Below are 120183 nucleotides of genomic sequence, written 5' to 3'. Positions count from 1 at the left end.
TAAATATTAATTATCAAAGTATACATGAGAATTTATTGTAAGACTAAGGTCATTAAGCTCTTTTAAGTTTTCAAATGATTATTTATAATGGCAGATGATTTTATCATTTAATTATGAGTTGGCTAATGTCATATTTAATTGATGCAATTAATCAAATCTAGACACTTATTATATATATTTATATAAATTTTATTCATTGTATTGAGTGAGGTCTGTAGAGAGAGATGTAACCATGCTATAGCTATTCAAAATCTACAATCCTAATAAGTTGCTAAAATTCTTATTTTCATTTGTTTATATTTATTCTTCAATTTTCAAATATTTTATCTTCCTCTAAAATTTTTCTTCAATTTCATTGTGAATTTCTTATTGTTTTTCATCAACATATTGATTTTAATTTTACAAAATTAAACTAAAGTATTCTAAATTGCTTAAAAAAACTGGAATTTTTTATAAATTACTCTAATTTAAGTTCGAAAGAATAAGGTCAAGCTATAATTTTTAGAGTTAATTTTATTATATAATAGAGTTTACTAATTATTATGTTACTTAAGTATCAAGTTAAGTTTATATTAATTTTATTTTCAAAGTTTATAAATGCTTAAGCTGGTGCTAAATAATATTGAAAAATTATTAAGGAACTTATATTTCAGACAAATTAATCTTGAGTGAGCTTAGATTTTGAAAATTTGTAATAGTTTTATTAATTTATTCTGATTATTCTGGAGTAATTTAAACATTACAAAAATTTAATTTAAGTTGTTTTATTTGTTATTCATTCATTTATTTCAAAAATTCTAGAATATAGTTATTATTAGACTCATTAGTAGTATTAATTATACCTAGCTTTTAGATTTAGATATTTTGATATAAAACTTTAGCTAATTCAATTATTAGCTCTTATTTTATATCTAAAATAGAAGAGTCAAAACAAATTTTAATTGATGAGTTTAGCTACTTGTTTTTAAGTTACTAACTTAGATTAAAAAGTATTTCTGAACTCAAGTCCAAGATTTGAATATTTAAAATTGTATTTTACATATTTTGGCTTTCATTTAATGATTTAGTTTGAAAATCTTTTTATTGATTCATGTTTTTAAAAGGATTTTGATTTTTTAAATTTTCCATTTTTTTTCGCTTTACTTTTTTCACTTATTTTTAATTAGCCAAGCTAAATGGAAATATAATTTGTGGTCAAAATAGTAAAATATAATACTAATAACAATCAATAAATAAGGGATTTCTAAATAAAATATCTCATCTACTTAGATACTCGAATATTTTTATATCATAAAAAACATTATAAATTTGAATTATAGAGTTAATACAGATAGATAAGATAATTCAGTAAATAATATTTATTCAAAATTTAAAAGTAGAATAAGAATTAATATTTATCTATTTAAATAAATAATTATCTAAATTTTTAAATCAAAGTATTTATTTATTTATAAAAACAAAATAGAAATTTAAAAATTTTAATTCAGAAAAATTAATTGAATATTAACTTATATGTTCAAGTTAATTTAATATGTAAAAATAAACAATGCATGAAAACTGATTGCCTAATATTCAATATTTGGGGTAGCTATATTTATGTAAAACAAACATCAAATTTTAAATAAATACACTTTTTATTATTTAGAAATCTTATAAATAACAAATAAAAATAATAATTTAGTACACATGAAAATATTAATAATTAATTTTAGCTTAAATTTTTTTAATTTTAAAACCTATTTTAAAAAATGATCAATATTTTGAAAACTTGAATAGGAAAACAAAACATAAATTATTTATACTTTTTCGGAGCTGAATTAAAATTAAAAAAAAATTATCTATGTTATTTTAGTTAAATATCAAAACAAAAACATAAAATAAATTTCATCAAATAACTTTTAATTTTATATTTTGATGAATTAACCCATACATAAAGATTTTCACTCTATTGATTTGATTCAAAATTAATTTATAATTCATTAAACTTCTAGTTTTACTAATCTGATTGCCTTTTTAAAAATTAAATTTTTCTAAATATATAACTAATTTCTTCTTTTTTAAGCCATGTACATACTTAGCAGCCTCATTTGAGCTATAGAATCAACAGAATTACTTTTTTAAATTTCTATTTTTTCTGTTTTGTCTTATTGAGAATTTAAGGATTTATTTTACAGAATTATATCAGTTTTTAATTTTAAGTTCTTTTAAGAGCTGTTAAGATTATGAAAACCTAAACAGACATAGTTTAAGTTAGAGCATTTTCTTACATTGCTTCCAAAGATTTAATAATTGAATTACATAGAATTATCAAATATAAAGTAAATTTATTTTAAATATTTTAAGCTTGGTAAAACTCCAAATAGTTCTTAATATAAAGCATCTGTTAATTATATTGTTTTTAATTGCAGTCTTAGTTTACTAATATAGGGACTGTATTTTATTAAATTTGAGAATAAATATTAGTCATCAAAGTATTTATTAGAATTTATTGTAAGACTAAGGTCATTAAGCTCTTTTAAGTTTTCAAATGATTATTTATAATGGCAGATGATTTTATCATTTAATTATGAGTTGTTTAATGTCATATTTAATTAATTTAATTAATCAAATCTAGACACTTATTATATATATTTATATAAATTCTATTCATTGTATTAAGTGAGGTCTATAGAGAGAGATGTAACCATACTATAGCTATTCAAAATCTACAATCCTAATAAGTAGCTAAAATTCATATTTTCATTCACTTATATTTATTCTTCAATTTTCAAATATTTTATCTTCCTCTTAAATTTTTCTTCAGTTTCATTGTGAATTTCTTAATTTTTTTCTTCAGCATTTTGATTTTAATTTTACAAAATTAAACTAAAGCATTCTAAATTGGCTTAAAAAAATAGGAATTTTTTATAAATTACTCTAATTTACGCTCGAAAGAATAAGGTCAAGTTATAATTTTTAGAGTTAATTTTATTAAATTATGGAGTTTACTAATTATTATGTTGCTTAAGTATCAAGTTAAGTTTATCTTAATTTTATTTTCAAAGTTTATAAATGCTTAAGCTGGTGCTAAATAATATTGAAGAATGGTTAAGGAACTTATATTTTCGTCAAATTAATCTTGAGCAAGCTTAGATTTTGAAAATTTGTAATAGTTTTATTAATTTATTCTGATTATTTTGGAGAAATTTAAACATTACAAAAATTTAATTTAAGTTGTTTTATTTGTTATTCATTCATTTATTTTAAAAATTCTAAAATATAGTTATTATTACACTCATTAGTAGTATTAATTATACCTAGATTTTAGATTTAGATATTTTGATATAAAACTTTAGCTAATTCAATTATTAGCTCTTATTTTATATCTAAAATAGAAGATTCAAAACAAATTTTAATTGTTGAATTTAGCTACTTATTTTTAAGTTACTAACTTAGATTAAAAAGTATTTCTGAACTCAAGTCCAAGATTTGAATATTTAAAATTGTATTTTACATATTTTGGCTTTCATTTATTGATTTAGTTTGAAAATCTTTTTATTGATCCATGTTTTTAAAAGGATTTTGATTTATAAAATTTTCCATTTTTTTTCGCTTTACTTTTTTCACTTATTTTTAATTAGCCAAGCTAAATGGAAATATAATTTGTGGTCAATATAGTAAAATCTAATACTAATAACAATCAATAAATAATGAAATTCAAAATAAACATCATCTATTTAGATACATAAAATATTTTTTTATCTTAAAAAAATTATGAATTATAGGGTTGAAAAATAAAACTTTTTATCATAAACTTTCAGAAAATTTAAATTATAAATGGATTTTTAAGGGTTGTTTGTTAGTGATCTCGAATATACCCCTCCCCTCCCGTCCACTCTGCATATACAATAAATTTTTTATAAATTGGAATAAAGCTTTACTAGAAAATATAAGTATTAATTTTGAAATAAAGACTTTCTTTTAATTTAATACAAAAAATAAGTAGGTTTTGCAAATTGAAAATTAATATATTCTTTTATTAAAAATATAATGAAAATAAATAAGAATTTGATCGTGGTGTGTTGATTGATTAATTAATTAATTAGTTCATTTTGGAATTTATTCTTTCTCTAAATTGTCAAGTATATTGATGCTATAGTCAATATTTTTAATATTATCATTAGCACTTTTATTTAAAGAGTTGTTAGCCTCATTTTATTATATCTTTATGATAGATTATCTTTAATTTACAGAATTTCTCTGACTAGCTCTCTCTTATACAGATTGTCTTTTATTTTTAAAATTGAAAATATCTTGTTTTAGTTAATCTTTTTCTTCTTAAGTAATATTTCTCAATATTCTTTCATCTTCATGAGGGAACATTCTAATTATTTATTAAGTTATCCATTTTAATAAAGGAAATTCTAAAAGAAATCAAATTTTATAAGTAGAAAATAACATTTTTTGATCAAATTAAAATACATTTTTTTGCCAAAATCATTCCAAGGACCTATATTTTTACGAAGAAGTGCTCCATTTTGAGTGTCTGACTCTCCACCTAAAAATTCTGGTAAATTCTCCTTGTCAATCTTAAAATATAGAAAAATAATTTTGAATGTGAAATAAATTTATTTTATTTAAAAATATATTGATTATCTTCAATCAGAATTAATCACAATAAATCTAAAATAGCTCAAAAAATTTCACTTTTTAATTTTTAAAAAATTTTATTACATTTTCAAGTAACTTTTGCTTGTAATCTTTTCCAAGAATGCAAATCTTACTTTTAATAGTTTCATTTAGCATAACAGATATAACCTTCCAGAAAACTTATGCCAACAAAGGACTATTAACAACATATAACCTAAGAAAAAATTAAATTTGAATAGAATATTTATTATCTAATAAATTACTTTCCCATGATTTCAGGGTAATTAGATTCAGAAAAACTAGTCACTAGTTAGACAAAGTTTTTGGCTTCCATAGGTTTAAGTTTCATATCTTTTGCATCAAGAATAGTCAAGGTTTAACCTACATATTTATTTGCAGCTATAGAGGCACAGGGAAGCATTTTATTAATAAGCTATTCATAATTTTAGTAGTAATGTTTTTTCATTCTTTCTTATGTTGTAAGGTTGTAGAGATCGTTAAATGTTACGTTTTTAAATATTTCTATATAAATTGGCCTTCCCTATTTTAATCCAAGTGCAATTTTAATTTAAATTCGATTAAATAAATAAATAATCAATAGAAATCTTTACTTCTTTATCTGTTTTGTGATAACCATGAGGATAAATCTCTTAGACTTCATCTGACTCCCAAAAAACGAAATCCTAAAATAAAAAAAAGAACGAATAAAATTCAACTCCACTAAATGAATCAATTTACTTTCAAAATTGTGTCTACTTTGTTTTCTTTACGCCAATGTAGGTGATCTTTAAACATCTTTATTGATTTTTACATATCAAAATGTCTTGCTTTCATAAATCTATAAAGATATTAATTATTAAAAAATTAGGAATCCAGGTTGTTTTCATGCCTTAATCTATTCATTTCTTAAATATTCTTCTAATATGCTTCATTTTTTATGATGCTGCTTTGATTGAAGTAAAACCTTTTTTAAAATGAATTAGCTATTTATAAAACTCTACCAAATTGCTTAAAAATAATTATCTATTATTCGCAGAATATTCTTACAAAAATCTATCTAATTCTTTGTTAAAAACTGTTTCTTGGTCACTCTCGCTTTGTAAAGTTGTTGCAGAGGTCAATAACTCCATTCTATGCAACATGCTTTAAGGAGTAGGAGCTGTTTTTACATCATTTTATTAAGATCTGCTATCGACGCAACCCATAATTTATTAAACGCTTGAATTTAGAATTACGCTTACTTACTTTATCAAAATTATTGCTATAAAATTTTCAGATTTTTTTAAAAAGATATAATACTATTGCACAGCCAATTAATTGTTTTTTTTATTATTTTTTTTTTTTTAGTTAATTCGATTTTACGCCTAATAGATAGATGACAACACTTTAAAGACTCTAAAAACTAAAAATAAAGCTCACTTTTGTAATTTTAAAATATAAAGTATTTGATATTTCTCATGAAATTGCTTCTCATTATCATTGCATCTAACGTATAACTATACCTTCTAAGTATTTATTAAATTTAAAATATGCAATCATTTAATTATATTGCCTATCAAATATTAATAAATCCATTAAATTCTAAGACACTTAAATAAAATAAGTAAAGCTTAACATACCGTTTCTAAACACACACACTAATCTGATAACTTAAAATAAGAATTTTAAATAAAAATAAAATTAAAAAAAAAAATTATTTTGTTAAATCATTTATTAGGCAAAATTCATTTATTTATAATTTAATTTAATTCAATTATTGATTTTTTTTAATTTTAATTATTTGCTTTTTTAGCTATTAATATTTTATTTGAAAAATCATCAAATGTATTGATTTATTTTTAACTATTTTTAACATTTTTAACTTTTTTTATTTAAATTTTTACAAAAATCTGAAATTTTAGTTAACATTAAAACATTTTGAAAATTACAAATAATAAATTTTGATGTAAGTTTATCTAAACTTAAAATATCGTTGTAAATAAGAGTGTTAACAATTAGTGAATGCTTTAAACATTTAATAATTAAAATTTAGAATTTAATAATATTTTCTATTTAAAAATAATTATTTTGATGATTTATTTGTATAACTTGCTAAATTAAAACAACCAAATTAATAAATTTAGAAAAAAATAAATTAGATAAAGTCGTAAGTAAGTAAGTAAATAAGTAAGTAAATAAGGAAGGTATTTATTGGATTAAATTAAAAATAAATGACAAATAAATATACATTAGTTAAAGGAATTGCTGACTAGAATTAAAATTAATAATTGTTATTTGTATTGTTTGTTTTTATCAGTTTGAAGATTTGTTAGAATATTTATAAATAAGTAAATTTGAAAGTTAATAGATGGATTGATGGATATTAATTGATTGAGTGTAGTTAGATTAATTTAATTTAATATTAAGTTTCTTTATTGCATGATTTATTTGTTCAAGATTTGTATAATATATTTATAGACCCATTTATAGATCCTAAATAAGCGGTTATTAAATTATCTTCATCTTTGTAAGTCGTCATGCAACTGAATTACTAGTCTTCAACAATATCAAAATCACCTTCGTTAAAATCATTAAAGTAGTGACCTACTTTCTTTTCAGTAAGTAAATCGAATATAGCAATATGTCCTTTATTAGTAACTATTTTTTTTAAGTTTTAAATAAATATTATTATAAAAATTAATTTTTTTAGAAAACTAAGAAGTAAATTTTTAAATTTATTTACCAACTACAAGGTTTCTACCATCTATGTCAAAATCAGTGATTTATCCGTTTTGTAATTCTACATCAAACTAGCATAATTCAGTTCCTACAAATAAATAAATAATTAATTAATAAGTTGTTATCACAAAAAAGTTAATTACCATTTAATTCGTAGTGTTTTATAACATTATCACCAGATGCTACTAAATGATTTTTAGAGAATACTATTTTTGTGATTTTTTATTCTGGAATTTAGAAGCTGAACTTTACTTATTTTGTTTTTACATCAATAATATTGACATGACCTTTTAAATAAAATAATACAAATTTAGATCTGTTTAAAAAAGCTAAGCAAAATTTAATTTCAAATCTTAAAATCAATTTTTAAAATATTTAAAGAAATAAATTAAATTTTTAAAATATTTATTTTAATAATTAATCAATAATTAATTAATTACTATTTTTTCACAAAATATTTGTAAAAATGAATAATTCAATTAGTTTATTTAAAGAATTTAATTCATTTAATAATTAAAATAATTTGATTTTGATAAATAAATATATTTGCTTAATAAATTACCATCAACATCTCCAACACCTAGAAGAGTCTCTTCTTTATTTCCCGATATATGGGTAATTTGAGAATCGTGGTCCCAGAAAATATCTTCTGAGTCTTCATCAAGCTAGCCATCTTCGCAAGCAAATTATTTCACTGTGCAATCCCAGGATGCTGTAAAAAGTGTGTTTAAGGAGGAAAAATAACATAGACTACTGATTGACTCGTTGTGAATTGATAAGACTTTCACTTTAGAGCCATAGTTTAAGTTAAATATATAAAGCTTGTTATCCCAACAACCAATTGCAAATATTTCATCTTCTTTTATGGGAACAAAGCTGCTAAGATTAAGATCGCATATTTTAAAGCTTTTAATTACAGATTTATTTGACAAATCGCAAACTTTCAAAAAGCCATCTTCTCCAATGCTGATTATTTAATTCTATTTCTTTTTTAATTTTCTGATTTGTGTGACATTTTTTTTGTGAGCCTTGCTAATCAAATCTACTTGTAACATGCTTTTATTACCATCGTAAACCTCCCACAAATACTTATTAGAGTTATTAGTTTAGATATAACTTTCTGCCATTTTATTGTTGCTACCTTAGATACTATCACGAGCCTTTTGAGTGCTAAAAATGCTATTTCCTGGCAAGCTATTTCTATCTTTATATTCTTCAAAGCTAGAAGAAGCTAAAAGTTATCCATTAAGATCTAAAGAGCCTTTGCCATTACTCCAATCGAAATTCAAGCTTTGGCTAAGTCCATTCAAAGGAGACTAAACTGGTAATCTTCTGGGAGTATGAGGAATCTTAAATAGTTATTTAGGGCATTATCCAAATTCGTTGATCTAACAACGCAAAGCTTGTCTCTCAATAGGATCTTAAATTGCATCCAAGTCCACCATTCCTTCGTATGTCAAATGATGGAAAACTATTTTATATAAATATTTGCATTTTAATTTTATCAATAATTTATTTTAATGTATTTTTATATAAAAAATGATTGATTGATTACCATTATCTGCATCAATAGAGTGCTAGCCTCTTTGTTTATATCCGAAAATTAAATCAATCCAATGATGAAGGTTTTAGGAAACTATTTCACTTTCTAAGGCTTCTCTATTTACTCTCAAAAATTCCTTTGCATCACCTTTTGCCCATTTGGGAAGTTTTACTGCGTCTACCTTTTTTCCATTTTGTCTGATTCCAAAATTTAAATCTTTGTAGTTCATGAGGAAAGAGTCATCGTTTTAAAAGTACTCAGGAATTAACTCCTTAACACTTGTGGGGTTATCTAAAACATTCTGTTATTAATTTAAAAATAAGTTTTATTAAAATTGAACTCCACCAACAAAATTAAAATTATCAGAATTGATTTATTCTGTAAATGAATTATAATTAGATTAAAAATATATTTAATTAATTAATTTAACAAATAAATAAATAAATTGATTACTCGCCAATCACCTTTAATACTTTTGAATAATCTGTCTGGTTTATCAAATTTCCCGCTTTGTAATTTGAGCATATATTCTGGTTTCTTTCTAACCAAATAACCAATAACATATCCTGGAGTTGAATAATGTGTTCCATACAAAAATTTAGGTGAAGGCATGTCTTGATATCTAAATTGCAATAAATTAAAATAAATAATTAATTAATTCAAAAAATAGCTAAGCAAATAAACACAAAATATATAAAAATTAATTAATTAATAAAATTAATGTACCTGTCTTTGAAATCCTTGAGTCTCTTTGGATTGAGAGCTCCGATAGGCTTTTTGAGATCTCTGTAATTAGCAGGATCATTAATATCTATTTCAGTACTATTATAATTAGATATAACCCAAGGAAAGACAGGATACTACGAAAGATCTGCAAATGATCTATTACCTTTTTATTAAGTAAATTGATGATTTAAAATATTTTTTTTAATTAATTTTATTTTATTTGTTTGGGCTTGATTTTGACTGTATAGAATTTATTTTCATATGTCGAATTATTATTTGGAAATTAAATGAAATTATTTAATGGAATTATCTTTAATTTTGTCTATTCTTTTTGATGAAAAATAGATTCGCTAAAAAAAAAGATCTACCTGCATGATTTAAATGCATAAGATATTCGTAGTTTGATATTTGATAGTTTTACCACATGAAAGTAACTTTTTCAAGTGAGAGATCTGAAATGCATTCTTAGGAAACCTATCTGAGGAGAGCATTATAGAGTAGATCTCTATTATTTTGGTCTTCAAATGCAAAGTAGTAAGATTTATTCTTGTTTGATACCATCATTTCTAAGCCGATGTTCTTTAATTCGAATCTTCTCTTATAGAGTCTAAAGATGTATTCAATCGGAATGATTTTGACGGGTTTAGTAGATATGTTGTGTATAGGCTAAAAGTATATGTTTTTGTTAGTTGCATAAAGGATGCCATAAATTGAATTCAAAGGAAGAATCTGTCTGCATAAAAGCTAGTTGTTTAAGAGAGGTTTTTCGCTCACACTCTCAGTCTAACTCATATTGAATTTTTTCTTGCCATTCTTTTCCATGAGAATCTAAATAAATATTTTTACAAAAAGTTCCTTAATAAACAAATGAAGTACAAATATTCTAGAAGATAAATAGCTCTTTATGATGCCTAGCTAAAAAATTAAACAGAATTATTGATGCTTTTATTATATTATTACCTGCTGAATTTCTTCTTCCTAATTGCCAGAATAAGGAGAACTCTTTTATATATCGTAGAGTTGTGAAATCCATTGTTGAACTCTCTATACATTATCATAAATAGGTATGATGCTAACATGAAAGTAAGGGGCTATTTCAAAGTCATGATGAATATAAGGTGATGGAGGACCGCTGGTATCTATTTCTACTACTTTATTAACTATAATTTCTACAGAATTATCGTCTTTATTAGAACCTAAGGTTTTTACTTCTTATTAGCCTCTTTTGTTATCTTCTAATTCTATTTTTATTTTTTTTTAACGTTTAACATCTGCTTATAAAGGTAAATTATTTTATTCATTTTAGTTTCATTAAGTGATTAGATTTTTTTTTTCTATATCACTTCTTCCTAATCGAATTTATTGCAATAAATTACTTAATTAAGGTGGCTTCATCATCGCTCTATAGCCGAATTTCATTAAAGGTATTTCTGGGTTATCAGATTCAAATATTATGGAGCGCGAGCATATGTGAAACTTGCCTCTTTCTTTGCTTTTTATTTGTTTAAATAATTAAATAAGCCATAATGCTTTTTAGTATTTTTTAATAGGTAATGAGCACAAATGAAATTTGTATAATAAAGATTTTGTAAATATATTTGCAGTCTATCTTAAAATGCCTCTTACTGCTCTTCTTCTGTATGGATACTTTTATATATGCAGTAGCCACTGAAATCTTCTGTGTAAAGCTCACTTTCGTCTAAATAAAATAAATTGAATCTTTGTTTGCTTGTCTTAAGTCCTATCATTTTTATATTCCTTTAACAATTATGTAAATTACAAAAATCTAAATTTTTTTTGATTATATCTTTTGATTTTTTGAGCAATCAAACAAATAAATAAGCAAACTAAAGCAAATTAAAATAATTAATTATATGAATCTAATAGTTTAAACAGCTGATAAGAAAAAGCAAAAATATTAGAAGAAATTTTAATAAAGTCTATTTGACTTGAAATGCATTGAAAAAATTATAATAAGTACAAAGAAATTTAGAATATAATTTCTTTAAAAGCAAGCAAGCAAGCATCAAAACAAACTCCTAAAAGAATAATAAATATTAATTAATATATTTTTATTTAAATACTACCAAACACGATAAATTCTGATTCTTATAGATTCTGTCTTTCAAAGTAATATTTTTGAAAGTAAAATCTCTAATGCAACTAGTTAGCTATCTAGCTAGATAATTAAAAATTAATTATTTATTCTCAATTCAAATGTTTGTTTATATTTATTTCATTGCAAATTTGAACTTCATTTTTCCTTTATGCTCTTTAATTTAATATCATTTGGTCAACTAAATTATCAAATATTATGATGAAGTTAAATTATTTATTTTTTCTTGTAATAGTAAAATAATTTAATTTTTTTTTTTTTCTTTTTAAATTTTAATCTTTTAAAAATTTAAAAGGTAATTAAATAAATTTTAATTCAATTAAGGTTAATTGAATATTTTAAATAAAATTCATAGATTTCAGAATCAAAAAAGTAATAAATTATCATTTTTAAATTTGATTTATCTTTTATTTAATACTTTATTATCTCAATTTAATACTTATTTAGCAAAAAAATTTAATAAATACTTTTATTTTTATTTATTTTTTTATAAAAATTATTTATTAATTTTTTAAAATCTGAAAATTTTTATGATTTATCTATTTAGCTTTTTAAGTTAGATTCCAAACTCTCTCTCTCTCTCTATGTGATTTGCTCTGGAATTTAGAGCCAATTGTAGTAAATTTTTATTATTACTTGCAAAATAATTAATAACTTTCTTTTCTCATGAGTCTTTACGTTTTACTGCTGAAAATGTCTGTTTTTAAATTTAATTCTTAATTTGAGTAAAACTCCTTTAATATATTAATAATTGATCCTATTTTACAGAATTTTTATTGCACATTTGATATAAAGCACTGCTTTATTTGATATTTGAAAAAAACCATTTTTAGGATCATACATATACTTATTTACTTATGAAACTAGTATGGCTAGTTACTTTTTATAAAGCTCATGACTATCGACCTTCTAATGATAACTAAAAATATTGAGCTATTGTTTGAGATTCTTAGAACTAGATTCATAGACAAAAAAGTTTGAAATTTGTAGAAACAATCCATCATGCTTTTTTATCCACTTCACAGTTGAAAAAACTTAATTATATTGTCTTTTCACATAAATAAATTAAAAATTGTGAATTCAACTAAAAATGTAAAATAAACTAAATCTCTAATTAATTATTTTATCCCAAATAATCTTTTCTAGCTTATTTTCATCACTAACTTTGATAACCTTTTGACAACATTTAATTTAAATCCTATATTTATTAATCAATTTGTTAATTTTTTAATATAAAGTGTCAAAGGATTTGTAATTACTTCTGAGTTAATTACTCATTAATTTCTGCTTTTTTAAAGATTTTTTTATATAATTTGTAAGTTAATTGATGGTAAAGTTGTTTATCCATTTAAGTCTACAAGCCTATCGATTTTTTTGAAAGTAGTATTAAATAATCAGAATATACATACATATGGTATTTATATTTTAACCTATTAATTAATATTTTTTTTTATTATTTTTAATTTAAATTTTTTAAATAAATGTAAAGCAAAGCTAAATTTAATCATAAAAAACAAAAAACTGAATGAATAAATATTTTTAATAGAGAACAAGCTTCTAATTCTCATAAAAAACTCCCAATAAATTAAAATATAAATAGATAAATAAATATTTATAATCTTAAATTTAATTAAAAAAAATATATTTTTATGGATTTATACATTTTCAAACTTTTTAGAAATAATGGAATCCATAACGTTAAAGAGTGTACCGATAGATCGATCTTAATAGTATTAATTATTTGTTGAGATATTAAAAGGATTTTGATTTTAAATAAGTTAGTTGAGAAATATAAATGAGTTTAACTATGAGATTTTACTGATTGTTATTCCATTATTTATTAATTAAAAAAATATGAATAATTTGTTAAATTAATTCCTTACTTGAAAGAATTAAAATAGTATTTGGAACTTATCTATGAAAGATATATAAAAATAATCAATGTACTGTCTGTCTAAAAATGAAAATTAAAAAAATTTAAGTGATAGTAGTAAAAAGTACTTTTTTTCTTAAAAACTAAATTTAATTCTTAAAAGAGATATTAAAATTTATACAATTTACATACAAATTAAACAGATTCCTATGTATTTATTAAAAAACTAATAAAAAAATAGATAAATTTCGCTTTTAAAAATCTTATATGAAACACTAAGAAAACGACAATTCATTTACTTCTTCAAACACATTATAGAAAGTTTTTTATTTTAAAATAAAATTTATAAAAGTTTGAATGAAATCTAACTTATATAGATAAATAAACTTATAAAAATAATGTATTTATTTTTTCTCAAATTTAAGAAAGAAACAAACAAAAGTAATTTCTAAAAATAGATATTTGTTTTAAATTTCAAATAGATATTTAATGTAATTTTTATTCAGTATTATCTATTACTATTTTTAGATTAATAACTATAAACTAAAATTAAAACTGTCGTAAATACATCTTTTTATTATCATTCTTCTTATTTTTCATATTCATTAATTTATTTCTAATTTAATATGATGAAATATTTAAATGTCATTATGAATAAATTATTTATTTATTCTCTACTTATTTATTTTAGTTCATTGCAATTTAAAAGTAAAGTGATAACAATAATTACTTTTGTTTTTTTACCGAACTTGCTTATTTTGATATTATTTTATTTAGAATTAAAATATTTGGAATTATTTTTCTACTTTTACTAAGAAGTTATTTTTAGTCTTTTTGTTTATTCTAATTCAATTTGATATTTAAATATCTTAGATTAGCTAATTTATTTTCAAAATAATCACTTCACGAATATTGATATTGTTTTACAACTAATTACTCATCAAATTTATTTAATAATACAAAATATATTTTTTGGGTTCGAATGTAAATCTTTGTTATTTATTTTTTCATTTTAAATAATTGTTTACTTTGTTTAAAGAATATTTAAATGTGATCTAAAATTTAATTTGTTAATTATTTTCTAAACATTTAACAAATAATCATCAGAAAAAATCCAAATAAATGTTAACTAGATTTTTAGAATGCTTATTTACAAAAATATCAATAAATAAAAAATGACTAATTTAAATATCCTAAAAAAACGGATTAATTTTTATATTATTCAAAATTTGCTTTTAAATTGTAGTAAATTATCAAAAAATATAATTTATATTTTTCAAATTCAATTTTAAAAATTTTAAGTTAGCATCTGATATTTTGGAATAGATGACGACATACACATACTTATTTGGATACTAAATATTTTTACTACTGAAGTTCTAAATAAATTTGCTAAGTTAGCATATTTTTTAGATATCTAAGTTTTTGTAGGAAAAATTTTATTGTACTGAATAGGAAATTGAGTTCGTTGTTAAAAATTTGTATAAATTTTTGATAAAAGTAAGTATTTTCGTTTGGTATCATTCGAGTAGTTAAAAGAATCACAAATTAATTCTTTCATGTGATTTATTTCTTTCTTTAATGAAAATTGCAATTTGAATATTTAACAATCATTCAAGTAGAAAAATTTTGATTAATTTATTTATTTTTTGTTCGATTGATTGATTGATTCATTAATTGATTGCGTCTGTAATACTAAGATTATAAATTATAATATATTACAACGATATATATATATAATTTAGATAGGCCACTAAGAAAGAAATTAGATTAAAAGTAGTTCTGTGAGTAATAATTAATTAGCAGATTAAAAGTAGGATAATATAAGTAAGTTTCTTCTAATTTAAACAATATGGATTACTTAGAAACAGAAAAGGACAGACTAGAGACTTACTAGTCTTAAAACGATTAAGCTAATTTAAGAAAGCAGGATTAGTTGAATAGAAAATATAAGTTAAGGATTAAGTGTGATTCGTAGGAGAATTCGTTTAATGAGATGAATATTGTACAAAGTCCAAATTAGGCCTAATCTCACAACAATATGTCTGAATAAAATAAATCTAATTGCATAAAGAAGATTTAAGATTCTGTGATATTTTAAGACAAAAAGGAGAGCGAAAACGCTAACAACTCCATGAAAATACAAGGAAATAATGAAAATAAATTAGATGTTTACTAGAGCTCTTACTTTGACCCTTAAAAGGAAGTGTATATTAGTACTAATCAAAGAAAATACAATCATCCTAATTAGAATGGAGCTAGTCATTAAGTGCCATTTAAACGCAAACTAACCAGGAAATCAGAAATATTTTAAAGCTAAGTCCTAAATCCATAGGATATTAGCACCAAAGACTCAGAGCAGGTAATCAAGAGTCAGAAAAATTTTCCTAAGAAGAAGCAGGGACCTAATTAATTCTCTTTGTATTTTAAAACATTAAAAGCAGTAAGACAATTCAAGCTGTTTCTCATCCCAAAAAGCATTAATATAAGGAGCTCAAAAATAATAAATGACGCTTCTCATTACGTGGAAACAAATAAAGCTTAAACAGCTTTTAATCCTTTCGAAATTATGGAAAAAATTTCAAAATCAAATTATAACCTTAAAAACTTTTTTAGAGAACTAAAGAGCGTATTTAGTGACACAAAAGTTAAGATTTGTAAATTCTTAGACGAAAATATCACTGTTTTAGATCCTAACGGATATTTTAAAATGATTTTTGATATTATGATGATATTTGCTATTATCGTTTGCATATTCTTCAATACAGTTGAGATTTTCTTTGCTATAGATTTTTATGATTTGTATGAATACGGATATCCTATTCTAGACTATTTTTTATTAATATTATTTATTTTAGACATCATACTTAACCTCAATACTGGTGTTTTTAACGAAGGTCAGATATCAAAAGATAGAGTTGAAATATTTAACAGCTATTATGATGGTAGATTATTGCATGATACTTTATCTCTCCTTTGTTTCATCCGTCAAAGAAACCACCAAATCGTTACATCATTTTTCGATTTATTTGTTTTCTTCAAGGTAATTTATTTATTTATTAATTTTACATTTAAAATACCCTATTATAGAAAATAAACTCCAAAAAATATTAAAAATTAATTGATCATCTTTGAATTATTTAAAATATAATTTTTTTTGAAATAGATTGGGCAAGTTTCTTTAAAACTGCAATAGTACTAACAAACAGCAGGTTCCAATATTAAATACGCGAAATTGTATTATTCAATATAACTGCTGAGACTAGTTTTATTTGTTATATTTGTAGCACATTGTGTTGCAGTTATATTCTATGGACAAGTTATTTTTGCAGAATGGATAAGCTTTGATGATGCCCATAATTGGGTGGAAGCATCTACAGTAGTAACTCGATCTGATTCTTGGCTGAAAATGTAATATAATATATTAGCATTATTTAAAACTTAATATATTAATTATTTATTATCAGATACATATTTTCTTTGTACTTCTCAGTAACTACAATGACCACAGTTGGTTTTGGTGATATCACTCCTAAAAATGGGTAAGTTTTTTATTAAAAAGAAATGCTTGGCATGTTATAATTAAACAAACATCATTTAAAAAAGTCATGAAGCAGTCATTGTGATTATTTCTATGATTATTGCATGTGGTGTTTTCGCCTATACTTTCAATCTTATTGGTTCTATAGTCAGTGAAATGAATAGGAGATAGGAAGAATTCAAGATTAGAATGAAAAAGGTTTACACTTATCTTTCTAATAGAAATGTCGACCAAGATCTGAAGTATTAAGTTCTCAAATTTTTAGAATTCAAGTAATTAATTAATTAATTAATTAATTTTCTTTCTCATTAAAATTCATAATAATATCAAATTTTTTGTCAAAATTATATGTTAAGATTGATTCAGTTCTAAAAATAACTGATAATCCTAGTCAAATAAAACATAAAAATTCGATTGTTTTGTTAATCTTATTTTTTTATTTGTAATTTGAATAGGTATAATAATGAGAACACTCTCAGTTAGGAAGAAGAAGAAGGAATTTTAGACGGATTGTCAGATAACCTCATTTACTAGATTAATTATTAGTCCAAATTCAAAATTCTTAATAATGGATTTGAGTTATTCAAATCATTTTCTAAAGAAATCAAAGATGAGCTTTGTATGAAATTAAAAATTATTAGAGGCAACAAAGAAGAAATTATTTTCGAACAAGATACTATTTAGGATGATCCTTAGATGTATTTTATCCATCAAGGAAGTATAGAAATCTTTTTCAAAAATAAACAAACTAAAAACAACAAAGAGTCTATCCTTAATGTTTTGAAGGAAGGCTAATTCTTTGGAGAATTAAGTTTTTTCACTGATAAGCCTCGCTCGGCTGGAGCGAGAGTCAAGAGTTCTTGCATCTTGTTTAGTCTTTCTAAATCTGATTTTTTAAGTGTATTGCAAAATGATATATTTGAACTTGAGAAATACCATCTTCTCAACTCAAAGCTGTAATTTAGTGAATCGAATTAGCAAATTTCTTAATAGTGTTATTATTGCAGCAAAGAGACTCACAGTAATTATTATTTAAACAAAAAATATATCCAATTTATATAAAAAATTGTTATTTAAATACAATTTAGTTATAAAAAGATGTCCTCATCTACACTATAATCCTGACAATCACTTAATTATCTTAAAAAACAACTTTTCTGTTACTTCAGTTGAAAGAAAAAATTGGGTCAGAAACAGAGAAAAATCTAGGGCATTCGAAATCATGTTGGAAGTAACAGATTTAGTCTCATATATGAAAAAGAAGAATAAATCAGAGTGCTAGTTATACTCTGATTAGGGATCTTCAGATGAGTACATAACTTTTGAAGATCAAGATTCGTCCTCTCAAGATTAACTCATGTATTCTAATCACCACAGAGAAATAATTTAGAGTAAATTAAATTTTATATTAAAAAGGAATTCAAAATTTAAATATTTTTTTTGTAAAATATGAATAGAATTAAGAAAGATGTATAATAACTAAGAAATTACTGTTTCAGACTAAAATTCTAATAGCAATTCATAAAGTGAAAGTGAATAAAAGCCCTCAAAAAGAGATTCTTAAGATAAATTGAGCAAGACTAATTCTAACAAAATAATAGATAATAATGACGGAAAGATATCAAATGTTGAATAGAAATCAGAAAATCAGATAAAAGATGAATTGCTTTCTCCTCCTATTTACTTGAACAAACATTTCTTAAACGTAGAAAAGTAGCATTCGAAATAGTAAAGGCACTCTCTTTAGTTGAGTTAAAATCAAAATTCTCAACATAATAGATTGAAAAAATACCAAACTTCAAACTTAACATAGATTTATCATAATATTTATCCAAAAATTAATATTTAAGATGATGAAGATAATTTATAAGTTGAATCAGATAGCTCTAGCTAGCAAAATGATTCTAAATAAGATAAAAAAAATTAGAAATAAATTGAAAATTAATCATAAAGCTCTAATTAAATAAGCCTTCGTAATGGATAATAAAGCTATTCACCTAGTCTGAGAATAGAAAAAGCAGAGTAAAATCAAAATAAACCCTACAGAGAAAGCTTTTTCTAAAATTTCAAAGAAAATGAAAATAAATCTATATTTAATTGTAAAGATTCAGCTAATTTAATTTAATTACAGCCAAATCAGTTTGGATAGTAATAATTTAATGCAGGATTTTAATCAAACTTAGAAATACAACAATAATTATAGAATTCTGATATTGGATCATAGCAGACCAACAATTTAGAAAAATAGTTATTAAGTAATTAAGGAATCAATAGCTTAGAATAACAATAAATTTAAAATGCAAATCAGCTCAATATTTAAGAATAAAATTAAACAAATAATGTGCAAATTATAAATTTATAACATTAATAAATAAATAATTTAGAAAAATCATAGCAATCTAATTTATTATAAGAATAGCAACTCAACAAAGAAGATAATCAACAATAAAACGTATCTCATTAGCAACTCAGATCTGATAATGAACAATTTAATTTATTACAGCAGCATTAAAATAATGAAAATATATATAATAATTTGTAATAAAATCCTTTTGAGGATTAAAACATTCTTTATTAATAAGAATAAAAGCAATAAAATAATTCAGTGAATGGAAAAATATAAATTTAAAAGCAAACTTAGAAAGAGAATGAAGTATTTTAAGATTCAGAGATAGAAGAGCTAATAGAAGAAAATGATGTTAATATTGAATTAAAGCAACCTGATTCAATGGAGGAATTTTAGAGTAAGAATATTGGAAATCTTTAAGAGCGTTCCAAGACTGCTTGGATAGCTGAAAATTAAATTAAAAATAATTCTTAAATGCCTAAGAAAGATCTAAAATCATTTTAAAGAAGAAGTATTTAGAATCATATCGAAAGCCACAGAAAGTCTAAAATGCTTAGTCTTCAATAATCTTTAGAAGTTTATGTCTAATAATCTTTATTAGGAGGAGCTCATAAGAGAAATATGAGTTCTTAAAATTAAAGTTTACACTAGAGGGAGTTGAGTTAAAATAAAAGCAGTCTAATATAATTGACTAATAATAAAAAGAGAACTTTGAGATTCAGTAACGTAGAAACTTTTATATCTGTACCAGATGAAGTTCCATTCAGCACTCCTATAGATAATGTCAAAAATCCATTCAACCAGAAATAAGCTTAAATACATTATATAGGCTAACCTTCACCTTCGACTGTATGCTACATGCCTTCAAGCTTTTCTAGTTCTTAGCCTCTCAAATAGAAAATAGAAGCTAACTTATAGATTAATGATTAGATCATAGAAAATGAATAATAATAAGAATAATCAAAATATTAAGCTCTAAATAAGTTAAAATCAAAAGAGACTAACAAAATACAACACGAACCACCTTAGATTGAAGAAGAGCCTGTTTAATAAGAATTGCATAAAGAAGTAAAGAAATTAGCAAGAAAAGATAAGAGAACCAAAACTCACAATGAACAAAATGGAATGATGCACAAATTCCAAGCTAGAGAATAATAAAATGAGCATTCTGATGATAACAGAAAGAAAGCTGAGTCTTCGAAAAGAGATAAGTTTAAAAAGCGCACTGCTTTGATTCCGCTTTAAAACGGAAGATTGAACCCTCTAAGAACTCTTGGTCTATTTAGAGAATAAAAAAATAAAGCCCATAATATTATACCTTAGAGTCCTTATAGTATTGCTACTTCTTAAAGTCCTAATAGGTTGAATCCATCAAAACCTGAGCTTAATTCCATAAAAGATAAAAGTTTACAGGAAAGGGAAAATCTTTAAGGCAGTTAGATGAGATTGAGCACTTTTAAATTCAATTAAACTACAGATTAAAATTCAATTCAAAACTACCAGTAGCAGAAAGAAGGAGAAGACTAAATAAATAGAGATTCTATAAAGAAGCAAATTCAAATGCAAAGACAGTAAACTGTTCAATTGCAGCCAGATTTAATGGATGAAGTGAAAATTGTTTAAAATGATACTCTTATTTTTGATAAAATGAAAGAATATAAAAATTATTTCCCCTCCTTCAATTTTAAAACAATTTTAACAACTTACAATAAACTCAAAAACATTTAAAACAATAAGCTTCCTTCATATTTCAATGTCTATTCTTTCTACAATAGATTCGATTACAAAAAGATCTACAAACAAAAACCCGTAAACAACTCTGTTTTGAAAAGATCAGTAGCTAATGCTTAGTGAATACCAACAAACCTAAATTAAACTCTAAGAATTTATTATATTTATAAGTATTTATTTATTAAATTACATTGTTGCCTGATAAAATTATTATTAATTTTCCAATTAATTAATTTGCTTATTCAATAATTTATTCATTTTAAACCATTTGTGATATTTTTTCTAGTTTTTACTTAAATAATTCAAATAATGAAAAATATTTAAAAAATTCGTCAGCTGCAGGATTCGAACCTGCGCGGGTAAACCCAATGGATTTCAAGTCCACCTCCTTAACCACTCGGACAAACTGACTTTATACTTATGTACAAGTAAAACCTCTACTTTGATTTAGATTTTAACTCATGGAAAGATATGAAATTTGTTAAAAAATTTAGTTATCTCATTTCAATTTTTATTAATAATTTATTTTTATGTTGAAATCAAAATTTAGCAAAAGCAGTATTTAGAAAAATAAGAAAAGGAAAATTATTTTGTTTTAATTTGACTTTTTTGAGTGATTTTAAGTAAAATAATGTGAATAAATAATTAAAAACATTAAAATTATCGAATCATCTTTGTACATCAAAATAATTTATTTATTTATTTATTAATTTATAGAGACTTTTTATCATTAAATTTGAAAAATTAAAAATTATTTTTAATAAGTGAGTAAAAAATTCGTCAGCTGCAGGATTCGAACCTGCGCGGGTAAACCCAATGGATTTCAAGTCCACCTCCTTAACCACTCGGACAAACTGACTTCATGTTATTGTTAAAAATTTATATTAAAATAATTAAAATGAAATAAAGATATATATCTTTCTATCTATCTATCTATCTATCTATCTATCTATCTTTTGATCTCAAAAAATGAATGGCCAATTTTTTGCAAATCTTTCTCAATTACTTATTTAAATAAAATTCAACTTAAATTAAAAAAATTCGTCAGCTGCAGGATTCGAACCTGCGCGGGTAAACCCAATGGATTTCAAGTCCACCTCCTTAACCACTCGGACAAACTGACTTTATGATATTTAAAGATAATATTTTGTTAATTATTTAAATTGAAAAATTAATTTCTAAGCATAATTACCTTTAATATTAATTTATTTATAACTAAAATGCCTTCAAAAATAATTAATTCTAAAATTTTTGTTGATTTTAGCTTGAGACCTTCAATATATTTTTTTATTTATTTATTCATAATTTATTAATAAATTACTTAACATATTAATTTAGGCAAGAAACAAAAAAGCAGAAACGATATACATTAATATATACAGATCTTTTTAAGTAATTTAAAAATGAGCAGTTAATGTCTTGGAACACATTATTATGTTTAAGAAAGTAATACATGCGTGCTAAAAAAAGCATGGTTTAAACCATTTTTTCCTTGTATAACTGTAATTGCATGTGTTTTATTGATCGGTTATGCAGCATTTATAGTGACAGAATATTTGATGAAGAAAAAATTTGAAAAAGAAGAAAAAGAAAGATTAAAAAAAGATAGAATATAAAATGAAGTATTAAAAGATAAATACAAAAATATTTTAAATGCAAGAAATTCTTAATAGTCAGCCAATCAATAGTAAAATAGTTAACAGCGCTCGGTATCTTTGCAGTCATAAAATTAATTACAAAGAAACATGTAGAATGAGTAATAATAATAATAATTTAAAGATGATTCTCAACATATTTATTAAGTAATTCAAAATTTTTGATATGATTGATAAATTTAATAATATTAATAAAATAAATGATATGATTGGAGAAGTATTTTTATTATATATTTTCATAAGTTCTAAACAATAATCAAATAAAATTGTAATTTATTCTATCATAAAACCTATTTCTTTTTAATTAATCAATCAATCAATCTCTTTTTGTTATTTTAATTGCTATTTCTACATTTTAAAATAAATATTATTCAATTCATAATTTTTTAAGATTTTTTTATTTTTAAAAAGCTAATTAATAATATGCAATTTTTAAATTCATAAATATTTTGTTGAAATTGAAATAGTTTTTATAGAAAGAATCAAACCCATTTATTTACTTTCTTTCTTTCTTACTTTCTTATTTGTTGATTAATTGTTTGTTTATTTTATTAATTTATAAATAGATTTTTGATAAAGTATTTAAATTTAGCAAACCTACTCTATTTATTTAATCAATCAATCAATCAATCAATCTAAGTTGATTTGACAAAAAAAAAAAATTTAGATTCATATCCAAATTGATTAAACATTCTAAATTATTTATAATTAAAATTTTTACTTATACAGCTTATCAAATATATTAAAGCAAATGAGTGCTGTTAAGAAATAACCAAAGCAAATATCATTAGAAACGTTTCTTAATCTTGAAGATTAGGTTACATCGGAGGATTTATACAATATAGATTATTTCTTTTAGCATGCAAACTCCAAGTTGATAAAAGTTAATTCATAACAACATTTTTTTACAGTTGTTGTATCTTTTCGGTCGCTTTTTATTTTATGAATTAATTCTAAAATGTAGAAATGACTGAAAGAAAGATAGATAGCAAGCAAGTTAAATTTTAGATGAATTTGCAAAACTTTAAATTTAGAAAAAAAGCGGTTCAAGCACATATTAAAATATATAAAAATTATGAATAGGAAAGGTTTCAAGAAAAGGAATTTATAGATTGGAAAGAATTAAAGCAATCAATAATTTTCAACGAAGAGGCAAATCATAATAATATATTTGATGTCAATTCTAGAAAATTATCAAGCGAAAGCTTTTTCGACGATGAAGTTGATGAATTTGAATTAAAAATACATTGCAAAAAGAACCATTTAATTCTTCTATTGGATGTTTCTCCTTCAATGTTTAAATACGACTACATAACCAATTCTCTCAATATTTAGAACCTAGAAATTATTTGCAAATCTCTATTGGATGTAATATTCCTATTCATTTAGCATGCATACTTATTTAGTTTATAATTGAATGGAAGCAATAAATTCGATAATTTCTTATTACATTAATATGAATATAAAATATAGCATATACTAGAAGCAGCGCATAAGAGTAGTGAATAAGATCATAGAAAGCAGTCATTAGATGATTAAAATGGAAACCAATAGCAATAGCAAGAAAGCGAAGGATAAAATCAAAATAAATACTCCAGTTATTACAAATAGCGTACAAGAATAACAGTATATCTTTTCGGTATGACTAATAAGGAATTGGAGGTAAAATTAAATATTCAATCAAATATTTTAAATAGATAAAAATAGAGAATTTAATAAAAATATCTTCATTAATAAAATAAAATAAATTAATTAATTAATAAAAAGCTAGTTGTAAACTACGTTTTGTTGTCTAAGCATAATATAAATGATATATACAAGCAGATTCTGAAATCTATTTTAGACAACTGCAATAAAATGTCTAACAGGACATCAAATTCAAAATCCAGCAGATAAACAAGTCCTAAGTATTCTCCTGTTAATACATATACCAAATAAAATGGAAATTCAGTTACTAGACTATCAGGTGGAAGTGATTGTTTGTAATCCTATACATTGAGTAAACAGATAAATTATATAATTAATTACATTAAAGCTTGAAACAAATATATTTTAATTTAATTAAAGATGAAAAGAAATATAGCATAGACATGGTTGAAGCAATAAGTAGAATACAGTAAAGTCTTATCATTCATGGAGAAAGAATGTCTTTTAGTAAGTTAGTCGTTATTACAGATGGTATATGCTTCAATGTTGATGACGAAAAGTTTTACTAGCAAATCAGTCGTTCAGTTAAGCCAATTGGATTTTCTTGTCATATTCTCCTTACTGGTAAAAGTTAGCTCAACAGAGAAAATTAATTTGGTTACATTGTAGATGAAGACATGTAAGCTTTATTTTATTATAATTCAGTCTTTAAAAATTAACAAATAAGAAAATAAAATAATGTTTATTAATTAAATTGTTTTAATATTTTAATTAAAAAGGCTCAGATTTATGGCTCAGAAAATGAATGGAGAGTTTCATTTCTTAACAGTTCATGATTAAGTCACAAATAATAATAAAACTAAAAATTAATATGCATATTTTGCTTGTTGCAAGAGTCCTTAAAGTGACTTTTCAAAGAAAATATAACAAATGCTGATGACATGGACCTTAAGATACAACATTAAAGAATTTAAGTTTTCATTTAGCAGTCCTAAATCAAGAAATTCCTCAGCCAAACAATCAATACTCTCTTCTTGCTAATCAATTAAAGAAGAAAGCAGCTTTAGAGGAATATTTGAAGATAGAGATGAAGATTAGTGTACTATTATGTACATAGAAGAGTCAAAAGATGAATATAATTTGAAGTTCAGGAAAATTATTAAAATGGTTCATAAATATGATTTAAAACCTCATGTCTCCTAGCAAGTTGATTATGAAAGACTTTACTAAATTTGTAAGATAAGACACTTAGAAGGGTGGAAAATGATTCGTGTCCAAAAGAAAGACAATTTTATAAGTAAGTATTTTTTATTTGTTTAATTTTATTCAATAATTTAATAAAAATTATTTTCAGGACAATTTTAATTTTGAGTAATAGATTCAAATAATTTTAATAGATAGTAAATATTTCTTTGCTTTAAAAGAATAATAATTTTTTTCAATTGCAACTTCTTATTTTTAGTGAGATATTTGTTTATTTTTCAAAAAATATCATTTATTTTTTGAAAATATAATTCAAATCTTTTATAAAAAATATTTATAGGTGCTTATTTCATTTTTACAAACAATATTATTATTTTTAGCACTTACTATTTAAGCAAATATTTTTAATCAACTTTTTACATTTTTTAGTGAAAATTTTAAGCTAATTAAATTATTTCCTTAATTATATTTTGGTTTTTAATAATGTTTATGATTTAAAACATAAAATCAATTTTAAAAAGTTATCAAAATCTAATTTTTAATTTATTTATTTATTTGTTTTAGTGGGCTATGAGTATAGAGTAAATTTGTAAGCAAAACTTTACTACCTAGTTAAGTGTGTCAACTCGAAGATTAAAATATAAATTTTTTAGGATGTTCCTGCTATATCTTATCGTAACAAAAGAGAACAAGGATATAAAACACCAGAATATATTATTAATATATCTAAGAAGCTTGAATAGTATGACTAATTTGCTTTTAATGCTTTTAATCTGATGTAGTACAACTTTGAAAGCAGCAACAAAAAGTAGACTAAAATTCTTTGCAATAGCAAAGTTCATAAAGAAATAAATTCCAGAGAAGATAAAAAAGTTCCATTTAAAGATTAAGAGGAACTATGGGAAAAATATTACAAAGTAAAAATAAGATTTTATTAAAATAATTTATTAATTTATTAATATTTTATTTAGGTCAAAACACTAACTTTCTTGTAAATACCGAAAGACAAGGTGTGCAAAGATAACATTATGAACATTAGAAACAAATTTGCTTAGGAAGTTTATGAAAGAGTTAGCTATGTAGCTGACAAAAATATAACCAAAAATAAATTTTACTTGAAAATTAATAAGGACTTTGTGCATCTTCTTGAAGAAAATAAAGATAAGGTAGCTACTATGGTTCATCAGCAATCAGCACAATAAACACAAGGAGATAAAGCGGCTTTAAGCCTTTCTTAAAAGGTGTTTAGTGTCGATGAAAATTTGATGGATTATGGAAAATTACTCACCTTAGAATCTCAGGATTCTGATGGTGTTAAAAATGGTCTTATTGGCTTGCAACACCGCACTTCATAAGGCTATTCTTAGACCAACTAATAAATCTAAACAAACACTTCAAATTAATTTAATCCAATTAAAAGCTTGGCTTTTATTAAAGTCTCCATCAAAAATTTTTACATCACTGAAATTAAATTAGCATTCTAGAATTACCCCAAAGCACAATAAAAGCAACTAGTTAAGGAAATCAAAAAGACCATCCATAATTATAATTTCGAGTCATTTGATATCTCTGTTATTTCAAACTCCATCAATCAGCTTTTGTATATGGGATGTAAAAATTGTTTTTTCTATTTTTAAATTAATTTATTTTTATTTATTTTCAAATTTGTTTTTGTTATTTGTTGAAGATCAGAATGAAAATAAATAAAATAATTAAATTCTTAATTGAGTTTGATTAATATCAAATCATTAAAAGATTTTACTATAACATATTTTAATTTAATCCAAAATAGTGTTATTATTTGCTCTAGTTAAACAAAATAACTTTTAATAAAATAAAATTAATTTTATTTTAAAAATACTAATTAATAATTAAATAATTTAGAAAGCATAATTTATCCTTTTCAAGAGGCAAGTAACTTAACTAAATCTTGGTAGTGGACTTAAGAATGCATTCATGATCTAAAAAATTTTTATAGCATATTAGCTAGTCTTAGAAATAATGGTCAATTTAAATCAATTTAGTAGAATAGATCTTAATACAAAGAAACTATTTTTTTGACTGAAGTCCAGTTTTCAAGGACTGAAAATAAATCAAAGATAAAGAGGCTGTTAATAGCACACATCATTACATTTAAAAAGAACTATATTGAAGTAAATTTAATAATATTCATCTAATAAAAGTAACATGCATTCTATTTAGGTTAAAATAGTATGTGAGAATGCTCTTGATCTTGTCTAAATCCCAGGAAAAAGCTACTAAACTGCTTAAAAAGTGCTTTAGCAATACATTAATCATATATATTAGCAAGAAGAAAAAATACTTAAAAGACTCTACACTGTCCATACAGTTCATAGACATGCCATCGCTAAGAGAAAGGATTCCAATAATCAAGATGTATTTGTAGGAATAGTCTTAGATTCACTAAAAAGTCACATGCTTACTCATCTGAATATGGGAATATCTCTCCTCAGAGACGACACTGAAAGTATCAAAGACATAAGTAGTTATAAAAAGCATTTAGAAAATGTAAGTTTCATTCAAATATTTTTTAATTTAAAATTAATTATTTTTATAATATTAAAATATTTTTTAATTTGGATTTATTCATCTAATTTAGCATATTCAAATTTTTTAATTTTTATTTTAATCAGCTAATTTTAATAAATTAATTATGTATTAAATTAATATATTTATTTGATAGATAATTTTGTTGATTAAAGATAACAAAAATTATGCTTTTTTTGTACTTAAAAGTGAAATATCATCAATCATCACCTATATATCAACAATTCTTTCAATTTATATGAATGAACTCATCTAATATATAAATTAATAGAGCGAAAATATAAAGAATATAACTAAAAATTATCTCTTAAACATAGAATTTAAATATCTATTGGTTATTGATGTTATTTCTAATATTAATTTTTTTGATGAATAATTTAAAAAAAATTTTTAAATAGCTTTTAATTAAATCTGGTTGTATTTAAAACATGATTTTATTTTTATATAGATTATCAAAGAAGAATACCAAAAATTTGATGTTAATAAGGAGAATTTTATTGATTACAGCGCTCTCTTTTAGAACAGCTACTTGAAGAAAACATTTAGCTTTTCTTAAATTGAAGGAGCTACACAATAAGACTAGGAAAAATTAAAGCAATACAATTAGCTATTTTACCAAAGATGCTTAGAATATATTTAATAAAATAATGACCATTCAATTATGAACTCTAAGAAGAACTACTTAATTGATATCAAAGAAAATCAGAAAGGATACATCAATTCCAAGTTTTTAGATTATAAAATTATTCTAATTACCCTTCTTTGCAGTGATGATGAATCAAGCTAATCCAATTAACAAAATAACTAAAGTGATTATAACACCACTAAGACTTCAAGCAAAATTGGTTTATCAAATTAAGCAAATACCAGCAATTCATCTAGTAGTAATAGCACTTTTAATACTTATCCAAATTAAGGTTAAAATTCTTTCAACTATTCTCCTAAATTAAAACCTAATCAAAAAGATGCTACTTAGGCTGAAATCAACAATTTAAATAAAAGAGACTTAACTAAAGAAAGCAGTAACAAAAAAATAGAAACAGCTGCATAACCACAATAGAATTAGTAACAACCTCATGTATCCAGCTTCTCTATAGATTCTAATAAAAAGCAAACTTCTTCAAGATTTCAATTCAAAATAGATTTCTATTTAATGGATATTAAATCTTGTGAGAATAATACAAATCCTACCTCCAGAGATTTCGAAAAATACAACAAAGGAGTCGATTAATATATTGAGCAGCTCATGAAGTAGATCAGCCACTTTTACTCACAGACATGTTTTGAAGCAATTGCTGCTAAATAAGTTAGGTTGAACTCTTTAAGCATCGAGGAGGCTATACATAACTCTGGTATTCAATCATAAATTTAATAAATTCCCTTAAAAGATTTCATGACAGTATATTCTTGGTTTCACAGGGATTTTGCTACTCAAAAGAAGAAAAATAACAATCAAAATTAGGTTAGCATGAATTTAGGTTTGAACATAAATAACAACAACTCAATCATTAATTAGATGAATAACAGGAATAATTCACAATATCACTAGATGCATCACCATCATCACCAATAATAATAATAATAACAGTAAAACAATAATCTTTCAGCTATTAGCAATTAATAAAAAAGTTAAATTCCTCAAAGCAATTCTAATTCGATGATAAACGAAGATATGAATTATTTAGTAAATCAAAAATTCTTAGACGATGAAATTTTAATTATTGATTAAAAGAATTTAAATGGATAATAAAACGCTTCTTAAATAAAAAAGCAAGAAAATGAAATCAATCCATTTGAGCAATTTGACAACTTGGTTCTCACAAAAGCTCAAAAAATATTTGACATAGTTGTTAATAGCTTCTTTTCTAATATACCAGACACATCATACTACTTTACTGACCAAAAGAAGGCAGAGGAGCTTAGAAGAAATGATCCTTAAGATTATGAATTGGCTACAGAGTTTCTTCCTAACTTGAATCAAACCATCCCTAAAATATTTATGAAGATTAAGTACAACTTAGGTGGTTAATCAAGGTGTTTCTCCAGTTTTAAAGAAACATTCATGCAAATGATAACAGAGCAGCAAAAAGACAAGGAAAACAACTACATCTAATTTGAATTCTATTAAATTCAAAGTGACCTTTTCAAAGACAAATAACAGTAAATGTCTGCCTTAGGAAGTGACACATAACCTTAATCAAACACTGCCACAAAAAAGACTCACAACTTCTTTTTTGATTTTAAGCTCGCTTGTTCCAGTATCATCAAAGTTACAGTAAAAAACATAATCATATCAACAAATAGATTAATTTCAGCTTTCAAGAAACATTTTTAAAAAATTTTCCATTTATTGCTAGATAAAAATATAAAAATTAAGTAATATTTTTATCCAGAAAATAAATTAGGCTTTTAATTAAATTTAAAAAAATTAAAATAAAAAAGTTAAATAATGATTTTATCTAGAAAATCAATTAGGCTTTTAATTTAATTAAAAGATGGAACTAAAAAAATTAAATGATATTTTTATCTAGAAAATAAATTAATTAGGCTTTTAAATAAATTAAAAGATGAAACTAAAAAAGTTAACATTAGGTTTAAAATTTAAATAAAATATGAAACTACAAATTTTTAATGATATTTTTATCTAGAAAATCAATTAGGTTTTATATTTATTTAAAAAGATGAAACTTCAAGATTTAAATATTAATTTTATTTAGAAAATCAATTAATTAGGGTTTTAGTTTAATTAAAAGATGAAACTACAAATTTTTAATGATATTTTTATCTAGAAAATCAATTAGGTTTTATATTTATTTAAAAAGATGAAATTTCAAGATTTAAAATTTAATTTTATCTAGAAAATCAATTAAATAGGTTTTTAATTAAATTAAAAGATGAAACTACAAAATTTTAATGATATTTTTATATAGAAAATCAATTAGGTTTTTATTTAATTAACAAATATATTTTAAAAGAACTTAGAATATTTCATGATGAATACTCCTTTGTACAAAGATGATGTGGAAAAAATTATTAAACTCATTTAAGAAAGCAAATAAAATTATCAAAGAGTGTATGAAATAGAGAGAAAGAAGCTTATTAATTTAGATGACCATAAACTTCTTGATCATCCCAAGAACTAAGAAATTTTAATTAATGAAATCAGTGAGGCTTCTAACTAAGGATGTCTGCATTTAAAGAAGGTGTCAAACTCACTTATTTTTTATCAAATCTTTTAGAGTCCTCAAGACGAAGAATGCTAACTTCTAGAATATGACACAAGAGAATTACTCAAAAGTAATTAAATTTCTTTTTTGAGATCTTTTAATTTATATTGAATCAATAATAAAAAAGGATTGAACCAATACACAAACTTTATTGTTCCCTTTTGGTTTTTCTTAATTTTTAAGCCTGATAAAGTTGAGGTGCACTTCAACCCAATTAGCTTTTTGTCTTCAAGTTAGTCGCACTTTGTAAGGATTTAGCACGAAATAAACCAATTTATTTAGAGGGCTTACTAGAGAGCTAATACAGTCATATTAATCCTTGAAATGAAGAGAACTTAGTTCTGTCCTTAGAATCTGGAAATAAAAGGAGCAGCAATGCAGAAGCATGAAAACAAGCAAACAGGTGCACAAAACAAGATAAAAAACTAATAATTCTATCAACAATTTAATTAAAAGTTCAATCTATCTAAAGCAAGAGCAGAAAATAAAGAAAGTGCTTAAGACAAAATGGATAACAACAGTAAATATAAGGTTGATCTCCTAGACACTCTATTCTTCCCCATATAAGAAAAAGAGGAATTTACTACTTTTATTAATAATATGGTTTTTAACAACTTCAGAGTTCATAACACAAGTAACACCTACCTCTACTTTGAAAAAGAGGAAATTTATATTATTTGCTTCTAAGATATTACTCAACATTAGTTACAGTAATTATAGCACTCATAAGAACAGAATCACAATCTTCACACCATTTAATAATCATCTCAACAGTAAGGACAAAACTTATTTGTTACCTCAATTACTTCAATAAACCCACTGAGCAGCCAGTAAAATGATAGTTTTATCAGTTAAAATTAAAATGGGTCATAAGCAGCAGATGGCAGTTTCATCTAATAAGCTTTAGCTCCATTTCAGTAAAAAGGAAGTTTAGTCTCTAATTAATTTTAAAGCTTTAGCATGGTCTCTTAGACAACCGCCATTAAAGGCCCTCTTTCTAAATACTATAGTAACTAACTAACTAATTAGTTTTACTTCTTATTCAAAAAATAAGTGGAAAATTTTCTTATTTTTGAGTTTGTTTTTCGCTATAATTTATTTTTATAAAAAAATAAAATAAAAATTTAATAAATAAATAAATAGCAACTGACTAGTATAACAAAGGAAAGAAATTCATAAATATTGAAATATATGGAATGAACAGCAAGTATTTTAAAGACGCATAAGAAGCAATTTGTATTTAAGTAATACAAGCCTAAACTTTAGAAACAATAAAAAAAGTAAGCGGTAAGCTGTCAGAAATTATTAAAATACCTAAATCTGACTATGATTAAATACTTGAGAGTTCTTACAGAAAGGTAATTAATTCAATTTATTTTCATATTTAATTCTATTAATTAATTAAATAAATAAATAAATTTTTATAATAATAGAAATTTAGATACAAATTCCCTTCTTTTATTGTTGACCACGCCTCATTTATGTACTACTTTAAGTAAAACATTTAGAAAATCATGAATAAATTTACTGTGCTTTAGAATTCTAATAATCGTCCTTCAGGTATATATTAAAAAATAATATTTTTTTTATTAAAATTATTGAGTAAGAATTATTTTTATTTAACGTAATCTATAATTGTATTCATTTTTTAAGGAAACCACATTTATTTTAATTAAATAAACATATAGCTTTAGATCATACTAAAGAGAGCTTAGAAAGCCAAATTGATGTTTAAAATGTAAACCCTAACACGCCTAAAAAAGAGAATTAGCAATTTGATTAATTTTTGACTGACAATTACGGTGAAATGAAAGTTGTAAAAGTTTAGTATGAAAAGAATGATTTTAGATTCTTATTTAATGGTCAGTCCTCAAGGAAAATATTTGGTATTTGTATGTTCTTAATGAATGTAGTTTTACAGAGAAAAAAACAAACTAGAGAAATGGAGGAAGTTAATCATTTCTACCCAATAGTTCCTCTCAAGTAGCTCTAAGATAATCAAAAACTTGGCATCAATGCTATCGAAACAATTTCATTGGGTTGTGGTTACAGCTAAAACGATTGGGACGACTAAAGTTCTTTTGTATATAACTTTTTAGCTAATAACTAACAAATAGACTCGTTCAAGCCACCTGACATTTATAATTACATAGATAACAAATATATTAAAGAGACTAATTCTGACTTCAAAGTAAATTTAATCTTAAATGCCCAATTAATTTACTTCAATTTTTAGTTTGATTTAAAGAATCTTAATCTTTATATAAAATTTTTAGATCGAATTAGCATCAGAAATCATAACACAAGAAGAGTACTTCTTAGACTTAGAAATTAGAAATAAGGTAAAAAAATTTTATTTAAATCCTTTGCAATCAAATTATTTTTTATAAACTTTATTCAATAATAAAAATTCAACAAAATTCTTAAATGTCTATCTAAATATTTTATTAATTTTATCATAAAATATATTTTTAAAATTAAATCAATTAATTTTCTTTTAAATTTATATGATGAAAAAAATGTAATTTAAGCATTTTAAAAAATTACTATATATTGATTCAGGCTAATAAGTTAAATTAATTTGAATAATTAAAATCCTTGTTTAATTAACAAATTATGGATATATTCAATTTATTTTTTAATTTTTATTGTTTTAAAGTGAAATATATTTTAATAAAGATCTTTTGATATAATTTTGAATCATTAAAATATCTAAAAATATATTGAAATATTAAATAGGGTACTGTTGAGTAGGAAAAACTTATAAATTATTTAACAGTAACTTTGAATCAGATATGCCTTGATTACTTATTTGAGACAATTTTACAGAGAAGCATAGTTACAAATTTGGATGAAAAAAATTAAAATAAAAGAGTCTAGTAGGATTACTTCTATAAGTCATGCTTGAATGCTGAGAAATTGTTTACTAAGCTAAATCATAAAAGCTTCTTTATGTAATACTAGAAATACTAACATAAGTTCTACCATAATATTTGGCCTAGTTATTTGAAATATTGCAGCGCTTTACTAGAAAAGGAGATTTTAGAGAAATGCAAGATTAATGAACAAAATATTAACTTTCCTTCCATATACGTAATTGATGATGGATTAGGTTATGCTTAAATATTTGAACATTATAACGATATGGAAATTTATTTCTTAGGAAATTACAAAAATTCTATTCAAATTATAAAAAAACCTCCTTAAATCTCTTATATCATCTGTGGAAACCTCTTGAAATAAGGAGTAAAATTAAACTCAAATTTTTCAAACATTTTATTAAAATTTTAAAATAAATAAATAAAGATCAGAGATGGAAAATTTGATAAAAACATGATGAACATCTTTGAGAAGCTGAAAGAAGACAAAGCTGTACAACTTTCACCAGTTGAAAAATAGGACTTTGACATTTTTACTCAAAGAAACTTTTATGCAAGAATTTCAATTCAATAAAAAAGCTTAGAATTAAAGTTTTACAATTTGAACAGAAGTATTATAAAACAAATGAATGATTATATGGAAACTCTATTTAACTGGTCCAACTGCAGATATCACATCTAAAAGCATGTATTTTTACAGAAATTAGGTGTTTATACTTACTTCAGTTAATACACTGTACCTAAGCAAAAAACTTAAAACCAGTCCTTCATAGACGAAATTCACAAGGTAAATAAACAATTTAATAAACTAAATATATTTTAATTTCCATTTTTTCTGTTTTTGATAAACATCTCAAGATAGATACAAAAAAGTGAACAAAGTAAGTTTGTAAAATAAAAATATTAGTCAAATTCTTCAAAAAGAATCCAGTCAGAGTTTTTTATTTGCAATTAATTAATTTTAAATTAAGATAATTTGTAAAATAAAAATATTGCTCAAATTCTTCAAAAATAATTCAGTCAAAAACAAAAAATGACTTTTTTACTTTCAATTAATTAATTAATTTAGTTATTAATTGAAAGTAAATTCATATAATAATTTTAAATTAATCGTAAGCTAAATTTTTAAATTAAGCTAAAATAAATTAAGTTTAAATTAATCATAAAATTAAGTTTTAAATTAAACTAAAATAAAACTTTAAATTTAACAAAAAAAAAACAAAATTTTAAATTAAATATAAAACAAAGTGCTAAATTAAACATAAAATAAAACTTTAAATTAAACATAAAACAAAATTTTAAATTAAAAATAAAATAATTAGATATTAACTTAAGAAGAGAAGGCGGATTTTGGTGATCTTGGAGATGCTACTAATTATAAGAACTTTTTAAGGGTTAGAGAACAAGATTTAAATGAAAAGAGAGCTAAAGAAGGAAATACTTAGAAACTTACAGAGTATATTAGCACTCTAACATATAATGTTTTTCCTTAAAAGGGTAGAGAGAGCATGATTGATATGTTTTAGAAGCACTACAACAACTTTTTAACTGTATCTTTCAGAATTATAAAGCCTAAGTTTACTAAGAGTCACTACAACAAAAAACAAAATGATGATGGAAATATCGATTCCTTAATTATACACGGAGGACCATTCCTAAATTTTGTTCAAGACTATTACATAAATGACTACAATAAACAATTCTTTAAATTTATGAGAACTAATTGCTAATCTGGTAACTAAAAGCTAATTGATTTCTAGCTAATTAAGAAAGTAAAAAAAATAATTAATGCTAAATTAATATTTTTAATGATATTTCTTTATTTATTTATTTAGTTTTTGAATGGAGCTGATTTAGTGAGAAATGACATCTGTCCAATAATAGTTATCATAGCCGATAATAACTAATTCAATCACTGGAAGAGAAAAGAAGTTGACGAAAGTGATGTTGTTGGAGATCATTTAGAATTTTTGGAAAAAGAAGAAAATAAGAAACTTATTAATGCTTACTAATTATTCTAAGATATTTACATAGAATAAATTTAAAAATTAGTGGAAAAAGCTACATACACTGTTAAACAAAAACTAGATGTCTTGCTTTCAGTAAAATTTCATATTTTAATCTAATCAACCAATTTAAAGCTAAATTTAACTTATTGAAAATCATTTTTAAATAAATAAATAAATAATAATTTTTATTATTAAAATTATTTTTGAAGTAACTTTTAAAATAAATAAATTAATTTCTATTTGAATTGAGAAAGAAATTAATTAAAAATAAACTTGTAATTTTATTTAAAAATAGGACTATCAAAGCGATCCTAGTTAGTCGTTTGTGACTTTAAAAAAGAATTTCAGCTAACTTGAGAATGATAGGTTTTAAATTTAAAAGTATAAATAGGTATCGCTTGGATAATTTATGAGAGTGTCTTAGATAGAAGACCAATCATCAGTAAAAAAATATTTTTACATTTTATATGAAAGCTGAATAAATTTTTTAAAAAAAGGTTTAGCTGATTAATCAATCTAAAGAGAGTAACATGTTGAATTAAAAATAACTCACTAAGATGCAATCCTTTAATGACAATAAAAGTAATATAACGATCCTTATGAAAGCAGAGTCGAAAACACTTTTCTTGGTTGAGTTACAATTTAAGATATCAGAAATTACATAGAAAGTGTATTACTAATCCTAGGATAAGACAGACTAATTCGAGCTTATTCACAACCAGGAAATCAACCTTTTCCAAAGTGAATTTAACATAACCAAAGAAACATTTGATGCCCATTTAAATCTAATTAACTAAATCCTTCACAGTGATTAAAAAGACGAATACCCAGAAATTGACATAGTGCAAACTCTTAATTCTCTATATATTCATTACTCTGATCTAATTGATCTTTCAAAAAGTCAACATATTATTGAATCTAAAGTCATCAAAGCTAGTTTAGGATTTTTCAATTCTCAATTCAACTAAAAGGAATTAATTGAATTCCTAGATTTTAACATAAAAAGCAAAAAAATTAGCTAATTTTACAATTTAGGAAGTAATATTTGCATGCAAATTGATTCGTCGATTTTCAGTGGGCTTGTCACTTAAAAGAACAATTTCTATATATTTTTAAATTTCTTACCTGACGACAAAAGCTTTTTAAATAGCCAGAAGATGATTTAGCTTCAAATAGAAAATTCAGTACATATTTTTTTGACTATTTTTATAAATTTATTAATAAGTTTTTGTTAAAATAGCAAAATACAAATGAAATTTTGTACATTTCTTATCATGTGATTGTATTTGATGCAAAATTAACTGACACAGCTTCCAGAGAACCCATCATAAATAATATTCATGCAGAGATAGAAAAACAATTTAGACAGATTTTGCCCAAACAGAAGAAATCGTTTATAAGCTAAGATTACTACAATAAAATCCTAGCTGGAGATGATAAAATTTATAATGAATAAATCGATTTACTTCAAAATAATTGCTAAGTCATTCTCTTGCAAGTAAAATTTTTAGAAAAAATTTATATTTTATTTAACAAATTAATTAATTTATAGCAAAAAAATCCTGATTTCCTTAAAGATATTAAAGATTTATAATGCTTCGACCATTTTTTCCTTGAATAATTAAAATGGATGTTCAAAATGACTAAATTCACACATAGGGATAGATATAATTCTTACTCTATTTTAATCCCTATTCAAGAAGATTCTGTTAATTTCTAGGGAGCACTTTTAATTAGCATAAATGAGAAAAACCAAATAGATCCTGAGAAAATAAAGTGTATCAGTATAAACGAAGTAGACGAGTAGAATTTTATTTCAATTATGTATACATACTTAAATGAAATAATACTTAACTGGGTTTACTACCTCAACGAATAGCCTTACTAGATAGAAATTTGAGATGGATATTTTGAATATCTTTTAAATATCTTTTATTTAACTAAATTAAAATATTTTTAAGCAAAAGCTATACAAATTTATATTGTTCTTTATTTATTCACAAATTTTATTAAATTGGTAATTAATAATTTAAGTATCAAGTATTTCTGTTCTCTAAATAAATTAAGTATTAAAATTTTTACCATAAAAAAATTACTTTTTTTAGATTTTCTTCATAAACATTGTTAAAAATGTTCAATCGAAAGAAATTAAATAAAAAGATTCTAATAAATTATTAATAGGAAATGATAAAAATTAAAAATATGCTAGAGTTTTTTTAGAACAAAAACTACTAAAAAGCCTATTTGTAACAATTGTATAAAAAAAATGAAATATGTATTTGAAAAATAAAATATTTTTGAAGTTTTACTCTAAATTTTCTTCTTCCAACCTTAAAATTTTATTGGAAAATTTAACCTTAACATCAAATTTTATCATATTTAAAAAAATATTTTTGAATAAAATAAATGGATAAATACCTCAGGACAGACAATACATATAATATGAATCCCAATATTTATTAATTTATTTATATCTTTAGATTTATTTATTTATATATTCTTCTAAATTATTCATTTATATATATATAGATATAGATATATTTATCTATGATTTTCGTTTTTAATGCCTCAAATGATAAGACTAAATGCAATTAAGATTAAAGCTGATACCTTTAATACAACTGAGTTGCTTATCTTGTTGAGACAAGCGTTTGTTGAATTAATATAGTCATTAAGCATTTAATCTGTGGAAGTACATGCCATTGAACAAGTTTTGTAGTCAGATATAGATGTTTTAGAACCACATGCCATAGAACATTACATGTAGCTCATAATATCAGCAGAGCATTAGGACATGTTCATAGAAGAAGCACAAGGATTTGAAATGTTTTGCATGCAATTTTTGAGCATCATACTATCCTAAGAGCCCAAAAATGATGGGGGATTCATCATAGTTTACATAGCAGACATGAAAGTATTCATAGTGCACATGTTCATAGAAGTAATGTACATAGAAAGAGAAGAGTCAGTTGAGGTACATTACATAGTACAAGTCATGTAATCATTTAATGCAGTTTTAGAAGAACACATATTATAACAAGCTAAGTATGACATCATATCCGACATACACATAGCTTAGTTAGATGCACTTTAGCAAGGATTTGAAATTTTTTAATTGCATTAACTTAGCATACTTGACATAGAAGAGTTTAAAAACATAGGATATTAAGGCATTGTGAACATGTTAATGCACATATTGCTTGATTGAATGTACATCTAAAGACTTGAATTGCTTGAAGTACATGCCATAGTACAAGTCATATAATCATTGATGTTTATTTTTGAGGAACATTTATTGTAGCAAGCATTATAACTCATCATATCTGTCATACACATGGCGGAGTTAGATGAGCTTGTGCAAGGGTTAGCTATTTTTTGTTGGCACATCATCAACATCGATCCTTATTAGGAAGTAAAGAAAGAGGGCCAGAACATTGAATTCATAGCGAGGTTGTTAGAGCAAGTATTAGCTGCATTTACATAGGAAGTAAGAGAAGAGTCATTGTTATAGGTACATGCCATTGTGCACATCATATAATCAGCAAAATTCATTTTCGATGAACACATATTGTAGCAAGACATGTAATTCATCATGTCAGTCATACAAGCAGCTGAGTTAGAAGCTGTTGGACAAGGATTAGCATTAGCTGAGTTACAAGTCATAAACATAGAAGATTATGAACTGGATAAGAAGCTGGGATAAAACATATTTTTCATTCCAAGTTGGCTGATACAGGTATTCATTGAAGTCACATAAGTCATGAGAGAGGAATTGTTATTATAAGTGCAAGCCATGGTACAACTCATATAATCAGCGAAATTCATTTTTGATGAACACATATTGTAGCAAGTCATATAATTCATCATATCTGTCATACATGCAGCTGAGTTAGATGCTGTTGGGCAAGGATTAGTAATAGCTGAATTGCATGTCATTAACATAGATGATTATGAGCTAGACAAGAAGCTAGGATATGTCATATCTGCATTAGCTATGTTCAAAGATAAGACAAGGGCAAGTAAAGCAACAATATTTAGTTTCATTCGTTAGTATTTTCAGAGAATCTTTTAGTTATTTTTTATTTATTTATTTGTTTATTTTTTTATTGAAAGTAGGTAACTAGAGCCAATATATAAAGTCATTAAACAGACTCTATGAGTGAACACTACTGTAAAGAGTTGTCATCTTATGAAATAAAAATTGTTTATATTTATCTATCATAAAAGCAATTATCAGTCTGGTGTAAGCCTTAATTAATTATCTTATGATTCCAGAAATTTTCTAATAATTTGAAGTTCTGTGCAAATTTTTTTAATAATAATATAACAATAAATTTCTTATAAATTCTTTCAATTTTGTTTGATAGCGTTCGAATTTAATTAGATTTCACAGAATAAAGTAATGTAAAAAAGAAGTTTCTTAAAGTTTTAAATCTTTCTTAATTAAGAAAGCGTGCTTTAAGCTAAAGTTTTACAAAAATAGACAAAGAGATTTAAAGGAGTGTTATTTATATCTTAAAAAATATTTTTTAATATAAATTAAAACATTTAAAGTAGTATTATAATTGGTAATAATGTGAGTTTAAATAATATTAAATTAACAAAAATAAAAGTAAAAATTTTAAAATGTTATCAAATATTTATTAATCTCAATAAATAATATCAATTTTAAACATTTTTTAAATTTTATAGAAAAAATTATTGAAAAATGAAAAAATAATTATTGATATTAAATAATAAAAAGTTTTAAATATATTTAGTAAAATTTTAATAAAAAAAATAAAAAATAGTAGTTATAAATATGGATAGTTATTATGTATGTATAGAAGAATATGAATGAATGGTACGGCACGTTCAAACATTGAAATTTATTATTTTAAATAAAAAGTGTCCTTTAAAATAATATTGGCAAATTAAAAATATTAAGAAAAAATTAACTAAATAAATAAATAGTTGTCTAACTTTAAATTGGGTGAATTATGATGAAATTTATTTAATAAAATAAAATTGTCAATTGTTAATTAAAATACAAGCTTTTTACTAATATATTTAATTTTTCTAGAAATTTTCTAATTAAATGAACATCTGTGTATGATATCTAATAAATAAAATTTATCTTTTCAATTTACTGATTTAGTAAAAATTAAATGGCGTTGGATTAAATTTTACTTTATAGAGACAAAATAATGTTATTATTTTTTTTATATATTCAAAGTATTTCTTTAATTATTAAATTAAAATAATTATAAAATAATTAAAATAATATGCAAATAAAAGTTTTATCTAGTCATTATATACATAATATATATAAATAAATAAATAAATAGGTTTTATCTACTTATTAAATTTATTTTATATATTTATTACTTGAAAGCAAAAATGATAAATTAAAAATATTAATAAAATAATTAACTAACTTAAAATTTTGCGAATTTTGATCAAATTAATAAGTTTAAATAAAATTGTTGATCTTTTATAAAGATTCTAGGTTTTTTACAAAGGTATTTAATTTTTCTAGAAATTATATAAATAAATGATCATCTTAGTAATAAATTGATTGATTGATTAAATAAAAATGTTTCATTAAAATTTAATTATTTATTAAATAAGATATATATTACTCCAAATTAAAATTTAATAAACCTTTTTTTATTTAAAATTATAATTTTTCTAATCTTTAAAATAATTGTTTAGTTATTAAATGAAAAAGTTACTTAAAATTTCAAAAAAGATTCACTTTTTAAAAAAGTTTAACATTATCTTTAATTTTATTTTAGTACCTTGAGGGTTTTTAATAATATTATTATATTTTTGGTATTTTTTTGGATGTGCATACATACATACATACATACATACATACATACTTTCTTTGTTATTTTTTAAATGGAATTAATCCTAAATATAAATTTGTAAACGCTATTTTAATCTATCTATTTAATTCAATTGAATTCAATTATGCCTACAATGTACTATGGGTATGAAATATAAATGTTGAAACTCAAACTTTAGGTATTTGATTTTTATAATAATAATATAGTAATGAGATATTAGCATTTATTTTTATGAACTAAAGTGTTCTTTAATAGTTTTTAATTAATTGTGAGTACTCATTAATTTAGTGAATGAGCCATTGTTTAATAATGTGTCTATTTATTATATTGATTAAAAAATTTATTAAAACTTTAAAATAATTAAAATTCCTTACTGCTCTCTTTTAAAATATTTATGGTAGATAATTTGTTGGTAAATAAATAATATAAAATAATTTTAATAATACTTTAAGCAATTTAAAATTAAGACATAATGTAATTTAGTATAGAAGGATAAATTTAACATTAAAGTTAATTTTTCTTAATACAATAAATTTGTTGTATGCACTAGAGAATAGAAAAATTTGATAATTAAATTAATTATTTACCTGATCTGAAAAAGAATAAAATTAAATAATTTGAAAATTGAATTACTAACTTTTCTTTTGGTTAATTAAATTATATTTTTAAGTAAACTTTATTTTGTTTATTTTAGTTATAAAAATAATGCACTTTTATAAACAGGGTTCTAAAAAATATAATTTTTACACAGCTTTTTACTGAAAAAATCATTAAAAAAATTAATCGGCTCTGATTGATTGATTAAAAAAATGATTTTGAACCCTCTATTTATAAATTATGTAATTGAAGTTTTTAATCAATTTAAAAAAAACTCTAAAAAAGTACGAAAAAAAAATTTACATTTTAATTTAAAGAAATTTATCTTATAAAAATTTAGTAACTTTAATTTTGTTTGGTATATTTAATCATTTACAATCTATTAAAGGTTACTCGTAAGTTTTGTGTTTAAAACAATAGGCGAATTAGCTGCTAAATAATTAGTTTTAAATAAAATAAAATTAAAAGTAGTAAAAATAAAAGAAAAATGGCCTAAAAATAATTCTTATTAATATTGTTAATTGCTTTGATTTGCACATCAAATGTCTTTGCCTAATGTAGAGGTTTCGTTAAGGATGATTATGAAAACAAGAATTCTTTAAGCTTTATTGAAAGATTCATTGCTAACTTATGTGAATATACCAACATTTCAGATTCTAATGGAGATGCAGACTAAAATAATATCAATACTTAAATTGATTAAGAATGTGAAGAAAACTCAAATACTGGATAATGAATTATTCATATTGCTGATTTACAAATATTAATTAATAGATTTAAGAAAAATAAACAATTTGTTTTGTTTTCTATTTAAATATTTGTCAACTTTTTCTTTAATTTTTTAAATAAACTTTTTTCGTTAGAATAAAATTAAAAATTTAAAAAATGATAGCAATTTTTATATTAAATTTGAAAACATTTTTTATTAAATAAGCTGAATAATTAATTAATTAATTAAATTGTAAAAAATTGATATAAAATTGCTTCATTTATTTTTATTGATTTACTAAATTAAAAGAAAGATGGAAAATAATTAATTAAATAGAATAAATGAATGAATGCTTAGTGGTTATATAAATTTAAAATCAAATGAAATATATCAAAAATATCTTTTTTTAGTTTGAATAATTTATTTATGTTGTAAATAAAAATTAATTAATTTATTAATAAAAACACAGTATTTTAACATTAATCTTTTTTCAACTCAATTTATTTAAAAAGTTGTTTATTGCAAATCTCTTCAAATCACAAATAAAATAGGTGAAGATAATAAAAAAGTTAGATGAAGGGAAGATAACCATTTTATTTAAAAGAAATTCATTTCAAATTATTGGTAGTCATTATAGCAGTTATTTTAAGAGAATCTCAGCAACATGAGTATTAGCTAAATTTATATGAGAATGAAATAATTGCTAATGAGTGGTATCAAACTATCATTGGAAGCATAAAATATGCCAAAATAAGCTTCCAGAATGATATTATCATTTAAAATTTTAGGAATTAAATTATGAAATACGATTTTTAGGGGAATCAGAAATGGAGCACAAAAGTTAGTAAGGGAGAGCTCATTAAAGTTTAAAAAGATTGGGCAATAGTTTTTAAATAATCTTCCAAAAGTTTAGTCTATGTCGATTTAGAAATAGGAAAGCCTTTGTACGAAGTTAGTTATGGCACATTCAAGGATGAGCACCTACCAAGGATGAAGAGTTCATAGAAATTTTTTATAATGCATGACTAACAAAACATCTTTTGGATTTAATCCAACCCAAAAGAGAACGAACAAAATAATTAATCTCATTCATAATAATAATTTTTTGCAGAATAAAAAACTAAAGAACCGCTTAGCACAGGAAGTTACTCAACTGGCAGCAACTATGAAATTTTAAACATTTAAATAGATAACAAGGAAAACATTCACGTTCTCCTCTAATACAAGAAGAGTCAAATATGTCTTGGAATTGTTGAAATCAACTAACAAGATGAAACAAACATTAAGCTTAGGAGATGTAGATAAATGAGTTACAATTAAAAAATCATTTCATATGGCTCAGTTAATGGTTTTTTGATTTAGAATATTAAAGATGCTGACACTAAAGCTTTAAGAATAGTTTATTTTGACAGTTCTACAGCAGATTTTGAAGAAAATAATTTTTCTATTTTCTCTTCTGAAGAAGATATTTATAGTGCTAGAGAAACTATTCATTAAATTCACACGTTTGACTAGAATGAAATAGTTATTTTTAGATACGCAAATTATTTTGAAATTTGTAGATTGACTGCTTTGGACTTAATTTGCCCAGATATTTTTATAAAAAAGAGAATGTATTCCATAATTCCAACATATAATTATCAAAGCGTATTGTTTCTCTCTTCATATATTGTAAATTAATAGGAAGACGTAAATTCTACTAACTCTTTCAGCGAGAACGAGCTCAAAAAAGAGCTTAATGCTTAACTCTTTGATTTGGAATAATATTAAGTTTTTAACTTTAATAGATTAGTTTTAGAAGAAAGCATCCAATCTGTCTTCACTAAAGTTAACATGAAAAATCCATCTTCCCCTTCAGTGAATTTAGTCATATAAACTAATAGATAGCAAGTAGTATTCAGCCAACTATTCTAAAAGCAGCATTTTATTTATTCTATTTAAGAAGGCAGTCTGTAGAATGATTTGTCTCCACTTTTTTATCGTTTTTATAAAACTGTTAAGAATCCATATCCATAAACAAAATTACCTGAATAGGCAAATGATTATTTAAACCCTTTAAACATCTTAATTGGGGAATCTTGTACAAAGACGGCAAATGCAATTATTAATAACATTAAACATAGATGGGAGAGAGATATAATTAATATAAAAAGCTACTTATTTAAGCTAAAAAATGAATTTTAAAATTAACAAAATCAAATTGAAGATTCAACTGAAAATGATAGAATGTACGGATTCGAATAAATGATTTTAATTCCTACAAGGAATTTCCTTCTCTTTGCCTACAACTCAGGTTCAGGAAAGCTGATCTATAAATAGAATATTAATGGGTAAAGCGACTCAAATGAAGTTATTGGCTTGGTGAGATTATCCTTGGATAGAAAGCAAAATTAAGGATTTTATGTAGAAGAATGCTAAGATTAATTTATAATTATCATAAATAATTCCGATTACATAACCTTGCAGTTTATAGAACCTCTAACGGGAGAATTGCTGCGAACTGAAAACATAGACATGCCTGAAAAGTAAAAATACAGCTCTTTTATGAAGGCAAAACTCTCTTCAGATTCTAAAAAGGAGCACTTACTGTTCTTCACTAATAAAAATAGTTTAGTTTTTTATCCTAGTCTCGATTTGGTTGAAGACAATGAAGTAAACAACAGATTGAAAAATAGTCAAATTTTTGTAGTGAAGCAAGAATTCTCTGAAATTAATTTTTACCAATTAAGCGATTTGTCATCTGGTTTGCAACAAAAATCCTCAATGCCAATAAAAGCAAATCAAAAATTAATAAAAATAACACAGAATCTTTCAAAACTTGATTTAACTTAATATCATGAAAGGATGATAGCCATAGAAACAGAAACGAAAGATGCATACAGATGGCTAGATTTTGAAAAGAGGATGTTTGCACTTTTAATACTAAATGAACACGAAAAGAAATTAACAATTAGCGTAGTAGATACTGTAACAAATAAAATTCTTATCTAAAGATACATGGCTAATGTAAAGGTGAATTATCCAATAGACATGTTTCTTCATGAAAACAAATTATTTGTATCCTTCTATAGCGATTATTATGATAAGTAAATCTTGTATGAAATGAAACTTTATTTTAGACACTTCTTAACAATATTCAGTCTTCCTAATCCAGAATTACCAGTAGACTCTATTGCTTGCGATGCAAAAACGCTATTTTCAGAGTAAACAATAGGCAAAATGCACTCAGTAGTTTTAGATAATTTGATTTTCACTAATTACAACAATGATATCTTATACATTAATATATAAAAATTAAATGAAACTGAAACAACCTTATACAATTCAGGATTTACTCAGATCAATACAGTTCCCCTTTCATCTATCTAACATATTTACATCTAAAAGACCTCTTTAACTAGTAGATACCTTTTAATCGCTAATGGTGCTCAAATATATAGTGTTAATTTCACTCCATAAGGCAGATTTGATACTCTCCCTTTAGATTTCAATTACAATGCAGTAATAAACTCTATAGCAATAGGCTTTACCTTAGTTCTAATCTCTAAATGCTTTAATTTCATTATTTAATCAAAGAAAAAGCAAAAAGACTTTTGAAAAAATTGTATTAAGTAAATTTAATATGTAAGTAAGTAAGTAAGTAAATAAATAAATTAGCCATCTCATAACTTTATTTAAACAGAAACAATATCAATAAAATAATTTAAACAAATAAAATAATCAATTAATTTTGAGATAAATTAAGATGATAAAATAAAATAAACTTAAATTAAGATTAAATGTTAGAAAGTAAACAAACTGCAAATAATTATTAATTTATCTTCAACCCACTGTTTTAATAATATGAATTAATTATTTTGAAAACAATTAAATTTTACATATTAACAATAATTAATATTTTGATTTTGATTAAAATATAAATTTTATATTTATTTATTTCTTTCTTTCTTTCTTATTTTTTAATTAGATAAAGATATTTTGTAATAATATTTATTATAATATGAAAAAGGATAGTTATTCGATAATATAATTAATTTTGTCAATTTTTATTCATTCATGTAATTAAGTAAGTGAGTGAGTGTGGTTAAACTAAAGACCATCTATTTGATAATTTAAAATTAAGTTGTTTGGGTTCAATTGTTTTTTAGGATTTGTTATAGATTTTTTTTAGAAACCAAAGAATAAAAATGATAAATAGAATGATCGATTGATAAATAGATAATAATCACTTCTTTTAATTGACAAAAACTGCCCTGAAATACAATGAATTGAATTAAATTGTACAAAATCTTCAATGAGAAATCACTATTTTAAAATATATTTCTGAAGTTTTTTTGAAATCGACTTATAAAATAAGTAAAGAAATTTAACAAATTAAATAACAAACAAAAAATTTATTTTTCCAAGTAAAAATGATCGGTAATAGATTCTTAACGATTTTATTCGTAGTCATTTTATTTCATTAGGCAAATGCTTAGTGTGGAACTAACGCATCTAAAGTAGGCAGCACCTGTTATTGTAATCCAGGTTATTATGGCCCAAATGATAGTAATTGCTAATAATGTCAGAGCAACACTTATTCACTACAAGGTGTAAGCAACACAGGTCCAAGTGTTACTTAATTTTCAGCTTGTAGCTATTGTTAAATTGGCTACTATGTAACAACTCCAGGTACTGCCACTGCTTTACCAGGTTGTCTTTAATGTCCAGCTGGTTCAACAACTCTAAATCCCCTAAGTTAACCAGGTTCAATATCTAGTTGTATATGTTTTGATCCAAATGGAACAGCATTGTCTTCCTTGAGTTAAGCATGTTAGTGCAATATAGGATTTTATGGATCCCCTTAGACAACATAAGCTGGTCCTAGTGGATGTACTCCTTGCCCAGCTAATTTTACATCACCAATAGGAACAGCTGATTAAACTGGGTGTACAAAATAATTAGATTCGTCTATTTTAAAAGCATTCTAATAGTTAATAATGATTTTGATTCTTTTTTGAAAATAGGTCTCATATAGATTTGTAAGTTTAATAAGCTTAATATGCTCATCAAGAAGGAAGTAGTTGTCTAATTTATTTTATCATGGTATTTTTTTACTTATCAATATACCTACATAATTATTGTTTAAATAATATTTGCTTTTGTGATAATAAGTGAATAAAAACATTAAAAGTAGAAGTTAAAATTTAAATAAAATAAATCATATCTTTTATTAAGATCAATTATTCTTTAACTGAGAAGTTAAATTTTAAATAATATATTAACAATTATATTGAGCAATAAATATTAATTCTTCCTTCTAACTTTATAAAATCTTTTTAAAAAAAATTTAATTTTCTTTTTTATTTGTTAGTTTATGTTTGTTTGTTTGTTTGTTTATTTATTTCTAACTTAGTTTAAAACAAACATATCAAATTGATTAAAAATACTAAAATAAATAACTTATTCATATGATATTTATTTAGCTTAATAAATCTAAGAATCAAACTATTCTTAAAATTAAAATGAATAAAACATTATTTTATTTTATTTCTTTATTTATTTATTTTTCTGAAATAAGTATGTTTAATTTGATGCTTAATTATCTCTTTTCATTATTTTTTTTTGATAATCATAATATATTTTAATTCTTCAATAATAAATCCAACCAAAATCAGAGATATAGATTTTTAACAAAAAAATTATTTTGATGATATAATAATACTTTATTTGTAAGTTTAAAAGATTAATTAACTAAAATTTAGGTATATAAATTTTTGAATAATCTTATGGTAAATAGTTAAATTATTTATTTGATTTTTTAATTTTTGAAAATAAAGTATTTTTAAAGAAGCTTAGTTAGTAATAAAATAGAAATCTATCTAATTTATTGATGTTTTAACTATTTTTTATATATTTTATTAATTTTAATAGTAATCCTGGTAATATTTTAGTTTTTTTATACTTCGTTTACTAAATTTACAATAATAGATAGAATTTCAAAGCTGATTTTTTTCAATTTATGTTTGAAAAAATGTTTTAAAATGCAATTTATTTAAATTGATTTGAAAATAAATAAAGAGAAGAATTAGAATAAAAAATTACAATAATAATATAAAATATATTTAAAGGATATAAGTTTATCTCCTTCTTAGGATATCAAATAAATACTGGTTTTTAGGTGCTTGTAAAATAAATAGATTGGTAAAACTATTTATTTACTTATTAGCATTTAGTAAATTGACAAGCAGGCAAGCAGATAAAACATTTGTTGTTTGATTTAAAAATAAAATGAATTAAAATAAAATGCAAGGTATATATATATATATAAAGAAAATTTGTTTGTTAATGGTGAGGATTTAAATAGTTTTTATATTGAATTAGTTGCAATGTGACATATAGTATATGGTAGAATACATTCGCTTATATCAATTATATCATTAAATTATTTTAGTAGTAATTGTTTTTCATCCATTGATTATAATTATATATAGAATTCTAATGGCTAACTATTTAAATAAATCAAATTCCTTTCCTAATTTTCATTAATCAAATTCAGTTGGTAGCGGCCTTGACCTTGGGTGCAGCTTAAGTACCAGATCTGAAACCATTTTTAGCTCTTCTGGCGATGGTCTTCATGTATCTCATTCTACCAGTACCTTGACCCTTTCTATCTCTAACCTTTTGACCCCAACCGTCGTCTAAAATAAAAAAAAATTCATTAACATACTTGATAAAAGGTGCAAATAACAATTTAAAAGGAATTAGGCATTTATTAATTACATCTTCTCATCTTGGCATCGGGATAACCGCAAGCAGCACATCTAAGTTTTTGCTTGTGATAAGTGGCCTTACCACATCTTCTGCACAAAGTGTGAGTCTTTTGGTGTCTCTTACCGAAAGCGGGAGTACCTCTAGTCTATAAAAATGAGAATATTTAAATAAATATTCAATGACTTTGTAAATAAAGCTAAATTTGATTTAGAAACAATGAATATTTGATAATTACCATTTTTACTTGATTATTTTTATCTCTTCTTTTTTGTTTTGAATATAATTTCTTTATATCTTTTTTTGATAATTTCACAAAGACTTTGTTTTTCTTTTTCAAAGCAAAGTCAAGTCTGTCTTTAGTTAGTTTCTCTTCTTCTTTTGCTTTATCGCCTATCTTAAACTTAATTTTAGTTTCTTCATTTATTTGCCTATAAATATTTGCAAATATTATCTTAATTCTATCATAAAATCACTTATTCTCCAAACTGATATCCTAGCATGTCCAATATAGCATTAACATTGTTAAAAAATTAATTTGATTAAATATTTTATTGTTGCATATTAATTAAATTCCCTTCAATCGATAAATAATAGATAGATGCTTTTTATTTCTCAATATGTTTTAATATTACTTAATTTTTTTATTTACAAAATACTTTCTACCTAAATAAATAAATAAATGTTAAAAAATTAACCCAATTTTTATTAACAATTAAATTCTTTAAATTTCTACTTCTACTTTTTTCTATTCATTTGTTAATTCATTTTCGTAATCTAAATCAATTAAAATTTAACTGTTATTTCATTACAAAATTAATCAATGAAGATTTATGATATTCTAAAATTATTTTTCTATTTTTCAATGAAAAATATTTATTTTTATTATTTTCTAAATTTTATTCTTCCCTCTAAAAAATTGATTCAAACAGTTAAAGAAAGATTTATTGGCTAATAATGATAAATCACATCATCAGAGTCAATAAATAATAAAAAAATAAGATAAATTAATTTTATTTTTTATTCAGAAATCCAAAAATTTCTATTTCTGAAAAATAAACTGAAATTTTTTACAAATTTAAATAAAAAATTTGATTTGTGAAATTATCAAAATCTTTAAAATTTATTTGAATTGATTTGATTGAAAATAAAACTTTGGATTTTTCAAAATATATCTTGTTTGGTCAGTCAGTGAATCTTGCTTTTTATTACTTAACTTAATTGAGAGTGAAAAGAAAATTTAAATAAAAGTAGAAATATAAAATTTTGTGAAATTCTATTGTAGCTGTTTTAAATGAAACTTTTGTTAGCATAGAGAAAAAATGAACAATTGTGATTATGATAGAGTTGCAATTAAAACATGTATGATCAGATTTTGATAAATATTATAATAGATGAGGATAAAACTGGAGTTTATAATCAAATTTAAAGGTCAAAAGCAAATTCATTCATTATGATTGCAAAAGAGATTAAATGATAGCTAGTTTTTTATTATAAAATTGATATTATTTTAGCAGGAATTGAGAATTTGTTCATATATTAATAAAGGAATAGTAAAAGACAAATTGAATAAATACATACATACGTATACATACGATCACAAAAATTATAATAAAGAAAAAGAAGGTAAATATTTAATTATCTTATGCAGTAGAGTCTTTGATTAGTTTTTTAGTTTTGATTATAAACATAAATTAAAAAAAGAAATTTAGTTGATTATTAAATTAATACTAAGTAAAATACTCTTTTTTTTTCTGCACCGCTGCTATGTAAGAAGATATTCATCTTTAAGATTCATCTTTTTCTTTTGAAAGCAGTTTTAGCGAATCCTCCACATGGACTCACAAGAAGGAGAATTTTCTCCCTAAATAGTACAAAGTTGCCTAAGAAGTTGAGGAAAAAATTTTAGAGCTTCACAGTAATTTACAAACAGAATTACATCCAAAATATATTAATTTATTTATTTATTAATTTGTTTGTTTGTTTCATTAATTATTTTTGGAATTGTAGACTTAGAAGTTGGAAGAGACGTTGAAATCAAAAACATAAAGATTAATTTAAATGGAGTAGATGATGATTGGATTCACACTTATATATCTATTGACAAGGGAAAAGACCGCTTTAAAAACAAAGAGCCTTTAGTTTTAATTCATGGATATGGCGGTGGAAGTATTTTATTCTAAAAAATGTTTAAAAAGTTGAGCAAGTAGTTTAAAGTTTATTGCATTGATATCATTGGATTGAATCTTTCATCACGTCCGAATGTGGATCACTTAAAAACTGCGCAGGAAATAATTGACTTTTTTGTACTGAGTATTTAATAGTGGGTTATCTAAGTAGGACTATAATATAAACCTTTCTATTTAGCTGGCCACTCTTTTGGTGGTTATATATCAAGTTTTTTTGCAAAGTAAAACTAAGATTAAGTTAAAAAACTCATTTTAATGAGTCCAGCTGGAGTGAGTAAAATCAGTTAGTAGGAAAATCAAGATTATTTAAATAACAGATATCCAAATATGAATTTTAAAGAAAAACTGGTCAATTGGTTTAGAAAAACAGTATGGAAATATCAAATTACGTATGAATGGCTATATAAAAATTGTTTTCTACCCAAACAATATATAATGAAGCATATGATTACTACTCGTTTAAAAACAAAATCATAGAAAGAATTGAAGCTCTGGTAATAGTTTTATGACCAAGTTCTTAAACTTCCCGAAAGCACAAGCAGGTTTGTTTACTCTTTATTTTTCTATCCAAGAGTCATTGCTCATTATCCAGTAGAAGAAATATTCGAAACTGACATGAACATTCCTGTGCACTTTATGTATGGATAACACGACTGGATGAATTAAGAAGGAGCCTAAAGACTTATGAAAAAAAATAGTGACTTATTTAAAATAGATTTAATATCATCTTCAGGTCATCACATGAACGTTGATAACCCAGAAGAGCTCTCTGAGAAAATTATAAAAATACTACAAAAAAATGAAGACTCAAAAATATAATCTATTGATTGATTGAATTATCGATCTAATTACACTTACTAATATATAAAACTGATTCTATAATACTTATTAATAACTACTATCATAACACAATATATAATAAAATTAAAGCTACTAATTAAACACTTAAATATAAATTAATAATTAATTAAGCTATTTATTTTCACTCTGTATTGCAAACATTATGTTCTTATTCATCATCAAAATTAATTTAAATCAAAAAAAATTATCACTAATCAATAATGCTACTTTAAACATATCTGATATAATATAATAATTAATATAGATTGCCTAAAATAAATTCTAAATGTATCTTCATTCTATAAAAACTCCTTTATCAATAATTTATTTTTTGTATTTACAGTAAGTATTGACTAAAATTCCCTATTTTTCTTTTAAATTTTTATAAATTTACAAATGAATTATTTTATTATCTGAAATTAAACTTTCAAATTATTAATAGTATGGTTTTTAAATAACTATTAAACTGTCTGTATTATAATCTAATTTTTTAATTAGATATCAAATTATAAATTACTTGAGGCTAAAAAAGCTTTATTTTAAGAAAATTTAAATAGATTAAGTCTTCTGCTCAAATTTTAAATAAAAAATCAATTTAATTAATATATTTTACTAAAATTATGTATAATTTATTATTTATTATTGGAAAAATGCAATATTAAATATTTGAAAAAATTAAAATAGCATGATTTGATAAACAACTACTGAATATTTAACACAAACAAATAAAATATTGTTATTGATAACTAATTTTTTTTAATTGCTCAATAAATGTCTAAAAATTTATTTATTTATTTAATTATTAATATGATAAATTTATTTAGAGTTTTTTAAATATTAAATTGAGAAAACAAACAAATTTAAAGTTTAATTTATTGATGAAGTTCTTTTAATATTTTTAATGAATAAATAAAGTTAAATATTAGTAATTTATAATGCAGTTGTTTAATTTTTTACTGAATTTTAACTGTTTTAATAATTTGTTAAAGTAACTTAAAATGTAATTTTATTTTATATTTCTTTAAATTATTAATTTGAAGTTAAAAAATAAATTATTTTTAACCAAAAAGTATGAATTTCAAAATCTTTGTAGACATATTAAATTTTAATTTAGTTGATAAGATTTGAAATAAAAACTAATTAACCAATCATAAAAAAGAAGGAAGTAGAATTTCATAAAAAATCAATAAAAAAATAAAAATATTTTTTTAATTAAAATTAAAAATTTATTGCAATATGCTTTATTTTTACTTTTGTTTTTTATATAAAATGTATTTCATCTTTAAAGATTTACTCTTTTTGCTCATTTTGTTAACGAATAAATAAATTAATAAATTATGCTTCAAGAAATAAATTAAAATTTTAGAAAGTAATTTTTGTGTTTGTTTTGTTTTGTTTTTTTAACTGCAAGGAAAATGATTATCTATTCATTTATTTATTTATGAATTAATTTATTTGTTTTTTTTGTTTTTTTGTTTGTTTATTTGAGAGATTTGGTTGAAAAAATATTTTAGCTGAAAATAAAAATCAATTTGGGTTATTGATTGGGCTATAAAAGGGTTTATCAAACAATATCTTTTTATTTTGGTTGGATATAAAAATAAGCTTTGAATTTAATAAAATTTAGTCTTAGAATTCAAGTTATCAAATTTAACAAAAAGATAGTTAAAATAGGTGATTAAACCAAATTATAATAGAGTATTAGTTAGGATTGATCAACCAAAGACACGAAAATAAACAAAGAAAAAGAGTGCGTTTAATCGGAGTGTAATTTGGGTGATTGAGAGAAAGTTGAAAAAGTAGTATATGGTTTATGAATGAGTTAATTGCAAAACACAAATTGATTTAATGGTGTGAATATGGCGATTTAAATAGTATATTTGGTTTGATGGATGTATCGAATGATTTGATTAATTGATTGATATATACGAGAGGATTGGTGCAAAAAAGTTAAATTTAAATACACAATATATTGAATTATCAAGCGGATAATATAGACAGAGTGCAAAGTTAAATTGCATATATAGCTTTAGAGCATTAATAAATGCATGCGAATTTTCCTTAGCTATAAGTATATAAATATGTGGATTGATTTATTGATTAGTCAGTCGTAGTATTGAATATTCCGTTCTAATTTTGGTGAATATTGAAGATATTTATTGTATGATTATTAGTATTTATGCAATTTTCCCTATAATGCTTGCTATTTTATTATACACCTAATTTATTGATATAACGATTTCCTTCAAAATCAGTTGGAGGCGGCCTTGACCTTGGGGGCAGCTTAAGTACCAGATCTGAAACCATTTTTAGCTCTTCTGGCAATAGTCTTCATATATCTCATTCTACCAGTACCTTGACCCTTTCTATCTCTAACCTTTTGACCCCAACCGTCGTCTAAAATTAACAAAAAAGCAGGTTAAATAAATATATATTCATCGATTTAAATTTTCTTATAATTTGCAAAAATTAATTACATCTTCTCATCTTGGCATCAGGATAACCGCAAGCAGCACATCTGAGTTTTTGCTTGTGATAAGTGGCCTTACCGCATCTTCTGCACAAAGTGTGAGTCTTTTGGTGTCTCTTACCAAAAGCAGGAGTACCTCTAGTCTATTATTTTATAATGCAAATTGTTAGTTTAGTAAGGGTTTGTTTGCCATTTGTAATATAATCGATTTTTATATTTAAGTCAAAATAATTAATAATTTACCATTTTTGATTGATATTTTTATCTCTTTTTTTTTTTAATTAATTTTTGCTTTATATATTTTTTAATACTTTCTTTGTACCTTTGATTGAACTTCTTTTTCTTTTTCTCGCTTTATTTTATTTTTTCTTTCTTTGTCACCTTTCTCTCTGCAATTAATTTTAGTTTTTCTTTTTATCAATACCTACCAAGCTATTATCAAGCATATCTAAAATTTTCATTCATTTTACTTATCTTTTCTTTCATTTCTCTCTTCCGCCATACTGCTGCATTCCTCCTTCTCTACTCTCTCCTTTTTTTGCATCTAATTTCTAATGATATTTTTTATTCAAACAAACAAACACACATTCATTCTAATTTCTATTTAGCCTTTCAATCATGCAGCATCAAATAAATATCGATCGACATATTTATTTCCTACCTTTCACAGTTGTAGCAATATTTAAAATTTTAACAATAAAAATATTTCAAAATATTTAAATCTATTCTTTTAAAATTTATTATTTATTACAAATGATTTTATCTATTTAATTAAATATTTATTATTATTATGCATTTAAAGTGATGTAGATAGATAGATAATAATTTTTTAAAAAAAGATTATCAATTGATCGATTTGAATTTGAAAAGAAATTACTCAATGAGTTTTTAATTTAAAATACATTTTGTAGAAAATAAACTTATTCTAATTGATGATATTTGTAATTAAAATGATTTATGAATTAAAAATTATTTTACATCAACAAAAATTTAAAATATTTTTTTCTTTATAAAACTTTAAAAAAGTTAAAAATTTAAATAAATATTTATAATTGTTTTTTACTGAATATGAAATTTTGATTTAAAGAAATATGTAAAATTTTAAATGGCAGTTTTGAATGTTCTTTATAGATAGATATTTAGAGTAATTTATTGATTAGTCTTTAATATCAAACTTGGTGAAAGCACTAGCAAAAAAGATATATATTTATATAAATTAATATATATTTATTAACAAATCAAATTGTTTTTAAAAATAATTAATATTAAATGATAAAGATTATTGTCGAAGAAAGCATCAAAACTGATAAATAATATTTCAAAAAGCTAAACCATCCAAAAATTAATTAATTGATTATTTAATTAGTTATGTTTAATCATTTCATACTTATTAATTAATTTTTTAATTATTAAAAATTAATTTCTTTTCAATCTTTCAATCAATTTAAGGAATTTCATACAAATAGATTAAATGAAAAAATATGATACTTAGAGAACTGTGAGCGCTTCTAATTTAATTTTTAATTCTCAGCAAAACTAATAGAATAACCCAAGTGATTATAATAGTTAAAATAAAGCAGCTAACTTTTAGGGTTTTGAAAATAAGTATGAATCTGCTTCTTTTCAATCATATGGGATTGGAAATTTTATGAATCCTATTAATTATTCTGTTCGATAAACGCAATCAGTTAGCTAGCCTTCAAACGTTTTAAAAGTTCAGGTTAATAACATCCAGTAATCATAAGCAATAATCAGTTAGGCTTCATAGAATTAGTAAAATATCCAAGTAAAAAAATAAAATTTTATAGTTAAAAATGGAGTGAAAGTTAAGAGCTCTACTTTTTACAACGGATAGGCAAACCAAAACTAAAATGTTGCAAATACAAGTTTGCTAAATAACACAGAAAAAGTATAGTACAATTAAAGTAGCAACAATAATAAGTTAAATGTTAACATTGGGAATAGCAATAGATAAAGTATTACTAGTAGTAATGCAAATCACTTCAAAAATAACGATGATACCTTCAGCAGTGATGTTAGTGGAGGATTTTCATCTGAAGATGATACTGAAAATTAGAGAAATTAGGGTTCAAATAATAAAAACTTCATAAACTAATATTATGACTATTACCACCATAAAGAAGAATAAGAACCAAAGCGTCATTATTTAGAAGATTTACCTCCTTAGCCTATTATCGACAAGCCTTATTCACTTGAACCTGATATGCTTTTTGGGTACATTTTTTATTTCTTTTATTAATATTTAGAATGAGCTCAAATCAATACATTTTGATACTATAAAAACAAATCCATTAATTGACTTTTTAAACCTGCAGGAATTAACAAACTAACTAACTAACTAACTTACTTACTTTTCTTTTATAAAATAATCTATAAAAAATTTAAATATTTAATCAATAAAAAAAATAAATAGGTGGGTACCAAAAATACACTTTAATGGACCTATTCCCCTCAATTTTAAGAATTCAACTATCGATAAAATAATAAGAGAATTAGGGGCTAGTACTTCAATGTATTACAATTAATACAAGCTTTGTTACATAGGTTTTAGACCATACACTTCTCTTTAATTGCATCAATAGTATTCTGGAAACGATTCTTACACCTTTCGTTATGATCATTTGTTCACCAATGATTATCCTCACTTAGCTCCATTTTTCGATATGTTTACTAAAAAATTTAGAGAACCTGTGAAACCTCCATTTCAAGGAAACAACCCACTTTACACATAGAGAAAAGATATTTTAAAATTTGATTCTATTTTTGAAAGTGGAAATTTGGATATTGCAGTAAAAATTGAAAACACAGATGAATATGATCTTTTCATGAGAGTTGATTCTAACACAAAAGGGCATTTTTAATGGTATTACTTCAAAGTATAGGGAGCTTCTAAAGGATAAAAAGTTAAATTTAATATCTGCAACTTCTATAAAAAGAAATCTCTTTACACAAGAGTAAATTTTTCAAAATTAAATTGAATAAATTTTAATATTGTCCTATAAAGGGAATGAAACCTTATATTCTATCAGAAGTTGCTTTGAAGCATTTAAAAAAAGATTGGACCTAAGAAGGAAACAACGTCAGCTACACTAAATAAAATTACAGATACAATTTTTTGTATGATGAAGACGATAACGGGTAGTTTGTTTATTTGATATTTATTATTTAGTTAATTAGTTTACTTACAAAGGAATAATCAAATATTGTTAAAAATCAAAATCAAAATGACAAATGCTTTTATTTGGCAATCAGATTAATAAAACCAGCATGAATAAGAATATAATATAAAATGTTTATGAACATTTTTTAGAAAATTAATTATTAATAAAAGAGGTTTCAAAAAATCAATTTTAGTTTAAAAATATTCATGCTTGTAAAATAATTTAAATTTTCTCATTATAATTTAAAATAGAAAATAACCTTACCAACTATCCTTTGAATATGAATTTTTATATGAAAATGATACTGTGTGGTTTGCCTTTTGTGTTCCTTACACCTTCACTAAGCTAATTAAATTCCTTAAAGAAACTATGAAGTAGCATCATAGCTAGAACAAGGATTTTATCACTGAAGAAAAGCTGTGTCAAACAATGAGTGGGATAGATGTACCTCTTTTAACAGTGACAGGTAATTAATTATTATCTAATTAAATGTATAATGTATATAATTTATTTCTTAGATAATGTTGATATGACTATTCCTTATAAAGACAGAAAAGTAGCTCTTATTTCTGCCAGAATTCATCCTGGTGAGTCTAATGGCTCTTGGTTGATGCATGGTTTCCTTTAGTTTTTGTTTGGAGATTCAGAAGAAGCAAAAAAAATTAGAAAAAAGTAAATTTTCTAAAATTTTTATTTGAAATAATTTCATTTTTAGTAAATTTGTTAACTTTTGTTTAAATTAATAGCACGATTTTTAAAATTATTCCAATGCTAAATCCAGATGGTGTTATTGCTGGGAATTACAGAACGGGATTTGCTGGGAGGGATTTAAATAGAGTATTTCACTCTTCAGATAAGATTTTATATCCAACTATTGTGAGTATGAAAGATTTAACGCTTGAATTGAAGAGAACTTATGGAAAGAATTTTAATATCTTTATTGATTTACATGGACATTCAGTTAAGAAGAATGTATTTGTATATGGACCTGAATTTCCTATATATGATTTAAATTATTACAAGTGTCGTATTTTTCCTAAGTTGATGGGAGAGCAAACTGACATGTTCAGATATTATTCAAGCATTTTTAAGATATCTCCTGGCAAGAAAAACACTGGTCGTGCTATATTATTTAGTTAATTTGATATCTAACTAAGTTATACAATCGAGGCTTCGAATGGAAGCTTTTACAGAAACGGATTTTCAAAATTTTTTAATAGTGAATTCTTGCTTGAAATGGGTGTCGTTATTGGCAAATCATTATAAAAATATATTACTTCGATTATTGATTATGAATCTATGGTATCAATTTTTTTTATAACTTTTTTTACTAAATATTAATTTTACTTTATTATTTAGGTTGAAAGAAAGAGACAATAGTAGTAAAGGTCAAATGAAGCATTAAATTAAAATTAAATGGGTGTTATTCACAGTGACGATGAGAATAATATTATGTACAGAGCATTTTTAATCTTAGAAATAAAAACATTTAATTTATTACAATTAAATTTAAAGGAAAAAACTACAACTTCAACAGCAACACCATGAATTTTTAGTTGATGATAAAGTTGCTGAAGATTAAAAGGAAGAAATTAAGGAAAATATAAGAAAGATGAAAAAGAAAGAAAAGAAAATTGATAAGAAGAAGAAAAGAAATAAAAAATAAGAAGAATAAAATGCATTCAATAACGAATAACTCAAAGGACTCCCATTTTCGAATCTATTTAATTTAGATAATATTGAATAAGACTCGAAACCTGCCAGATAAGATGAGTCAGATAATTATTCAGAAGGAGGTTCAGACTCTGAATCTTCAGATGAAGATTATGATGTACATAAATACCTACTTTTTAGATTTTTATAAAATATAATGAATATTTTATTTAATAATAAAAGAAAAATCATATTAAAATGCTACAAAAAAATATCAGTGTTAATAGAGAAATGTTTAAGTCTATTTTCAAAAATGTAAACAATAAAAAATCATCTAATTAAACAACCACAAGCAATTAGGGAAAAAGAAATTCTAGGAAAGGAAGATCTTTGTTAAGTACATCAAAAGATCCTAATAAGAATAATTTGTCAGATTCTAATTAAAAAATAAGGAATAACAGTACTTCTACAGAAAATAGAGAATAAAAAGTTCCAGAGAAGAAGGGAATTTATGTCTCAAAAACAATACATATGAGACCACTAACTGCTTACTTAACAAAGAAGAACTCTAATGTTGAGAAAATAGAGGAAGAATAAGCAAATGAGTTAAAATTAAAAGAATATAACTCCAACAGACCTTCAACTGTTGGACAGAAAAAGAACAATAAAAATGATATTAAAAGCAACAATCAAAACAGCAAAAAGAATTTACTTCCATAATAGAATGTTTAAGCAAAAGAACAATTAAATGTAATTAATTTTTAGTAAACAGTTAACAAAAATGCATAGAAACCTCCTATTAATGGTAAATAAAATGCTAGCAAAACTTGGTTGCTCATGATGAAAAGTGTAAGTGAGTACGAGCAAGAAAAGAAGCAAAAGCTTGAATAAGTATCTCAACAAATCTAGCCTCCATTTTCATAATCAAGAGAGGACTTTTTTGAAGAAATAAAGGAAAGAGGTACTTTTAGCAATTATTAGGGTGAAATAAATAAAAATAGTGCAACAAATAAACTTTAAAAGCAAGCAGAATAACAACTTTCTTCAACATTTACAAGATTTAAAGGAGTAGAAAAACAGCTAATTTAACAAGAAGAATTAGAGTTAAAAAATATAAATCAAATCTTAATTAACACTCCTAATTCAATTGTAGATCCAGTTTAAGAGTAATACTTTAGAAAATCGAAGTAAGAAGGATTCAAACCTAAAGGAAATTGTCCATCTGCTTTTTATGCTATGAAGAAGCATTTTAATTTAAAAAAAAGAGTAAATTTTTATTCTTTAATTCATTTATTATTTATTTAATTGTTTAACCAAATTTAATCTTTTATTCGAATTTATTTATAGGAAGAAGACAGGCCCTAATAAGATAAAAATTTTTAAAGAATACCCCTATTAGGAAACAATAAACTGTATTAAAGCTACTAAGCTAAAGTGTATGGCTAAATACCCTATAGAGATGGTTCCCTTAACAACAATATAACAATATAAAATAATATTCAAAATATTAATTAAAAGTGAGAGTATCAAAAAATAATTAACCAATTAATTAATTAAAATATAATTAAATAAATAAATAAAAAATGTATAACAATTAAAATATCCATCCATCCATTCATCCATCCATCCATCTAAATATCAATTTTCTTAATTTTAATTTATGGTAATAAATTTAGTTTATTATAATAATAACAAATCCATTCAATTACTTACTATCTTATAAAACTATAAATAAATAAATATATATATATTTATAACATCAAGTCTTTATTTTATGTTGAATCTATAGTTTATCTTTTCTAAATTCAATCTAAATATTTTTTAAGATTCTTTCTCTAATTTATTTATGAAGCTTCAATTTTAAAAATAGAAAGTAAATATGCTTTCATAATTTTTGACTAATATAATTTAAATTAATTTAAAAGATTTTTTAATTTAATCTTTCTGAATTATAAATAAATTTAGTTTAAATGATTGAAATATAAGAATATTAAATAACAGACTGTTTTAAATTTTTTATTTAATTATAATTGTATTGTTTATTTTATGAAATTTATTACTAATAAATTTTTTTTAGTTTTGATGATTAACTATCATTTAATAATAAATACATATTATATCATAATTTATTATTAACAAAAATTATTTCTTTGTTTAATTTTTAAGATTATATTTATGTAAAAAATTGCATAGTATAAAAAAATATAGTTTATTGAACTTTGGTTTGTGATCAAATTTAAAATATTCTATTAATTTAGCTTAGATTCATGACAATAAATTAATAAAAAAATAATTTATTAAATTTATTTTAATATCTTTTTAAGAAAAGCTTATTTTTTTAAAGGAATTTTTTTTAATTTGACTATTTTATTATATTGAAGATACAATTTTTTATTGACTAAATAGATATTTTATGTTTTACAGTAAACTATTGCTCAATTATTAGTGGAGAAATAAAATTTTGATAAACTTCACCGAATAATTGAATTTAATTTAAAATATCTTATCCAAATTTTAATTTTATTATTATATATTGAAGAAATTTGTTTTGTGTAAGAATAATCACAAAATTACGTTTTGCATCATTTATTTTTACTTACAGTATGTATTCTTTTTGTAATTAATATAATTAAACTAATAAAAAAATTTGATAAATTAGATTAACTTGAAGCAAACATGCTTGAGAGATTAATAACACCGTATTTTTTGAATATTATTCTATTTGTTTATTTATTTAATTAATTGGGAAAAAAGAATTATCAAATTTTGATAAAATAAACTTAAATTACAAAGTTATTATTTGTGAACTTATTTATTTGTTTTTTGTATTCTAAGTTAATAATTGGATTACAAATAATTAAAAGGGTATTTTGTTAAGAAATCAATTAATTTGAGAAGAATATTTTAAGAAAATACTAAATTAATTATAATTAAACTAATAAAAGCATTATTTATGAAATTCTCATTTCTAATTTTATAAAGAAAAATGTCTAAATTAATGATTATGTAAGAAAAAAATGAATAAATGAATGAATTAGGTTGTATTTGAATTTATTTTAGATTTCATAAATGAAAAATGAATGATATACATAAAATTTATTAATCTATATATCTACTATAAAAATTTATTTTATTTTAGAATTTGTTATTCAATTTTCAAAGAAGCAGTGTTCAACATTGAGTTCACAGTATTGACTGGAGACAGCACCGGTAGGGATACCAGCTAGTCTGATTGAGTCCTTGATAGCAACTAAATGCTTAACTAATTCAATATCAGCAAGCTTAGCTTCAGGGTTCCAAAGGTTAAGACTGAGAGCAATGACACGAGGGAAGAGCTTTTGAACAAAATCATCAGTTGTAGAGGTTTCAGTCCAAATAGCAGCTTCAGATCCAAGATTTCTTTCTCTGCTAATCAAATTACCTGCAGTAACATCGAAAGAGTAGATTCTCTTCCAAGTCTTGTAAGGATCACACCAAGAGTTATCACCAAAGGTATTTCCCAAACCACAGTCGAGATAAAGGTAAGTGTAGGTAGAGAGAATAACGGGATTGTTAACCTTAAGCATGTAAGAGTATTCATCAAGATCACCCCAGAATTACATGATGGCTTAATCGTCAGTTTAGACATCAACATTGTTGCTTGCGAGCCAGAAGATTCTCTTCTTGTTTAAGTTATTTTATTCAATTACTTCTTTTTGGAAATCTCTGTAGAAGGTTTAGAGTTCATTGTAGTTAGAGATATTGTTAGCTTTCATGTATTCAGCAATGGAAGCCTTAGTTTCCCAGCAGTGCTTGTTAGGTTCATCACCACCCAAGTGCAAGAATTCACTGGAGAAAATTCTAGCAGTTTCAACCATGATATCAGCTGCAACTGTACGGGCTTTTTCTAAAGTAACGTCTAATTGACCACAAGGAGGTTCATTACAGAATCTAATTTTAAAAATATTAAAATTAATTTATTTTCAATATTAAATTTGTATTTTTAAGAATTTTGGATAAATCTAATTTTAAAAATAGAAAAATTAGAATTGCTTTCAAAATGTAAAAGTGGATAGTTATTGTATTGTGTTAGTCATTTAATTAATTATTTATTTATTTAGCTAACTAAATAGCTAGCTAGATACTAACTAAATAACTAACTAACAAAAAAACTAATTGAGAAATCAAAAGTGTTATTTTATTTATTTATTTGTTCATCGTAGTTAGCCTGTTTTTTGATGATAAATGCATTTTTTAGAAATTAAAAAATAAATGTCCTTATGAATTTTATTTGGTAAATGATTAATAAAAGAATTTTAGGTTTGTGTTTTTTATGAATTCTAGCTAATTGATAGCTTGATTAATGAAGACTTTTCTATATTTAGTCATTCAAGATATTCATGAAATAGTAGTAAAGCTTAATTTAATTAGATGTTTCTATTTAATAGTGTAAATGTTTCATTCATTAAGTATAATTGATCATTTAGCTTTTCCGAGAACTATTAATTATGACACTTTTGACGCGATTTAATTTTTTTAGGATACTTGAAGTTGTTAATAAAAACCAAATAAAATAGCAAAAACTTCACTGTTTTATAAAATTTTAACAGTAAGCTTATTTATTTTTTAAAAAATATTTATTCATAAACTTATTTTTACAATCCCCATTATTCTTTAGGATAGTCTCTGCAGGCATCAATATCTTAGAGATTGGGAGGGTTAGACCAGGAACGAGTATGGGCAGGAGAGTCAATTTCAGGAATGAGAATGACACCATAGGTTTGAGAATAAGCATCGAGTTCTCTAAGTTCTTCTTGAGTGTAAATTTCTTCAGGACTGTAGGCACCAAAGGCAGTGATTTCAGGATATGAAAACAATTCGAAGGGGAAACTTTCAGAATCAGTCAAGTGCAAGTGAAGAACGTTGAATTTTGAGATTGAAAGACCACGAATTGTTTATTTAATTGCTTCTAAACTAAGGAAGTGTCTTGAAGTATCAATCATAACACCTCTATGTCCAAAAGCAGGGGCATCATTAATGCTCAAAGGCAAGAAATCGAAAGCGAAGTGAGTTTTTTGATGAGATTGGATCAAAATTTAGATGAAAGTTTCGATGGCTCTCAAGAAAGAAACGTATCCATGACACTTGAATTCAATATTGGTCAAATTTTGATTGATTGAGATTTCGTAGGCTTCATCAATTTTGAAGTTATCGTAGCTGGTGTACTAAGTGTCAGTGTTATTCAAGAATACCTTGACAACTAAGTTAGCACCCTTTAAACCATTCTTAGCTTAGGCAACTTTCAATTTAGAGAGTCTTTCGTCTAATTTTTCATGAGCGATGCTTTTGAATTTTCTGAGATTTTATTCATTTTGAGATTCTAAGATTCTCTATTGGACAGATGAGAGTTCATTTAATCTACCAGAGGTTTTGAACTAGAATTCAACGGAATCAATGGAGGCTACTTCAAAGGTGAAGTTTCCCTTTTAAAGATTTTGAGGAACAGGTACTATACGCAAAGCGCTGGCTAAGCCGACGAGCAAAATAGCAGCAATAATAATTGACTTTTGCATCTCTATAGTTAGATAGATAGATACTTCTTTGAATTATATTTAATTTTTGATTAATTATTAATTAATGAACAATCAACTTCAAAACTAGTATTTATATTAATTAACATTGAAGTAGCTATCTTATACTAAAAATTAATTAATGTTTTTTATGGATTAATTGTGAAAATAGATGGATGAATCAAATTAACAAAGTAACAAGCAAAAATCCTTGATTTTATGTTTTGACTTTCAAAGAAATTATTAAATCATCATTTATTTAATTCCATTAGTGATGAATAATATGGACTTTCATCTTCTTTTTACGAGCAGTAAAATTTTGATACTTACTTACAAAAAATTAACAATACATTCCATTAAATAGATGAAATTAATTTGATTAATTAAATCCATTCAAATAAACAACTTTACAAATCATTTCGAATATCTAAATTTACCTAAATCTAATCTTAAATAGTTTCAAAAAAAATTGTTTAATTATTAAACGAATTCTAATTCATAAAATAAATTCTTTTTTTATGGAAAAAAAATAAATAAATAGAATGATCTCATATTTATTCGCTTAAACTTTAAATACTTTTAAATATAGTATTTATATCAAATCTTTGTTAATTAATATGACAAATAAATTTTATAAATATTTATTTCATAATTGATTCTGATAAAAGCTGTAAAATTAACTTTAGTGAGCAATTAATTAATACTTAATGATAAATTGAAAATGTAAATATATGATGCATAGCTGATATTTATTAAAAATTTAAAAAATTAAATATTTATTATTTTTTACTTGTATATATTGTGACACTCTTTGATTTGTAATCTAATTTTTTAAGGTTTATTTTTAAGAATTATTTATTATACAAATTTCTAATAAAAAAAGCTAGATATATTATTCAATTTCAATATAATAAGCAACTACAGTATTTATTCTATTAGAAAATAATAACATTTTTATTTATATCATAACTTTAATATTAAAACATATTCTGTTACAGAATCACTGATCACACCTCTATGTATTTGCAAATGTAACTCTCAGAAATTTTATGGTGAAAGATATTTCTAGTTACTCAAAATGGCTGAACTTTGAAGAAGTAATAATTAATTAATAATTTATTTTAAAATTAATCCACCAATAAAGATAATTAATCACTCATATTTTAGTTTAAACATAGATTTTTATATAACTAGTTACAGTCATTTATCTAATTATTTCTTTTTATTTACACTTAATATCCTGTTTTTAATTTTCAAAAAAAAAAAAATATCTTCTTTCATTTTTAATTAACTAAAAAAATAATAAATCTTCTAAAATCAAATTAAAATATTAAAATTAATAAAGTATTTTATTAAACAATATCTTTTAGACTAAAATATTTAACATTAAAATCACGTTTCTTATTCATTTATAATAACATTATTTGCTTTATTTTAAGTTTTACTCTTTTAAATAAGAAATTAAATTTAAAATAAAAACATTAGAATTATTTATGAACGATATATGTAAATAAATATATATCTTTCTTTATCGATTTAAAGCTATTTTTAATAAAAATAAAATTTATTTTTTTACATTTCGTTTTTTATAAAATAATTTAGTTAATTTTTTATTATGATTTCAAATAAATATTAAAAATTATATTTTTTTTTTGTACAACCAATAAGTAAACCCTTTATTTAATTAATTTTAATACTCTGATTGAATATTATTTAGATTGTATCCAAATAATCAGAATTTTTAAGAGAAATTAAAAAAGATAAAATTAAACTTTGAAATGGGTAATATTTGTTTTAAAGATAAAAATTTAAAAGCTTTACCAGACTTTAGTGAAAGCAAAAAGCCACTTGATGAAGGGAAAAAGTAGAATTCAAGTAAAGAATTTAGATAAAAATAATTAAGTTTAAATTATAATACTAATTTTTTCTATAAATTTTACTTTAAAAAAGATTAAAATGTAAACAACTCCAGTTCCAGTGAAAGCTAAATCGTGGAGAAAATAGTTTTTAATTCAAAGATTTAAAGCCTTATACATATAAACTAGAATATATAAAGTTTAAATCATAATTCTAGATCATCCAGTTACTTATCTGTGCTTGATAATGATGCAGATTTATCTATTTAGGAAATAAATTATTAGTCTTAAAATAAGCTAACACAGAAACAAAAATCTAAATAAGGCAACTTAAATTAGTGTTTGAAAACTGCTTTAAACCCTTAAATTTACATTCCTTGCTTAGTAAATTCTTTTAATTAATGATTGGGCTGAATATTTTTTATATATAATAGATTATTCCTGATAGTTAAATAAGGGAATCAGTAGAAGTAAAAATTATATTTTTATCTTTAGTTTTTACTTTCAATATTTCATTAAAAAATAGGTCATCAATTAAATATCATAAACCGATTCTTATTTGATAAAAAGGCTCCAATAAAGTTTTGCTGATCATAGATTTAATTAGGGATCTTATGAGTATAACTTAATCATCCAAGATTTTTTATAGTATTACTAGGAAATTGTTTAAAGCAAGTTTTCTAAATTTAGAAACTATAATTATAAATTCAAATTTTGTTAAATTAAGCTTGAAGGTGATATTATAATTTACACCAGGTGTTTTTCTGTTGAGAATTTAATTTATTTTAATGTTTATCAAATTTCTGATGAGAGAGATTTCTAGAATTCGATCATATCAAGCAATAAATTAAACTCAACACAGCTAATAAAAGATGTTTTTTGCAGTACAATTTAATTTAACGATAAATATCAGCTCATTTTTGAAGAATCTTTTGATTTAAGTTTAGAATAAATTTTATAAAACAAATACTTTTACTTAGAAGTTAATAACTATAGAAGTATATTATTATAACTTATTGACATTTGTTTGCTTTTTGACGAATTAGGTGTTTACTATAACTCATTTGATTTTTCAACTATAGGATTTATCTTTAAAGATACTAAGTATATAGTTAAACTAAGAAAAATATTTGCATTAAAGTAATAGCAAGATAAATATATTTTCAAATTGAAAACCAAAAATAAATTTATCAATATTTTTGATAGAGAGCACATTCTATTTTATGAAATTTGTACGATACTTGATATTTTCAAGTAAATATACACAGATGTTAGCTTTTAATAAGGTTACAATGATATTATTAATTAATTTATTGACAATGATGATTTTTAAAAATTTGGAGTTTCTTAAAAATAAGTTGTGACATTCTTTGAGAGATTTTTTGGAATAGAAATTCTCTAGCATTTTCCAGCTATTAATGGATCATATTTTTGTATATTAATTGAAGATTTAAAATATATTTAGACTAAAAAATTTATTGACAAAGAACCTGAAAATGAAAAAATATAACTGTATCAAAATTTCGTTTTTGATTTAAAGAGACATGGCTTATATTTAATGAATTATGACATAAATCTATTTATAATTTGGTTACTCAATATTAATACTGATAAAATTCAGTAAGTAAATGAATTTTTTCTTACAAAAAAACTGAATGATGATTTATTTATTGTGATTAATTTACTTCTGCTTAAAGACTATAAGCCAGATATGATAGAGCTACTTTTAAAAAATATCCTCAATTTTTTTTTAGAATATGAGAAAATAGAAAAAATAGGACAGGTACTTGACTGTCTCTCTTATTTCTATCTTAAAAGAAATTAATATAAAGAAATTTTAGAAACTTTAGATATTATTGCTAGTGATATTAAGTTAAATCCTTCTAAATACTCATATTATGTTAAAAAGCAAGTTATTTTGATAAGATTTTTAGTATATTTGCTTTAGAAATAGGAATTTCAAGTTATCAGAAACCAGTGCTCTAAATATGAAACTTTCATAAAGAGAGAAGGAAATAATCCACCTCCTAATTTTACCTATCTGTTCTTAATCCCTCCATAAAGCATAGAAGTTCTTATTTTCTTAATCAAGAAAGACTACTAGAATTGTTAAAAATTGTATGCATTTTTTCCAAAGTTTACAAATATTTTAAATCGAATTTTAATTATTTTTAAAAGAAAATCTACTATTTACCCCCTTATTTCATTATTTATTCCCATTTTTCAATAAGTTTTGATTGTAAGATTCTAGATTATTAGGGGTTTTATAATATTATTTAATTATAAAAATATTCATTTTTTTTATAATTTAAAAATTTAGAATAGATTAAATAAATGAAGTTCTTAACAAAATAGATCATGAGAGAGTTATGTTAGCTAATTATAGTTAAAATTGCTTATTGTTGTTTGCTTAATAAATTTGTTAATTTTATAATATTTCTTCGAATAATTAGCCATATTTTGAAAAAGCTATATAAAATCAAATAAATAATTATGCTGATAGAAAGAGGTTATTGATTTTTCATTAATTAATATTGATAGATAAATCAGTTAAGAACAATTTATTTAACGAAGAAGTGGATTTTGAAATTTTTAATTCTATTATCTAATTCAATTTATTTATTGAAGAAGAAGATTGCTACTAAAAATTACTATTCCCAGATTACTATTCATTAATTAATCAGGTTAATTGCAAATATAAGGAAAAAAATTTAGGTGTTTTTAATATAAGATAAAGACCTACTGAGAATTTTTAATAATTAAATGGAATTATTAGCATTAAATGCAATCAAAAAAAAGAATAGTTTAAAAATGCTGTGCAGAATTTATCTAAAATACTTTACATAGATATTGTCCCATTCATTCTTGAGGTTCCAAATATTTTAGTTTTAAATTTTTATTTAAAAAATATTTTAATTAAATAAAGGATTATGGATTAACAAAATAGTTTTCGATTCAACCATTCAGCAATAAATTTAAAATCACTATGAATTACTAAAATCTTGATTAAAACCTTTTAAGAAAGAAAGACAAACTTTATTAAAGAAAATAAATAAATAAAGAATAACTAAATGATTTTAATGAAAGAATGGATTAGCTAAAAATGTTGGCAGAAACTTAGGAATATTTTAATTTTAAGCCCTCGCTGTAGAAATTTTATTTATCGTTAAAAGAAAAAATAGATATTAATGAAGAAACTTTATTGGATGAAGAGTCTATTAAAATAGTAAAGGAAATATTTTCAATGCATATTGAAGAATTAACATATATTGTTAATAATTATTATTAATTCAAGATAAGACTGAATAGTTTTTAGCATTTTTTGTATATTTACAAAATTTTAGATTGCAAATATGATAAAAATTACATCATGTTTTAATTTAAAAGTTCTTCATAATTTTATCAGCAACTTGATTTTATGAATTCAGTAAATAAGTGCAAAGACTTAGATAAATATGTAAATAATGTTTTGCATATTGACTATGATTACTTATCTGTTTGTACAGAAGATGCATAATTTACTCTTTAAGATTTAAATGAGCTTTATGATAAGAACTTAACTCAATTTCCAGAAAGGTTGATTAAATCGATATTAAATTAAATCTTTAAGATAGTCTTTGTGCTCTTGGAAAATAAATATTATCTTTGCAATGTAAATTTATTCAGCTTTAGCTTATTCTAATCGAGTGAATATAGTAACAGGTATTATATAAAATATAACAATATTCCTTCTATTACAAATAATCTAGCTTTAAGTATAAGTTAGCTCAATGCAAATGAATACGAATACTAAAATTAAAATAATTTTTCACAAGAAATAACAGAAAATTATTATCTGGTAAAAATTGGAATTTTAATATTTATTTAAATTTTGTTTTAGACTGACAATTAATAAAACACAAGTAATAAAATTCCAACAGATGAGTTTTTATTAAACTAAGATTTTAAAAATGTATTTTAAGATAATGATAAATTTATATCTAACTATATTCATGCAATCAAAAGCAAATATTCGGAAGAACTAATATAATTTTTTTAATTTTTATTAAGTTTTGAAGGCAAATAAGTTAAAGTTAATAAAAATGAATTTAAGTCAATGCTTTAAAATCTTATACCTGAATGGAAGCTCTCTGAAAAATAGCAGCTAATACAGCTGACATAAACTGAACAATAAATTCTGATAAATAGCGCTAGAGACCAATATTCACTAAGAAAGAATCTTAAAATTTTGTTATAAATTATTTCTTATCACCCTTTTTTTTCAAAAGAAAAACTAGTAAATATGATTGAATCACTCGAATATAGTAACAAATAAAAGTATAATTTAAAGGAATTCTTAGATTCCTATGTTAAGAAGTTATTTGGAATTCAAAAAATGTGTCTAATAGTTGAACAATTGTTTGTTGAAAATACTTAATTAGATGACATTTTACTTGATAAATTAATATTAAAAATAACTGATAAAAATAATTATTTTTTTTATGATAGTCCTTTTTTTACAAAATTAATAGAAAAAATGATTTTTAAGTGCTTGACTGAATATTTTTTAAGAAACAATAAAATAAACTAATTTATTTCATACAAAAAGCTATTTTATTAAAAATATAATTAATTTAATGATGAATCATAAAACACTTTCATTCCTTTATTTTCTGATTTATATACAAAAAGCCAACAAGATTCAAAAAATCTTCAAAAAAAGTTTAGAAAATTTTTAATTAAAGAAGCATAAAATTTAAAGAAAATGAATGAAGAAAACAAATATAACGAAAGATCTGTATATACAGAAGGTTTGAATTTTGAGAGTATCCTTATTAAGCTCTCTTTTTCAAGTGTAGCAAATTATAACTACAAAAGATTAGAAAATTAAGAAGAGCTTCAATGTAAAAATTAATTTTCATGTTCTACAAATAAGATAAAATAAGAATAAATTAATGATGATTTATTTAAGTTTTGTGCTTTTAGGTTAGTGAATGAAATATTTGAAGAATCTTATGACATTTAGATCATAAATATGAACAATTTTTTCTGTAGTCCTAACTATTTGTTTTATTAATAATTTTTTTTTAGATTAGCAATAGATTAAAATTTATGCATGATAATGATGCTTACTAATTAAAACGCAGAAGAAAAACTCAAAGTCCTTGAAAATATTTGCAAATATAAGATTACCTTTAAAGAAAAAGACAATAATTTTGTTAGTGAGCCATAAAAAAAGTTGAAAAAGTATGCTGAAAATGTTGCTGAGTATTATTTAAGTAGAAATCCTAAGCTGATAGAATATTACTCTACAATCGATCTAACTCCTGTAGTAACAAATAGTATTTATCATGAATCTGAATAATGTTTAAGAATGATTCAGGAATGTAATTTTGTGGAATTTTTCATTAATTCATTAATTATTTTTTAAAAATAGATAAATAAAAAGAAGAAAAATTAGTTTTGAAGAATAAATAATTTATAGAAGATAAAAGTTAGAAAGAACAAATCAATTATGAAATTGAATTCTACAAGTTTATAAATAAGCATTACAATTCATGCTTAAATACAAAGCAAAAATAAATAACATCACAAACAAAATTAAATTAAGAGCAATAAAATGAAATAGAGACATCAACTCAAATTTTTAACAATTAAACAAGCGATATAAATACATAAAAAGATTATAGTAAAGAGTTACAGAAAGAAAAATAATCATATGAATTTTTAACAGAAAAATATGAAAGTTAAAAAGGCTAAAATTTTATAGAAATTTCATAATAAGAGCAATAAGTAACAATAGAATGTTTTAATAGTAAACATTGCTAAAATAAATAATAATAAATATTAAATTAGCAGTATATTTAATGGAGTGACAAATAGACAATAAGCTATAAATAAATAAAGATATAGAATTAAATTAAAGATGATGAAACTATTCTTGCTAATAATAATTAGTAAAAATAAAATGATCTGGAAAAAGAAACTAATAATTATATTTTATACCCTCAACAACAAGAATAAACAAAAGAATTATTCAACACACAGGAAATGAAGAATGTTACTTAAGAGTAAACAAATTTAGAAGAATAAACTGATGATAATTCTTATACATACTCTGAAAATAATCAAAGAAATACTAATAGAAATCAATTAAGCTTGATAGAAAAGAGATTTGATTTAATGCACTTAAATTAATTAACTTAAAAATTAATCAATTCAAATGGTATGTTAAAAATAGGAATTTTAGGCTAAGGAGGTTAGGGAAATGTTGAACTTTATTATGACTTTAAAAATAAAAAAAGATATGCACTAAAATGTTTTTCTGATTCTCATTAATATTTAGCTGAAAAGAAAATACACATCAAATATTTATTAGAAGACAAAAACAGTATTTTAGCTTCTTACGTTTGCTAATTAGTTTCTTTTAAAGATTCTGATTGCTAACTACTTTTTGAAATAGGTTTGTGTAGTTTAAATGAAGCAAATCAGATTTTGTAAAAGAATAATTATTAAATTAGCACGAGTTATTTTGTAAATATTTTAATTAAAATTATATCTTTCAATATTTAAATGAATAAAATTAAATTATTCCATGGCGATATCAAACCATAGAATATCGTAATTTATTATGATTAAGATGAATAGGCTGTATAACAAGAACTTGGATTTTTATTGTATGATTTTAGAAATGTTCAAATTAAATTGATAGATTTTGGTAGTTGCTCTGATGATCTATGTGATTACTATGGCTATGTCACAAAAAAATATAAATATTTAGGATATTTTAATTAGGAATTAGATTTCTAAAAAATGCTATTTGCTGAAACATATAGTGCATGTAAATCCATTTACTTTTTGTTAGATGAACAACTGATTTAGAAAATGTAAAATTTTAAATGTGATTTGAAATAAATTACCTGTCAATAATCAGAAAATACATAAGAAAATAAATTACTCTTTTTTTTATTAATGTTTTTGGGATAAAATTAAGTTTAGTCTATCTTTTCAGAAAATGGAATATCGATTGATATTCTTATATATTTGACATAAAAATATTTGGGATAAGTAGATGAAACTAATTAACACTTTAAATTTGACTTTTTTGATGCCTTATAAAGAGGTCAATGGAATAAGATATAAGAAATAGAATATTCTACTCATAACTAATCTGTAGAATATAAGATTATTTGTGCATTTGCTTTCAGAAATAATTTAAAAGCAGCATTTAGTGAATAGTTTGTTTAGCAGGATAATTTGAATCAAAAAATATCTAAGATTCAAAGTCTAATATAAAGCTTTGAAATAGTTGCAACTTATGATAGCTTTTCAGAGGAAGAATTATACTTTATTGAATAAGATATTGCTTAAAAATATCATATTTTAACAGAAGAATCATATTTATAATTCCTTTAACTAGCCTGCATGTTATATTGTCATAGCTAAAAAAATAACTGCAATTCAATTATAAAAATTATTTTAGAAAAAAATGTTAATAGATAATCGAACTAAGTTTTGGATATAATATTAGATATTTTTAAGCATATTTTGAATGAAATTTATTTAAATATTTTTGATTTAATTGAAAAAATTTATTTTATTGAAATTTAAGAGCAAAATTATGAGTTATTTAATAGCATTTTTTATGAATTCATAATCACATTCATTTTAGAGCAATAAAGTGATTTTGATGAAGAAACATCTTTAATGTAAATTAAAAACTACTTAATACACTTTTTATTTTTATTTTGATTTTAAAATATTAGAATATTGGATATTTTAGAGAGAATTATAAGCAACTAGAATTTAAACATTTTTTAGAAGAAGTTTTTCACTCATATTTATCTTTATTTCTCTCACTGCACATAAAAAGACGATGATAAAAAATATTTTAAAATATTTTTAAATTATAAATAAATGTGTAAAGATTTAACAGCTGTATTGGAATACGACTCCATTTTATTTTACAACTACAGAATTAAGAAATCAAAATAGAAAGACTCTCTACCAATTAACATAAATGAAGCTACATAACAATCCAACACTTCTAAGAAAGCAGATCTTAAATTAAAAGCTATAGCTTTGAAGCTTAATAAGCAAAAAGATTACGAATTAGACTTGGCAAGATAATTTTAAAGATATTACGATTTAGCTATTGAAATATTTTGAAACTAATTTAAAAATAATATTAATTGTTTAATTTATTTTTTTACATTTATGTTTGTTTATTTGTTTTATAAATTATTTAAGTTTGATGTTTTGAAGCTCAGGGTTTTTAATAAATAGATTTACTTAAATTTAAAATATAATTACTCATAAAAGAAACTCAAATTTCAAAATTTTTTAAGTAAATATAAAAAAAATTTTAAAAATCTTTACAATACTCTAAATTAATTTCTATTGAAAATTTTTTAAACTAATTTAGGGTATATTTTAATTTAAAAATAATATTATGAAACAAACATATAACTTGAATTAATACATTTTTTTTAAATTTAATAAAGGTTTTTCAGAATAAATTCAAAGAGTTTTTATTTACATACCTTTACTCATTAAAATACAATGTATTGGTAATTTGTGTTTCGTCCGGGACATCAGATTTCATCAAGGTATTTATTATTACTTCTTTTAAATCACTATCTATATTATTATAGTTTACAAAAGAATTAGAATCTTCTTTCACGTAATCATTTTAAAATTTATTATTTTTTTTGTTAGGTTTATGATTTGATTAATTTAATTATAGGTTGTGTATATTCGTAGACAAAAGACCCATACTTTTTAATGTTTGATACATTTAATCATCTAAAAGTTGAATAAGTTAATGGTCTCTTTACGTCTTCTTTTTTTAATTCAAAATGTTAATTAAACTTTCGTATGCTTTATTTACTTTTTCTTCTTGACTGATATTGTAATTTTTAGAAAGTTAATTTTATTTTAAAGTTGATTTGCTAAAATTTCCGCTTTTTAAGACTGGACGAGGCAATAACTCAAATAATTTGATTTAATCATCGTTAAGTAGGATTGACTTAAGTTTTTCAATTTCTTACAGCTTTTAAAGGATATATTAAATATCTAAATTCTTTTACACCTATTCATAACCTTTCAAAACGAAAATTTTCTTTAGTTTGAGATAGTTCGAGCTTGCTAATGTCACAAAGTATTAAAAATACTCCAAACAGCCAAAATTTATTTTTTATTTATTTGGATTAAATATTCTTTTAAATCTATCTAAAATAGATAATTTAACTTCAGAGTCTTACAGATTCTAATTACCACTATTATTAATAGTCTATCTTTTACTTTATTCCATCGATATACTCTTTTTGCTCCTTTTATATTGACTTGATTTTCTTTTTGAAAAAAAACTTTAATCTTTTGAATTATTTCCATCTATTTCAGATTTATTTTTCGACTAAAAACTATATGCAGTGTTAATATTTTTATTCTCTTATTTTGGCTAAACTTTATTCTCACTAACTTGCACCTCATTTTTATTCATTTCAAATTATCTCTTGAATGAACTGATATTATGATCAGAGTCACTTTGAGATTTGTGATTGTAAATTGTACTTTTAAGATCTTCCTACTCTTATATATTTTTAATTAAAGGAAATTGAATGTTGCCTCCAATCATTTAACTTTTAACATTATTGGTTTTATCCATTTGAATTTACTTTAAATTTTAATTATTATTATTATTATTTTTACTTTCTACTTCCTTTAATGAAAAGTCGCAATCAAATATACTATTTATTATTTACTTCTTAAAATTAATCTTTGCAAACGGATACGCTATAATAAATCCTATTAATGTGGCCAACTTTAATATTCCGCCTAATTAGGCAACTAAATCAACTAATTTCATATACCTTCTCTCCATTATTATCTATTTTTATTTGTATGGCCTCATAGAAAATTAGATTATTAAGCCATCTTAACCATATACATTGCTAGAAGTTGATTAAGCATATAAAAAATCTCTAATTTGATTTACAGACTTCTAAAAAATTCCTATATCAGATTAGATGTAATAATTTTCAAAATAAGCTGTAAGCAGCTAGCTTTAAAATATAGATGTATAAGTCTCAATATTCATACCTTAATAATCAAATGGGTTATCAAAATTAGAAGGATCAACAATCTTATCCATCATATAAACAAGAAAATGCAATTTAGATGTTATTTTATTGATTTACTCTTAAGTTTTGCAGATAGAAGAATTTGGTTAAGTAGAATTTTAGCATTAAGAGAAGTAAACATCAACTCTTGTATAAATATCACTAAAAAATTCTCCTTGAAGATATACCTCTTAATTATCATCAAAGCAGAAGTATTGTGGAAGGGAAATTTAGTTAAAATATTATTTTACTTTATCAACTTTTATGTCTTATGTATTGCATGGCCTTAGCCTAAGTATATTCTTCTAAATATTATTTTCATATTATTGAGTTGTCTCATTAAAAACTCTCTTCATATTATAAATTGTTGCCTTTGCTTATATTACAGATGGGTCATAGACTGCCTAGCCATTAATATCATTAAAACCCATAACTATTACTTACTAAATTTTATCGATATCCATTCTTTGAGGGGTTTTAACATATTATTCACTTGTTACTACAATAGGGTTATTCCTTTAATATAATTCGCAGCTAAAAAAATAGCAAGAAAATCCAAATATTGTGAAAACTATCAAAGAAATCGTAGCTCCGAATCCTGTTTTGTAAATTTCTTTATTTTAGAAATTGACTCTGATCGGTACTCCATATATGTCTAAGTTTTTTAAAGGGGAAAATAAATTATTTAATTTCTTCATTTTTATGATCTACTGATTGTTTTTTTTGTTTTAAACCTATTTCTTAAAAAAATACTCTTAGCACTAGTTTTAAATATTTTCTTAATTTATTTACAATTGTGTGAAATTGATTTTATTAGCTTGCTAGATTCTTTCAAAAAATGCTTATAGGAAAGCTACTTTAATTATTATACTGTTATTTTGTTAGTTAGTTATCTTTCTGATTGTTAAAATTTCTATTTAACTTAAAATTACTTTTTGTTAGTTTTTTATTATTTTAATTAAAAAAACCAAACAAACATACAAATAAAATTATTAAAGCATTCAAATATATTTAGAAAATAATAATTGAAAATTACAGATCTTTTAATGTAATGAGAGTTCTAGCTATTTTTTCTGGGATTGATTCTTACTTATTCTTTAAGTTTTTCTTTTATTCGTACTTAATTTTTTTTAGTTGTCTTTTTCTTCTTATTGATTATTTTCCTTTTACTTACTTACTTTATTAGTATAACTTGAATATGTTAAATAAGTTTTCTATTTTAACAAATTCAACACCTTTATTATTCAACACAAACAATTTTAAAATAATTTCATAAATATAAAAAATATCAAATTCAACTCTTAAATTGCTCAACACAATTCATCATCGCTAGGGAGCACATATAGCACTTTGTTATTTAAAAAAATGGCTATTGCTGCTAAATAGCACATAGCCATTATGTTTTAAAAGTAAATATAAAATATCTTTTTTTATTTTTTTATATGTAATTATGTATCAAATTTAATTTATAAAATGATGGCACAATCGAATATTTTAAGATTTAAAAAATAAAATACATTTTGAAATGCTTTTTCGTTTTAATATTTATATATTTGAGACAAATTTTTATAGCACCCGTTAAATGTTTGAAAAAAATTAAATTATTTCAAACATATTTTTGAATTGTTATAATTAATTATGACTAATTAATAAATAACTCAATAAGTAAATAATTAATTAAAAAGATGAAATTATTTTATTTTAATTATTTAGTAAAATTATTCTATTTCAAAAATATATTGAAAGCTAATTTTGCTTTACATAATCATTGATTTAAAATTTTTTTTTCCTTATCAAAAGTATTAAATCAGTTACAAAAATTATTAAAATATGTAAATTTACAAGCTATATAATTAATAATTATCTTTCTCGTTTTTAAGAACACACATTTATTTTATTAAGGAAGTGATAAATTAAAATTATTTTAATTTAATCCTAAATTAACAAAATGTAAGACAAAGGATTTTTAAGTACAAAGTTCATTTAATATTTAAAATTTATTTGGGTAACTTAAATTTTATTAGTATGAATTTGATTGAAAGAAATTTAAAGCTAATTTTTTTACTTTTATAAAATAATATTTAAATTTAGACATATTTTGATAAATGTTGATTATATTTTTCAAAATAATATTTTTTATTTGTGTTATTAGATATAGTTTTAATATATATGTAATATAAATGAAAATAATAATATTTATTAACAAAATTTATTTCTTTATGCGATAAAAATTTTAACTAGATTCAAATTAGCTCTATTAGATTAGAATTAACTAAGTATGTGATTGCAGCTGATGAAAATAGTATAGGATTACCTTTTTCATCATAAATGTATTTATTGTAAATGTCTTTAAGTTTTCCATCAGATTCTTTTCTTACTTTAAGCTTTTTATCTTTTGTATTTTCAGTTTTATTATTATATAGTAATCCTAATTAATTATTTAAAATTTTAAAATAAAAAAAATTGAATTAATCTAATTAGTTTTAAAAAAATTACTTCTTTTGATCAGTTTTTCGTAAATTTGCTCATCTTCTATAGTCATTCTTTTAGGAGGAGTTGGCTAGCTATTGCTGTTATTATGGCTATTATTATTCTAGTAGCTTAATATTTATTATTAATTGTTAATTATCATTTCTCTTTAATTTATTCTTTATTTTTAGTTGTTGCTCCTATGCTGGCTTGCTGAAAAATTGATTGGACTAATTGGAGATGCTAACTTTTTAGAAGCAGCAGAAGTGTGATCTGGATAGAAGAAGAAATCTTCGTCAAAATTACTGTCATTATCGCTTTAGAAAAGATATTTTCTTTAGTTGTAAGATGGTTTTTGATTAGTGGGCGAGTACATCATAATTTCATCCTCATTAAAATCTTCCAAATCATTCATCTGAATTGCATTATTATGTGAAATAGGTGTTTGCATTTAGTAGTTTTAATATCTCATTGCTTGCGAGTCTAGATTGCGTTAATTGGATCCTATAGACTGATGAGATTGAGAAGGCTTAAAAGTAAATTAATCTGATTAGGATTCTTAATTCATAGGGGATGTCATATTCTTTCTATTATTTTAGATTTAATTCATGCTTTATGTAAATTGGGAATTTCTACTGCTTAGATTAGGGAATAACTCTTTTTTTGGCTGTTAGTTGAAAAGTGGAGGATTCATTGTTTTTTATTTCGTTTATTAATTTTGATTGCTTTCAAATTAATTTTTAGTTTAATTTTGGTTTTAGATTTGAATCGGGTTAGAAAAGAATTGAGCTGGTGGTAAGTTATTTCTATTGATAAATATTTTATTTCTTTTCTTCTTTGAAGATTATTATTAGCTGTCGTAATTACTTAATTGACCTGATTAATTGTCATTTTATTAATTTGAATTCTATTTTAATTTTTCATTGCTTTTCGAGTAGGGATTGATGGATAATTGTTGCAAATTATAAAGATGATCTTTCTATTCTTTTGATTATAAAGGGAATAAATTTTTAGGATCTAATGGACTAAAAAGAAATTTATTCTATTAATTATTTGGTGAAGTAGCATTTTCAAGGGTGGAGACAATTTCTTGAACTTCTAAATTACTATCATTATGGGACTTAGTAATTCTACTAATTGACTTATTGTTTGCATTATTAGATTAATTTAACTAATTTTTATTTTGGGACAAGTTATTATTTTAAGATTGTTAAAATTGTGGATTCAAACTGAAGTAATCATCAGGCATGTTGCCAGAATCTTCTGGTTGTTTGAATGTGTCTGCACTTGGAATATCAGTTGATTTTGTTCTTTAATTTCTACTTTGGCTTGATTTTGCTTCTAGTGTGTAGAATTGCTTTATTATTTCCTTTTATTGGTTGAGTAAATACTCTCTTTCTACTAATAATTTTTTGGTTTAATCTAGATCATCTTTATCGTTTGTAAGTTTGTTTGAATTGTATCTATCAGGTACATCAATAGTGTTAAAGTGTTACTAATTTTTAAACATAGGGCTATTTTAGTTTAGATTTTTGTCTTGTGCTGAAGAAAGCATTGTTGCTTAGGGATTTTAACCATTTATTTGAATATTAGATTAAGAGTAATTTTGTGTTTTAGGAGATAAAGAAGGTCTTTACATTAAAAACTAAGTATTTTCATTATCTTAAGGTTTTTGGTGGCTATTTTATTAAATTTCTTCTGGGCTTGCAATGTTGAGAGCTTATACAGTTCTTTCTGGGGTATTTTGTCGATTATATGTTTATTATGTATTTGATGGAATTGTTTGTCCTAAAATATTGTTGTTTTGTTACATTTATATTTAATTAATTGGAATATTCTATTGTGCTGCAGGTTCTATTACATTTTAAACCAAGACTTATTAAGGTTGAATTGGAAATAGTTAAGAATTCACTATAGAGTTTTGTTGAGTTGGAATTATCTAAGATTGTTAAGGAGGAAGAGCTTAAAAGATTTAAGGTTATATTTATTACTATGCATGAATATTTTAAATGATTTATGGCTACTGGAACTAGGATTATACAGGAATGATCTAAGTTTGCATTGCAGGCTATGTTGGTATAGCTTAAGAATTGCTTAAAGGATTAAAGGTAATAATAGAGGCATTATTATTTTGAGAAGAAACCATATAAGGCTAAGTTGGAAGGACTTGCTGGGTGTGGTTAGAATGAGATGAAGGAGATAACGAATTTCTTTTATTATCCTCAAACAGATTATGAGAGGGATTTTTCTTATCATCAAATAACTAAAATTAATGAGTTGGCTATTTCGAGTCAAAGAGCTAAAATTGATTTTTTCTCTTTTCTTGCTGCAAATCTTCAAGATATAATTCTCTTTAAATGACTTCTTCTTATAATTCAGGAATTTTTTCAATTTCAAATTTAATTTCTTAAGATCTAAATAGATTATTAACGTCATTTTTTTAGTTTGATTTTTCAGTTTCTTCTTTGTTTATTTTTTTGGGGTCATTAAAGAGTTTTTCATTGTTTCCTGTTGTATTTCTTAAGTATGGGCTCACTAAAGAAGGTTTATTATTTTATGATTCTTCGTTTTTAGAGTCATCATTAAATCTTCCTGTTTTTTAATTATTTTCTTAGTCTTTTTTGTTATTATTATCTCTTGATCCAAAAAGGGAAATAGGGTTTTCTTGGGAACCTAAAACCAAAGGAATTTTTTCTTTAGAGCTCTGTCTTAATTACAATGGATCACCGTTATTTACTGGAAAAAGTGGTAAACTAAGAATATTTTCTTAGGTTTAAAACTGCATTTCGACTTAGCTACTTTTCACAGAAGCAATTGGCGAAATTGCTAATTAATTTGAAAAAACTTAGCTGTTTCTCTTAAATTAATCATTTTCTTAACTCGGATTCCTACTGTGTTGCTAATTAATATATGATTAAATACTAGGTTTTCTATTTAAATTTTTTTATTTATTTTGTTCTTTTGGCAAATTCATTAGTTCTTCTTTCAGCTGGCTAGGCTTAAATTTTAATTTTTTTACTTGCTTTTTGGCATTTTAATTTTTTGTGTTTTGTTTAAGCTCATAATTTTCTTTTTACAGCTGGCTAATTGTGTTTTGCATTTCTTAAAAAACTTATTAACTTTTTTCAAATAAAATCTCATACTTATCCTTAACCAATTAAGAATTATCTAATAATTATAAACCCGAATATGTTTCTTGAATCCCTAAATTCCTACCAGATACTTTAAACATCCTTTAAACTTTGTTATCAGCCACTTTATATTATCTTTAAGTAGCAGCCAATTTCTCTTACAATTCTACAATTTTTTCTGATTATCGTTTTAATAAATTCATCTACTATTCATGTTAGTTTTTCAAATCTTTTTCAAATTTTTAAGTCAATTCTTTCATTTTATCATCAGAAAACTTAGCAAAATCATCTCTACCTGAAATTTTCTAAAATATTTCTTTTAACTCTTCAATTTATCTTTTTAAATTAAATAATTTTATTTAACAAAAAAGCTTGTTTGAATATTTAAAATGAATTTTTTATTTATTTCTTAAAATATTAGTTAATGAGAAAATAAATATAATTAGTTTTTTTTTACGAGTGGTATTTTTAGTAGGTTTAGTAGAAATATTCATCTAAAAGTCCTTTAAATTGATCGATTTCTACCTTTTAATTTAATTAGTTTTCAGAGCTAGTGATGTGAGTTTTTAGCTATTTCATTCCATCATCTATTTATTTTGAGAGATCATCCCTCAAACTTCTTAACTAACCCATATACTTAGAATCAAGATGTAAAGCCTTTTCTTCTACTTGCTATGTATAATCAGTAAGTTTTTCAACCATGGCCAAATAGTTTGAAGCAATTTACTTCTAAAATTCTTCAAATTGCTGCTTAAATCTTTCAGAAAATTGTTTATTATCTGCATCATCTAAAATGTATTTTTTGTGTGCCTCTTGCACATAAGCTAATTAGCCTTGCAATATTTGATCAAATTACTTTTTATATTTATTCATATCTTCAACAAACTGTTATGAGTTTCTAATGTGTTGCTGCATTTAATTTTCGATAGACTTTTAAACAATTTATTCAATTTAATTTTTTTTCATATCCCCTAAAGACTCAACAGTATTTTTTAAATATTGTTCCTATTAAAAAGAAAAAACAATTTTAATGAACTTAAAGCTCTCAATTCAATCAAATTACAAAATTCAAAAGTCTTTTCAATTCATTTTTAGAATTCTGCATATCCTATTCTATTTAATCGACTTACCTATTATGTTAATAAATTAATAGTTGTTTTAAAAAGTAGCTTTGTATTCAAATACTAATAATTTTATCACTTTATTTGGTATGTCGCCTTTTCTAACATGTTATTAATTTGCTAATCAGTTGCTTGATTAAACTCCTGGCGCAGCTGCTAAACTCTCTCTTCAATAATTCTTTAAATATTCTTCTCAATCGTATCATCTCCTTTCATCATAATTGAATTATTGTTGTTGTTATTATTATTATTGCTGTTGCTTCTGAAAAAATTCTATCTTTAATCTCTCGCCTCTATAGTTTTTTTGCTTGGTTCAGTAATAAGATCCTTAATGCTAGTTAATTTTATATTGTTCTAAGACATTGCTGCTGATTCAATTTATGTCTTGCTCTAGCGAGAAGGGTTGATTTACTTAATTGAAATATCAGGTGAATACAAGTCTTAATTTTGTGGTTTTGGAGTATTCTACTGCATAAACAGCTCCTTATTACTCATCTATTTTGTTTCTGGCATCTTGACTGTTTTCAAAGATGCCTTATCCTAAGAATTAAACTTACTGGAATTCAAGCTATTCTGCTAAGGAGATTGCTATCTCATATTTAACAAAATCAAAATATATTTTTATTATCAAGATTTTCTTAACTCTATGATTAAGAAATAGTTAAAAAATCTTTAATTTTTAAATTGTATTTAGTTATATTAATTGGATTTTCATTCATTTGCAACAAAACTAATTTATTTATTTATTTGATTGATTTATTGTTTGCTTGTTTGTTTGCTTTATAATTGTTAAAATCAAAGCATGCATTCATTCAATCAATCATTCACATATTTAATGAAGATAACGCACATATTTTGAATTAATAAAGATATATTTTGTTCTAATTAAATTTTGTGCTTAATATTTATTTTATTGTTAAGCATTTTAAATTGTTCAATAAATCTTTTTCAATTTTTCAAATAAAATTTAATATTTTTAATGTTATTGACAAATAAAAACAAAAATTATCTTTTTTTTAAATTATTTACTGGATTATTTGATTTATTAAAACAAAAATATTATTTTTATTTGAGATAATTAATGAAATTAATAATCATTAAAATATTATTTATTAAAATAAAAATATTATTTTGAGTAGAGATAATTAATGAAATTAATAATTATTAAAATATTATTTTATTAGTTTAATTTAGTTAATTAAATAATTAATATTTAATTTAGTTAATTTTTATTATTTAATTTTGATTAATGAAAATATTTATATATATTTTGATACATAAATTTGTTTGAAACATTCATATTTTATAATATAATTTTACAAGCCTTTTCATTTTCCTTAGCTTTGAAAGCAATTAAAATTTATTGTTTACTTTTTAATTATACCTAATTAAAAGCCAATTTAATATAAAAATTAACAAAAAGTAAATATTTTACACAATGATAAAATCAAATATTTTAATATTTTAATTATTCTTGAGTTTTGTTCCAAAATTATTTAGCCACTCTTCCTTCAAATCGTTTCGACTTTTTAAAATTATTTGAGAATTTAATTAATTTTAAATAAATCTTACCTTAAATCTAAGATAACGTTTTATAGATCTTAACATTAAGCCAACCCTTCAGCTAAATTGCAAATTTCTTGATTTTCAATTTTATTTGAGCTTTTTAAAATATTTAAAAAACTAAATTCATTTTGCTCTAAAAAACAAATAATTTTTACTCTAAGTTAAGAACTAATTTAGAAAGATTTTTGAATTATTTAAATGCTAAACCGAATTCAGAGTTAACATCTGTAAAAATCCAAGTAGAGCTTTAAGTAATTAAAAAAAGTAAATAAAACAAAAGATAGACCTAATCTGAAATATAAAAATTAATTTACCCTAAACTTAACTTTAATTGAGAAAGGTTGATGAGTTAAGATAGTCCCTATATCAAGTTTGAAGCTCCTTTGTTTCCAATGTTATTATATCTATTATGTAAGTGAATTAAAAGTCTGCTTAAATAAGAATTAAATACACAAAAGAGAGAACTAAATTATTCAGATTTTAACATTTAATAATTGACTCAACTAAATAATTAACTCCTTCACTTAATATAGCATTATCACTAAAGTTTGTTTAAATAAAAAGATTATAATTTTAAATATGTTTAAAATTTTAGTTCAAATATTTTATATATTTACTAAAGGTTTATAGAGAGTATTGAAATATTTTAACATAAGCTCAATCCACTTCCTAAGTATTTTAAACCATTTGAGCCAATGTAATTACACCTATTTTAGAAAAAATTCAAATTTAATAAAACGATGTTATTATTAAAACTGTAGTTTCTCAATAATTAAGACCAAATCTTAAAATAACTAACTCATACAATAAGAATTTAAATTTATATATAATTTTTTGTATTAAATTAGCCTTTATTTGCATTAAAAAGTAATAAATATAATATCTTGTCAAATACTTTTTTGATTTTGATTTTAAAAAAAAATATTTCATTGGAAAGAATGATTTTTTTATGTATAAATAAATTGATAGATCTTATCTTTAATTAGTTAATGAGAAACTACTCTATTAAGTTAAAATAATATTTTTAAATTAAATTAGAGTTGCTTTATAAATAAAATTTAAATATAATAAAAAAATTAAAATAAAGTCTTTTTAAATTTTTACTCCAAAGCTAAACTTAAATTCTAAAGTTTAGAGCAATGTTTAATACCATCAAATAGTTTTTATACTCCATTGGCACCAATATTGTTCGAACTAAATCATTTGCAGAATAAAAATTGTTATCATTTTATTTATAAAATAAATTAAAAATTATCTTCTTACTCTAAATCAAGATTTAAATTTATAATTTAAATGCATTTTGATAATCCTTTTCCTAAATGAGAGACTCCTTCAGCTTTTATCCAATTTTTACTAAAAATTAATACCATAAAAAAAAATAATCTAAACATCAATTTAGTATGAATATTATTTATTACCTTAGCTATATATCTAAACTATTAACATTATTGCACTATTCAATTGCTTATCTAAGTTAGTACGCTCCTTGCTATCCCATCATCTAAGAACTTAAATAATTTATCACTTATTACACATATCATAATAATTTTTGTTTGCTACCTTAAACAAAGTTGCAGATTAGAGTGGCTAGATAAGTTAGATTTTTAAAACTTTTTTTATGATAAAAAAGAAATTATAAAAGTTTGTTACATTAATCAAAATACTTACCTGCTCTAAAGACTAAAATTGCATAATTTTATGAGTTTTCTTTTTTTTCAAACAATATACAAAGTTAAATAATTTTTTTTTAATTAATTTAAACTAAATAGTTGTGCTAGATAGATAGACAGACTTTGGTATTCTTTTTAATTTTAATGCAACTCTTCTTTAGAAATTAGCTCAAAAGAATAAACTAAATATTTCATTAATATTTTAAACATTTTCTACACAAATCATAATATTTATTGATCTTTAGATTTTTATCAGATGTTTAAAACTATTTTTATGATAAAAATTAATTTAGCTACAAAGTTTGACTTGTAAATAAATCTAAACAACTCCCTCCCTACTCAAAAGATTAAAATTTCATATTTTTATTAATTTTCTTTTATTTAAATTCTTTCAAAGTGAAAATGTCTGTGCTTTTTAGATATATTTTAATTTTAATTTGATAACAATTCTCTATTTTTAAAATTATTTCATTAACTATCTTAAAATTGGTATCAAAATTAACTCAAAAACAAGAACTGTTTTTAAAATATTACCATTTACAATAGATAAAAAAGTATTTAAATAAAATTTGGTAAACTTTTTTTGGTGAGAAATGAAATTAAGTTATTGAAATTATTAAAAAAATAAAAAATATATTTAAATATTAAAGAAATAATACATTTAATTATTTCATTATAAGATAGATTATTTTGATTACACTTTAATCAAATGTTTAATAACTTTCTTAATTCTTTATAGTTTTCTTTAATTGCAGTGTAAATGACTGTTCTTGTGTTTAACAAGATAAATATATCAATGAGCTAAGTGACATAACAAAATGGAGAAATACTTAGATTTATGTTGTCTTAATGGATTTTATTTTATCCTCCATGGAAAAGATCAGATTCTTTAATCAATCTGTACAAGCCCCAAGTCCAAAAAGCTGTAAAAAACAAGGAAGAAACTGGACAAAAAAAATTCATGTTTCCAGTAGCAACAAAAGAGGCAAATCCCACACCTATATTAAGGAGATAGTTTGGAAGACCTATTTTAAGAATTGCCCATTTAAGTGATGTAAAATCATTATCTACAGCATCTTAATTTTTAAAGAAGCTTTTACTTAGTGAATAAGCACTATAAAAAAATAATCCTGATGATAGAACTAGCAAATATGATTAAAGGACATGAAAAATAGAAGTAAAAGCAGCTAAACTTAGAACTAGCTTTGCTAAAGTTTGCTTCTTTTTTTGTTAATCAAGCTTTTCGACTTCTCCGAATCTTTCTATGAGAACTTTCTCAAAGAAATCTATTACTTTTAAAGTAGCTGGACTACTTTTTGCATCATTCATTTATCTTAATTAGTAAAAAAACTCGAAAAAGCTATTACGCTCAAGCTTGTACAAGTATTTATAAGTATAATAGCCTCCAATAGGAAAGAGGATAATTGGTCCTAGAAATAAGGTTGAAATAGAAGTAAAATGTGTAGCAGTAACTGCAATTCCTGTAGTAATTAGACTGTTTCTAAATACACTCAGCCTATCTTAGGAATCTACTTATACTTATTAATTTTTTAAGTTGGCATCATCCTTCTACTTTTCAGCACTAAAATAAAATGAAGGATTTTATCTTCTTAAGAATGAAATTGGTTGAACTTATCCTTGCTTACATATTTTAGCAAAATTAGATGTAAATCTGAGCATTTATTTGAGACTTAATTAATAATTATTAGCTATATTGACTAAGTAATCAGTAAATAAGTATTTTATTTGCAATTAATTAATTATCCTAATTGTATTATCTAATTATTAAACTTTATTCATTCGTTCATAAATTATTGTAGACTGTAGACTGAATTCGTTTTTCTTTATCTATTTTTATTTTATTAAGCTTAACAATTTTTAATAAGTTGAATGGCCAATAGCCAAAAGATATTTAAGTAACTAAATTTATAGATTACAAATTAATAAAAACTCACAAGCCTATTTGGACATTTAAAAATAAATAAATAAATATTATTAATTCATCTTAAGATTTTTATCAGAATTTATACTTGCAGGTCTTAACTTTTATTTTTCTCAATATTTTTAAAACATAATAAAAGAAAATAAATAGTTAAATAATAAATTAAGCATAATCACATGTCATTTACATGTTAAAAAATGTCAAAACAATGACTTCTATTTTTTAGTAAATTTTAAAAAAAAGTAATCTAAATGTTTCAAATTTTAAAATCAATTATTATTATTGAATTCTGTTTTTAGAAGTTGATCTAATAAACAAATGTTACAGGGTTATGTTTTGTATTTAAGTAAATATATTAAAGCGTAATTAAAAATTAACAAAAAACAAAAATAGATGACTTAATTTATTTTGTTTCTTTCTATTTTATTAATTAATTTTGCATATCTAATAAATTATTGCAGGAGACGTTAATATATATTTCTTATTGAGTCTAATTATTATTTAGAATTTTCTTGAAAAATTGGAAAACTAAATTTAATTTTAGTTTTTAAAATAGTAAATCTCAATCTATTTTTATTTTTATTCTAAAATATAATCAGTAAATTCTGCAAATAATAAAATTCTAATAAATATTACAAAAAATAAACACATAAAATTATTATTAATATTAATATAAACTCAACTTAAAGTTATCAAATACCGTATTTTCTCATATATTAAGGACATATTCAGATAAAAACTTTTGATCAAATTTAGTCCTTAATGAAGTAAATTTTTGTATCTTTATTTGATTTTAACTTCAAAAAATAAATTGAAAGCATAGTATATTTAATTAATAAAACTATTGAAAAAAAATAAATTATTTAATTTAAAATTAAATATTTAGTTTTAAAAATACTAAAAAAAGGTATTTATGTATGTATAATGTTAAAAAATTATTATTTATTTCATAAATTTAATTTATAGCTTTTTATGAATTTAATTCTTTATATCTCAATTTTATAAGAATTTTATTTATAGAAGTGAAATATTTAAATTTAATGAAAAAATATACGAAACAAAATAAGTAAATTTTAATAAAAAACTAAATTAGAATTAATTGAAAAAATATTTATTAATTTATATTTAAAACATTAATTAATTTTACTTTATTTTTATTTTAAAAATATTTAATTACACTTTTAAAAACTGTTTATACTGTTTGTATATTGGGTATCTATCTGCATTTTTTGGCAATTATTCCTGACAACTAGTGCATAACAAACAAGCACAAATTTTACTTAAAAGAACTTTTTTTTATCAAGAATAATTTAATTAATTGTTTAATATGAATAATAAGATTGATTAATTATTATACTTTTTCCTAATAAATAATATTTATTTAGTTTTGATTATAATCTTTAATTTAACAAGGATAATTAGATTAAAAATTTTTTCATTTCAGATAAAAAAGTTGAATAAAGTCATAAAAAAACTTAGATGCTTCAAGAAAAAAAATATTTTGACAATTTAGAATAAGTAATTATTTTCTTTCAAAGTTAATTGTAAATTATTTTAAATGTATGTCAAAAGCTTTAAAATTCTTCTTTAGATTCTCATAATTTCTTAGAAATTGATTTAAGGTAAAGTTTGTTTATTTGTTAAATTAGTTTTCTTTCTCTTATCTGGATTAATATTTTGCTTTCAAAAAAAAAAAAATGAAATATTTAAAGGAAATATTCATTTATTTTCCAAGGATATATAAACTAATATTCGTATGCATTTTATTTTAGCATTTTGTTAAACTTCTTATAAATTATATTATAATAAATATTATAATTATATTTATTTTGTTTAAGATTTTAAAATTTAGACAAATTAACAAAAAACTTCGCTGGTGCTATAGCAAAGTGTACTAATTTATCAGCCTTGGTAATCATCCTTTCGTAAACAAAGCTAAAATGCTCAAATTTCTATTTTAATTAATTAAAATTATGATTTTTTTAAATACAAAAAATAAAATTTGTTTAAAAAGAAATTAATTAAATTTCATATAAAATACTTTATTAACCAAAGTCTGTCTGTCTGTCTGTCTTTATGTCTATTATTTATAAATTTCTTTAAATATATTTTATTTTCATTTTATTATTTTCAACTAAAATTACAAATAAATTAAAAGATCAAATCATATTGACGAAACAGGTGTATCAGATTTGGGTACTGCATTAGCAAACTGTAATAATCTAAAAGATTTAAAACTTTATTTAGGGTAAAAAAATAATTTATTTCTACAAATCTATTAATACATTATTTTCAATAAAATTTGCAAAATATTTAAAAAAATAAAAATAAATAAATAAATTTTTATTATTAAATACTCCTAAATAATCTATTATTTAAAAAGATATTGCTAAATTGGAGCTTAAGGTGTATAAAATTTAGGTTTTGCTCTTGAAAACTGTAAAATATTATAAAATTTGACTCTTTTCCTTTAGTAATTTAATTTATTATTAACTTTTTGCAAAAAATATTTTTAAATTGTATTTAAATATAATTTATTCAGAAAAATACAACATTTTTTTTTCTTATTTACTAAAATTTTGATTTCTATTTTAAGTAAAATCATACAACTTTTTTCTATTTTCAATATAAAAAAAACTAAAATACTAAATATAAATTTTTAAAGAAATAACTAAATTGGGTCTTAGGGCGCCTCAGACCTTTCCTCTTCTTTATCAAAATGCATTGAACTTTAACGCTTAAATATTGATCTCAGGTACTAAAAATTTTTATTTCAAATTTTTCAATGGTTTACTTATTTTATTTTTGTATTAATTATACAATAATTAATTATAATACAATAAATTTTAATTGGAGCTTTTATCCATCTTTATTTTTCATTTAATATTTTATTAAAATAAATTTTTATTTCATTATTATAAATTTAATAATTTTTAAAGCAGTAATTAAATTGAGTTAAAGGGGATCTCAGATTTAGGATCTGCTTTAGCGAAGTGTTCTAAGCTAACAACTTTGACTATCTATATCAGGTATAAATCTTTTTTGTATTTTATTCAGCTTTTAAATCTGTTTAAAATTAATTAACTTTTTTAAATTAGAGAATTAAAAAAATTATTTCATTAAATTTCTTTATTTTTATTAACAATTTTTAAATAAATTTACTAAATATTTGCTAATTAAATAAAAGGGATAATAAGATTAGTGACAAAGGAGCATCAAGTTTAGGTCGCGAATTGGCAAAAAGTTCTACTATTAAAAACTTGGCGTTATATTTGCAGTAAAAATAGTTTACTTTTTTTGGAAATAATTATTTCCTTTAAACAATTTTAAAATGTAACTCAATATTAAAATTTATATTTTGTCGAGTTTAAATATTTTAATATATTTATTATTTATTTTTATTAATGCTTTAGTTAGTAAATAGCTTTCGATCTTTTAAAATTAATACTTTTTTCTTTAATTTTTTGTTATCTTTCATATTTAATTTCTATTAAATTACTTATTTTTAAAAGGGAAAACTCAATAAGCAATCAAGGTGCATCCAATCTAAGTTTATAGTTAGCTAATTTTCAAAATCTTCAAATAGTAACTCTTGGTCTGAGGTATATCTATCTATCTAGCTAGTTTATTGCTTTTAATTAAAAAGTATTTTTAAATAAAATAAAATGAAATTTATTTAAGAAAGTAAAAAAATACTTTTTGCAATCTAGCTAGATTTAATTTTTATAAAAGCTTTTTAATATTTTCTCATTTAATTTATTGAGTATTTTTTTACAAATTACATTTATAGCCTAAATAAAATTGGTGATGATGGAGCTGTTTGCTTAGGTTAAAATTTAGCTAATATACCTTTCCTTACTACTTTAGCTCTACTTTTATAGTAAAATATTAGCTTAAATAAATTTATTTGATTAAATAAATAAATAATTTTTTAAAATTATTTTTATTTATCTGTTATAATCTTGCCTTTTAATAGCAAAAAATAATTAATTAAAATACATTATTTTTAAACTGATTGCTTGTTGATTAACAATATTTTTTATATAAAAGCATGAATAAAATTACTGACATATAATTAAAGAAATTAAGAAGAAAAATACTTAAACTTAAAAGACTAACAATTTATTTTGAAAAATTTAAGAGAGATTGAAATGAAAAATGAAAAATAAAAATTTCAAAAGACATGAAACTATTAATTATAAATATTAGTCATATTTTCCTATCTTATTTTGGTTCAATAGTCTTTTATAGTTTTCATATTATTTATCTTCTCAAAATCTAAGAAAATTTAATTTTACTTTATTTTTCTATTTTTTTATTACTTATTTTTATAAAAGTTTAAAATAAAAATAAATTTTTAATTTTTCTAATTTAATTTTATTTATTCATTCTTCTTCTTACTTTGTATATTTTCTTATGGGAGGTGTTTTGTATGAAGAATTTTAATTAGCTAAAATAATATTAAAAAGAAATACAGAAATAATTTTTAAAATTTACATAAAAATATTAAAAGGTAGGTTTGACTCTATATATCTGTATATTATATTTATTAATTTTCTTGTAAAATTTTAAATAATTTTAATTATTTTAATAAAAAAATTATGTTTTATTTATTTATATGTATTATAATAATGTAGTATTAACTAAGCAATAAAGATGAAATTTATATAAATAATACGAATTATTTTTACATTCAATAATTTTAATTTGTCAAATTTATATTTCGTAAACTTAAATATAGTTGTTAGCATCGTTTATAACAATAAATAACTTATTCTTGTTGTCAACGTATAAAATTTTACGGGGAGAAAACACAGTAAAGAGAGTCTGTTCTTTTTCGATTATTGGACTGGAGTTCGTTGCTTTTAAAATAGAGAGCTTATCGTTTTCTTGCTCACTTGTAAATATTAATCCTGTTAAATCTCTATTTTGTATTGAGTAGTAATCTTTATTTCCAAACAAACTTTCCTTCACTGAAAATACAGCAATATCTCTTGCTCTGTTATCTATGTTTTGTTCTATAATATTTTTATTTTCTAGTTTAAGCTGTTTGAGTGTTCCATTTTTGCAGACGGCTACGAATTGTTCTAGTTCAGGGTGATTTCTTAGATAAAGAACTCCTCCTCCAAAGTTAGAAACATTAAAAATAGATTATTTTTCAAATTTTTCATTTACATATACGTAAATTACTAAAACTTAGTCTTCACTGCTGAATGACATAAATTTATTAGGCTAATTAGATTAAGATGAGTAAGATGTATATTTGTTAGCAGCGTTAGAAGAGCTTGTCATCACCATTAGTTAACTTATAGCTGACACATGGCATTTTTCTAGACCATAACCAATTGTTTTTTCATAATCAAATATTGAAACTTCGCCATTCTCATCTCCTGCTGCAAGTAAAGGTGTGTTAGTTATAGGGTAGAGATCTACTATTCTAGAAACAGGAGCAGAAAATCCAATTATTGAGTTATTTTTTTATATAATTTCTCTTGTTTTAATTCTAAATTGATACAAGGTGATTACAGAATCAATATCACTTAATGCAAAATTTAAAGCTGTTGGATATTCAGTTTGGTACAGTCCTTCATTAGAAGATTGCAAACTTGCTAAAAATTTTATTTCTCTTCTAATAATTTGACTTCCTGTAATTATTGTATTGTTATTTGTATCTAAGATTCTGATTGGTGAGTCTAAACTAGCCATAGCAATAAAGCCATTAGCAAGATAGCAAATGAATTTAGGTATATTATTTAATTTAATTTAGAAGTCTTTTTTCAGCTTTAAATAATTGCTATTTAATATTGCACCTGTATTAAAAGCTTATGAGTTTTAAGTTAGATTTGTTGCACTTGCTGTGTGCTACAATCCTTAGTTACCATACGTGTTTTACCTTTAAAGAGGAACCTATTAAGGAATATTTACTGGTAAATTTTAAGCAAAAGAGGAAGCAGTATTATTGGTATTGCTATTCTGCATAAGATTTAAAGTTACTATGTTGTTTGCTGGTGAATTAACTCCTCCCCCTCTACTATTTTATTTGGTTTAAAAAATTTTAGGTTTTGTTCTGTTTTAGCTAATTGCCAAATTGTCAAAATTTTAACCAAAGAAATTTGGACTATTTGCTCCATTCTAGCTTTAATAATTTTGAATTGTGGTAATGTTAGCTGTAGTAGAGCTGCCATTTTATGCACTATGAGAGTGTTAATGATGCTAAGAATTTAAATGAGCAAGAGGAGGTGGCATTATTCTTGTTGTATTGGCATTGCTTCCTTGCATATTTTCAAGATATCCGTTTCCCTAAGAAGATTTGCCGAAGTTCATAAAGTTATATTTTTTGGGCGGCATTTAATTTTGGGGAATTGAAATCTTGTAGATTGGCTAGAAGAAGTTAACACATGCTTCTTTGAAGTGGCCTTCTAACTAAACCTTTAGTTGATCAAGAATTTTGATAGATGTCTATCCTTAAATTGAAGGAGCTACTTCAAAATCAGAAAGCTATTTATAATTTGGCAGCCTATTTGTTAATTAGTTGACATCTTTGAATATTTTTTCGATTTCTATAATGTTAAATCCAGAATTTTTAATAATATTCTCACTCTGCTAAATGGATTCTCTCAAATCTAAAATAAATTCCTCTAACAACTTTGCATCTAACGAATTCATTTTTGCACTAAGTGCATTACAATCTCCTAAATACTTATATTTCTGCTTTAAAATTTAGAAGAGATGGTCATGATATTGCTTGAAATCAGTAAATTGCATTCTGTAACTAACTAAAAAGTCATCTAGCTTTTTAAAAACCTGCTAACGCTAAGTATCCATAATTTCATAAACCTTATTGCTAATATGTACAATATCTTAAGAAATAAGCTATTTCTGGGCATGCACATAATTTTCAATGCTTTTGATATGAGGCTCAATATCAGCCTACCACTTGATTAAATTTAAGTTATCTGTGTTACCCAAAATTTGGTTGTAAACTGACTTGAAAGGCTATTATGTTACTTTAACTTTCTAGGAAATGTCAAAAATAAACTAATCTATATTTTTTAAAGACGCATAAAAATCATGCTAATCATGTTAGTGAGCAGAACAAGAACCACAGTAGAAAGGATGTTGGCAATCCTAAACTGTACATCCATGCGTGATTTCGCTATTTGGATGCAAAACGCAATAAATCTTTGGCTTTGGCTAAACTGCTCCTTCGTAAAATATAATATCTTGTTAGTTCATACCTATTACTACGTTTTCCTACTACAAATGTACTAATTTAATAAATAAATAAATCCTTATTTTTTTATTACAAATTTTTGTCAAAAAAATCAAAAAAACTTTAACAATATTTTTAAAAACAACAAGTCTATAGCTGAATGATTTTCTTTATACGTTCATGCATAATATATAAATCTTTATTCATTCATTTTATTCATTTATTTTCATTAAGCATTACTAAGACTATTTATTTGTTCAGTTCTTTTTTGATAGTAAAGTAATCAAAAAATCTTCATAGAAATTAATAAAAATCAAGCAAATTAATGAATAAATGAATGAATGAGCATATTTCTCTTTATTTATGAAATATTGTGCATTTTTATTAAAATTGATTAAAAAAATTCTTAATCAAAAGCAATGTGTTATTTATTTTTCATAACGAATTAACTTGAAAAATCAAACACATTTAAAATTGGCTTGTAATTAATTATAATGCGTATTCTATTATTTTTTAATCATACTATTTCTATGTAAAATTTTTAATTATTTCTTATTACTATTGATAGAAGATCAAAGTGATTTGAATAGATATTATCAATTAACTAATTTTTATATCTATCTATTATCATTACTTTTTTAAAGATATAATTGAATAGTCCAAACTAATTATTTGATGTTTTAAATTTACTAATTATTTATTAGCTAATTTTCATCTTTATTTCTAGATATAAACAAATTTATTAAATTCAAATAATCTAAAAAACATTAATTAAAATAAAAAAGTTAAATAATACTCAGATATTTGATATTTGTTTACGAATAATTCATATTATCAAAATTAAATTAATCTAAGAAGATAATAAATTGATTATAAATTATTTATTTTTTATAAAAATCTGTAAATTATGTAAAAAAATATTATTAAAAATGTTAATTTCATTTTCTTTATTTTTTAATAATTTTTCTCATTTTTTTTGTTAAAATTTTAATATTATTTAAATTTTAAAGTATGACTTAAAAAATTATTTCAATTAACTCTCTAGCCTTTACCAAGGATTTGAGTAAAAAACTCTCTATTTTTAACTTAAAATGTTTTAATGTTAGATAAAAAAAATCCTCACATAAAAGTATAAACAGATTTTATTAGTAATATAGATAATTTGCTTGCTAAATAAATATAAAGGAAAATTTGAGTAAAACTAAAAATTCAGGTATTCAATTAATTTTTTGTGATTTTGCCAACATGAATGTTAATTATTAATTTATCTTTTGTAAAATTTATAGATTCAAAATCAATTAACAAGAATACTTAATTAATGCGACTTTGTTTATAAATTTTTATATTATTTACATAAATTAGTAGCTTAACCTACTTCACATTATTACTTAAATGGATATTATTCAGTGACGAAGGAATAAACAATTTATTTGAATAGTGCCCCACCTTAAAAAGTGGTTTCTTATTTTAAAAATTTTATAATGGTGGGCGTGAAGTCATTAAATATATTTAATTAATATGAGTGATATTGGTGTTTTTCAAAATTTTGTTACAATCTGTGTTTAGAAAAAATATTACCAATAAAATTTTTTAAAATCAATAAAAAGCATAAGCGAAAAAAATCAAGAGAGAACAAAGCAAAGTAAGAAAGAAAAGTGAATTTCTAAATTTAGAAGAAAATTTTTGTTATCACTTACATCTGATAACTAGATTAATATAAAATTGACAAACAAGAAGTGATAATTAACTGAGTTGATTTATTTCGATTTTCCTTTTCAATCTTTGATTAATTAATTAATTATTTATTTTTGTTTATTGCTTCATTAGAACTATCAAAATCCTGTTGGATTCTCTGGCTTCTAAAAACTTAGTCTGACTAGAACTTATAAATATTTTTTTTATAATTTATTTGAAAAGAAAGAAATTTTGCTTTTAAAAATAAAATAAAAAAATGCCTTAATAAGAAGAAGAAGAAAATAATTCTTAATAAATAAAGTCTCCTTTGTAATACTAAGAAAACATTGAGAGAAAACTAACTAACTCCACTCTCATACATGTAAACAACTAGTATTAGACAGAAATTTATAGCAGTAAATAAGAAGTCGAATACTTTTCCAACGATGCCAGTGACTTTGAAGAACCTGCTGTTATTGAGTGCCCTAAATGTCTTAAAGTATGTTAAACTAAAATTTAAGTTAAATCAGGCAAAAATACTTACTTATGTTCTGGACTGCTATTTGTACTTTCAATTGGTATTTGTTGCGTTCTACCATTATTAAGCAGTGGATTTAAAGATAAAATTCACTTTTGCTCTGCATGTGGTAATTAAGTGGGAATCCATAAATTCAGAATTTGCTGATTATATATAAATAAATAAATAAAATAGTTACTAATTCTAATAAATTATTAGCAATAAAGATCTAATGCAAATATATAAAAATTATATAAAAAACTACTAATTAACTATCTAAAAAATAATAATAATAAATTTGATTTTAATTCTGTACTTGCTTCTTATTTATTCATTGTCCTTTCTACACTTTATAAATTTAATTAAAAATAAAATAAGGAATTTCACTTAAAATATCTATTAGTATTTGGATTCTAAAATTTTTTTAGTATAAGAATTTGTTAATTAAATTTAATTTTGTAAATCTTTTCAATAACCTAAAAGCAAACAAATTAATCAATTTGTAAACTTAAAACTTACTCAAATTAAATAAGCACTTTCTTGATCATTTCCAGTAAATATATTAATCAGTAAAAACATAAGATACATAAAAACATTTTAAATTAGAGGGAATATTTTAACTTGAATAAATATAAAATAATATAAAAATTAATTAATATTATCAATATTATTTCAATTTTTCTATATAAGCTCTACCAGAAAACCTAACAGAAAATTTTTAAGGCATTTTTGATCATATCTAATTGAATTTAATTTATATGATTTTTCATCGGAAAGGATTAAATGCTTAATAACATGATATTTTCTATATAAATTACTATTGATGATTAGAAAAAGATAAATCTAAAAGCTTTTGCTTATACCTTTTATTCTTTTATAGGGTAATTTAAAATTAGAAACATAAGCTTAGATATATATAATTGTTGCTAATGCTTAATAATTTTTTGCATACATAAAAATAATTTTTTTTATATTTTTATAAGCAGTAAAAAGGTATAATCCAAAGAGTATTAACGAAAATATATTTTTAATTATGAAGTTGTTCATTATTATTATCTATTAAAGTTTTTTGTTCAAATCTTATATTAAAGAAAATATTTAAAGATATTTTCCTTCATTTTTTATTTCAAAAAAGATTAAATCTATATAAATTTGATAATATACTAAATTATTTACAAAAAAGATTTGAAAATAAAAAGGAAATAATTTATTCTTTTATATTTAAAAAACAAAAAAGTTAAAATTATTATTATTATTATTATTAATTAATTTATACATTCTAACAGACATAGAAAAATAAATGAAAAAACAATTATTTTGAATTTAAATTTAAATAAATAAATATATATTAATAATAAGTATTTAGGAATACAAATTTATCCTAAATTTGTTCATTCATCCATTAAAATTATCTATGCTTTTTATTTTTTAATAGTTTTAAAATTTTAGTGGTTTTTTAAAATTATTTTTAATAAACAACTCAAATAAATTTAGATAGTTTCAATAAAAATAAAAAAAATTAAATTTTTTAATTTCTTTTGATGCCATAGCTTCTTCATTAAATTATTTTAAATAATTTATCAAAAATTTTATTTAAAATTTGCCAATTTTTAACCAGCAAAAGAAATAATTTAAACTCTGTTTATGATAATACTGAAAAGATAAATATAAAATAAAAATTATTTAAGATCACTTTTATTTAGGTTCTATAATTTAACATATTTTTTAGATTAATAATCATTTGATTATTATTTTTTGCTTGTAAAATTAAATTTCATAAATTTAATCTTTGTTTAAAGATTTAAAAATGCACTTAAAAAATGAATGCAAATTAATATTTTTTTCAAAGATTCCTTAATTTTCTTCTATTTTATTTTTTAAATTATTTTTTTTCTTTTAAGTAAAATATTTATCCGATTTTTTAATTAAATCCCTATTTAAATAATAAAATTTAATAAACCTCTTTTTTATTATTAATTATGAACCTTAAAAAATAAATTAAAAAAATTATTTAATGTTTGTTTGTAAATTATTCTTCGTTAAATAATAGATTTTGCTTATTCTGCTAAGTAAATTAAATAAAACTTAATTATTATAAATTAGTTCAGTTATAATTAAAAATAATCTTAATATAATCATAAATTTTACTATTTTTAGTTATTAAGTTATTATTATTTGAATTTAATTTAATAAATTTAATTTAAATTTTTTAAATTATATATATTGAAAATTCATTTCTTAAAATAGTAGAAAAGGTACGAGTATAACAATCAAAAAAGATTTAAATAATTATTTTTTGAATATATTTCTTTTATAGAATAAGTTAACCTAAACTTGAGAATAATAGCATATAATTATTATTATTTGATAAAATAAATTGTTGCGGCAAACTAAAAAAAAAATAAAGTTAAATGATTTAATTGAGTAAAGATAACTTCAATATATTAGAAGAAAAAGAAGAAATAGAAACAGATTTTGAAAGAAATAACTCTGATTGCTAAAATAAAAAAATAAGAAATTTGAAGAGCTTTCTATCAAAAACAATAGTTTTCCTTCTTCTCTTTTTTACCTAAATTTAGTTTTACATCCAAGTTGTTTTGATTATTTAAGTAATTCATTATTCAATACGATTTTTTGAAACATCCTTTTTTTATTTTACTTTATTTTTAAAATTTAAGAAAAATGTTTTTAATAAAATTATTTCTTAATAAAAAAATTTTTATGTTAAAAATAAGATTTAAATGATAATTTTTATGTTAAAAATAAGATTTAAATGATAATTTTTATGTTAAAAATAAGATTTAAATGATAATTTTTAACTAACTAACTAACTAACTAACTAACTAACTAACTAACTAACTAACTAACTAACTAACTAACTAACTAACTAACTTTAATAGGATTTGCAGTCGATTTACTTGTAAAAATATTTTTGGATATATCTTGCTATTGTGCTTATCTATTTAATTGTATGTTTAGATACAAAATAAAATAGTTTCATACTTAGTATCTTATTTAGTCTCCCAGGTGCAACTTCTCTGCAAGAATATTTAACTCATGATATAAAATTTGGCTTCTTTAAATAAATGTTTTATAGAGATATAATATTGACTATTTTGATCATTTATCAATATTTTTTTTTGGAATACACTATTTTGCTGCAAATTTCTTTTTCTTGGCTCTATGTTCAATTATATTTTAGATTCAGAGATCAATCTTCAAATTTAGATGATTAAACTCTTAAAGATTTGATACGATAAAATCTTAAATAAACGTCTGATATAATCTACCCTTTGGGTGATTCTATATTTCTTTCATTTTTCTTATAACAGGAAATAGGAATATGGTGCAGTTTAACAGGTTTATTTATGGGAAAGCACTTCTTTGCATCAGCAAATGTTAGCATAATTTACGATAAAAAGAAATAATGCCGCATAAAGTCATTTCATGGATAATAATGGTTTTTTGTAATTCCTATAATCTAATAAGCTTCAGATTAAAAGCTTAAAAACTCTTAAGAATTACTTGATGATGCAGTATACTTCAAGTATAAGTATCTCGTCTTATTTGTAGATAGATTGCTTTTATTGATTGCATTTTTATTGATTATAATTTTCGAAAATAGTAGACTTAATTATAACTTTAGCTTGATGTTTTAAATAATAATTAATATAGTTGGCTTGTTTATGAGTTTATGGTCTTTAAAATAACAAATATTGGATAAACAATCAGAATTTTACCATATATCTTTGTAGGATATTTCTCGACTGGAATAAATAGAGTGTTTAAATAAAGTAAAGAAAATTTTCATAACTTTTGATTCATTAAGCAAGCAGAAAGCCTTAGAGATACTTACAAGCTAATTTATGTAATCCGAAATATTTATTACAAATAATAGCTTTGAATGGAAAAGAACATTTAATTAGAATAACTCATATTAGACTTTAACTTTTTATGATAATAAAAATGACCAAAAAGATAAATTGAATTTTGAAATTTCAAATGTTATCAATGAGTAAATTAGTTAAATTGATGTCTATGCTCCGATTTTATCTTTACATCGATCAGAAGTACCTAAATAAGCATACTTAGATATGTTTCGTATTCTATCAAATAGTAAGTATTTAATCGAAATTAAAGTATTTGAAAGTAAGATGCCTTTAGGCTAATTTTTTAATTTTAAGTTAACATACTATGATTAGATGTTCGTTGCGTAAATTAAAAGAGCCTTTTTATAAATAATTTGTTTCGAAGAGTAGACAAAGATTTTCTCAATTAACCCTTAAATGGTATTTTACGATTTGTTTGAAGATTATATATGAAAATTAATTTTAATTAAGTATAAAAATTTGTATTTTATATTATTCATTCTATAATGTTGTTAATTCAATCTTTTTTTATTCATTTTTCAATTTTCTTATGAATTTTCATATAATTAAATTTTTTATTTAAATTGGTATTATTGTTATTCTAGAATAATTATTTCTATTGTAGGAAATAAATAAATATTTAATAGAACAATAAATAAATAAATATTTAGTAGAATAATAAATAAATAAATATTTAGTAGAATAATAAATAAATAAATATTATTTTAAAAATTAAATTATCAAAATTTATATTAAAAATAACAAAAGTGCAAAGGTAAAAAATAGAAAAATCAGTGTAGTGTTAGTGATAGCAATTATAACCTTATTTGATAAAATGAAGAAAATTTAAAAATTAATAAAAGATTAAAAATAACAAATTCATTGTTTTAAAGAAAGGAAGAGCGATTAAAAAATATTTATAAAAATTAATTTATTATTAGATTTAAGCTAAAAGCTTAAAAAAAATTAGATTAATTTCCTTAATAAGTAGATTTATTGTTTAAATTATTAAATATACATAAAATTAGTTCTCAATTTATTAATTAATGAGAATTTATTGAATATCTTTTTTAGCTATTTTAAGTAAAATATTCGAATTGTTAGTTAATTCATCCATATTTTAATTCATTTAATTTTACTTAACAAATTATAATAGAAAATAAATCTTTTTTTAGTTAAATTAAATATGTTCCTACCACTATTAACTTAATCTTTAATTTTTCTTCCATTTCAAAAATTTGAAAATAAAAAAATTAATTAATTTTAGCTTCTTAATAAATAATAATTAATAAAAATCAGAATTTAATATTCAAATACTTTGTAAGTCAGGAATAAGTGATGACTGATTTCTCAAAAATTTAAATTTATGTAAAAAATTATTAGATTTTATTTGTAATTTTAACGACAGACTCCTAATTAAAGAGTTAATTCATTGACTATTAACATCAGCCAAATATTTAATAAAAAATAACTAGTATTTCATAATAAATGCTAGAAGAATATTTTAGGTTTTAGTATATATCCTTTTTAGCTTTTTCTATATAGTAAAAGATTGGGATTAGTTAATTCATTCTTATTCATTTATTTTTATCTAACAAATTATAGTAGAAAATAAGTCCTTTATTAGCTAATGGATATTTTTCTATTTTGTAAATTTTAATATTTAATTTTTAGAACATTTTAACAAGTAATTAATATACAAATAATTCTGCTCAAAAATGCTTAGGCAGCAAATAATATATCTACTTATAATAATTTATTTTGGCTTCCTGACAACAAATAGGCTGCCGACCAGAAATTAATAAAATTTATGAATTTTTTATTTATTTTTTAATGTTTTAATGTTATCTTTTGAATTTCTGATCGCGAACAAAAATTTATATGTTAACTAAATATTTTAAGGTTAAATTAATAAATACAAAAACTGTTAAAGACAAGCAAGCCTTCATTACTTTAACTACTTTAAAATATAAATTTGATTAAAGCCTAAATATAAATTAGAAGATTAAAAATAAATAATTTATAGCTAATTTAAAAGACCAAATCATTATTAAAATATTATTTTAAGAAATGAGGAATAAATAATCTATAAACATGGCTAAATTACAAAAGACTAAATAATATTTAAACAAAGGTTTCTAATAACATCTTTGTTAATATTTTTAGACAAATTTAATAATTTAAATGATCAAGCTTATTCTTTATTTATTTTGGCTTCCTGAAAACAAGTTAAAATAGATTGCCGACCAGAAATGAATAAAATTAATAAAATTTATGAATTTTTTATTTATTTATTTTTGTTTTAATGTTAGCTTTTTAATTTCTGATCGCGAACAAAAACTTAACTAAATATTTTAAGGTTAAATTAATAAATACAAAAACTGTTAAAGACAAGCAAGCCTTCATTACTTTAACTACTCTAAAATATAAATTAGTAGATTTAAAATAAATAATTCATAGTAAATTTAAAAGACCAAATCATTATTAAAATATTATTTTAAGAAATGAAGAATAAATAATCTATAAACATGGCTAAATTACAATAGAATAAATAATATTTAAACAAAAGTTTCTAATAACACTTTTGTTAATATTTTTAGACAAATTTGATAATTTATCTGATCAAACTTATTTCTTTATTAAAGCTAAAAAGAAAAAGATTTTTCTGATAATACTCACTAATCTATTTTCTAATAGAAAATAATTACTAATTAATTATATGTTGCTTATATATTTTAAATACAGTTTAGCAAATTAATCATAAACACTTAAAAATTAAAATAAATCCAAATTATAAAATAATTTAAAGCAAAAGAAAAGTAATTTAAGAAAATATGAATAACAATAACTACTCATAAATTCCTCCTCCTCCTTAAAACTAAAATTAAGGATATTAACCCCCAATGATGGGAGCTCCTTAAACAGTTCAAGTAGGATTACCAAGAACTGCTAACTCATCGACAGCTCCTACTACTATACAATGCCCATAATGCAATTAAGTTGGTGTTACTACTGTAAAAAGCAAAATGGGTAAAGGTACTTGGTGCTGTGTTGCTTTACTTTGTTTTACAACTGCGATTCTTTGGGTTGTTCCTTTTTGCAGCGAAAACTGTCAAGATAAAATCCATACTTGCCCAACATGTTAAGCTGAAGTTGGTAGACATAGATATAAAGTTTGCTGATAATTAAACCTATATTATAAAATAAAATATACTAATTTAATCAATAATTTAATTTTAAATAATAAAATGATATTATAATTTTGGAATTGTAAATTTAAATTTATTTACCCTTGTAATTAATTATTTTTCTTACCTAAAAATATATATAAAAAACTAAATCAATTTTTTAGTTTTCTACAAAAAAATATACAAAAAAGTTAAAGAAATATTTTACTATTTAAGTTTTTCATAGACAAATTAAAAAAGTTAATACCAAATTTATTAAAGTGAAAGTATACAAACTAAATTTTTCATTAAAAGAAATCTAAAATGTCTTCCATGGATAGCTAATGAATTTAAACTCAATTAAATACAAAGTTAAAACAATTAAATTTTGTGTAAAAAAATATTGTTAGAACTGATAAAATTAATTACTAAATTAATTTGAATCATTAATCAAATTTATTTGATCTATTTTCTGATCATTTAATTTCCAATAAGATATTTTCTCTTTTAACAAATTTTTATATGGGTTAAAAAATTGCTTAATAGAGAAGTTATGAATAAAATATTAAATTCAACTAGAACTCAGCATTAATTAATTTTCTAAAAATAAAGAATGTTAAAATTAGTAAAGTAAAATATTAGATTTTGTAATATATCATAAGAATATACTGCCATAAATCTTAATTTCAATAAAATATTTTTTAACTAAATATTTTATCCAGTGCTTATTATTTTAAGAAATTTATAAAATTTATTTTTTACACTTTTTTTAAGGATATTAAAAGAACAAGGTTAATAAAATGTAATGAATATTTATTTTATATTTATAATAGGTAAAAGTAGTTAAGTATTATTGATGTTATTTATTAATAAGAAAGTGATTATCTAATGTTATTAGTAGGATGATTGTTTTTACTTTATTTAAAAATTTTTTGAAACTTGATGGAGAATCTGCAATTTATTAACAATTTTAGAAATAATTTGTAGTAGATGCTTAGACTAATTTTTTCTGTACATAGGATTTATTTGGTAACCTAAATATATATATTCATTTAAGTATTAAGTACATAAAAGTAATAAATATATAAAGATCTTTTAAATATAAATGATGGAGAAACATATCATCCTCTTTCTTTCTTTCATTTTTTACGGAATAAATATTTGCCACATTTATCTTGTAGCTAAGCTTCTATAATAAGGATTCATAGCATGCTTTTCGTGTTATGTTGTCCTGTTTAGCATAGATAAAATTATTACTATTTCCTTGATATGTAAAGTAAATGGATTTAAAACTTCTAGTATGCTTTTCATAGTTATGGACTTCTTTTAAGTAGGATTTATTTACTACTGTTTTTCAAAGCTTGATTTTTCTTTTAACGGAATCATCTCCACAAAACTTTTTGGCAGAGTTTATCCTTTACTGCTCTTTGATATGATCTTTTTTTTTGCAATGAGGATTTTTGAAGATTATCCTATTATATCATATGAGCTAATGAATCTTGCTTACACTAACTTTGTTATTCTTGTAGTATTTACAGGGATCTTGAATTACTATGCTTTAGATGATAATTTAAAAATATGGTAGATTTTCTATTCTATTCTCTATTAAGCTGCTCACACCTTCAGTATTTCTTCATTAATGCTCCTAAATGATTCTTTTGGAGTTAATTTAGGAATTTATTACTTAGTATTTATTCTGATTAATATTCTATATTTTCGGTTTTAAAATGTAGAAAATAGTACTTTTGGAGTCTTATTTGGTGGCTTTTTGCATTTATGTATGAACAACTATTACTTTCTAAACAGAGACATAATAATTTTAGGTATTTTAAGTGTAACCATACCATTGAGCTTTTTCAACTTTTTAGCTTAATTAGGTCTTATTATAGCTTACTTTATTATTGATAGTATAAAGTAGAACTAGAATACTATTTTTAATGTCAATATAATTTTTGCATTTAGTGCTATTATCTTAGTACTTACAATTTAATGGAATTAATTTCTTAAAACGTTATTTAGAGAGAAAGTTTTTTGGATTTATAATATAAGCTAAATGGAACAATGCATCCTATTTTTAAATAAAAGACAAAAATATATCAAATAGTACTTTATTGCTAATAAGCTAACATATTAGCACGAGGTGACTGAAAAAGAGGATAAAAAATGCTTATATTACGAACTTTAAAAAGCTATTTCATTTAGTTTAAAAAATGGTATTGCTGTAACATTTTTGATATAGCGTACTCATTAATGTACCTGTAAATTAAAATTGCTAGCTATTGAAGAGGAATACATTTAGGATTAAGCTTTATAATGGATTTCAACCTAAATAGTACCAAAGGATGGCATAAGTATATTTTTAAGTAGATATAGCAATGGATTTTTATTTTCTCACGCAACATCCTCATTACTCTACCGCATGAAAAATGCAAAAATTAATTAATACAAATCAGAAATGCTTTAAATAATCAGTTATAGTAAATATATTAAGTTTCACATAACTATAAATCCATAGGTAGTTCTATATGAACTGTATGCAGCTGATTGAATGAAAGTTTCTCTTACTTATTATCAACAATCAATTAAATTAGACAAGCAAATACTATCCTTAATAATTAATAGATATTTAAAAAACATATTTATGTCAATTATATATTTCTTATTAAGCTTTATCATAAAATCAAATAATCCATCAACCCATGTATTTATAAGAGAAGTTTAAAATTTTTTTTTCAAGAAAGAAAAAATAATTTTGGTAATTTAAAATTTTAGCAATTTAAAAATTATTTTTCTAATTAATATAATTAATTTTATCAATAAAAAAAATTAAAAACAAAAACATTCAAATAAAATAATAAAAATGAATTTTAGAGATTTTATTTTTACTTTTTTTGGTTGATATTTGTTTAATTCAATATTTATTTTACAAATTTTTTAGATTATTAATTTTATATAATGAAATCTAACTAAATTTCCAAAAATTATTAATTTCTCCAAACAATAAGTAATTATTTTTTAACTAAGCAAAGTTTTATTCACTTTAGATAAATAGATAATTTACCTTATCATAGTTTTTTGAAATTTAAGCAATTAAAAAATATGTTCATTTTTTCTGATAAATATCATTAATAATTAGATAAATCAATTTTTATTTACTTTTTATTATTTAAATTCAACATATCAAAATTATTTTCATAATTTATAAATCATAGCAAATATAGATTAAAATTAAAAAGAATAATATATATATGGAGTAAAATCAAAGAGTTAGTGAAATATTAAAACTTTTAAGTGATACAAATGCCAAACGATGTTAATCTTCTAAGCAGGTTGGTTGGTTAAAATGGTTTTAAAGAAAAATAGCTTGATCAATTTTTCTATCAAAGATATTATTAAAATACGTTTAGTTTAACTACTTTTCTCAGTAAATATAATTGTGCTTTATAAAGTTTTTTACATAATTTTTTGCTATTAATTTTGTCTCTTTTAATTTTTGTATTTAAAATTTTAGATACAATTTTCTCTATTTAAAATAACTGTATTGGGATCAGTAAGCATTAATATAACTTTTGTGTTGAGTAATACATGTAAATCATAAAAAATAAACATATGAATAAAACATAATTAAATTATTATTCTTTCCTTCCTTCCTTCCAATTTTTATCTATACTCAATTTATTTATGAATTTCTTTTATTAAATGTGAGTAATAATAAATAAGATTAAATTATCAATAAATTTGGCTGATTTTCAAACTGAAAACTGAAAAGATTTCGTAGAAGTAGAATTAGAGCTTGTATCATAAACTTTAAACAACAACACAAGGTATTAATAAATATTTTTAATAATAAAATATTTATTCTAATTTCCTAGATTAAACCTACTATTTATTTAAATTTAAAAAAAGGCTATTTTCTCTTATTAAAGTATGTAAAGTAAGTCATGATTCAGCACTCTTATTAACATTGACAATCTCCAAAATTTAATTAATATATCTCCTGATCAGCATATTTTAATATAGTTAATTGCCTAATTAATAATAAGATTATTTAGAAAAAAATTTGATAAAGCAAACAATATTAAAAAAATTAATTTTCATATCTGCACTAATAACTTAGTTTAGAAAGCATAGACAAAAGATTTAGATAGATATACATAGATACATAGATATTAAGATGAATAACAATAATAATTATTAGTAATTACCTCCTGATGTAGGCTAGCCTCCTTTAATGTACCCACCATAACCCCCATAAATGTATCCTCCACCCCCTGCCGAATAAAATAATCCTCCAAATTTTTAAAACTATCCTCCTCCATAAAGTTATCCTCCTCCTCCACCATAGAATTATCCTCCTCCTCCACAATAGAATTATCCTCCTCCCCCACCATAGAATTATCCTCCTCCACCATAGGATTATCCTCCACCACCACCTTAAAACTATTCTCAACCCCCCTAAATGATTTAGCCTTAATAATAAGGATATATTCCTCCTTCTACTACAGCTTTTAACTAATAGCAATAGCAAATGTAAGGAATTTATCCTAGATCAGCTAATAATTAAATTGGTCCTAGCATAATTTAATGTCCATAATGCAATTAAGTTACAACTACAGTTGTAAATAGTTAACCAGGTAGTGGTACTTATTGCTGCGCTTGCTTACTATTTTGTACCTTCACAATTTGCTGCTTTATTCCTTTTTGCAACGATGACTGTTAAGATAAAATACATCATTGCGCTCACTGTGGTGCATTAGTTGGAAGACATGAGTATAAACCATGCTGATTGATATCTCTACCTATCATATGATATATAAAATATTCAAAACTGTTTATAAAAATAGTCAATATAATTTATCAATAATAAAAAATATTTAGATTTTTGTATAGTAAATTAATTTTTTAAAATTTTGTAAAAAAAAGCCATATCTCTAATATTTTAATCTAAATTCAATGTTTTTCATCAAATTAAAACGAAGCCAAAATGATTTAATATCTTTATTTGATGATAATTTGTTTAATCAAAAGTAAAAATTAAGACTTTTGATATACTCTTATTTTTATTTAGTTATTGATTAGATTTTCAGCAGAAATTTTTTATAAGCAGGATATTTAATATGTAAATTTTTTTTTTCAAAGTCTTAAATTTAAAATCACTTAAAAAGGTATAATAGTTCTAAGATTTGATATTAAAAATCGATGAATTATTCTTTAGATTTAATTTTAGCAGATAAAATTAAATGATAAAAAAATACCATTAAATTAAAAGAAACAATTTAATTAATAGATTATTGATTAAGAGGACAAATTTATAAATTAACTAATGTTAAATTAATTTAGAAAAGTAAAAATATATTCTAACTTATTTTTTAAATGATAAAGGTTAAAATTTTTTTAATTGCTATTATAAATAAAATAAATTTATTAATTTTTTACTAGAAACTACTTTCCAACAATTAATAATAGTGAGGAATTTTAATAGAAAAAAAAGTAAAATGTTTTTATTTAAAATTTTATTAATAATTTCTTTTGTTTGTTAGTTGATTTGAAAAATATATATTATATCTAAAATTATTAAAAAAATTGTTAGCCTTGCAATTAGTAGGTACATAATAATTTTTATATCTTATAAATTCTAATAATTTTATTAGTTATGAAGATTATATTCAAATTAATGATACATAAATCTCTTCTCTCTCAATTTTGAAATTTTATTTAAGTCTAGATATTCCTATCTATTTATATACTTGTAGAATCTAAATTATTAGTTTATTTCTATTGATAAGTTGATATATTTCTTACTCTTTTCTAGATATGTATCTTCAAATTGACCTTAAGATGAACTTTTCTTTTCATAATTTATTTTTTAAAAACATCAATGAAGTTATTAAAAGATTTAAGTTGGTACAATCAGTGGTTTACATAAATTATTATTTTTGAAAAAAAAATATTAAAAAAAATTTTTTTAAAATATTGAATTCTAATAAAAAAACAATATAAAAGTTGACTGATTGATATATAAGTTACTTACATAATTAATTTTCAATTAAATTTGATGTATTACTTTATGTAAACTATCTTTATTTTATTATAATAAAATAGTTCAATCAACTTAGAAGAATGTACATCCTCTGCATGCATTTTAGTTTTGTGACAAAACAATTAGGGCGTTATCAGAAGTATCAGATATTGATGCTGTTGATTATACTGTCATGTAATAATTTGAACCCATCAATTTTAAATATTAGAATCCTTATCCTATTTCATCTATTTCAAATAAAGTCAAAGAATCTAATGCGCAATTCTTCAAGACTAAAGGTTAACCATCTTAAGCAACACTTACTCCTAAGCAGTAATTATAATTACTTGTCTAAATTTAGTAGATATTTTGGTTATTGGTAGGTCTAGTTACTGTATACATTTATTAGTTACTGGTTGTTGAATTATTAGTTAATTAGAAAACTTTTAAAGTGTTTTGATCAAATGAAACGAATTTTCCACTCTTTGTATTCATAATTTTGCTTTATCCTACATATGGATCAGAGGATTAATTCACATAACCTGAGCATGAATTTAAAGCAGTTGAGAATTGTAATCTATCATAGCAGTATTAACCAATGTAATTTTACATAGCATTGACAACATATGCCATAGTTGTGGAATTTAAAGGAATATCTGCGTTATTCTAATATTGAGAGATGAATGTGTAGATAGGAGTGAGTTCTGTTTTAATTGGCATAGGAGTGTCAAGTGTTTGAGTAGCCCATTAAGCAGCATCAAGATTAGCATTTGGAGTAGCACCCAGTGAATAAGAAGACCAACTCTTTAACGATTATTGGAAACTATTGAGTTATTGTTAAGCATAACTGGTAGATACTTTACCTTTAACTCCATAAAGTGAAGCTCCAACTGATGCATCAAAACCAAGTGAAGACTATTATTAGACAGATGAAGAACTCATTTTGAATTGATAGCCGAAGAGAGAACCAAGTCTGACAGATGTAGCTACGTGAGTTCCCCATGAATCAAAGAAATCATAATAGTATTCTTTCTCGTTAGTGTAATTTGAGTAAGAATATAATTATTGAATTTTATCTACTAGCTAAAGAGAGAGCAAAGGTAGAGAGTTGATATCATTGTAAAAACTGAGATCAAAAGCAGTACAAGTAGCGTGTGATTGAATACATTGAGTGTCCTTTTGGGAAAGAGTATCTTTCATCTATTTGAAGTCAGCGCTGGCCGAAAATGAGGCAGAAAATACACTTCCTTTTCCACTAACTTTTGCAGATAAGCTATTTTAGTAATCAGTTAGGGTAGAGACTTACTTTGAAGAAAAAGTAATCAAACAGCTCTTTTCAATATTTACTCTGACTCCATCTGGAATGAAGTAGGCTCTATCAGGACTAGCTGCATCCCAAAGGTTATCTTGATAAAGTAAATCAACTGCAGGGACATTTCTGAAACCAGGATCTATTCCGCTAGTACTTAAAGGGTTACCTTAGAAGATATTATATCCTTATCCTAGATAGGAAACATTAGGGATATATTTGATCTAACCTGGAGAGATACTTTGCTTCCAAGATATGGTTTAATCAGATTACTAGGCACAAATTATTTGAAGTACCAAAAGTAAACAAATTGTAAATTTTGTTTTGAAAATGTTCATTTTTTAATTAGTTTTAGATTTTTGATTTGTATTTTTATGTTTTTGTTTATTAAATTTTAGTTATTGTTTAAAACTTGCTTTTAATTAAAAGTAGAAGGCTAATTCATTTATGCTAATTAATACAAATAGATATAAGTCTGAAACTGAAATTTATGAGCTTATATTTTGTCGATCAAATCTTACATTATTAATTTAATTTCGTAAAGGGGTGAGGTATTTTTTTATTATTAATATTTTTTTAAATAATTAATAGAGTAGATTAATTTATAAATATAAAAAGTTATTTACAAAATATTTTTGAACAATTAAAAAAATTATTCAAATAAAAATTATTTTAATTCATTTTTAATTTTCGTTTGAAAATTTTATGTTTTTTAGACTTCTTGATAATGTTATAAAACATAATACTGCGAGATGTCTATTTTTATGCTTATATAAATTAATAAGAATATTAAGCATATAAAAAATATGTCGGATTGTAAAAATTGATTTTTGATTGAATGTAGAATGTATTTTAATTACTTTTAATATCGATTTTGATATTGAGTAGGTATGTATATTTTTACTTAGTGTCTAAATTAATTCGCACAAAAAACTGTTAATCATGTAAGAAAAATATGTTGGATTGTAAAATTTAATTTCTTCTTGAATGCTTTTTTTGGAATTAATTTTAATTACTTTCGATATTGAAAAATGTCTATTTTTGCTTATCATCAAAATTAATTAGTATAAAAAGTTAGCTATGTAAGAAATATGTGTTGAAATGTAAAATTTAATTTTCATTTGAATGCTAAAATTTGGACCAATTATTAAATCAAACTCCTCAAAGTTATAAATTTTGATAATGTGATTTGTCTATTTTACTTAATATCAAAATTAATTAGCTTGAACAGTGAATCATGTAAGAAAAATATGTTAAATTGTAAATTAAAGATATTTTGTCTATTTTTTCTTAGTTAAATATCAACTTTTTAACTTTGTAAGATTTTATAAAATTTTAATCAAAACAAAAAACTCAATTAAACCAATCAAATTAAATGAAACTCTAAAAAATTAAAAGTATCTTACTTCTACTCTTGATTGCCTCTTGCATAAACTGCGATGATTTAAGAGGAACCCTTTAATGGAATGATAGCGTTGACACTAGCTCAATTAAATATATTCCAAACGTGCAATATCTTGGATAAGGATACAATATCTTCACTTCAAACCCTCACTCATCTTAAGGTCTTGATCCTGGCTATTAAAATGTTGCAGCTATCAATTTAACATATGCCAATAATTTATGGTAAAATGTTAATCCTGAAAGAAATTACTTTGTTCCAAATGGTGTTATGCTATCTTAACAAAAAAGCTGCACAATGTCTTTCTCTGCAAAATAGGTTACTTCTATGATTGACTATACAAGCAGTTTAGAAGCATCAGTTTCTATCAGAGGAACCTTTTTTGGAGGTAGATTTAGAGCCAGTGTAGATTATTAGAATATGCAAAATGATATGGCTAGTGGCACTTATCAATATATTGTCTCCAATTCAAGATGTTCAGTCTTCTAATTAGATTTAATTGATTCTCCTACTTATCACCCTCAATTTTCCAACGATATCTTGCTTAATTTACAATAATTAGCTTTAAATCAAAATAATGCAAATAATACAGAAGCAAATGCTTATTACGATTTCTTTGATAACTGGGGCACCCATGTAGTTACTTCAGTTGATCTTGGCTCTCTTTTCGGTTACAAATTCAAGATGCTTAAGACTGATGTTCAAAGTATGCAAAATCAAGGTATTGATGTTTCAGCAAGTGCAACATTATTCAATGTGAGAGGTAGAACTAATACTCAGTTAGAATAGAATAGCTTGAATTCTTTTAGTTAATCTATTTAAAGCTGGACTTCATACTCAATTGGAGCTACTCCTGATTTAAACAACGATCCTGCAAATTGGGCTACTTAAACTCTCACAAAACCTATGCCAATTAAGAGTTCAATTACTCCTTATCACGAAGCTCTAAAAATCTTCACATAAGGCGGTAATAACATTTTATCAAGCACTCAAATATTACAACTTTACTCTAAACTAAGAATGTATGCTAACTCATATTGCTAAAATAGATTATTAGCAAATGGTTAAGTCGATTATTGCAAGGGTAATACTTAGGATAATTATAATCTTAGTTAATTAGCTTAAACAGTTACTTATTATGATGTTTCTCTATTAGATATCACAAGAACTTAAATATCAGCTTATTACTAGAATTAAACTACATTCAACACCTAACTCTAGCTTTCTCCTATTGAGAGTACTATTGGATACAGATTCTTCTTTAAGTACAATAACCAAATTTTAAATGGCGTAACTACTTACTATGTTAGCATAGTTGCTACTACTGGTAATAGTTTTTGTTTGGTAGGAAATCCAACTTTAGGAGAACCAGCAACAATCAGCAGTTGCCCTTTAAACGATAACGCTACTTTCTAGTACGTGGCATATGATGATAACATATTTAGCTTGAGATTTAAGAGTGATCCTACTAAATGTTTAGGGTTCGATAGCTAAGGAATACTGAGAACAATGGTAACTGATTCATGTTTCGAATGCTAGGTTATAGAGCTAATTTAAAACACTTAATTAAAAGCTAAAAATTGATTATGAATTATAATTTGTATTTCATTTATAGATTACATGTTTTTAGTATCAATTTAGCTTGGTCATATTATATATTAATCATAAATTTCTATAATATTTAATGTTTCTGATTTAAATTTTAAATATTTCACTTTTATATTAATATTCTCTTACATAATAGATAAATAATATTAATTAAATATAATTGGATTATCATTTTTATCTGATAAATTACATTATTTTAATTTTATAAAATAATAATATGAATCCTTACATTATAGCAAATAATAATGTAATTCCTTATTTACTATGAATTTATATATAATATTAAATAATGTAAATCCTTGTATTTTTCTATAAAATTATAATAAAATTAGAAAGAGCATTTTTTGATTAATTTTCGAATAGGTTATATTATATTAATTAATATGTTCAATAATTCCTATATTAACTCCGTTGAAATTTCTTCAGTATATTTTTCTTATAAAATGTAAAAATTATTTCTAGTTTAAATTTGCATATAAATTAGAGTTTTAATTGAAATGAAAACCAAAATAGATATATTTTAAAATAAATTAATAAATATTTCATAGAAAGCGAAGCTAAAACTAAAAAAAAATCATTAAATTTATGCTAATATTAATATATTATATTTAATCCAATTTATGTTAATTAATTATTATGTTAAATACTTAAAATAAGAGTTGGCTTGATTATAAGAATTTATTTTGTTATTTTATTTAAAACCTAGATTAGCGATAAAATTTATTATGGATAATAATGAGATATGCTATGTCTTTATGATTAATTTAGTAAAAAGATAAAAATGTTTCAGTTTCAAAAATAAAGTATATTAATATATTGTTTTAAGTAAATTTAAATCAATTATATTTCACAAGAAATATAATTTATTGCTTGATTGTAAGAAATTTTTGGGTAATTGTAAATAATATTCTGGCGTTGATTAAAAGATCTTTCTTTCTATTCTAATAATCAATTAATATCTTAAATGCGTTATAAAAAACTATCTTGAAACAAAAAAAATTTTATAAGTTGCCATTTAAAATTATGCCCAACTAATATTGTACCGCATTTAAACATCACATCAGTAAAGATAATGCAATTCAATTTTACAACTTTTTAGCGTCATTTTTATTTTAGAAATACATTTAATTATATAAATTAATTACAAATATTATTAAATATGAAAAGTAGATATATTTATTTGTGTTATTTTAATTAATTAAAAACAATAAAATTCTTTTTTCTTTTTCTATTTATTGTGCTTGCTTTTTTTGTTCTTTCTTTGTTAATTTATTTAGCTGATCCTTTTATTTTCAAATTTTTTACTTTTATTATTAATTAATTAATCTTATTATTTCATCTTTTTTCTTCATTTTTTCCTTCGAATTAACTATTTTATGATATATTTTTTCTTCAATATTTAAAAAGTGGTAATTAAATTGGTGACGAAGGTGCATCAGGCTTAGGTTCTGGTTTAGCAAATTGCATTAATCTCTCAAATTTGACACTTAACCTTGTGTAAAAACAGTTTATTTGTTTTGGATTGTGATATTTTTAATTATAAAAACTAATTAAAAACAAGAAAGCTCTTTTTTCTTTTTGTTTTTATTGTGCTTGCTTTTTTTTGTTCTTTCTTTGTTAATTTAATTAGCTCATCCTTTTATTTTCAAATTTTTTACTTTTATTATTAATTAATTAATCTTATTATTTCATATTTTTTCTTCATTTTTTCCTTCGAATTAACTATTTTATGATATATTTTTTCTTCAATATTTAAAAAGAATAAATTAAATTGGTGGAATGGGTGCATCAGGCTTAGGTTCTGGTTTAGCAAATTGCATTAATCTCTCAAATTTGACACTTAACCTTGTGTAAAAACAGTTTATTTGTTTTGGATTGTGATATTTTTAATTATAAAAACTAATTAAAAACAAGAAAGCTCTTTTTTCTTTTTATTTTTATTGCGCTTGCTTTTTTTTGTTCTTTCTTTGTTAATTTATTTAGCTCATCCTTTTATTTTCAAATTTTTTACTTTTATTATTAATTAATTAATCTTATTATTTCATCTTTTTTCTTCATTTTTTCCTTCGAATTAACTATTTTATGATATATTTTTTCTTCAATATTTAAAAAGTGGTAATTAAATTGGTGACGAAGGTGCATCAGGCTTAGGTTCTGGTTTAGCAAATTGCATTAATCTCTCAAATTTGACACTTAACCTTGTGTAAAAACAGTTTATTTGTTTTGGATTGTGATATTTTTAATTATAAAAACTAATTAAAAACAAGAAAGCTCTTTTTTCTTTTTGTTTTTATTGTGCTTGCTTTTTTTTGTTCTTTCTTTGTTAATTTAATTAGCTCATCCTTTTATTTTCAAATTTTTTACTTTTATTATTAATTAATTAATCTTATTATTTCATATTTTTTCTTCATTTTTTCCTTCGAATTAACTATTTTATGATATATTTTTTCTTCAATATTTAAAAAGAATAAATTAAATTGGTGGAATGGGTGCATCAGGCTTAGGTTCTGGTTTAGCAAATTGCATTAATCTCTCAAATTTGACACTTAACCTTGTGTAAAAACAGTTTATTTGTTTTGGATTGTGATATTTTTAATTATAAAAACTAATTAAAAACAAGAAAGCTCTTTTTTCTTTTTATTTTTATTGCGCTTGTTTTTTTTTGTTCTTTCTTTGTTAATTTAATTAGCTCATCCTTTTATTTTCAAATTTTTTACTTTTACTATTAATTAATTAATCTTATTATTTCATCTTTTTTCTTCATTTTTTCCTTCGAATTAACTATTTTATGATATATTTTTTCTTCAATATTTAAAAAGTGGTAATTAAATTGGTGACGAAGGTGCATCAGGCTTAGGTTCTGGTTTAGCAAATTGCATTAATCTCTCAAATTTGACACTTAACCTTGTGTAAAAACAGTTTATTTGTTTTGGATTGTGATATTTTTAATTATAAAAACTAATTAAAAACAAGAAAGCTCTTTTTTCTTTTTGTTTTTATTGTGCTTGCTTTTTTTTGTTCTTTCTTTGTTAATTTAATTAGCTCATCCTTTTATTTTCAAATTTTTTACTTTTATTATTAATTAATTAATCTTATTATTTCATCTTTTTTCTTCATTTTTTCCTTCGAATTAACTATTTTATGATATATTTTTTTCAATATTTAAAAAGTTATAATTATATTGGTGCAATGGGTGCATCAGGCTTAGGTTCTGGTTTAGCAAATTGCATTAATCTCTCAAATTTGACACTTAACCTTTAGTAAAAACAGTTTATTTGTTTTGGATTGTGATATTTTTAATTATAAAAACTAATTAAAAACAAGAAAGCTCTTTTTTCTTTTTATTTTTATTGCGCTTGCTTTTTTTT

At 22.6% G+C, this 120183-nt stretch overlaps 28 protein-coding genes across 28 annotated transcripts; 15 read left to right on the top strand and 13 right to left on the bottom strand. All coding sequences in view use genetic code 6, as the record gives it.

The window, feature by feature from the left end:
- Positions 1 to 4086: 4086 nt before the first annotated feature.
- TTHERM_01068300 (CRAL/TRIO, amine-terminal domain protein) lies at positions 4087 to 5834 on the bottom strand (the record flags this gene model as incomplete). Its single annotated transcript, XM_001030587.2, has 7 exons — positions 4087 to 4363; positions 4462 to 4568; positions 4714 to 4843; positions 4893 to 5170; positions 5241 to 5312; positions 5368 to 5593; positions 5677 to 5834. 7 exons carry the CDS (start codon positions 5832 to 5834, stop codon positions 4087 to 4089), a joined length of 1248 nt encoding a protein of 415 aa, XP_001030587.2.
- Positions 5835 to 7060: 1226 nt separating this feature from the next.
- TTHERM_01068290 (neutral sphingomyelinase (N-SMase) activation associated factor) lies at positions 7061 to 11364 on the bottom strand (the record flags this gene model as incomplete). The annotated part of the gene is made up of 11 exons (XM_001030586.2): positions 7061 to 7266; positions 7352 to 7435; positions 7491 to 7634; positions 7910 to 8818; positions 8903 to 9191; positions 9344 to 9512; positions 9617 to 9779; positions 9985 to 10444; positions 10577 to 10857; positions 10993 to 11108; positions 11243 to 11364. 11 exons carry the CDS (start codon positions 11362 to 11364, stop codon positions 7061 to 7063), a joined length of 2943 nt encoding a protein of 980 aa, XP_001030586.2.
- A 3976-nt stretch (positions 11365 to 15340) lies between these two features.
- On the top strand, positions 15341 to 21347 carry TTHERM_01068280 (cation channel family protein; the record flags this gene model as incomplete). The annotated part of the gene is made up of 7 exons (XM_001030585.3): positions 15341 to 16648; positions 16772 to 17016; positions 17073 to 17147; positions 17212 to 17418; positions 17602 to 18167; positions 18235 to 18537; positions 18604 to 21347. The coding sequence occupies exons 1-7, from the start codon at positions 15458 to 15460 to the stop codon at positions 21345 to 21347; spliced, it is 5331 nt and encodes a 1776-aa protein (XP_001030585.2). The 5' UTR covers positions 15341 to 15457.
- A 2283-nt stretch (positions 21348 to 23630) lies between these two features.
- Positions 23631 to 38312, top strand: TTHERM_01068230 (hypothetical protein; the record flags this gene model as incomplete). The annotated part of the gene is made up of 25 exons (XM_001030583.2): positions 23631 to 23762; positions 23963 to 24247; positions 24353 to 24541; positions 24647 to 24878; positions 24947 to 25205; positions 25306 to 25823; positions 26294 to 26646; positions 26701 to 27340; positions 27614 to 27882; positions 27932 to 28258; positions 28746 to 30572; positions 31273 to 31594; positions 31652 to 32533; positions 32668 to 32882; positions 32958 to 33084; positions 33213 to 33715; positions 33801 to 33866; positions 34264 to 34770; positions 34831 to 35190; positions 35726 to 36175; positions 36239 to 36505; positions 36708 to 36854; positions 36910 to 37596; positions 37653 to 37910; positions 37965 to 38312. The coding sequence occupies 25 exons, from the start codon at positions 23631 to 23633 to the stop codon at positions 38310 to 38312; spliced, it is 10170 nt and encodes a 3389-aa protein (XP_001030583.2).
- Positions 38313 to 38980: 668 nt separating this feature from the next.
- TTHERM_01068220 (hypothetical protein) lies at positions 38981 to 40456 on the bottom strand (the record flags this gene model as incomplete). The annotated part of the gene is made up of 1 exon (XM_001030582.1): positions 38981 to 40456. The coding sequence occupies one exon, from the start codon at positions 40454 to 40456 to the stop codon at positions 38981 to 38983; it is 1476 nt and encodes a 491-aa protein (XP_001030582.1).
- A 2691-nt stretch (positions 40457 to 43147) lies between these two features.
- Positions 43148 to 43576, top strand: TTHERM_01068210 (transmembrane protein, putative; the record flags this gene model as incomplete). Its single annotated transcript, XM_001030581.2, has 1 exon — positions 43148 to 43576. Exon 1 carries the CDS (start codon positions 43328 to 43330, stop codon positions 43574 to 43576), a length of 249 nt encoding a protein of 82 aa, XP_001030581.1. The 5' UTR covers positions 43148 to 43327.
- Positions 43577 to 44347: 771 nt separating this feature from the next.
- Positions 44348 to 47146, top strand: TTHERM_01068200 (transmembrane protein, putative; the record flags this gene model as incomplete). Its single annotated transcript, XM_001030580.2, has 1 exon — positions 44348 to 47146. The coding sequence occupies one exon, from the start codon at positions 44348 to 44350 to the stop codon at positions 47144 to 47146; it is 2799 nt and encodes a 932-aa protein (XP_001030580.2).
- Positions 47147 to 47961: 815 nt separating this feature from the next.
- On the top strand, positions 47962 to 48549 carry TTHERM_01068190 (immobilization antigen; the record flags this gene model as incomplete). The annotated part of the gene is made up of 1 exon (XM_001030579.1): positions 47962 to 48549. The coding sequence occupies one exon, from the start codon at positions 47962 to 47964 to the stop codon at positions 48547 to 48549; it is 588 nt and encodes a 195-aa protein (XP_001030579.1).
- A 1534-nt stretch (positions 48550 to 50083) lies between these two features.
- Positions 50084 to 50802, bottom strand: TTHERM_01068180 (60S ribosomal protein L37; the record flags this gene model as incomplete). The annotated part of the gene is made up of 4 exons (XM_001030578.3): positions 50084 to 50229; positions 50312 to 50447; positions 50538 to 50696; positions 50776 to 50802. 4 exons carry the CDS (start codon positions 50800 to 50802, stop codon positions 50084 to 50086), a joined length of 468 nt encoding a protein of 155 aa, XP_001030578.2.
- A 970-nt stretch (positions 50803 to 51772) lies between these two features.
- On the top strand, positions 51773 to 53319 carry TTHERM_01068170 (alpha/beta fold hydrolase; the record flags this gene model as incomplete). Its single annotated transcript, XM_001030577.2, has 4 exons — positions 51773 to 51782; positions 51848 to 51925; positions 52035 to 52217; positions 52310 to 53319. The coding sequence occupies 4 exons, from the start codon at positions 51773 to 51775 to the stop codon at positions 53317 to 53319; spliced, it is 1281 nt and encodes a 426-aa protein (XP_001030577.2).
- Positions 53320 to 55811: 2492 nt separating this feature from the next.
- TTHERM_001068151 (hypothetical protein) lies at positions 55812 to 55991 on the bottom strand (the record flags this gene model as incomplete). Its single annotated transcript, XM_012799236.1, has 1 exon — positions 55812 to 55991. One exon carries the CDS (start codon positions 55989 to 55991, stop codon positions 55812 to 55814), a length of 180 nt encoding a protein of 59 aa, XP_012654690.1.
- Positions 55992 to 57224: 1233 nt separating this feature from the next.
- Positions 57225 to 62154, top strand: TTHERM_01068150 (zinc carboxypeptidase family protein; the record flags this gene model as incomplete). The annotated part of the gene is made up of 10 exons (XM_001030575.2): positions 57225 to 58033; positions 58233 to 58773; positions 58824 to 58957; positions 59232 to 59446; positions 59499 to 59652; positions 59727 to 60282; positions 60340 to 60434; positions 60496 to 60811; positions 60877 to 61899; positions 61981 to 62154. The coding sequence occupies exons 1-10, from the start codon at positions 57270 to 57272 to the stop codon at positions 62152 to 62154; spliced, it is 3972 nt and encodes a 1323-aa protein (XP_001030575.1). The 5' UTR covers positions 57225 to 57269.
- A 1628-nt stretch (positions 62155 to 63782) lies between these two features.
- On the bottom strand, positions 63783 to 66185 carry TTHERM_01068140 (glycosyl hydrolase family 20 beta-N-acetylhexosaminidase family protein; the record flags this gene model as incomplete). Its single annotated transcript, XM_001030574.1, has 2 exons — positions 63783 to 64563; positions 65272 to 66185. 2 exons carry the CDS (start codon positions 66183 to 66185, stop codon positions 63783 to 63785), a joined length of 1695 nt encoding a protein of 564 aa, XP_001030574.1.
- Positions 66186 to 67960: 1775 nt separating this feature from the next.
- Positions 67961 to 68629, top strand: TTHERM_001068139 (hypothetical protein; the record flags this gene model as incomplete). Its single annotated transcript, XM_012799235.1, has 4 exons — positions 67961 to 68057; positions 68133 to 68422; positions 68473 to 68508; positions 68609 to 68629. The coding sequence occupies 4 exons, from the start codon at positions 67961 to 67963 to the stop codon at positions 68627 to 68629; spliced, it is 444 nt and encodes a 147-aa protein (XP_012654689.1).
- Positions 68630 to 72782: 4153 nt separating this feature from the next.
- On the top strand, positions 72783 to 76186 carry TTHERM_01068130 (hypothetical protein; the record flags this gene model as incomplete). Its single annotated transcript, XM_001030573.2, has 4 exons — positions 72783 to 73404; positions 73455 to 73810; positions 73874 to 75726; positions 75784 to 76186. 4 exons carry the CDS (start codon positions 72783 to 72785, stop codon positions 76184 to 76186), a joined length of 3234 nt encoding a protein of 1077 aa, XP_001030573.2.
- A 340-nt stretch (positions 76187 to 76526) lies between these two features.
- TTHERM_01068120 (zinc knuckle protein, putative) lies at positions 76527 to 78836 on the bottom strand (the record flags this gene model as incomplete). The annotated part of the gene is made up of 1 exon (XM_001030572.2): positions 76527 to 78836. One exon carries the CDS (start codon positions 78834 to 78836, stop codon positions 76527 to 76529), a length of 2310 nt encoding a protein of 769 aa, XP_001030572.2.
- Positions 78837 to 80381: 1545 nt separating this feature from the next.
- On the bottom strand, positions 80382 to 85456 carry TTHERM_01068110 (hypothetical protein; the record flags this gene model as incomplete). Its single annotated transcript, XM_001030571.1, has 5 exons — positions 80382 to 80566; positions 80635 to 84074; positions 84196 to 84743; positions 84802 to 84868; positions 84939 to 85456. The coding sequence occupies 5 exons, from the start codon at positions 85454 to 85456 to the stop codon at positions 80382 to 80384; spliced, it is 4758 nt and encodes a 1585-aa protein (XP_001030571.1).
- A 699-nt stretch (positions 85457 to 86155) lies between these two features.
- Positions 86156 to 88117, bottom strand: TTHERM_01068100 (kinase domain protein; the record flags this gene model as incomplete). The annotated part of the gene is made up of 12 exons (XM_001030570.2): positions 86156 to 86243; positions 86295 to 86384; positions 86432 to 86521; positions 86581 to 86670; positions 86740 to 86829; positions 86877 to 86966; positions 87043 to 87132; positions 87530 to 87619; positions 87689 to 87778; positions 87844 to 87933; positions 87986 to 88035; positions 88094 to 88117. 12 exons carry the CDS (start codon positions 88115 to 88117, stop codon positions 86156 to 86158), a joined length of 972 nt encoding a protein of 323 aa, XP_001030570.2.
- A 683-nt stretch (positions 88118 to 88800) lies between these two features.
- On the bottom strand, positions 88801 to 89775 carry TTHERM_01068090 (transmembrane protein, putative; the record flags this gene model as incomplete). The annotated part of the gene is made up of 1 exon (XM_001030569.3): positions 88801 to 89775. The coding sequence occupies one exon, from the start codon at positions 89773 to 89775 to the stop codon at positions 88801 to 88803; it is 975 nt and encodes a 324-aa protein (XP_001030569.1).
- Positions 89776 to 91516: 1741 nt separating this feature from the next.
- On the top strand, positions 91517 to 94187 carry TTHERM_01068080 (cyclic nucleotide-binding domain protein, putative; the record flags this gene model as incomplete). Its single annotated transcript, XM_001030568.3, has 11 exons — positions 91517 to 91555; positions 91610 to 91659; positions 91876 to 91962; positions 92196 to 92285; positions 92421 to 92510; positions 92703 to 92792; positions 92977 to 93066; positions 93225 to 93314; positions 93550 to 93639; positions 93828 to 93917; positions 94088 to 94187. 11 exons carry the CDS (start codon positions 91517 to 91519, stop codon positions 94185 to 94187), a joined length of 906 nt encoding a protein of 301 aa, XP_001030568.3.
- Positions 94188 to 94747: 560 nt separating this feature from the next.
- On the bottom strand, positions 94748 to 97273 carry TTHERM_01068070 (hypothetical protein; the record flags this gene model as incomplete). Its single annotated transcript, XM_001030567.3, has 1 exon — positions 94748 to 97273. The coding sequence occupies one exon, from the start codon at positions 97271 to 97273 to the stop codon at positions 94748 to 94750; it is 2526 nt and encodes an 841-aa protein (XP_001030567.2).
- Positions 97274 to 99201: 1928 nt separating this feature from the next.
- On the top strand, positions 99202 to 99609 carry TTHERM_01068060 (LITAF-like zinc ribbon domain protein; the record flags this gene model as incomplete). Its single annotated transcript, XM_001030566.1, has 1 exon — positions 99202 to 99609. The coding sequence occupies one exon, from the start codon at positions 99202 to 99204 to the stop codon at positions 99607 to 99609; it is 408 nt and encodes a 135-aa protein (XP_001030566.1).
- Positions 99610 to 106078: 6469 nt separating this feature from the next.
- On the top strand, positions 106079 to 106492 carry TTHERM_01068050 (LITAF-like zinc ribbon domain protein; the record flags this gene model as incomplete). Its single annotated transcript, XM_001030565.2, has 1 exon — positions 106079 to 106492. Exon 1 carries the CDS (start codon positions 106145 to 106147, stop codon positions 106490 to 106492), a length of 348 nt encoding a protein of 115 aa, XP_001030565.1. The 5' UTR covers positions 106079 to 106144.
- Positions 106493 to 108091: 1599 nt separating this feature from the next.
- Positions 108092 to 108544, bottom strand: TTHERM_001068041 (transmembrane protein, putative; the record flags this gene model as incomplete). The annotated part of the gene is made up of 1 exon (XM_012799234.1): positions 108092 to 108544. The coding sequence occupies one exon, from the start codon at positions 108542 to 108544 to the stop codon at positions 108092 to 108094; it is 453 nt and encodes a 150-aa protein (XP_012654688.1).
- A 1999-nt stretch (positions 108545 to 110543) lies between these two features.
- On the top strand, positions 110544 to 111263 carry TTHERM_01068040 (LITAF-like zinc ribbon domain protein; the record flags this gene model as incomplete). Its single annotated transcript, XM_001030564.2, has 1 exon — positions 110544 to 111263. Exon 1 carries the CDS (start codon positions 110652 to 110654, stop codon positions 111261 to 111263), a length of 612 nt encoding a protein of 203 aa, XP_001030564.1. The 5' UTR covers positions 110544 to 110651.
- A 1317-nt stretch (positions 111264 to 112580) lies between these two features.
- Positions 112581 to 114143, bottom strand: TTHERM_01068030 (MAC/perforin domain protein; the record flags this gene model as incomplete). Its single annotated transcript, XM_001030563.1, has 1 exon — positions 112581 to 114143. The coding sequence occupies one exon, from the start codon at positions 114141 to 114143 to the stop codon at positions 112581 to 112583; it is 1563 nt and encodes a 520-aa protein (XP_001030563.1).
- A 1037-nt stretch (positions 114144 to 115180) lies between these two features.
- TTHERM_01068020 (MAC/perforin domain protein) lies at positions 115181 to 116791 on the top strand (the record flags this gene model as incomplete). Its single annotated transcript, XM_001030562.1, has 1 exon — positions 115181 to 116791. The coding sequence occupies one exon, from the start codon at positions 115181 to 115183 to the stop codon at positions 116789 to 116791; it is 1611 nt and encodes a 536-aa protein (XP_001030562.1).
- Positions 116792 to 118594: 1803 nt separating this feature from the next.
- TTHERM_001068019 (hypothetical protein) lies at positions 118595 to 120106 on the top strand (the record flags this gene model as incomplete). Its single annotated transcript, XM_012799233.1, has 5 exons — positions 118595 to 118665; positions 118929 to 119018; positions 119282 to 119371; positions 119635 to 119724; positions 119986 to 120106. 5 exons carry the CDS (start codon positions 118595 to 118597, stop codon positions 120104 to 120106), a joined length of 462 nt encoding a protein of 153 aa, XP_012654687.1.
- Between the last annotated feature and the right edge of the window lie 77 nt (positions 120107 to 120183).

This window comes from Tetrahymena thermophila, assembly GCF_000189635.1.
Source record: "Tetrahymena thermophila SB210 genomic scaffold scf_8254489, whole genome shotgun sequence".
Lineage (NCBI taxonomy): Eukaryota > Ciliophora > Oligohymenophorea > Hymenostomatida > Tetrahymenidae > Tetrahymena > Tetrahymena thermophila.
This window is presented reverse-complemented; position numbering and strand designations above follow the sequence as displayed.